This window comes from Psammomys obesus, unplaced genomic scaffold, assembly GCF_907164565.1.
Source record: "Psammomys obesus unplaced genomic scaffold, mPsaObe1.curated_primary_1811, whole genome shotgun sequence".
In the NCBI taxonomy this organism is placed as follows: domain Eukaryota; kingdom Metazoa; phylum Chordata; class Mammalia; order Rodentia; family Muridae; genus Psammomys; species Psammomys obesus.
Window position 1 is genome coordinate 2,746,553 of NW_026585698.1, and position 115,160 is coordinate 2,861,712.

General features: G+C 39.2%; 2 protein-coding genes across 7 annotated transcripts; one reads left to right on the forward strand and one right to left on the reverse strand.

The window, feature by feature from the left end:
* The first annotated feature begins 21,937 nt into the window (after positions 1-21,937).
* On the forward strand, positions 21,938-91,962 carry Herc4 (HECT and RLD domain containing E3 ubiquitin protein ligase 4). 6 transcript variants are annotated; one of them, XM_055598907.1, is made up of 26 exons: positions 21,940-22,253; positions 23,582-23,612; positions 24,026-24,329; positions 40,677-40,836; positions 43,466-43,542; positions 47,628-47,849; positions 49,240-49,331; positions 52,899-53,029; positions 60,132-60,292; positions 61,172-61,248; positions 61,535-61,659; positions 63,179-63,238; positions 63,623-63,734; positions 64,208-64,397; positions 65,744-65,916; positions 74,610-74,729; positions 77,115-77,138; positions 79,430-79,528; positions 81,182-81,349; positions 81,826-81,969; positions 84,827-84,993; positions 85,191-85,257; positions 88,537-88,619; positions 89,378-89,561; positions 90,129-90,231; positions 90,891-91,962. In XM_055598907.1, exons 3-26 carry the CDS (start codon positions 24,104-24,106, stop codon positions 91,097-91,099), a joined length of 3,174 nt encoding a protein of 1,057 aa, XP_055454882.1. In that variant the 5' UTR covers positions 21,940-22,253; positions 23,582-23,612; positions 24,026-24,103; the 3' UTR covers positions 91,100-91,962. The 6 variants fall into 6 exon arrangements, 5 of the variants coding, with proteins under 5 accessions (XP_055454886.1, XP_055454884.1, XP_055454882.1 ...); XM_055598909.1 differs by lacking the exon at positions 81,182-81,349 and having other exon boundaries at positions 21,939-22,253; XM_055598908.1 differs by lacking the exon at positions 77,115-77,138.
* Positions 91,963-92,331: 369 nt separating this feature from the next.
* On the reverse strand, positions 92,332-102,573 carry Sirt1 (sirtuin 1). Its single transcript, XM_055598912.1, has 6 exons — positions 102,471-102,573; positions 101,837-101,984; positions 101,337-101,416; positions 99,404-99,590; positions 96,496-97,050; positions 92,332-94,324 (listed from the first exon to the last, which is right to left on the reverse strand). Exons 1-6 carry the CDS (start codon positions 102,501-102,503, stop codon positions 93,996-93,998), a joined length of 1,332 nt encoding a protein of 443 aa, XP_055454887.1. The 5' UTR covers positions 102,504-102,573; the 3' UTR covers positions 92,332-93,995.
* Between the last annotated feature and the right edge of the window lie 12,587 nt (positions 102,574-115,160).

Genomic DNA, 115,160 nt, shown 5'->3' on the forward strand with positions numbered 1-115,160 from the left:
TTCTTTCTTTCTTTCTTTCTTTCTTTCTTTCTTTCTTTCTTTCTTTCCTTCCTTCCTTCCTTCTCTCTCTCTCTCTCTCTCTCTCTCTCTCTCTCTCTTTCTTTCTTGGCAGGGTTTCTCAGTGTAGTCCTGGCTGTCCTGGAACTCCCTCCTGTAGACCAGCTTTGACCTCACAGAGATGTGCCAGCCTCTGCCTCCCAAGTGCGGGAACCAAGGTTTGTAACTCTGGGAATTACTCTCCATTAATTTCCAATAATCCCATGGCCTAATGTTACCTGCATATACTGGGGCAATTAAGCTAAAGAAACATGGCTTTGCTGCAGTAACCTGATCAGTGGGATACACAGCCGGCTGCATTAGAACACTGGTCTTCTAGCTTAGAATTTTTCTCTTCTCATTGGCTCCCACTATCTTTTCACAAAGGATAATTATTCAGGGAAATAAGACAAAGGAAACTGCCCATTTTGACTTTTATGTTTTGATGGGCAAAGGAGTGAAAATTATTACTTTGCTCCTAGAGACTTGGGGTTTATTTTACAGAAATAGGAAGAAAACAGAAAAATAGTATCACACACACACACACACACACACACACACACACACACACACACACACACATAACCTCTTGATAAAATTAACTGAAGCTTGGCAGTGTGGTGGCACTCAGGAAAATCCAAGGAGGACCCTGGCTTTTGGGATAGGCTTGGTGCTGTCAGATGTCCACCTTGTTCAGGGGTCCTTTCCAAGATGCCTCCTCTGGAGTCCTTCACACCTTTGCAGTGTTCTCCACGGACTGCCGCTTTCCCTGAATGCCTTTCCACAGCCTTTGTTTTATATTTGCCCGTGATTTCGTCCCACCCCACAAAGACAAGATGGTTTCTTGTTTTTTGCTTCTCTTGGGTTTTACACTTTCTGACCCTAAGATAACAGCTCCCTCCACTCCCATGACTTGATATTGGAGAGCCCAGCTCTAGGGAAGCTAAGCTTTCTGGTTTTCCAGAAGTAAAGAATGCATTTAAAACTTACATAATATGTACTAATTTATATCAAGATTTCAGTGATTTGTTACTGACTACTGGATTTACTGTTTAAAATGCAGATGAGCAGAGTAAGTTTCTTAGCTCTATGAGTGATGCTATGACCTCAGCCCAGCTCCCAAGCTTTGATTTTGTTGCTCTAGTTAATATAATGACTTAACACGACTCAGGAAGTCTTGGTCATTATCTCTATTTTATGAGGGATGAACCTGAAAAAAAAAATTACATGCTTTAATGTTTTTTGCAGATCCAAGGGTCTGAAAAAGATGGCTTGAGATGTACTATGTCATTATCTTCTTTTTATAGAGGAGGAAACTAAAGATGCAAAGCCACTCAGGGCTGTGATTCACACCCAGGTCTGCTGGGCACAAGCCACCTTTCAGAGGCCTTCGTCTAGTGCTATACTTAGGAATCAGTTTGGGTTTGGGGGAACCTTGGCAGAGATAGAATAGCAAGGAGAGCCCCACATCTGGTAATTGTTGACCGCAGTGGCTACTAAGTTCTCCCACGTCCTTTGCATCCCAGATGCTTTTACTGTCTCTGGCCAGTCAAAGAAGCAACCTAGATGAATCTAGGTAACAATAACCAATTCTCTTTGTATATGTTTATAGACCAGGTGTAGAGTATACTCAAAACAGGTGAGGCTGTTTACCTATAATCTTTTTAGTAAACCCACCCTTAGCATTTCATCTTTTCTTGTTTGTTTTTGTTTTGGATTTGGGCTTTTTTGTTGTTATGGGGTTTTTTTTCTTTTGTTTTTTTTTTTTTTGTTTGTTTGTTTGTTTTTGTTTTGAGACAGAGTTTCTCTGTGCAGCCCTGGATGTCTTGGAACTGGCTTTTTAGAACAGACTGGGCTTGAACTCAGGGATCTGCCTGCCTCTGCCTCCTGAGTGCTCAGGTTAAAGCCATATGCTACCAACGCTGGGCTAGCATTTCATCTTTTTAAGTTAAGTTCCGATTGCATTACCAGTAAAAGCAAGTTGCTGAGTGCTGTCGGCTTGACCTTTCGTAACCCCAGCTGTCTGGGGGGCTGAGGTAGGAGGAGTGCTTGGAGCCAGGGTTGAAAAGCAGCCTGGATATTATGGTAAGGTCCATCCTATAAACAAGTAAATGAAATAAAAGGAACAGAACAATAAAATAAAAATAAAATAAAAAATAAAAATAAAAGGAACTGTCCTTGCAGTTGGTCTTTCTTGCGATTATTTTGTATGTAGGAAAGCTGTGAAGAGCAGTGTTGTGTGTGAGGACACACAAGTAATAAAACCCACATCCCCATGGCTCATGCTCATGGATCTAAGGTGAGCGTCTTTCAGGGAACTCCCTGAACTCTATCTGCAAAGCAGAGTTATAAGTGAGAGACAATAGGATCTGGAACAACACTGAGTAGAACAAACAGCTGAAAGAAACATCTAAAGCTATTTAATATCTCTAGATAGTAATTGCTATAAACATTTTACCAAGTGATAAGAACTGTGAGAATCAGACTGATTTACTCATTGAAATAAATCAAATTGCTTCACGAACTGTACTTTAAAGATCATTTATCCCATCAAAACTATATTCTCTAGCTACTATGGTTAAGTCCAAACTCATAAAATACAAAATCAGATTGATTTGTTTTGTTTTTCAAGACAGGCTTTCATTGTGTAGCCCTGGCCATCCTGGAACTCATTCTGCAGACCAGGCTGGCCTCAAATTCTCAGTGATCCACCTGCCTCTGCCTCACCTCTGTTGGGACTAAGGGTCTACGCCACCACCACCCAGCCTAGATTTTTTTTCAATGTATTTGCTTTTTTTTCCCCCACAAGGTCTTACTATGTAACCCCTGCTTGTTCGGAACTCACTGTGTAGACTAGCCATGCTCACCCAACTTGTTAATTTTGGAGGCTAGGCATGATGGCTCACATCGGTGATCCCAGCACTCAGAAGACCAAGGCAGAGAAAGTTCAAAGTTTCAGGGCCAGCCTGGGTCACATAGTGGGTTCCAGGCCAGCTTGAGTTATATTTCTATAGAACTCTATCTCAAACAATAAACTCTATCTCAAACAATAAACAATGACAACAAAGATTTAAAAGCAGACAGTAGGAGGAAAGAACTCAGTTCCTATGACAACAACAAGTGGCTGTATTTGTGCCAGAATGGAGTAGAAGAAAGAATTTTAGGTTGTTTGTTTGAGTTTTTTTGGGAAAGGGTTTCTCTGCATAGCCTTGGCCATCCTGGACTCACTCTGTAGACGAAGCTGGCCTCAAACTCACAGAGACCTGCCTGCCCCTGCCTCCCAGACAGGCATGTGCCATCTCACTCAGCTTCAGAAACCATGTTTTAAAAAGTTGAACATGATAGTGTGAGCTTGTAATCCCAGCGCTGGGAGGCAGAGACAAGCCAATGCCTGGGATTCCCTGGTCAGCATAGCCTGCTGGGCAAGTTCCAGGTCAGGGAGAGAGGACCCATCTCAAAGACAAGGCGGGCAGCGCTTGAGAGCACCAGCTGAGGCTGTCTACTGGTCTCCACGTGAACATGCACACACACACACACACGAACTCACACACAACGATATCGAGCACATAGGAAGATGTAAAAGAAGACATCAAGCAATTATTATAATTAGGCAGAATGCGGTTGAGTTTAAAATCAAATTTTAACACTACCACTCTCTATCTGAGAAACTTCTAGCAAGTTGTTGAGTCTCTTTACGCTTCCGTGTGTTCTTTTGTAGAAATGAGAAGCCAGATACATGAGTTCTGGAGGTTGAGGTGGGAAGACTATTTGAACCCAGAGTTTGAGACCAGTCTAAGCAACTCATTGAGACCCTGGGTAAACAAATTAAATAAGAAAAATAAACAAACGGGTAAATAAATAAATAAATAAATAAATAAATAAATAAATAAATAAACTTTAAAGGGGGAATCATGGGAACTAAGGCCCTAGGAATGCTGGGAAAATTGTTAATACTCTTAGATCAATGCCTGCTTCCTCGAAAGTAAGCAAACAATGTTAAGCACCACTGTTTTATAAACCAGGTGTTAGCAGTGCGTATTTGTAATTCCAGCACTCTGGAAGCAGAGGTAAGAGGATTGCCACAAGTTCTGGGGCAGTCTGGGCTGTGATTTGAGTTCTGGGCTAGCCATGACTATATATAGCAAGAGAATATCATTAAGACTGTTAAAGTAGGGGCTGGAGAGATGGCTCAGCAGTTAAGAGCGGTTAAGAGAGTCTGCTCTGCCAAAGGACCCAGGTTCAATTCCCAGCACCCACATGGCAGCTCACAACTGTCTGTAATGCCCATTTCAAGGGATCTGACACCTTCACACTAATGCACATAAAATAAATAAATAAATAAACATTTAAAAAAAAAGACTGTTAAAGTAAAAATAGAAATAAAAAGTGAGATGAACATCATCTGGCTTGCTGTGCGAAGTCCCAGATAGTGAAGTTCTTACAGTTTTGCTGAGCCATAAACTTAAAGAAAGGCCAAAGGCTGAATGGACCACCCAGACTGATGACTCAGGCCCTGCTGCAGTTCAGGTTTCTAGACTGATTCAGGCCTTGGCATCTTTCCTGAGGCTGACAACAGGAATGCCAATTAGTGCCAAGGGTGATGAGTTTCTGCAACATGGGGAGCTGCCTATGAAAGATGTGAATCAGACGACTTAAACCTTGTGCAGAATACTAATCACCATCAACCAAGCTCAGACTCATGCAGAAGATAAGCAGAAAAAATGCTACTATCTAGTTACTCTGCCCCGGAAACATCCGCCTCTGAGTTCTGGATTGTCAACTGACCCACTGCCAAGGGGCTAAACATAGCAAAAGCCTTTAAATTATAATTTGATCTGACAGGCCAGGTATCAAACAAGACCTGTGTAGCCAAATAGGGTGGTGACAAATATCAGGGCAGTATATCATTCTATGGTATGTGCTTTATGACAAGAAAATAATAATTGGCAGTACTAGTGAATATCTTTTTTCTCATTTAGTCTAAGTAAAGAATGTCTGTTTAAGTGTAGCAGCACGGGCTCACAAAACCATTCTTCAGTTTAAATGATTTATAGGGGAGAGACCTGGATAAGTGTGTGTGTGTGTGTGTGTGTGTGTGTGTGTGTGTGGCGGGGGGGGTAGCTTAATCTTTTCATGGTCCTGAATTGTCCAAAGACTAATGGTAATGCATATTAATGCCTTGTGTGGAACAAAATAAATCAGACATACATACACCAAATAAATGTCCCCAAAGACAATTGCAGTCAACTGGGACAGGTGTCAAATACAGTAGAGTTTCAATACTATTACCAGGGTGGGAGAGGGATAGGAGATGGAATAGGGGTGGGACTCAGAAGTGGGGAGGGAGAAAGCTGGGGGAGAGAACTGAAATTAGTGGGGGTGGGGGCTATCTCTGGGATAAGCACCTGGGAGTCTGTGGAGGTGACCCTAGTTGAGGATGTGGAACCTCAAGAGGCCACCTCCTGTAGCCTGGCAGGACTTCCAGTAGAGGGAAGGGGACACCAACCCACCCACAAAACCTTCGACCCCAAATCTGTCCTGCCTACAAGTAGTGCAGGGATAAAGATGGAACAGAGATTTAAGGAAAGGCCAACCAATGACTGGCCCAACCTGAGACCCACCCTGCTGTGCTTACAGACAGGAGTCTAGCACAGCTCCCTTCTGTGAAGCTTCATCCAGCAACTGATGGAAACAGATGCAGAGACCCATAGCCAAAGAACAGGTTGAGCTCGGGGAGTCTTGTGGAAGAGTGGGAAGAAGGATGGAGGGAGCCAGAGGGGTCAAGGACACCACAAAAAGACCTACAGAGTCAAGTATCCTGGGCCAATAAGGGCTCACAGAGACTGAACCATCAATCAAAGAGTATGCATGGGTTGGACCTAGGCCTCCTACCCATATGTAGCAGATGTGCCTTCATGTGGGTCCTAACAATTAGAGCTAGTGTGTGTGTGTGTCTTTTTCTGACTCTGCTGCCTGCCTGTAGATCCCTTTCTGTAGCTGGGCTGCCTTATCTGGGCCTCAGTGGGAGGCTATGCATCTAGGCCTGCTGCAACTTGAAGTACCAGGGTGGACTGGTACTCAAGGCCTCCCCTTCTCTGAGGATAAGGGGATGGGACATGGGGGAGGGGTGTGACGGTGGGCCTGAGAGGAGAGGTGGGATCGGGACTTCCATCCGGCTGTAAAGTGAATGATGATGATGATGATGATGATGATGATGATGATGATGATGATAACAATAATATTACTAGAGCTACTGGGCAGTGGTGGCACACACCTTTAAACCCAACAGAAGCAGGTGGATCTCTGAGTTCCAGGTCAGCCTGGTCTACAAAGTGAGTTCCAGAAAGCCAGGGCTACACAGAGAAACCTTGTCTCTGAAAACCAAACCAAAATTTAAAATGTTTTCTTTGAAAAAGGATTCTTTTTTCTTATCTATTTCTCATCAGAATCTTGTCAGCAGATCTGCTTTAATGCACATGTTTTACCACAGCAAATTGCCAAATAGAAAAAAGAATTAACTTGCATCTACATATAGCAACTCAATACTAGAAACCATCTGAGGATGGTTATTTTTTCCATAGGCCATTGTTTATCTTCAAGTCTCAGTGAGCTGTGTCCACGTGCATTCAGGGACCTGATTTAGGTACCACTGGGGGCATCGCGTGATCTGTGGACAGTATCATTTACCCAAATTCACGCCAAAACATTAGTGTTGTAGCCAAATGATTCCATTTCAACTCGGGGAGTAGCTGTCCTAAATCAAAGTATGCTTCAATTTTGGTTCCCTGGTCACCTATTCTTTCTCTTAAAAACTGAGACTGAGGTTATAGCTCAGTGGTCAGGCCATGCTTACTAAGCACGAACCCTAGATTTGGCCCCCAGAATAACATTCTTTTTAAATGTGGCAATATAGAAGTAAAACAGTTTTCCTGTTTAACGCATTGGGGCTTTTTTTTTCCTTTGAGGCAGAGTCTTACTATAGCACTGGCTAACCTAGAATTCATGAGTTAGACAAGGCTAGTTCTTACAGAGAGATCTGCCTTTCTCTTTCTGCCTCCATAGTACCCAGGGTTCAGTAAGCATTGGCTGTAGTCTCTCTGTCCACCCCTGACTCTTGTGTGTGTGTACATGCGTGTGTATGTGTATTAAGATGTGCATTCAGCCAGGTGCAGTGGCTCACACCTGTAATCCCAGCACTTAGAGAGGTAGAAGCAGGTGGATTTCTGTGAGTTCTAGGCCAACCTGATCTACAAAGCAAGTCCTACCCCCCCCCCCCAAAAAAAAAAAAAAAAGATGTGTACTGTGTATACAGGGCCAGGCCAGAAGCCACTGTCCACCCTATTCTTTCATCGAATCTGCAGCTCCCTGATCATTTAGACTGGTTGGCAGCATGCCCCAGCAAACCTCCTATCTGCACCCACCTGTCCCCATCCCCCATCACAGCACGTACTGGGTATCGGTAGGATGCCTTGCCTTGTATCAGAACTCGGGTCTCTGTGCTTGCTCTGCGTGCACTTTAACAAGCCATCTCATCACCTAGCTGTACATTTGTAAAGCTTCTAAAACCAAAAACGGCAGCAATTGGTTTACTTTAAAGCTTTTGTCGTCTCTTTGAAAGTTAACAGATTGGGTGGCAGGTATGGTGGCATTTGCCTTTCATTCTAGCATTCAGGAGGCAGGGACTGGAGGATCTCTGTGAATTCAAGTCTAGCCTGGTCTATACCCTGAGTTTAGGCTAGCCAGAGCTACCTAGTGAGATCCTGTCTCCAGAAAGAAGGAAGGAGAGAGAGACAGAGACAAAGTTAGAGAGACAGAGAGATAGACAGAGCCAGAGAAACAGAAAGATAGAGAGAGACAGAGACAAAGAGAGAAAGAAAGAGAGAGGAGGAGGAAGGGAGAAAGGAGTACATTAATAAATTGTAATTCTAGCTGGTTGGAGTACACAGGCATAAGGCCCCAGGTTCAATTTTCAGTAATGAAAAAAATTATTTTGACAATTTTGGGGAAAAAACAATGTTTTTTAGTCTGAGCTTGGAAAGCTGACGGCCAGACAATGGAACCTGTTAATTTCATCAAGGTAATAATAAGCTTCAAGGTCTATGGCAGCCAACAAAATGAACTTCCCTAAAATTCAACCCTGTAATCCTGGATGTCATATTTAGCATAAAAAAACACCCCCAAGGCAGGTGTGTCTAGAAGACCTTGCCATAAAATAATTCTACAGTATAAACAATGGACATGGCAGTTTATCTACAACCCTGTATTATTATTCCCTCTCTCTCTGTGTGTGTGTGTGTGTGTGTGTGTTCTCCATATGTAGCTACATATGAAGGTGTGGAGGACTGTGCCAAATGTGTGTAGAAGCTAGAGGCAGACACTGGGCATGGTGCTCTATCACTCTTTGCCTTATCCCCTTTAAACAGGGGCTCTTGCTGAACTGGGGCTGGCGAGTCGCCAGCAAGCTCAACCATCCTCCTGTCTCCATGTCCACAGTGCTAGGGTTGCAGGCACTCATATGCAGCCTTTTACATAGTGCTGGGATCTAAACTTATGGCCTCATGCTTATAACCCACAGAGCCATCTCTCCAGATCCCCACTATTAATTATTCCTAATCTAGAACTCTGGATAAATTGATGACCCAAGAAAGTAAGTCATTTAAACCAGATGGTGGTTGATGTTAGTTCAAACTTGCCTCAACAGTTGGTGGTTCCTGGTCCAGAACATGAAATTACTTCAGCTTTTCTGAAACAATGCCATTGCCGTGTTATGTGTGTATCTACAGCTGTGTCTCCCCCTCCCATTTTAAAACACTTACTGAATAGTCTGTTTAAAGTACCTGCTATGTCAAGGTTGTCTTCGAATCCATCCTGTAGATTTTATATCATCGTTAGATGTCGAATATTGGAAATAGAAGGAAAGAAGTGTTTACTAAGATGCTAATATTTACCAGACATAGTCTAGACAGCTATCCTCATCAAGGTGCACTTACATAATGCATACCTGCTCTGGCTGTGGCGATGCAAACCTGCAGAGGTAGGCAGATCTCAGGGATTAAGGTCAGTTTGATCTACAGTTCCAGGACACCAGAGCTACATAGAGAAACCCTGACTTGGAAAATAAACAGACAGAATATATAACCTTACAGTATATACCTATGTGCCCTCTAGTGATGTCCTAAACAGATATGCATCATTATATCGGGTGTTATTTGAGACTATCATTGAATACAAGTCATGGGGCTGGAAGATGGATCAGTAGTTAAGAGCACTGACTGCTCCTCCAGAGGACCTGGGTTTGATTCCTAGCACCCACATGATAACGAACAACCACTTGCAACTCCAGTTCTAAGGTATTTGATACCCTTTTCTGGTTTTTCAGGCACTGCAAAAGTGTGATGCACAGACACACATGTTGACAAAACATCCATACAAGAAATAAAAAAAATTAAAAGTCATCACGACTACACTGCATTGGTGAAAAACGTTCGACACTGGGCTGCCTTCAAAGTGGAATAACCTTAAAGGGATGGCTGTGGATGCCCATGGTGAGTGTACAGTGGAGGTGATGGTGAAGTCAACAGCCAAGATTTCAGCTGAGGAGTCTTTAATCTTGCTACACACTTAAGTATCTTAAAAAGAAGGAAAAAAATACTGCATATCAGGATTCCACTTATATGAAAAGCCCAGAATAGACAAATCTACAGAAGCAGAGGGTAAGTCGGTGGTTGCCTGGGGTTGTGGATCACAGGATGGTGAAAGAAAAGAGGGCTGGAGGGACAGGCGTGTGTGTGTGTGTGTGTGTGTGTGTGTGTGTGATGTTAAATTGTTTGACGGTGGTTGCAGTTTGCACAATCCCATAAATGTTTTCAAATCCTCTGTAATGAATACTCCAAATAGGTAATGTATTGTATATCCATTATATCCCAAAGTTACTATTTAGTTCTGGATCACTGTTATTCCTTTGTACAATCTCTTCAGATTAAGCCTGGGAAGATTCTTTTAAAAGTTTGTAACTTTTAAAAAGAAATAGAACATATGAAAATAAATTCCAAAAGGAAAGACAGATAGTTATGGCTCAATGGATGGGGCTTGGGGTCCAGCTCAGTGATGACCACCTGCTTAATGTGCCTGAGACCTGGCTCCACCGCCATCAGTAAGCTGTAATGAGAGAAAAGTGGGCACTGGGTGTGGTGGGCATAGCTATTCCCAGGGCTTGGGAGGCTAAAGCAGAAGAATCAGGAGTCTGAGGCCAACATGAGCCACACAGCAAGACACTGTATCACAACCAACCAACCAGCCAATTGAGAGTGATATGTTACTTATCCTGACTAAGAATACCTTACTAGACCTTTCTTTCTTTTTTTTTTGGACAGGGTCTCATATAGTCCAGGCTGACTTCAAACTTGCCAAAGCTGACTTGAACTCCTGTTCCTCCTATGTCCATCTTCCAAGTGCTGGAGCTATCAATTCCAGTAGCTATCAATGCCTGATTACTAATTCTTTATATAGATAACATGCTAGCTCTTTCCAGGGTCCTGTCATCTGTTCTCAATCAGCTCAATTTCTCTGTATTTCAGTCGTAGAAAAAGCCCCCTGTTGCCCCACTGGTCTTGTCTGCATCATGTTGAATCCTTCTGGCTCTGCATTGTCCCATCTCTTTCTCTAAATCATCAGTGGCACCTTCCCTAGGCCTCTTTCCACATGCTTCACAGATTTTCTAAGGAATTTTAGCACTTGAAGAAAGCACATGCTAGAGAACCCCCAGTTCAGTACTGGGTAAGGATGGATATGAGATTTCTGTTATGGATTTTTTTTTTTTTCAAGACAGGTTTCTTAGTGTAGCCTTGGCTGTCCTAGAACTCACTGTAGACCAGGCTGGCCTCAAACTCACAAAAACCTGCCTGCCTCTGCCTCCTGAGTGCTGGGATTAAAGGTGTGTATCACCACCACTCGTCCTATTACAGAGCTCTTAATAACTAGTTTATTAGAAGCATCATTCACTGGTAAGAGCAAATCTTTCAATTCTCTGGATGGCCTCCTAAGAAGTATGCCCCGATTTTCTCTCTGGGGATGCTAGCCCACACCTGTAATCCCACCACCTAGAAGGCTGAGGTCAGCCTAGGCTACATAGTGAGACCCTGTCTCAAAAACAAAATCTCTACAACAGAAAGGAAGAATTGGGGTTGGAGAGGAGGGAGGAGAAGAGGTAGGGGAAGGAAGGAAAAATAGGGAGGTTGCTTTACCCCCAGTGTATGTTGGGGTTGGCTTACCTGTCACCAGCAGAGGCTGCAGAGATTAAAGGGGGATCCTCCTGGACTCCTCACTTGTTGAGGGCAGAAAGGCTGCCTGGTTTTCCCTCCTGGGCTTGCCCATCTTGCTAATTTTAGGCTGCTTCCTCATGCGGCTGCCATGAATATCAAAGCATGTGGCTCCCCTCAGAGGAGCTATTTTCTCCTATGAGCCTCACTTGTTTGTTTCCAACTTGTTTCCCTTCTCCTCCCCCACTCCGTATCTGTGGAACTGAGCCATCTCGCTGTAATGTTCATATATAATATCCTAATATATGTCTTTCAAGAGCTTGTTAGCATATGCAAAGCCCTGGGTTCAAACACACACACACACACACACACACACACACACACACACACACAACAACAACAACAACATCCCAGAAAACCCTTTCAGAACTATGCTTACTCTGATCTGAATTCAATCCTGAATGCAAGAGACAAAAAGCAAACTTTTTCATGCTGGTTTTTAGGTATACTTGCCAGTAGCCAAGTTTCTAAGTCATGTTTGTCTAACAAATATTTACTATACTGTGCACGGTCACTGAAACATGATGAATGAAGCTAGACCTGTGCTTACTGGTGAAATCTTGGTAACAGAACATTTATCAAACTTCCACTGTGTCCGGATCAGTAAGTGAAACCTGCTCCTTAGAAGGTACATATATATATTTCAGTATATAAAGACCCAAAGGCATACGTCTAAGAAATTCTGGCTTCGACTCAGGATCTTAGATAATGAAGAGATTTGTTTATTCAGTCTGTCAGTAAAAATGGATGTGAACACAGTATTCGCTAGGCACCAGAGGTAATAAAATTGTAGCTACCACTGGTCTTTCCCTTAGAAAGGTGCAGTCTAAACAGAACTGCTTATGTGATAAACACACACAAAAAAAATACTGATTATGTTCACAGTCTTCTCTGAGGTTTTATCTTGTTCACTAGAGATATTATATCAAACCATCCTCATAGGCTTAATAAGGTTTTCTAAGTATTTCTTATTTTTTAAATGATAAGTGGTTTGGGCCATTGAGAAGGCTCAGCAGATAAAGGTGCTTGTTGCCTCCCCTAATTACCCAAGTCTGAACCTCAGAACCCACGCTGCAGAGGGAGAGAATTATTCCCAAAGTTGTCCTTAGACCTCTACATGCATGCTGTGGGCCTGTGTGCACACCCATGAAACTCCAGATACAATAAATAAACATTCTTAGGAAGATAAACGATCGTCCACGGTAACAATTTATAGTCTTCCATTCTTGAGGATACTTGGATAAAGAGATCCAAGTTCACTGGATATCGTGGGCTAGGCATATAGTCTCGATACCCGGAGACAGGAAGATTCCAAGCAGCCTAGGCTGTAGAGTGACTTCTGTGGATATAGGTCACTAGCACAGCACTTACCCTGTGTTGACTCCTTTGGATCCTCCTAACGCACAAAGTGATGAAAGCAAACAGTATTTGAACTCCAAAAAAAACCTTAAGATTTACTGTTCTACAGGGTTTTCATTTTGTTGTCAACACTGTCCGAACTTGTGAGTGGGGACAGTTTGAGACTGCTCTTTAGCCTGCTGGGTAAGGCTTCCTGCTAAGATTGAACCCATGGCTGAGCACGCCTTAAATCCCAGTACTCCAGGGCAGAAGCAGCCAGATCTCTGTGAGTTGGAAGCCAGCCTGGTCTACATAGACAGTTCCAGGCCAGACAGGGCCAGATAATGATATCCTGCTCCCTGTTGCATTCCCTAACCTCCAGCCCCAACACCTTCCCCACCCACACACCCCTTGCCAAAAAGCTTGAACAGATGAAGTTTATTCGTTGTAGGGGACACACTACATCTTGATTTGCACCATAACCCCCCATGTTTATAGAATAACTTAGTTTGATTTCTTAGTATGTGTATAGGTTTTCACAAAGCCGGGGGACCAGAGTAGCATTTTTCTTGGTGTAACATTTGTGTTATTTTAATATGGTCAAACTGGATTAGGCAAAGTGAAAGTGACAACTATAATTTATTCCCTAGAACACCCTGTCTTCCTGGCCGCTACTGCTCAGACTCTTCAGGCTCTGAGTTTTCATGTTAGGGTTATGAGTGCAGCTTTCATATTCTTATAAAGATCTGCCCATAAAAATATAAACACTCAGTGGGGGAAGACGCTGGCTGCTAAGTCTGAAGACCTGAGTTCAAGCCCAGGTCCCACACCAAAGAGAGAAGCAATTTCTGAAAGTTATCCTCTGATTTCTGCACACTACCCCATCACTAAATGAACACGTTTTTGTTGTTTTGGTTTGGTTTTTGGTTTTCCGAGACAGGGTTTCTCTGTGTATGCTTGGCTGTCCTGGACTCAGTTTGTAGACTAGCCTGGCTTTGAACTCACAGAAATCCTCTTGCACCTGCTTACCAGAGTGCTGGTGTTAGCATTTAGACAGCCTGCTTCTCGATTGCCTAGTAACCTATGATGTCATCATGTGTCACTGCCCACAGGGGCCCAGGATAAATGGACCCTTGCTTCTTTCTCTCTTTCTCTCCCCCCCTCTTACTTTTATCCGTCTCTCCTCCTCTTTCCCCTTTCTCTGTCGGGGGTGTCCCCTCCCCCAATCATGTCTCCCTTTCTCCATCCCTTTCTTTCTCCATCTCAATCCAATAAACCTCTTTCATATAACATCTGTTCTGAGCATCATTTTTACCAGCTGGGGTTAGAGGCATAGGCCACTGTGCCTAAATAAACATTTTTTAAAGCTTAAAAGAATGTCAGTGATTTATTTATTTCTAGATATTAGTCTTTCTTTTTCTTCTCTTTTTAATAAAATTTCACTATGTATCTGTGGCTGGAACTATGATGAAGCTAGCTTCAAACTTATCCTACCTCCATCTCCTGTAAATCGGGATTAAAGGCATGTGCTACCCAAGACCCACTTTTCCAAAAGAGGCTGAGCTGGGTCTGCAGGTACAAACTTGGAATCCCAGCACTCAGGACACTACAGCAGGAGGCTCAGGACCTTTCGGTACACAGCAAGTTTGAGACCAGCCTTGGCGATATAAGACCCTGTCTTAAAAAACTTGAAAGATTAAGTTAAGCAAAACAAAAACCTAGCCCGTCAATCAACCACTACCACCACTACCAATAATAACAACAAAAAAAACCCAACCAACCAAAAAAAAAAAAAACCCAAAAATCTCAGCAGACATTTTAAAAAAATTTCAGGGCCTAGCAATGGTGGCGCACACTTTAAGCCCAGTACTCAGGAGGTAGAGGTGGGCATATCTTTGAGTTCAAGGCCAGCCTGGTCTACACAGTGAGTTCCAGGACAGCCAGGGCTACACAGAGAAACCCTGTCTTAGAAAAACAAAACAAAACAAAACAAAAACACCAATCCATTATCTGTACAGTGTGTGTGTGTTTGTGTGTGGTATGTCTGTGAATACATACATGCCACAGTTATGAATATGAAAGTCAAGGGACAATTTTTTGCAGTCAGGTCTCTCTTTCTACCATGTGGGTCCCGATTATTGAGGTCTGGTCCGCAGGCTTAGCTGAAAGCACCTTTACCCACTGAACCATCACACAGCTTCTCCAGATCCCACACTTGTGCTACTTTGGTGATGTTCGTTAATAAGAACTACCAGAACTTCTATCTCATGATCGTTGTTAACTAAATGTTAAAACATAGCTAAGTCTTTGTTTCTTTTTTTTTTTTAACCGTTGTGAAAAACAAAGTGAAACACTAAACCAATTTGAGAGCATCTTCTGATAAGAAAGGATAGTAACAGCTAGAGTAATGACGAATTTCAAGCGTATGGACACATCCCCACATGCTGGTCGTGGGCCACATTACATGTAGTTCTTCAGGGTTACATTTGTTTGACTGTCAGCTGAATTTCTGCCATTAGAAAGTGGGAAACTTTCTTATAAAAAGAAAACAATTAGAAATAATTATGCCTTTCACAAGCAAGGATTACTGCTGTTTTACACAGAAACAGTGAGGAGAAAATTGAAGTCAGTAAATTTGGAGTGACATTGGAGGCTGGGATAAGTGTGATGGGGAAAGTTGAGAAGGTTCTTGCAGTACCTACTCAGAAGAATTACTTTTTTATATTGTTGACTAAGTGAAGTATTTTATAACAATATCAATAAAATTGTAGCTGGGCATGGTGGCGCACGCTTGTGATCACAGTACTCAAGAAACCTTGTCTCAAAAAACAAACAAACAAAATCAATAAATTGCTTTTAATGTATTAGGAGTTCCCCCCCCCCTTTTTTTTTTGTTTTTTGAGAGCAGGTCCATAACCCCCAGAGGCCTGCCTCTGCCTCCCCAAGTGCTGGGATTAAAGCAGAGCACCACTTGGCTTTTTATTTTTGTTTTATTTTTATTTTTGAGATGTGGTATTATGTAGCCCAGGCTAGCACTGAACTTGGCAAGTAGCCAAAAACAACCTTGGACTAATTTTCCTTCCTCCTTCCGTGTCCTAGGAATACTGGCATGTGGCACCATTCCTGGTTTATTCACTCGTAGATGCTCGGCACAGGCACTCGAACAAGTGCACCACGTCCTAAGCCCAAAGGCCTTTTTAATAATAATTCAAAAGAAAGGAATATTATTCTGGGCTAGTCGTGATTCTGAACACCTGTAAGCCCAGCACTTGCTGGCTGAGGCACTGGCCAGAAAGAAGAGGGCAACCCAGGCCTCTTAGTTTCAGGACAGCTGGGGTTAGACTATATGTGGTGGTTTGAATAAGAACGGCCCCAGAGGCTCCTATAGTTGAATGCTTGGTCATGGGGAGTGGTCAATTTGAAAAGAATTAGGAGGTGTGGCCTCGTTGGAGGAAGTGTGTCCCTGAAGGTGAGCTCCAAAAGGCCACAGCAGGCTTAGTCTCTCCCGCCTTCCTTTTTCTCTCAGCCGGTGGTATGGACGCACTCTCAGCTGCTTTTCAGCACCTGTCTGCTTGCATGCCACTGTGCTTCCTCCTTGGTGATAAGTTGTAAGCAAGCCCAGCCACTATCAAATGCTTTCTTTTATAAGAGTTGCCTTGGTCATGGTGTCTCTTCACTGAAATAGAACAATGACGAAGACACTGTCTCAGGAAAAGGAAGCAGGGGGCTAGAACCCTTGAAAGCACGGGAGGCTCTTCCAGAGGGTCTGAATTGGGCTCCCAGCACCCACATGGTGGCTCACATCCATCTGTCACTCAGTTTTAAAGGGAACAGACACCTTATCTGGCCTCTGTAGGCACCATACAATCACATGTTATGTAGAATACATGCAGGCAAAATAGCTATACACATAAAATAAAAATTAGTTTAAAAAAAAAAAAAGGAAAAACTACTGTGGCTCACATTATACTCTTCCCTGACAAATTTTTATGTTGAAGTTCTTTCATTCCTTATGCCAGTGTCTATAGGTCTATAGGAACAATGAGGTCACAGGGTAAGACCCTAATTCCTTATGATTCATGTATTTACAAGAAAAACAACAGGGACAGAATACAGAAAGCAAATAGAAGATCATGACAAAACATAGCAAGGAGGTGCCTATTTGCAAATATAGGAAAGAGTTGTTTTCTCTCTCTCTCTTTCTCTCTCTCTCTCTCTCTCTCTCTCTCTCTCGGAGGGGAACTGCTGACACCTTCATCACGAACTTCCAGCTTCCAAAGCTGTGAGAAAATAAATCATTTAGGTTATTTTTTTTTCTTTTGTGGTAATTATTGTTCATGCTAAGCAAGCACTGTACCACTGAGCAGTACCCCAACCCTATGTAACTTATTATTAATAAGTTACATAAACTATTGAATAAATTCTGTTACTTAAAAGATACCCAGTTTGTCTGGGCACCGGCGTCTTTTCTGAGACTGATCCAACCAAGGACCATTCATGGAGATAACCTAGAACCCCTGCACAGAGTTAGCCCATGGCAGCTCAGTGTCCAAGTGGATTCCATAGTAATGGGAACAGGGACTGTCTCTGACATGAACCTGCTCTGACATGGCCTACTCTTTGATCACCTCCCCCTGTCGGGGGAGCAGCCTTACCAGGCCACAGAAGACAATGCAGCCAGTCCTGATGAGACCTGATAGACTAGGATCAGAAGGAAGGAGAGGAGGACCTCCCCTATCAGTGGACTGGGGGAGGGACATGGGTGGAGAAGGGGTAGGGAGAGTGGGATTGGGAGAAGGGAGGGAGCCACAGCTGCTGGGGGATACAAAGTGAATAAATTGTAATTAATAAAAATTAAAATTAAAAAAAAAGATACCCAGTTTGGGGTCTGGAGAGATGGCTCAGTGGTTAAGAGTACTGTCTACCCTTCCAAAGGACTTGGGTTCAACTCCCAGCACCCACATTACAGCTCATAACTGTCTGTAACACAAATTCCAAGGGATCTGACAAATTCACACTAATGAACATTAAAAAAAAAAAAAAAGATACCCAGTTTGTGGTGGTATGGTAGTTTTACAAAATTAATACAAAAACATCAAGACTTTCTCTTGCCAAAACGTATCTTCCAGCTGGGCTTTGTAGTATACACCTATAATCCCAGAACTCCGGAGGCAGAAGCTGAGGCATTTCTGCACATTTGAGGCCAGGCAAGTCTACGTAGCAAGGTCCAGGCCAGCCAAGGGTACATAGTGAGATCCTGTCTCAAAACACACTAAAGCTGCCAGGTGTGGGGGCACCTGCCTTTAAGCACAGAAGTCAGCAGAGGCAGGGGGATCTCTGAGTTTGATGTCAGACATCCTGGTCTACAAAGCATGTTCCAGGACAGCCAGAACTACACACAGAGAAGCCCTGTCTTGAAAAACAAACATCCTCATCCCGCCACCATCATCATCCACAACAGCAACAACAAAAAATTGAAAACCTTACCTTCAGCTTCCTTCAATGTCTTCATTTTAGTAAATGGCTTTAATTACTCAGGCAGTTGCTGAGTGAAAAGCCTATCAGTAGCTTCAATCATTTACCACCCAGTGCAGCCCTGGTAAATCTATCCACAAAGTAAGTTTTCTAGCTTCTTTGCATTTGTTGTGTGTGTGTGTTTTTTTTAATATATCAATTTTACTTTATGAAGAAATACTTTAGAGGATTCAAAAGTAAAAAGTCAAGAGGTGAAGTATTTAAGTTGGACATCTTGACTTAGAGGCTGTCAGTCCAGCTGTTAAGTTTTATCTTTTTAAACCCATGTTATATGTGTGTCTGTGAGTGCAAGTCATGTGTGTGTGGCGCTGGCAGAGGCCAGAGGCATTGCAGCCCCTGGAGCTGGAGTTACAGGTAGTCCTGAGCCACCTAACATGGATGCCATCTCTCCAGCCAACACTCTAGAGGCATTAATGGGGTTGTATGTCTAATATATCTGAAAAACCGGTATCTTGTCCTCAGCTCCTCCCTGAGTAATAGTCCACGGGCTGGCCTGGAATCTACTTCCAAAATATTTTCTTGGTCTGAATTCTGAATCTGTGGTCTCATGGCTTCTTCAAGAAAGCTGAGGGTACCTGGTCTCATCCCTAGTCCAGGATGCAGAAGCCCGTGTGCTCTCCTAGAATGTACCTGTTGCTTCTAGGTCTAGGTCAGAGGTTGACGCTTGGTCCCTGGCTACCTGTAGACTAGTGGTTAACACCACCTTATCACAAATGCCTGGATTGATAGTCTGCTCTAGGCCACTGATTCTAGTGGGCTGCTAGTTGATTCTAATAGGTTACTGGTTGATTCTCATAGGTTTTCACAGGTTGATTATAGCAGGTCACTAGCAGATTCTAAGCAGTCACTGATTGGTATGAGGGTGGATGGAAGAAAGCCAGCACCGCATTAAACAGGTGTCAGGACCTTGCGGGGTGTGGTGCTTGGTGAGGATGGCGGCACAGGTGAGCAGGCAGAAGGCAGAAAGCAAGTTAAGTTTGACCTCTCAACCTTCTTCACATCATCTCTGTTACTGCCGTTTCAGCCCCCCCCCCCCACTGCTAACTCCCTTTGGAGAACAACCTCCCCACCTTCTCACTAATTCAGCAATCCTGCTCTGTTCCACAGCAGAAGTTACTTTTTTCCTTAGTGTATATGCTCACTACACTCCTCTCTTTCCTTGGCGTACATTTCTTGTTCGTTCCCTACTTGATTTTCTGTCTTAATTATACCCTTTAGCTATTTCCTTGAATGTTTTTCATTTCTTCCTAGGGCTTGATACCTACTACCTACCTATCTCCTGAAACCTGAGACTCATGAACATCTTCTGTGTAGCTAAGGCTGGCCATTGAACTCCTTATCTTACTGCCTCCGCCTCATAAATCTTTCCTGTTCTTTACTTTCTCTTTTTTCATGTTCATTTATGTGTGTTTGTTGCTGGCCCTTGCACGCCTCTTGCTCAAGGAAACCAAATGAAGGGATCATTTACTCTAGAACTAGAGTTATAGATGCTTGTGAGCCACCATGTGGGTGTTGGGAACTGAACCCAGGTCCTCTGCAAGCGCTGCCAGTGCTCATAACTACCGACCCACCTTTCCAGTCCCTTTAGTTTTCATTTTTAATGTCAGCTCCTCTGTGGAGACTTTCACTGCCTATCCTATTTCAAGGATTCACTCTATTATCCTCAGCTCTATGCTTTATTACAGCATAGAATGCGCTTCTGTATGATGGTTGTCCTGACAAAATAGTGACGTCTTGTTCAAAAAAAGCAAGACAAACAAACAAAAACCAAAAAACAACAACCAAAAAAAAACTATATGAACATGAAAAAGTTTGTGAGTACTTTCACATTCCAATGTTGAAATTATGCTTTTTCTTAAGTATTTTACCATTTTATACTTCTCTAACATACTGTGATATGCTGAAATTTTAGCCTCAGGTACCCTGTGTGATCTTATTGGAAAATAAAATCTTTGTAGGTACAATCAGCTTATAATGATGCGCTCATAATGGATTAACGTGGGTCTTGATCCAGTTACTGGCATCCTTGAGAGAAGGGAGACTTGAGTACAGACATCCAAAGAAACAGAAAGTAAAAGTGGAAGCATAAGTCAGCGGAGATGCTTCCCCATGGCTTGCCAGGGGCCATTGGCAACCACTAGAAACTAGAGGAGAAGCATAAAAAAATTTCTCCCCTAGAAACCAGAAGGGAACAACCTGCTGCCCCCTTTCTGACCTCTAGAATGTGATGCATCAAATTTCTACTATTTTAAGAGACTTGATCTGTGGTAATTTGTTGTAGTCCAGGAAATTAACACATATATACCAAACCGCTGACATTTTCTAACCTAAAACACTTTTCAAAACAAACAACCCAGCCAACGGTGGAATTGATCATTTTAACACTCACGCCAAAATATCAAAGTTTAATATCTTATAAGCCAGGTGCTTATGGCCTGCACCTGAAATCTCAGCCATTGAGGAGGAAGAAGCCACAAGTTTGAAGACAACCTAACTTAGCTTTGGTGCCATGCTTAGTTGGCTAAAGCACCTAGTAAAGAAATAACTAAATGCTGCGTAAAAATAAGTCCTATACAGTTTCAAAACTGCCTCATTTATTATAAATGCATTTATGATTACGAATTATGAGACTGTAATTTTGTTTACAGCTATCCTCTGCTGCGAAGGCCTTGTACCTCCTTCAGTCCGCCTTCAGTCGTGCAGCCCCCGCCTTAACACAATTGTTTTGCTTGGAACTACCAAGATTTTTTTGCTGTTGTTTTTCCCTCCCACTCTCTTCAAGCTTGACACAGCAGATTGGTAGCTACTGGGTTTCTTCAGTTGTTTCCTTCTAGGAATGAAGGGGGCAAGGAACCTGTGTTAAAAAGATTTAAATGTTAGCAAGCTACTCCACACTCTCTTGACGTCTTACCCAATAAACCTTTTCTTCTTGCCCAACAATTTGCCCTCCATTCATTCACTGGGTTCTTTTTTTTTTTTTTTTTTTTTTAACACAACAGACACATTTGGTATCAAAATGATGTTAAAAATGTCCTGTGAAATCTGGATTTCGTTTTCAGGAAGCAGGAACTATAGCCGAAACGCTCTGTTTTTCTCTGAGTCAGAGGTTGGGCAATTTAACCTTACTTCAAGGAATTGGCTGAAAATGTGAGCTAACACTGTTCCAGGAAACCTGAAGCAAAGATGCTGACATTAGATTAGGCTAAGGCCCTGTTCCATTGCTATCAATGTATCTCACGTGCTCAGATTAGGTTTAGGTGAGTTTAAGGGTGTAAACTGAGCTATCGGCTTTTCTAAACCATATTTGTGAGTTTCGTCTGCTACTTCAAGATCTCCTCAGGAGAGGTAGAATAAAATTATGAAAAGCAGAAAAGACAACCCAAGAAGAAAATGCCATTAAAAATAGCCCTTCTGAAAGCAGAAGAATTATATAAAACACACCGACAAAAACAAAACAAAACAAAAAAACAGAAAGAAACCACACTGACAGCTTCGACCCCCAACCCGCGGCATTGCGCTCTCAGAGCAGAAAAATAACAACACAACTGCGCAGCCGCCTTGATCCGCCGAACCCTGGGAGGACTCCCACGCAGGCGCGCGAATGGCGAAGTGGGCGGGGCCGCGCATGCTCCGCGGCTCACTTCCGGCCGGCCCCTCCCTTCCCCCAACCCCCGCGAAACCACCGCCCCTCTCCCTTGTCGCCAGCCTCTCCCTCGACTCTCTCCACCCCTCGTGCTCTCCGCCCTGCTCGCCAGCAGCCCTTCCCCTCCCGCGCCATCCGGGTCGCTGACGGCTGTCTCTCCGTCGGGAGGGTGCCGGCGGTAGCTCCTCTCCGAGGAACCTGAGAAAGTTTCACAGGGGACCCGGGCAGCGACGCCGGCGGAGCGGCGGCCGGGACGCCGGGGGAGCCGTGGTAGTCGCCGCGGCCGGCCGAAGGGGGAAAGTCTCGGGAGCTGGAGAGCCGCCCGGAGGTCTAGGGAGCGGCCGCCCTCCCTCGCCCAGGGCTCTCCCTGCCCGAGGGACCGGGTGAGTCGTTGCCCCGTGGGTTCGGGGTAGTGTGACGGAGATGAGCTGTTGCTGGGGCCTCGGGGAAGGGCGCCGGCGTCCCCATCGTTTGCTGGGGCCCGGACGCTGCACCCCGTCGGGGAAAGGGCCTCCCTGGGGCCGAGGCCTCGGGGCCCGAGCCCGGTGCCGAGCCCGGTGGGGCGGACTACGCGGAGCGCCCGGAGCTGCGGGAGTTTGGCTGGTGCGCCCTCGAGGCTGGGCGTGTGCAGACCATTGCTCTTCCCCGGGCCGCGAGAGCTGGTCGCGGTGCTTGGTCAGGGAAAGAGGAAACTAAGCTGCTTTCCGTTCTCCAACCTGTTGCTGGCGAGAGAACGACTTTCCAGTACCCGTTCTGACTTCTGGAGGAAAAAAAAAAAAAAGGGTGCCCAAACGAAGCGCATTGAAATGGATTTGTTCCTGTCTTCCGCTAGCCTTGAGAGATAGGGAAAGACAATGCAGAACTCTCTGGAACTTCCGAGGTTTGGCGTCCCAGAAGAATGAAATCAAACTTCTGTTGATGGGAGTGGAGTGGAGCAGCTTCAGCACTTTCAAAACAGACATACATGCAGGAAAATTATATTTTGAAACCTCAGTGTAAGGAATGTAGGTGACTTTGCACAGCTAGGATAATATTAACCTCTATTAATGCTGCTATTTAATGATGCATCATGTTTTTTGAAAAAGTGTGGAGGTTTAGAGAAGGATTCAAGGTCTTCCTTTTTTTTTTTTTTTTTTTTTTAATTTTATGGATGTTTTAGAGTTTTGTGTACCATGTGTGTGCCTGGTGCCGGTGGAGGCCAGAAGAGGGCGTAGGATTGGGACAAACAGCAGAGAGCCTCCTTGTGTGTGCTGGGAATTGATTCTGCACTCTTTAAAAGAGCAGCCAGTTCCTTTAACCTTAGACATCTACCAACCCCGTACTGTAAGTCCTTCAAGCGAGGAAGTTAGATAGATCTCCCTATCAAACTTTCAGTGTCTTAACCCCGCCCCCAACCTGCTCTTACTTTGAAAAACACCCAGCAGGCCAGATATTGGTTACAGTTTGTTTTTCATCAGTTGTCCCAGAGGTATACATAAATATAGATTATTAAAGGATTTTTTTAACTCGTAGGAACCATTCAAAATAAAAAAATTTAGTGGAGATGGTGTGGTGCTAGTATTTTGACTTGTGAAATGGAGTCGTTTTGAAATTATGACTTGATAGGTTCTAATTTTGTATATAGCCTATTAGTATAAATAATAAGAAACCTAGTTTAAATTGTGAGAAAAAAATTTTTTGAGTTACATTATTGGTTTTATTTCTGTTACAGATAAGAGCTTCAGTTCTGTGTTGATGTGGAGGTAGGTATCAGATTGTTGGGTGCTGTGCGCTGAGGCAGACTGTAAGGTTATGTTTCTGCGTTTGGCTGCATACTTGCTTGTTTGGGCATTGGACACATGCCTTATTTACTGTTCTCATTAAACTTGAAATTAATTTCATCAGAGTACTTATTTCTGAGTTATTAACAAAGTCCAAGCCACTTAACTGTTTTTAAGTTTTGGGAAGAACAATAGAAAGTGGTGTCATTTCCTAAACCTTTGCATATGAGGCTTTAAAAAAGAAAGAACCGATTGGTTCTTGGAACTGGATGATGACTCTGCATCATATTGTAATATTTGACAGTTAAAATCCTCGTAGCTTAGCACTTGATGAGAGGGCAGTTACTTACACATCACACTCTTTGACGATGTGTAACTTTGGTTTGTCTCCTCAGGCATAGGGTACCTCCAAGTTTCCAGAGTTTCAGAAGAGACTTCTGTATTGAAACTGGAAGACCAAAGTCATTACAAGCATGTTGTGCTGGGGAAATGCATCCTACGGACAGCTAGGTTTGGGTGGAATTGATGAAGAAATTGTACTAGAGCCCAGAAAAAGTGACTTTTTTGTAAATAAGAAAGTCCGAGATGTAGGATGTGGACTCAGACATACTGTATTTGTCCTGGATGATGGAACTGTATACACATGTGGATGCAATGACCTAGGACAGCTAGGCCATGAAAAGTCCAGGAAGAAACCAGGTAAGTTAAAGGTTTTCTACTTCAGTAACTGATAACAATCCTAAACTTGCAGTCTTGATCAAGCTTTAAAAGCAAAGCAGGAGTAAACTTTCTTGACTTTCAAATGCCTCTTAGTACGTTGGTTTGTGGGTTTGTTTGTTTTCTTTTTAATTATTACTACTACTAGAATGACCTAATTGTATGTGGTTGAAAACATCAACAAAACACCCTAGCCTTCAGTGTATGTTTATTTTGTATAGAATATAAAGGTATCAAAATCTTTAATAAATTCAGCCACCTTGAACAGCTTTTGAATTCCTGATTTGCTCTCTGTGATGTTTCTGTACACATGGGGGGTGGGGTATGGTAAAGCTTTTATTTTCATTTACTTGCTTAAATTATATCTTAATTCTTCCATTTTTATCCCCATTACACTTTAGATAAGTAATTTTTGTTTTGCTTAATTAGAAATACTATTTAATCCCCTAATTTCTGCTTTCATCATTATCAGTGCTAGCTTTTAAAGGGTTTATGAATATGAGATAGGTAGGCTGACGATGTAGAGGTATCTGAGTAAAATAGTTTATCAGGTACTGAGAATTGAAAACATTTGGTCAGATTTCATGGTTTGTTTTCCTGGGTGTGGTATTTAAAATTAGATACTAAAACGTTTAAGATGATATTGTTAGGTACTTTACTCTCAGATGTGATAACCAAAAGCTGCTACATTAAGGTAGTAAATTCAGGCGAGATTCCTGCAGTACCCAATTATAATAATGTTTATTTTACAGTAATGACACTTAGGTATTCCCTATGGCAATCCTTTTTCTTTATCAGCTCATTGTATCAGGTTTTTGTGGTAGTCTACTTTTGAAAGATCAATGTAGGTATAAAAACTCAGGCAGTAAATGGAAATATCTTTCATATCATCTTACCACCACTGCAAACACTTTTAATTTGCAGATACTAGAGATTTTATTCTTTGTGGGTAGGATCTTAATCTTTTTTCGCAACATGTAACATTGTCTCATGATATGTAACTTGTTTTTTTTTTTTTTTTGAATGAATGAATGAGACATTCTTAGTACAATAGGTCTAATTATTGTAGAACTCAAATGATAGTTTTATTTATTATGTTTCACAAAATGGTCTCTTAGAGAATTGTACCAGATTTTCATAATCTTGGACTTTGAGGTTATTGTGCATGGCAATTTACTATCCATTTTGCTTAGTGTGGAAATGTAGCCTCATGTTGAGAATTTCATGGTATTGGGGCCACATAGTAGGTGTAGGAGTTGCCAGTATGCTCACTGGAACTTAATGAGTTTAGAACTTTTAAATATGACTAAACACTGTTGTTCAGAAGAGGGTAGACAGGTGCACCAGTGAGTAGTAAAACTTAAACTGTAAATGAAGTTTGGGGAAAGCCAAGTGTTTTTTGGTTTTGTTGACATGGTGATGGCTGTATTGTGACATTGCTGTCTTCTGTTAATTCATCCTGGAAGCATTATTTAGTAATACAGAGTTGAGGAATGTGCTTCCATTTTCACTTTGGCTCGTCAGTGTCCAGGGCACATAAAACAGGCTCGCTAGAGCTTCGTGGTGGCATCCTTGGTATCCTTTTACTCTGGAGGTGGACGCAGGTGGATGGATCTCTTAAGTTCAGGGTCAGCCTTGTTTACATAGTAAGTTCCAGGACTGCCAGTACTACACAGAGAAAGCCTGCCTCAAAAAACAAAATAAATAAATAAAGAAATAAGTAAATAAAGAAATAAAAAAATTGAGAGCTTGAGTTGGGAGTTAAGATATATATAAATGAAATAACTAAAGGGAATTTAAATTTGCCATGATATGCAATATATTTCAAGTGTAGGGAATTTAAATGATGAGAAAGATATGTGGGATTGAACTAAAGAAATAAAGGTTTAAGTTTAATTCTGTCAGTAGTCATGTAAATAGTCAGAAAATAAGTCAAGCTAGAATTACTTTTATAAAAGGGCTGGCTAAGGGGGTCAGAACATCTGATCCTAAGCAAAAGTCCTGGTGCTCTGATAATTCTGGAGTGTAACTAGGATACAGAGATAGAAAAATAGGAACTCGAGGTGTGATTGCTATGATAGGATTCCAGCTCTCAGCCTCATCTTCTGTTTAAAGAACGTGAGTGGTAAACTTTAATAATGTTTTAACTAAAATTAATTCTCTTTGGAATGATTCTTCAATGTTTTAAGTGTGCCCTTTCCCTGCATCTTAGAAATTGTTGAATTTGAGAGCTGAATTTAAAGATATGGAATTGTTAGATCTTATTTAATTGGTCTTAAAGTTTTGATAATTGAGCAGTCTGATTATGTCTGAGTCATAGACAATTCTTTCATCAGAGCTTAAGTCACAAAGAAAGTAGGGAAAAACTTAAGAATTATTTCTTTACATAGACTGGCTTTCTAACCATAACAAATGTGTTATAATGAAGTGGAACTTAGCATCATTAAGGATAAGTTACTGAAGTCACATGGTAAAGAGTTGGCTTTACCATGTAGTAGTTTGGACCTGCGGCCTATTGGAAGAGTTTTCCATTTTGGATATTTTAGGAATCATGCAAAACACTTACTGACTAATTACACCAGTAGTAGAGTAGGTTAAGTGCTACCCGTCTGTTCTCATAGACGTACATGACCTCACTGCCAATTTCCTGAATTAGCTGGAAAAGTGAATATCTTTTACCTTCATGTATTTTTTTCTTCCATAAGAACTTCTAAATACTTTTTAAAGCTAATTTTAATTTCTCAATTTATAGCTTACAAATAAATACATTAACTCAGTGTGTTCTCTCTGTCCATTTAAATGAACTTGGTTTTATTTGTATACTTTTTAGGTTTACCTACGAAGATTTAAAAGTACTTTATTAAAAGTGTACTTTTCCTAATGAGTTTCTTTACTCATAATATATCCAGTCACAACTTGTTGGCAGTAACTTTAAGTGTATGTTTTAATACGTTCTACTTGTTTCATGTTAGAGGTAGCACCAGGCTATTTTATGATTGTAAATAGTGTTACAGGTTTGTTAAAGTGTTTCGGGAGCTTTCTGTGGTTTTCCAAGTTCTTCTGATGGGCACTATTACTTGATCTTCACGCACTGCTGTTGGTCATTCCAAAATGGAAGCATTCTGGTCACAGCGGTAGCACTTGATTGTCTTTCTTGACTTCTCACTTTCCGACTTATAAATCTATAAATGAAATGTCCTTTTAGATGCAATTGGATTTTTTAAAAATAGTATAGGAAATGTGTAAATATGGTAAATTGTTTGCAGATTAAAAATACCAAATTATCCCACATATTTCTTATTTTACCAAAACATACAAGATTGAAGCTCACTGGATTTTGTAAGTCTTAGTTTTCATAATACCTTCTAAGGAGGAGAAAGATGTAGATTATACAAAGACTTGGAAAAAAGCATTACTTAGGCCAGGATGTCAGGCTTGGCTTGAGCGCTACTTTGAGAAAGGTCAGTGCTCAAGAATACAGCTTCAAGTGTAGGGAAAGTCATAATGCAAACAGATGCTACTGTTAGAGAGATGTATAATAATACTTTACTTTGTGTAGGACCCCACATCTGAGGAATTTCAAGAGCATTACACAATAACTCATGGTTCCTTTCAAAATGCTTGTGACACAAATTGCAAGAATTATCCTCATCTTAGGGGATAAATTTTCGGAGAAATGGCAGCACAAGTTGGTAAGTAACTTGTCAAACAGCAGGTGGCTGGTGAACAGATGTAAACTGAATCTGAAAGCTTAAGCCTACCAGTCTCCTACTTTATTCACTAAATTGTGCTTGTTTAGTGTTATTATTATTTGAGGCAGATCAAATACTAATACAGATGTTTTTTTGCCATTCTGTTTGATGGCCTGTTGAAATAAATCAATATTTTACCAAGATGATTGCACTATGCCACTGTGTGGTAGAAGCAATTTTTTTTTTTTTTTTTTTTTTTTGGTGTGGTTATGCTACAGATCAAGCCTAAGGCCTCACACATGCTAAGCAAATAGTGACATTCAGCCACACCTACTTCAAAAATATTTAGAGAAACAAAGCTTACTTTTCTTATTTCTGTTTTTATTATATATTCCTTCATTGTCTGACTGCTGTGCTGGTCTATCAGAAGTCTGTAGTGATTGCCATGTAGGGTTGATTGAGTGGCTAGCATTAAAACTTAGGATTACTTAATTTATGTTGTATCAAGGCTCCCTCTGGGATGCATTGGTTTGCTTATATTTTATAAACAACTCATGCAAAAAAAAAGAAAAAAAGGTTAGCTGTAGTTGGCTTCTTTCAGGAGTTTCTTTGTGTTTGTTATATTAGTATGTTTACATGATTGGCCTGTAATACAACACTCAGAAGGTTGAGGCAAGGGGATCATTAGTTGGAGGCAAGACTTTCCCTCAAAAAAACAAAATGAAAAACGAAATGCCACTTTCATCACCAAAGAAATGGTAGAATTCAGTTTCATAGTTTGGGCAGTTACCAAGAATTAACATTGTAAGATGGCAGCCTAGGGAGTCAGTTTGTATCATCTACTTGGAGATATTTTGAGACGGGATCCCACTATGTACCTCTGGTTGGCCTGGAATTCGCTAAATAGACTAGGTTTGCCTCCAATTTTAGTAGAGATCTGCCTGTTGCTGCCTCCTGAGGGCTGTATTAAAGACTTGCACCATCACACCCATTCTTACTTAGAAACTTCTTACAGATACTAGGTTTCCATTGTTGTTAGTATGCTATATATATGTAGCATGATTCTCACAGCACACCATGTGTTTTTAAGTGACATCTATTTTTCCTGAACTATAAAGCATATTATTGAAAGTTGGGATTTTTTTAAGACTCTGATACAAGAAGGTGTACTTAAACATTGTGACAGTAAACATTATTTGGGTTAGGTCTTGTAGGAAAATGAGTAGTAAAAGGAGTCATAAAGCAATCTCTGGACTTAAACATTGTCCATAGAAAATAAGGCAGCAATACACACAAGGAAAATGGTGGTGTGTGTAATCAGTGTATAAAAAGTTTAGATGTGGTGGTGCCTACCTGTAATTTCAGTACTGGGAGGTTAGGGCAGAAGGATCAAAACTTGGAAGCCAGACTGGGTTATATAAATACTCTCACCAACAAAATCAGAACAGGTCTGTTCTAGTTACAAAAGCAAAATTTCTTGATCATTAGTGCTTCTAAAAATTTACCTGGACTTACTCTTCTGCCTTGTTTTGTAGCTTGGTATAGTTTTTTTTTTTTTTTTTTTTTTTTTTTTGCATTCTTAAGACTGGTTAGTAACCCATTTTCTACATATTATTCAAAACTAATACTTCTTTTTTCTTGTAATTTGAAAGATTAAAGAGTCCAGGCTCTTTTATATGCTAGGCCAGCACCGTACCTCTCTACTATACCCCTGCTCCTTGCTTCTTCATTAATATGTAAGTTTAGACTGATTTTTTCCCCCCTTGGTTAGTTATTATATAATTCTGAAATACAGTTTTAATTTTTTATTACAAAATTAATATACATTCTTGATAGAAAATGTGGTAACAATAAGGTAAAAAATCAAGTGTAATGGCATCTTGCAGAAATATTCTCATTTGAGTCTTTACTCATTTTTCTAATTACAAACTGGCAGTGCAATGTTTTTTGTTTTTTTTTTTTTTTGTTTTGTTTGAGACAGGGTTTCTCTGTGTAGCCCTGGCTGTCCTGGACTCGCTTTGTAGACCAGGCTAGCCTTGAACTCAACTATCCATCTGCCTCTGTCTACCTGAGTGCTGGGATTAAAGCTCTGTGCCACCATGCCTTGCTTGTGGTTTTTTTTTTTTTTTTCTCAATCTGTTTTCAATGACTGAATAATTATTTTTCACATTACAAAAATACTGAGGGGCTAGAGCGATAGTTCAGCCTTTTAAGTGCACCTGGCAGCTCTTCCAGAGGACCATGGTTTGACCATTTGTAACTCCAGTTCCCTGGGTGAATCAGACACCCTCTTTGGCCCTCCTTGGATGGTCACCTCCTGTAGCATGCATGTGGAACCCAGACATACATGTAGGCAAAACACTCATACATATAAACAAAAGACTCAATTTTTTAGATTGTTGACTGATGATACTTTAACATGCAGGATTTTTAAAAGTTTATTTCCATCTCTTCATGTCTGTATATGTGTATCTGCCATGATTGTTGTACGTATCAGTTTAGTTCTTGTTTTCATCGCATATATTTAGGGAAAAAAAAACCACTTTTAATTTTAGCATATCTACAACAAACAGCTTTTATTTTTTAAATGTTACAGTTGTAGATCATTTTACAGGTACTTATGCTCACAAGAATTGCATTTGTAAATGGAAGTTACAAAAAAACATTCATTTGACAAGCTTCTGAGTATAATGAACATTGTGTAAAAGTTTAGTAAGGAAATAAGACATAAATCATAGGAGTAGTGCACATAAATCTGCAGTAGTATTGTTTACAAATAAATGATTGTCTGGAATAGCTCACATTTGTAATCCCAGGACTCAGGAGGAGTTCTGCAAAGTTGAGTCCAGACTGATCTGTTCTGGGAGTTTTGTGCCAGTCAAGGCTTCACAGTTGTGTAGGTTTCAGAAAATCCCAAAACACAAAGATGGGTGATAGAAAATTGTAGATTATAGGTGAGTGTAGAAGAGGATAGATAGCACGTGGATAGGAATGACATTTGCTGCTCTTAAAGGAGAGAATGGAAAGTGCTGTAGAGGCAGACTAGTTCAAATGACCATAGGCATGTGTCTAAGAGTTTCTGTTGCTGTGAAGAGACATCATGACCACGCAAATCTTTTTGTTTTTTATTTATTTATTTTTCACACAACTCTTGTAAAGAAAGACGTTTGATTAGGGCTGGCTTACAGTTCAGAGTTTAGTCCATTGTCATGGTGGGAAGCATGGTGGCATGCAGGCAAATATGCTGCTGGAGGAGTAGCTGAAAGTTCATTTCAACATCTTAATCTGCAGGAAGTAGGGAAAGACTGCTTACCATATTAGGCATAGCTTTAGCATATGAGACCTCAAGGCCTGTCCACACAGCGACAAACTTCCTCTAACAGGTCCACACCTCCTAATTGTGTCATTCTCTATGGGCTTTTGGGGACCATTTTCTTTCAAACCACCAGAGCAAGTTTGATGCCCTCTAGGGAATGGCAGTCCATTTAATTGGAATGTCTGAACTATGGAACATAAAAATTCTATACAGTCATTCATCTGTTCATAAACAAGGTTTATTATATTGTACATTGAAGCTTGTCAGATAAATATATTTTAGAACTTTCATTTACAAACAATTCTCATGAACATATGTACTTTAAAAATGATTTGCAACTGTGTTTACAAACAGATTGAAGTATAAAATTATATTTAGCTGTTTTAATTTTAATTTGGCTAGTAGACACTAATAGTTTTTAATGGCAATTAACGGTTTTGTAAGGAAAGAATTGAAGAGAGGAGAATTTGGAAAGCAGTTAGTTTATCTGTGCTAATAGTTGTTTAAAACAAGGAGTAGATAGATCAGGAGAGATTGGCAGACCCAAGATAGTCAGACTTTGTTCGCTTCATGGAAGTCAATTGTGTATCAGTAAAGATAGAGCCAGCTTCAACCCCTGGTGGAATCATTGGAAACAGAGAAAGCAGCATGAAGAGAGAAGATTCTGGTGAGATAAATTTTAATGTGAATGTGATAGCAATATTCAGTGGGCAGTAAGGAATTAAAAAAATAATAAATCCTAGGAGAAAATCAGGACTATATGCATGAAGTGTTGATTTCCAGTTTTGTTTTCCCTTAGGTGTATTAGGTAGGGTGTAAACTTTTCTATCATGCCAGTGTATCAGGTAATTAATAACAAAACTATTATTTTGTGGTTGGGATTCAACCTTTTGGAACTGTTAGAAGTACTCAGTGAATTTAAAATAAATAGTAAATTTAAAGTGCCATAAATGGCTGTCTACTTTAGCTATTTTCTATTTTATTATTTTTTGTTTGTTTGTTTTGAGATGTCTGGTACTCATGGCTATTCTCTGTCTTGGTTTACCAAAATTGAAAGTACAGGTTTGAGCCACACTCCTAGTTTTATCCAAGTTGAATTTTTACAATGATTTAAAAAAAAAAAAAAAGTCTGTTTGCTTTGCAAGGTACCATCTGATAGTTTGGTCACTTCAAATTTATAATAGGCTTTTTTTGCTTATAAACAACCCTATCGGTTAATTACTGTGTTTGCCTTTTTGTTACTTGTAGGTGGAATAGTCTGTGTTACCTGTAGTTGGAATAGTCATCAGCTGTGTATTGTTGGTGTAAGCAAGAGTTCCTTTGATGTAACACTGTTTTGTGACATGAAAATAGGAAGGGGAAGAAATTAGATTGACAGAAGAGGTCCTTTTGAGCGGTAGGGACCATCTGAAAAAAGCTAGAGGAAAGTTTGGCTGCGTTGTTACTAACTAGTAGAGACGTGTGCGTGAATGTGTTTTAAATTTCCTATGCATTGGTTTTGCCGTCATGAGTGTTTTGTTTGTGTGATGGTGTTGAAGCCTCTTGAACTGGTGTTCAAGAGGTGTGAGCTTCCATTTGCGTGCTGGGAATTAAACCCAGGTCCTCTACAAGAGCAAGCAGCAAGTGCTCTTAATCGCTGAGCCATCTCTCCAGCCCGGGGATTTTATTTTCATGCAAAACAGGTGGTGGTGACACACACCTTTTCAGCACTCAGGAGGCAGAAGCAGGCAGATCTCTGAGTTCATTGCCAGCCTGGTCTACAAAATGAGTTTCAGGATAGCCAGAGCTGTACAGAGAAACCCTGTCTCAAACAAAGAGACTGCCATGTTGAGTGCACATCTCTGATTGCTGCCCAGAATCGATCACAAGTATTGCAAATTGCTACATACATACTTTCTGATCCAAATGTTTGTTCATAACCTTTCAACAGTGAACCTTGTAAAACTACAGTCACCTTTTTTAAAACATAATTTATTTTTTATGTTATGTGCATTGATGTGAGGGTTTCAAATCCCTTAGAATTGGAGTTACAAACAGTTGTGAGCTGCCATGTGGGTGCTGGGAATTGAACCTGGGTCCTTTGGAAGAGCAGACAGTGCTCTTAACCACTGAGCCATCTCTCCAGCCCCTCACCTTTTAGTAGTTATTTTATTGTTAATTATGTGTGTGTGTGTGTGTGTAGATATGTGCACACAAGTGCAGATGAGGTCAGATGTCCCTTGAGCTGGGGTTACAAGTGTCTGAGCCACCTGGAGTAGGACTCAAACTCAGGTCCTCTGGAAAAACAGTACTTGTTCTTAATGACTGAGCCACCTTACCAGCCCAACTTACACTTACCTTTTGAAGAGTGGTTATGTAAAAAGCTAATTGGTTATACCTCTGCATACACATGTTTCCGCATATACTCAGGATAGTAGTTAAGTCTGCAAGCAGAAATAGGGAGGAAAACATACATTTATTTATAAGTTGATATGGCAGAGTATAGAGGAGAGAAAAACATTATGGGAAACTTAATAAACTTATTTTAAAAATACAGTGCTGATATTCAAAACTAGTAATAGGGACCACCATTTATGTGTCAGACACTGTTGAATCCTTTCTATATTACCCCAGATCAGCTTTTGCCCCTTTTTTGTTTTGCCCAGTTGTTTGAGACTGGGGGTCTAGGCTGTCCTTGAATTAATTAGTGATGGGATTATAGGTTTTTGCCACCATGTTCAGCCTTGTATTTGTGGATAAGGAAAACAAGAAGGTGAAGTGGGACTTGAGAGATGGCTAAGGGGTTAAGAACATTTGCTGTTCTTTTAGAGGACCTGACTTTGGTTCCTGACATCCACATTTGGCCACTACCTATCCCTCCATCTCCTGAGAGTTTGAGTGCCCTCTTCCGGTCTCCAAAGCTACCTATACACATACATATTTATAGTTTCTCTCTTTCAGTCTCTCGCTTCTCTTCTCTCTCTCTGTGCACATAAGATTAATACAGTGAAAATAAGATCAATGAAATAATAGAAGACACCCTTTAAAATAACAATAAAAAGAGTAATAACTCAAGGTCATTATAAAAAAGTGCAAGACCTAGATGAGGAATTGAAAGCACTGTGTTTTTTATCTAAAAAGTCCAGTGTCTGGGCTACTACTTAATAGTATTGCAACAGAGTTTTATGGAGATTAGAAATAACTTTAATGTTCTTTTGGGAACTGGTAAAAATAATTTATCCAACCACTCTTAATATAATGCATTGCTTTGTGGTTGAGGACTGGGATGGGAAGGCATCTAATATACTAAGGAAAAATAAGATATAGAAGAACGTTAGGTAAATCAAAATAAAACACTTATATTGACTTATAGAGGTATTAAAACAGATAATAAGAGTAGTTACTGCAGGTACAGAAGTAGGAGCAGAATGAGCAGGTTGATGAAGGATACCTTATATCTTTTTCAACAGTGTAAATATACATATATACGTGTGTGTGTATATATATATATATATATATATAATTTTTTTTTTAAAGGTAGAAATTTAACCAGGTGTGGTGGCACAGGCCTTTAATCCCAGTAGTCAGGGAGGCAGAGGCCTGAGTTCAAGGCCAGCATGATCTACAAAGTGAGTCCAGGACAGCTGGGGCTACACTGTCTCAAAAAACAAAAATAAATAATAAAAGAGGTGGGATTTTAAGAACTTAGATGTAGTCCTGGCTGTTGCTTACAGGTATGTGTTAGGCATATTCGTATCCTTGGTGTATCTGAGTGTTCTGGTCTGTGAAATTAGGGTAATCAGGAGAGAACACGTGCACTGTAAAGAGCGCTTTGTAAAGCTGCCAGTGTTGGGATTGGGGAGGGTACACAAATAGGTCTGCCTAATACCAATGTGAGTATTCGCTGTTTTTGTATTTGCCGATACTATTATGTTGACTTGTTAGAAACTATGTTATTTATATGTTTGCCTCTAGATAGCAAGTGTCTGTTTCTTCATTATAGGTGAAGTTTAGTCATGCATTCAACAAACAGTTCTGCTAGTCTTGGCTAGACCAAGCACAAAAATACTTCTTTCCCTTTAGGATTTAAAGACCTTGTTGTAACTTTTATTCAAGAACTATGCTAAAATATTAAAAAACCAAAATATTGTGGAGGTTGGAGGTAATGCTATATTGGAACAAGACAAAATGGATGGGGTTCCTTCACCTTCAGATGTAAAAGATGTCATGGACAGGAAAACAATGATGTTCTCTTTTGTGGGAAGCACGGAAGTTGAAGTTGGTTATTGATTTTTTTTTGTTGTTGTTGTTGGGTTTTTGTTTGTTTGCTTTCTTTTTTATTTTTGGAGACAAAGAGTTTCTCTGTGTAGCTTTGGCTGTGCTGGAACTCAGTATATAGATCAGGTTGGCCTTGAACTCAGAGATCTGCCTGCCTCTGCCTCCCAAGTGCTGAGCTTAAAGGCACATGGCACCACTGCCTGGTCTGTCTAGGTATTTTGATTGTGGTTAGCTGATTTTTCTTTCAACTTAAAAAAAATTATTTGTTTGTTTGTTGGAGATGAGTATACACATGTGCAGGTTTCCATGGAGAGATCAGAAGACAACCTGCAGGAGTTGGCTTTCTTTCTTCTCTCATTGTGGGTTCTGTGGAGAATTCAGTCAAATTTAGTGGCCAGCCCTTTACATTGAGGCATCTTGCAGGCCCCTAGCAATTGGTTTTAGTAATGATTCAGTGGGTAATTATACAGTATAGTTGTATCCTAATATTTTGAAAAAAAAGAAAAAAAAAGATATGTCTCATGCTTCTGCATTTGCAGTTATTTCCACACCAATCTGAATATTTTTTTAACACTTATATAAGCAGTCATTATTTGGGCACTTAGAAAGAAGAGAGACATGTCAAGAAGATTAAAGCTTTTAAGTCCAGCATTTAGGGAGGCAGAAGCAGGAGTATCTCTGGGTTTGAGGCCAGCAGGGCCACAAAGAGAGACCTCGTCTCAAACAAAACAAAATGAAAAGCCAAGAAAATTCAAGGTGTATGTATGTGGGATTATAACACTTAATGATTATGAGAGGAAAGGAGTGTTAAAAGTGGAAGTGATTGTGATTTGGGTTAGTCTGTTTTATTTTCTCCAAAACAACTCCTCATCCCTCTGTTGTTATTTACCCCTTGATCTCACCTAGATTCACATCTGAGAAATTTATTTAGGCTTTGTTTCCTTGTTATAGTATCAGTATTGGCCATGTTGCCAAAAATTGATGTTTTATTCTGTAAGTTCTGTCATTTTATTTTATTTTTTGTAGATGGTTGTGTGTGATCCTGAGCTCATTACTTTTTTTTAATTTATTTTAATTTAATTTTATGTGCATTAGTGTAAAGGTGTCAGAACCCTTGGAATTGGTGTTACAGACAGTTGTGAGCTGCTATGTGGGTACTGGGAATTGAACTCTGGTCCTTTGGAAGAAGTGTTCTTAACCACTGAGCCATCTCTCCAGCCCCCTGAGCTCATTACTTTAAACCTTGTGTCAGTACCTCAAAGTCTTGGTTATTATCCTAGTAAGAACACTTCTGTTTCATGCAAGAATCATGACAATAGTTTTCTCTGATTCAGTCTGTTCTTACTAATACCTGGTTAATGTTTCCAAAGTATATTTCATTTTGTCTTTTGAAACCCCAGATAAAATGAAATTTTTATCATCACTCTTTGGTCATTCCTAGAAAAATTTAAAGAAAAAATACTGAAACCCTTAAGTATTTATAAACTGTGTTCTGAAAATAAGTTGTTAAACAATGTTGCTATATCGTGCCTATCTGTGAAGGGAGGACTTTTTACAGCTCACGTAGTAAGACTATCTGAAACAGTAACCAAAAAAAAAAAAAAAAAAAAAAAATTAGAATTATTCACTAATCTAGGTGTGACTAATGTCCTTATTTTTCAAAAGTAGGAATCATAAAATATATTTTTGTATTTTGTATATTATTTATAAAATAAAAATTAAGTGGGGAAGGAAAAATATGTGTAACTAGTGTTGACAGTTTAGTTTATTTTCCAGTTTTTCTCTGTTTGGCCCGTGTGTGATTATGTTTTTAAGTAAACATTGAATTCTACCTGAGTACGTGCACTAGACGGAGTTTCATGTAACTCAGGCTGGAGATTAGCCTTGGACCCTTAATCTTCTTACCTCTGTCTTTCAAGTTCCTGGATTCAGCACCTAAAATTAAAAATACAGGTACTTTGATCATATTCTTTCCCCTCCCCCAAATGCTCTCCACTTGTCCACCCAAGTTCATGTTAATACCCCATCTCCTGCTGCCCACCAAACAAAAAAACCCCAATAAGCCAAAAGATGACATGTGTGCAAAAAACCATTAAGTCAGTTTAGTACTGTCAAACTACTCTTGGGCATGGGGCCTACCCTGGAGTGTGGTTGATATACACAGTGACCCTCCATTGGAGAAAACGGATTTTCTTTTCCCAGCAGGTTATCAGTTGCAGGTAGCTTCCTTGTTAAGGGTGGACTTTGTATTCACTTCCTCTTTTCTGTGCTGGGATTTTGTCTGGCTTTATGTTGTGTAGTTTTTATGTGTGCTGTCACAGTATCAGTGAGTTCACCATTCCTTTTGTGTCCGGAAGACTTTTCTTGGAGTTATCTACCAACTCTGGCTCTTAAAAGTCTACCTGCCTCTTTTGCATGGATTCCTGAGCCTTGAGGGGAGGTGTTTATTAAAGACATCCCATTTAGGGCTGAGTGCTCCAAAGTCATTATGCCCATTGTCCAGTTGTGAGTCTGTGTTAATTACCTCTACTATAAAGAGAAGCTTCTCTGATGAGGGTTGAATGATGCTCTGCTCTGTGGATATAGTAATATGTTTTTGAGAGTTGTTTTATGCTATATTCCTTTAGCAGAATAATAGTAGTGGGTTTCCTTCTAAAGCCCATGGCCTGTATTCTTTGGCTGTTGGCCCCTTGTAGCAGTGTCAGGTATGAGCTCCATGTCGTGTCATGGCCCTAACCGTAACCAGAAAGTGGTGGCTTGTGCAGCTTTTGCACCAGCTCATCTTGCAGGCAGTCGCTGTTGCAGGTCATGGGTTTTGTGGCTGGGAAATACTGATTACTCGTCTCCTCCAGGAGCATGCAGAATAGACTCTCTAAATTGAAGATTCATTTGATGTAGGTAATCTGCTGGATGTCAGAGTTTAACAGCAAGTTCATTTTATTAGTTTATTGGCAGGCTCTGAAGTATAGTTTGAATTTGCCTTTTTTCTTGAAGTTGAGCATCTTTGATAAGATTAAAGGCAATTTTTCTGTGAGTGAAGTTCTCATTTTTACTCCATTTTTGATGTGAGGTACTGATCTTTTCCCTAGGAAGTCATTAAGAATTGGAATGGGCTAGGAGGTACCCACGGTACACAAGAGACTGAGGTTGGAATTGTGAGTTCAAGGTCAGCCTAAACTATATAGTGAGACTCTCCCTTAAAAATAAATAAGTAGGGGCTGGAGACATGGCTCAGAGGTTAAGAGCACTGCTTGCTCTTCCAGAGGTCCTGAGTTCAATTTCCAGCAACCAGATGGTGGCTCACAACCATCTATAATGAAATCTGGTGCCCTCTTCTGGTATTCAGGTGCACATGCAGGTAGAACATTGTGTACATAATAAAATAAATAATTTTAAAAAATAAATAAGTAAGTAAGTAAAAGAATTAGGAAGCCAGGTATGATGGCACACACCTTTAATCTCAGCACTCAGGGAAGCGGAGACAGGTGGATTGCTGTGAGTTCCAGGCCAGTCTGGTCTACAAAACGAGTCCAAGACAGCCAAGGCTACCCAAAGAAACCCTGTCTCAAAAAACAAAAAATGAGACAACAAAACAAAAACAAGAGTGAGAGATTGGTATAATAAACTTCAGTGTATAGAGCACCAGCTTGAGGCGATGTCAGCTTGGCTGGGCATGGTTGTTCACGCCTATAATCTTAGCACTTGGGAGGCAGAGGCAGGTGGATTGCTGCAGCCTTAAACTGGCTTGATGTACATAGTAAGGGCAGGTGTACATGTCTGAAAAATAAGTTACCAACTCAAGGTACCTTAAGTAAGGTAAGTATTTAATGCATTACTAGTGTTGTATAGATAGATATCCGAAAGCTATCTCTCTAGCACGGCCTCCCACTTAAAAAAAATGTAATTTGAATTGCTTTACATTCCAGGAATATCAGTTTCTTTGTTGCAGTGAGTTTCATAATTGAATAGTATGCCAAGAAACCCTGGATGATGGAGTTTTAATTGCTTTTATCATGAAGTTTCTGGTGTATAGCATTTTTATTAAGCTTATGAAGTTAATTTCAAATGGCATGTTAAAAGTTTGTGCTGTTAAAACTAATAAACAATGGCTATCTTTTTGTTTTAATGTGTATGAGTCTTTGTCCTGAGTGTTTATATGTGTACCATGTGCATTGAGGTGCCTTTGGAGGCCAGAACAGGGCATCAGATGCCCTGGAAGTCAAATTACAGAACTTTGTAAGCCACTGTGTGGATGCTGGGAACTGAGCCCCGGTCAACTGTTAAGAATAGCAAGTGATCTTAACTACCCATATCTGCAGCCCCAGTACCTGGGCATTTATAAGGAAACTTTGGTTGTCATTGGCTGGCTATATTTTCTTTGAAATGAGCATATTTTAACCACGTGGGGGGGGGGGTGTAGTTGGTGCTAAAATAGAAGTCCGTAAACTAAGAGCCACCATTTATAGTAGCCATACTACATTTTACTTCTCTATTCAACATATCCAACTGATTTTAAATGTTTAAATCTGAGCCTGCAGTAATGGTGCATGCCTACAATCTCAGAACTTGGGAGCCAAAGACAGGAGGATTCCATGTTGAGCCACCCTGGGCTGCAATAGTGAGATTCTGCCTCAAAAAACCAGTAAAGAAAAATCTGTAAATGACTGATTCAGATTATTTCATTGAGAATACTACACTGTAGTGTCTGTATGAAAAAAAAATAAGTTTGAATTATTTAATATACTGCTAAAATTCTTAAAGCCCAGGTTATTTTTAAGTGATTTGTTTTTCAGTGTTGGCTTTGAATAGAGTACTTTTTTTCTGAGAGTCATCTTGATGAGCCCTGAATTTCTCCAAGATGTTCAGGTCATTTATTAGACCTGATAGTGTTATCACAATGAGAATTGTATATGAACACTTTGTTAATTTTTTCAAAACAACTGGTTATATTTTATGTTTAAGCATTTCCTTATTTTTTGATAGAAAATGAAAATTGAATATATTTTATCCTCATTTCAAGCTTAAAACTAGAATGTAATGTTCTTCTTGACTTCTGTTCTGTAGAGCAGGTTGTTGCCCTGGATGCCCAAAACATCGTAGCTGTTTCATGTGGAGACGCCCATACATTAGCACTTAATGACAAGGGCCAGGTGTATGCTTGGGGTCTTGACTCTGATGGACAGCTTGGCCTGCTAGGATCAGAGGAATGGATCAGAGTACCCAGGTAATGGAGGTGACCACAGAGAAGGTCCTTAATCTTTTATAATAAGTTTGTTTATCTAAATCATTTTGCTTACTGTGAGCATATATTGTTGCCTAATTATTTTTTCCTTTGAATCTTTCAAGAATTTGCTAAGTTGGTTCTTGTTACTGATTTGGGTTGAGGTATTTGGTTGACTATTTATTGTATATTGACTATTTAATATATATTGATATTTTCTCCATAATGGATAGAATTTCTGTTGGTAAAGAAAAGTAGGGATTGTATTCTTCTAGAACGGGATAGGCTGATTTATACTGCTGGTTCTACTCTATCAAGTGTCCCAGCTTTTGAAATATTTATTAAATACTGATTGGTTGTTGGACATGGTACCTTTAATTCTGTCACAGGCAGGTGGATCTCAGTTCGAGGCCATTCTAGTCTACATAGCAGGCTCTACGACAGCTGGGAAAGACCCAGTTTCAAAAACAAACAAAATACTATTAGTTGCATGTTTTTCTGACTTTTTAAAAAAGACTTTGTTTGTTTAATTAAATCTAGAAATGGAAGCTCCCCAGTAGTGGGGCTTCAGGTATACACCCACCATTCTTTTCAAATCTGAGAGGGAAAGCAGTTAGCTTTTATTCACTATAATGTTAACGTCTTGCTTTTTTTGTTGTTGTTTAAGATTTTATTTCTTTTTTATGTGTATGAGTGTTTTGCCTGCCTGTATATATATGTGTGTACCATGTGAATGCCTGGAGCCCAGAAAGGCAGAAGAGGGCATCAGATCCCATGGAACTAAAGCAGTGAGTGTTTCTCAGCTTTCCTAGTGCTGCGACCCTTTAATACATTTCCCCATATGTGGTGACCCACAACTGTAAAACATTTTTTCATTGCTACCTCATAACTATAATTTTGATGTTTGGAATTGTAATATAAATATCCGATACATGACCCCCTGTAAAAAGATCATTTAATAACCCCTGAGGGGTCATGACCCACAGGTTGAGAAACACTGAACTAGCGCAATGACCTAGATGGTTGTGAGCTAACATGTAGGCGCTGGGAATCAAATATCGGTCCTTCTGCACGAGCAGCAAGTACTCCTTACCCTTGTTTTATATAAGATCATAATACGTTGAGTTTTTTGTTGTTTGTTTTTCAACAGGGTTTCTTTGTGTAACCCTGGCTGTCCTGGAACTCAGAGATCTGCCTGCCTCTGCTAGAATCACTACCCCAGTGAGATATACTCCGTATATACTCATTTGTTCAACCTCTAGGACTTTTTATTGTTGTTGTTCTTATTTATTTATTATTAGTTTCAGAGTAAATTTATTTCTCTTGAGTTTTTTGAAACAATGTAAGAATCAGTATCAGTTCTATAAATGTTTGTTAGAATTTGGCAGAGAAGCCGTTAGGTACTGGTTCTGTCTTGCTTTTTGTCACAGGTCTGTATGGTTTTCTGTTTCTTCAAGATTCAGTTTTGGTAAAGTGTTTATGTTCAGATATTGGTCTGTTTCTTCTAGGTTATGAAGTTTGTTGTTATAGAGTTTGTGATAATATGTAATGATTTTTGTATTTCTGTATTAATTGTAATGTCTCCCTTTTCATTTCTGATTTTCTTTAAAGGGACTTTAGCATCTATTTGTTTTGCATGCATGTGTGTTTGTGGGTGTGCTTGTGCAGCAGTGTGCATATATGGAAATCAAAAAACAACTTGCAGAAAGTAGTTGGTTCTCTCTCTATCATGTGGGTTCCAGGGATCCAGGTCATCAGACACGGCAGCAAGTAGTCTAGTACTGAACCATGTAGTTGGCCGTGACTACCTTCTTAGTCTGGCCAGGGTGTGCCAGTTTTCACCTGTTGAAGAACTTTTTGCACATTTAAAAAATCTATTTATTTATGCTGTGGTCTTTATTTTTCTTTCCATTTATTAAATTTGGGTGCCTTTTGTTTTTGCGTTTCTTGATCGTTGAGATTGATGATGTGAAGGGGAAGTATGTAAGATACTTGGATGTGCATCCATCCTCCCTCAACCCTCAGTAATGAATGCAGATTTAGGAGTGTGAAGATGGAGTATGAGATAGCAAAAAATAAGACACGTTGTTATCATAAATATGAATGGCCTGAATTTTCCTAGTTGAAACAGAAATGCCACTGCTGTGGGTGTATAGGCTAGGGGAATAGTTCTGAGGTAGGCGAGCGCCAGTTTTAGAATAGTGCCAAGTTTTTGTTTTGTTTTATATTCATTTTACATCCTGGTTGTAGCCTCATCCCTCTTCGGCCCTCCCTGTCCTGCCCCCAACTGTCAAATTTTATGCTATAAAAATTAAGAAAAATATTGGATAATGGAAAAAATGTTTGAAAGATAAGAGCATCCTGAAGGATATTTGTCTGTGAACTTGGTATAGACATGGTGTACTTGTTCTTCTATCTTTTACAGTGTTTTCTCATCTTTTATTTTTATACTTATATTCTGATTACTTGTTTTAATGTGAAGTCTTGATAGTTAGCCTTGACTGAAAAAGATACCACACCCTGAAAAGTCAGTAGACAACTTCGCACATAGTAAGTGGCCAGTGAATAGCACAGAAGTACAAGACCCACCTGTTAGAGGGAATTGATTCTGCTCTTTTTTCTTCTTTTCTAGAAACATTAAAAGTCTGTCGGATATCCAGATAGTACAGGTCTCATGTGGTTACTATCATTCACTTGCACTTTCTAAAGGTAAGCATTTGGCCTTTTTGCTGTAAAGATCAAAAAGGCCTCTATTTTTTCCAAGATTTGTCCTGATTCTGGATTCTTTTTGTTGCCATTTGTATTTTAAATCAGCTGTTAGTTTCCACACATACAGATCTGCTGAAGTATTTTAGAGTTTATGTTGTTTATAAATCAGTTTCAGGATTATCTTTATAGGGTTAAGTCTCTTCGGTTCATGAATGTGATACTTCTCCGTGTAATTCCCTAAGTTTCTCCTCCTCCTCTGTATTCTTTTTGATTTATTCAAGACAAGATTTTACTGTGTAGCTCTGGCTATCTTTGAATCTACCATGTAGACAAGCTGGCCTTGAACGCGCAGTGATTTGCTGGTCTCTGCCTTCCAAGTGCTAGGACTAACAGTGCCACTACACCCTGTACTAGTGTTTTCTTTAGTCTGCAAATACCTTATACATCTTTATTATATATTTCACTAGGTATTTGCTTTTTTTTGTGCGTGTATTATGTAATTTTTGTTTAGTATATAGGCCTGAGATTGGGTTATGTCTTAATTACTAAATAAAAGTCATTGCTTCATAACAGAGGAAGCTTGGCCTCCATCTAGCTCATTAATTTTTTTTTAATGATTAATCCTTTTTAAAAATGATTTACTTATTTTTCTGTTCATTGATATTATGCTTGCTTCTCTGTGTGTGTATGTGATGTGCTGGAAGTTACAGTGATGAGATGCCATGTGGGTGTAGAGAATTGAACCCATGTCCTTTGGAAGAGCAGCCAGTGCTCTTAACTGCTGAGCAATCCCTCCAGCGCTATTAAGTTTTATATCTAAGCTTTTTAGGATAAATATCCTCTTCCTTCCTTTCTTTCTTTCTCTCTCTCTCTCTTTCTTTCTCTCTCTTTCCCTCCCTCCCTCCCTCCCTCCCTCCCTTCCTTCTTCCTTTTTAGTTTAACTTATTCATATGCCAGCTGAGGATTAAAAAACAAATTAGATACTCTCTCATCGTTTTTGTGTTACTGTTTTTAAAAAGGTAAACTTTAAGAGAACATGAAGAATGCCTCAGTGGTTTTAAGAACACTCCCTACTCTTCCAAAGGATCTAAGCTCAGTTCCCAGCACTCATGAGGCAGCTCACAATTCCAGAAGATCTAACACCTTTTGCATATGCAGAGGAACACATACACATGAATAAAAAATACATAATTAAAAGTAAAAAGATAAATTCAGCCTGTCAGTGGTAGTACATTCCTAGAATCCCAGCACTTGGGAAGCTGAAACAGGAAGATTTCTACAAGTTCCAGGTCAGCCTAGGCTATCTCAAAAAGTATGTTCTTTTGTCTCTGTCACTGTATTAGTAGATACCTGGAGGGGTCTACTTAATATGAACAAAACGTTTAGTTTTAGCTCCGTAAAAACTGATTAAGTAGGGGCTGGAGAGATGGCTCAGAGGTTGAGAGCTCTGGCTGCTCTTCCAGAGGTCCTGACTTCAATTCCCAGCGACCATGTGGTGGCTCACAAACTTGGTGCCCCTTCTGTCATGCAGGTGTACATGCCGACAGAACATTGTGTACATAATACGTCTTTTTAAGAAAATATGATAAATTGAGAGTTTTCCATCTGTTTCTGATTTTTCTTGTGTCCGGTGGCTTTAGGTAGTATGATAATCTCCTAACAAGCTTTGTGAGCATTTGGTCTGCTCTGCGCACACCAGAGTGTATAGTGCACAGTGACAAGCTGTGAGCACTGGTCCTCAGAGGGTCATACACAGATAGTGTGTGCTTCTGTGCTGTGAGCACTGGTCCTCAGAGGGTCATACACAGATGGCGTGTGCTTCTGTGCTGTGAAAGGGCTGTGGAGAAAAGTTTGCGGTTATACACAGATAGCGTGTGCTTCTGTGCTATGAAAGGGCTTGTGGAGAAAAGTTTGCAGTTTATAGAGCTTAATGGGAATGAGATTTAATCTAGGATATCCAATAAAGAAAACTAGATAGGAAGTGAACAGAAAGTTAGTAGGTGGTTAGGGCAGTGTGAAAACATAACACGTGAGTGCAAAAAAAAGGTAAGTGTCGCTGGAGTATAGTGAGTAAGGAAAGTTTAAACACACACATACAAACCAACAGGCCTTCTTAAAGAGAGGTGAGAAAGCACTCGACTTTTCCCCCTCAAATCTTCCCTTTTTGGTTTTGTTTATTTTTTTGGTGTTTTGAGAATGCACAGAGATCTACCTGCCTCTGACTCCTGAGTGCTTGGATCAAAGCCGTGTGCCACTACTGCCTGGCTGTTTGTTTTTGAGCACAGTTATACTCTGTAGCCCAGGCTATTTTTGAACTAGGAGCAAGTTTTTCTTTTTTGTTTTTTAGTTTCTTGTTTTTTCAGAAAAGATTTCTCTGTGTAGCCCTGGTTGTCCTGGAACTCATTTTGTAGATCAGTTGGCTTTGAGCTCAGACATCTACCTACTTCTGCCTCCCAAACACTGGGATTAAAGGTGTGCACTGCCTGGGTAGAAGCAGTTTTTCTGCTTCAGCCTCTCAAGACTGGGATTATAGGTATTAGCCACCACATGTACCTGCCATTGTCTCATTATGCAAATATCTAAATGTTTGAAGAAGAGTCAAGGACCTAATATTTCATAGGTTATAGAGAAATTTACTTGAACTGTATTCATTTAGTTAGTTGTTTATGCATAGGTTTGGATCCAAAGGACAGTCTTGGGTGTCGTATAGCCTCTGGTGCCATATAGGGCTCCCCACCTTTTTTTTTTTTTTTTTTTTTTTTTTTTTTTTTTTTTTTTTTTTTTTTGAGACAGGGTTTCACTGGCCTGGAGCTCAGCAAATGAGTTAGGATAAGCAGACTACCCAGTGAGCCTGAGAGATGCTACTGGCTTTTCTTCCCCAATGCTGGAGATTGCAAGAGCATGTCCCTATTCCTGCTCCCACGGCCCCCTCAGCCCAATCTGAGACCTGTGGAGCTTGTTTCTACATATCAGCTGGACCATTTTTCCAGCCTGGATGTTTGCTTTTAAATGTGTACTATTTGATTGTATGAACTTTTAAATTTATCAGAGCTTATTAGATTATTGCTAGTTACTTTAATAAAAAGATAACTGAGCCAGGCATTGTGGCTCACGCTTGTAATCCTAGTACTCAGGGAGGCAGAGAAGGCAGATCTCTGTGAGTTTGAGGCCAGCCTGGTCTATAAAGCGAGTCCAAGACAGCCAAGGCTACACAGAGAGACACTGTCTTGAAAAACCAAAAAAGAAAAGAAAAGAAAATACCTCAAGTTGCTAGCAGATGAATCAAAACAAAAAGTAGAGATAATGATTAAAGGAACCAGGAAGGGCTAAAAACATCTATTTCCTGGGGGATGCTGTATGTAACTTGGTGATACTGATAGATTCAGATTTGATGGTGCCCGAGAAAGGGACGTGACACCCTGGGATATGACTTCTGGTGAAGAGTCAGACTGGAATGAGAAAAGTGCAGAGATTGGAAATATGGTAGAAACCATATGAAGTGATTTTGACCCATCCATGTGTAGGTGTCAGATAAGTAGTAGGTTACATGGTGTTTCTTAGTGCTTAAATTTGGGTATGGTAGTTGATAACTGAAGCCTTGAGAGCAGAAGAGTACTTCTTGGGGAGAGGCTAGAGTAAAAGATAAATGTTAAAAAGAGGTGGTAAGGGGCTGGAGAGACGGCGCAGCAGTTAAGAGCATCCTGAGGACCTGGGTTGGAGTCCCGGCACCTGCATGGCGGCTCACAACTGTCTGTGACTCCCAAGATCTGACACCCTCGCAGGCAATACACCCCATGCACATAAAAATGCAAATAAATAAATTACTAAAAAAGAGAGAGACATAGTCTGTTGTAGAGCTTAAGGAAATCCCTAGTTTATATCACTCTTTACTACTGTATTGAAGATACATAAAAGTGTGCTAATAAAGAATGTTCTTTTATGTAGTGCTATGTTTTCATATAAAGAAACAATCTTCATTGTTAAGTAAATGTATATTTTCATCTAATGAGAAAATGTCCTCAGAGAGTAGTTCATCTTCAAATAATATTGTGTGTGTAAAGTAATTTTAGATTTTTATCTTGCAGCAAGTGAAGTTTTCTGCTGGGGACAAAATAAATATGGCCAACTAGGTCTAGGCATTGACTGTAAAAAGCAGACTTCACCACAGCTGATTAAGTCTTTGCTTGGAATTCCATTCATGCAAGTTGCAGCAGGAGGAGCCCATAGTTTTGTACTCACCCTTTCTGGAGCTATCTTTGGATGGGGCCGTAACAAATTTGGTCAGCTAGGTCTTAATGATGAAAATGGTAAGTTCTCATTATAATTAAGTATATTTTTTAAAAGATTGTTTTCCGAGGTGAATGAGTGATTCTTAAAGCATTGGACAAATGTATATCTTCTCAGGACTAATAGAAGTGGAGCTGAAAATGTTAATTCAAAATGTTAATGTGGTAATATTTTGGGAGGATCATGTGGAAGGCTAAAAATTAGCATATAATAAATTGGAAAGTTTATTGAGGCCTGGAGATATGGCTTGGTGGAAAAGCTCTCGCCTAGTGTGCACAAGGCCCTGGGTTCAATCCTCAGCACCTCTTCCCCACAAAAAAGAAAAATGTTCTTTAGATCACTTGGACTAAAGTTATGGATAGCCGAGGAGGAGTGCTTGACTGCCACACAGAGGCGGTGGCCTTAAGCCCAGAACTGAAGGAAAAGAATGGGATGCTGTCCAAGTCTTGAGTATTTTCATGAGAGACAGTTTACTAATAAGTTGGTAATCGTTGCTTCAGTATTGGCCACCATTAACGGAAAGAAGCTGCCTAGGTAGCTTCCTGGTAGAACATATGTGCAATGGGTTAGCCTGGTAGTGAAAAAAATTTTACTCTTGGAAGCTAACATGATTTATTCAATTAATGTGTTTCAAGTTGGATATATGATTTGCATTGTTAATTTGTGATTGAACATCTTTTTACTCTGTTGATAGTCTTGAAAATAAACATTCTGAATTTTAAAAAATTACTTTGAAACAAGTTAGAATCTTTTATCTGACATTTTATGCCTGTCACATATATATCATATATACCTGTCATATATATCATAGTTTGTAAAGTTCTAATATTTCTAATGCCTGAGAGTTTCTAACCTAATAATAACTGGTGATGATAAGTAAATAACTCACTCATAGAGTTAGAGAAAAGGGTTTTTTTTTTCATTTTTTTTATTAGTTACAGTTTGTTCACTTTGTATTCCAGCTGTAGCCCCCTCCCCATCTCCTCCCAATCCCACCCTCCCTCCCCCTTCTCCTATGCCCCTCAAGATAAAAGTTTTTATTTGCATTAAAAATACTCATATGTTCTGCCACCAAAAAAAAAAAAAAAAACAAAAACCAGAAAATAAAAGAGGCTATTGAGTAGGATCTCTGACAGAATAAATAATGATGCACATGTAGAAAATCTGAAAACACTGAAGTCCCAGATTGCTGAGCCCTGTGCACACTGACATAAGGGTAGTTGAATGCTCATCTTTGAATCCTTACTTTATCCTAGGGCCTGGAAACCCAATTTTATAGGCCTTTTTTTGTACAAATCTTTGGTAGTAAAAATTAGTCTGTATGCTGAATTTGGAAATCTATAAAGGAAGCACATTTTAGAGGAACTTTTGTTTTAAGATATCATTAACGTCTTTTATTGGAATTTTCAGATCGGTATGTTCCTAATTTATTAAAATCACTAAGGTCTCAGAAAGTAGTTTATATTTGTTGCGGAGAAGACCACACTGCTGCACTAACCAAGGTATGTATGCGTAAAACTTCTTATTCGCAGTAGTGAGTGCTTCTGTGGTATTTTCATTATACTTGAACAGTGTTTGTGTCAGAAATAGTTGATCTGGAAAAGACCTGAATTATTCTTGAAAACAACTTGCCGTAATTAATGTTTAGTTTTGCTTAGCTATGAACTGTGTGCTTTGATGCAGCCACATTTGATTGCGGCAGTGCTTGAATGATCATGTTCTCCAGACTCACCTTAAAACTATGGGCACTCCTCTCTCTGAGCTTCGGGAATGCTGGGCTTGCAGTCATTTCATACTGTGCTCAGCACTTTTTGGAGGTCTGTTTGTCTGTGGTATACATAATAGAAATTAAAACCCAGTATCTTGTGTGGACTAGGACACCTCTCTACCACTGAGCCTCATCTCCAGCCCCTCCTGAGATAGGAGCTTGCTAAATTATCCAGGCTGACCTCAGGTTTTTAATCCTGTTAGCCTCCTGAGTAGCTGGGATTATTACATACTTTTAATGAAATTACTTCATTTTGGTTCGTCAGGCTTGCAATGCTGTGTATCAGTCCCATTTGTATTTTATCATTTTACCTGATTTGCATTAAACTTCCATTTGGTTTATAAATATTTTATAAAAAGAAGCAGCTGAATTTCTGTTTTCTGTATGCTGAATATTATGCTAGTTAATTACATTGTGTTTTCGGTACAGTCTTGTCAGTCACTTTAACATTTATTTTCATTTTCTGGAGTATTTCTGTGGTGACTAGATGGCAAGTGAAAATGAAAATATTCAGACAATGGGTGTAGTTCAGTAAGAAGTTATGTGATGACCAAATTTGATCTTCTACAATATAAAAACAAAATACAGCTAAGCTTTACTGGAAAAACACTGTATTTGTCATCCTAACATCTAGGAAATTGTTCTTTGGCCAAAGTAGACATTGATGTTTGAGAAGGGCTAGGGATTTAGTAGTTGGTAGAGTGCTTGCGCAACATACAGGGTCTTCCGGGTTCTATCCCAAGCGCCACAGAACTGAGTTCAGAAATTGAAAGCCGTATTTGGTGGCATAGGCCATGCCCCCTCCCCATTATTGTCATTATTTTGTCTTATATAATCAATTAACAAAAAAGAAACAGGCTTATTTTGTGTGTGTGTGTGTGTGTGACACAGAGAGGGAGAACCCTCACTGTAGCCCTGGCTGGCTGGGCTTAGAACCCTCTGAGTGTTGCAGTTAAAGACATACACCACTGTATCTGGCAGAAATTAATTTTTAGTCATAAAAATTTTGGGAACTGCAGAGATGGTTTATCAGTTAAAAGCGTTTCACTTCTTTTCCAGAGTGCCAAGATTTGGTTCTTGGCACCCACCTGGCAGCCCAAACCATCTGTAATTTCATTTTCAGGGGATCACATGACTCCATCTGGCGTCTGCATTCACAGGTGAACTTACATATATGCAGGCAAAACATACAACATAAAGTTGTTTTGGGTTGGGAAATAGAGCTCAGATGAAGCATATGTACTAATTTGCACAAGACCACAAAAGGAAGAAAAAAAAATTATGCACCGGTTTTTTTCCTTCACTCAAAATTATTATTATTATTTTAAACACTGTCTTCAAATTTATAATCAGTCTCAGTCTCCCTGGTCCTGGAATTACAGATTCCCTTTGAATTCCAAATGTAGTTGAAGATGACCTTGAACTTGTGATCCTTCTCCTCCTACCTTCTGCGTGCTAGAATCACAGGTGTGCACCATCCTTCCCACATCATACAGTGTTAGAGATGCCAACTAGGCTATATCTCCAGTCCCCTGCACTTAATAGACAAAGTTTTTAAAGTGTGTCCTTATACTATAATATATAAAAATTATGTTGTCAGGCATTGAAAGCAGGATGTAAAATTGCACACACATAACTAAAGTTAAATGTCAAATTGAAAAATACATGGTTGTGCCAGGTTGTTAAGTATCATATCTTTTTAAAAATGGCCTCATCTGGGCGGTGATGGCTCATGTCTTTAATCTCAGCATTTGTGGGGGGCAGAAGCAGGTGAATCTCTGTGAGTCTGGTCTGCAGGGTGAATTCCAGGATAGCCAGGACCACACAGAGAAACTGTGTCTTAAATGGCCTCTAATTGACTTATGAGTTTTAACAATAAAAATTGAGATTATCTCTTTTTAATTATTTATTTTTATTTCATGTACATTTGTGTTTTGTCTGCATGTCTTTGTGAAAGTGTTGGATCCCCTGGAACTGGAGTTTCAGACAATTGACATGTGCATTGTGGGTGCTGGGAATGAAACCTGGGTCCTTTGAAAGAGCAGCTAACCACTGAGCCATCTCTCCAACCCTTAAAGATTATCTCTTGTAGAAACTGTATATGTTTACAATCATATCTATGTGCTCTGCTTACATATCTACTCTTTATGTAGAACTCTTTAATCTTTGTATTTTTTGACACTATCTCCGTGAAAAGCTTGTATTATCTTCCTGCTGGGAAGACATTGCACTCAAATTTAGGCAGAGCATTTATCTATCTTCAAGTCATAGCTAGCTTGCTAACTAAAGATAGCATTTGTAAGTTTTTGTAAAGGGTTAGAAATGTGTCCTTTGAATTAAAAAAATATAATGATATTCTGAAGCAATGCAATTAAGTATTTCCTGGCTCTTTGGTTGGTTGTTTTAATGGAGGTTATTGTTTGGTAGGTGAGGTGTCTCATGTAGTCTCGGCTCTTTGGACTATTAGGCAGTTTTTCAGTCTCTTCTCAAGTGCTGAGATTTCAGGTGTGCACCGCCATCTCAGCAATAATTACTTCTTTGATGAACATTTAAATGTTTTAACACCTTACTAAGTACCTAAAGAATCTGTGAAAGCCTGCCTGGTGGTTAGAGCCTATAGTCACAACTGCTTGAAATGCTGAAGCAGGAGAACCATAAATTCAAGGCCTTCCTGAACTAAAAACAAGTTCAGGGCCAACCTTAACATCTCATTGAGTTTCTACTTTAAAGTAAAAAAGGTAAAAACTGGTGAGATGGCCCAGCAGCTAAAGTGCTTTCCAAGAATTCATGGCAATTTGAGTTTATTCACCAGCACCAGTAAAGGTGAAAGGAGAGAACCAACTCTATAGAGTTATCCTCTAAGGACAGTGAACATGTACACCCACACAATTAATAGTACATTTAAAAAATACCTCGCCAGTAGGTGTTGGCACATACCTTTAGTCACAGTGCTTGGGAGGCAGAGGCAGGTGGATCTCTGTGAGTTCTAGGACAGCCAGGGCTACACAGAGAAACCCTGTCTCGGAAAACAAAAAGGTTTTAGTAAAAGAAGGTATGAAGATATAGCCTGAATGATAGAGTGCTTTCCTAACATGCACTAAGCTGTGGGTTTGTTCCCTACTACCGCACACTGAATTATCTCAGTCTTAAGACATTTTTACCTTCTTTAGTCAGCCATCATCTCATTTCTAAGACAGTTAGGAAAGAAAGCATCGGGTCTGTGTTAACAGTCAGCTGATATTTTGAACGTTAGTTTTTTGTTGAGCTTCTCATAAGTTAGTTGTTTTGTTTGTTGTTGCAGGAAGGTGGAGTGTTCACCTTTGGAGCTGGAGGCTATGGCCAGTTGGGTCATAATTCTACCAGTCATGAAATAAACCCCAGGAAAGTTTTTGAACTTATGGGAAGCATTGTTACTCAGATTGCTTGTGGAAGGTAAGCTGTGGTAAAGAAGAGGATTTTGGTCTCTAGTCTACTTATTGAGCTGGTGAGCGTGATGACACACTTGTAATTGTAGCACTTGGGAGGCTCCATAGGGATCCCTGTTTCAAACCAACCACCTACCTCCCCAGCCTAAGGAAAAAAAAAAAATCCGTGTTTTTTTTTAAAGGATTTTGTAATAAACTGTCTTCGGGTTCTAATACTTTGAGGTAAAATATTTCTTCTGAATGTCTGATTAGCTACTGAGGAGTTGTATTAACAGAGCTATGTTATGGTGATTCTGCTTCAGTTTCTTAGAAACTGCATCATTTTCCATTGTAATGGCATCATTTTATGCTTCTACAAAGTGTTCTTATTTGCCAACACTGCTTTCTATGAGGTAGCCTTCCTGCTGATAGGTGTATGTTGTTGCTTAGAATTGTTTATCTCCACTACTTAGTGATGTTAGTCTCTATCTATAGTCTACAGATATTTTCTTATATCTTTAAAATTTTTTTCCTCTTATTATTATATTTACATTGGTGTTCTGCCTCCATGTATATTTGTGTGAGGGAGTCAGATCCCCTAGAAATGGAATTACAGAAAGTTGTGGAAAGTGCTGAACTAAATCTCTAGTCCCTAGCATCTCATTTGTTTAAAGTAAATGTGCTTCATCTGCATGTATATCTGGTACATTTGTGCAGTGATCAAGGAAGCCAGAAAAGTACAACAGACTCCTGTAATTGGAGTTAGAGTTATGAACTGCCATATAGGTGCTCATTCTAGATAGGGCATAAAAAAACAGTTTTGCCATCTAAGTCTTGAGTGGTGAACCAATGAGTTTAATTTTGGTTTCTTAAAGGAACATGGACAAACCGTGGGTGGCTGAAGAAAATTCTTTCCCCTTGCAAGTATTAACCATTTATATATGCTCATGTCGGGTGGGCCTTTATGCTGCGTCATTACTTACCTCTGAGCCCTTCATGTGCTGCCTCATGATCTTTGCTACACAAAATAATGTTTCCTTGCCAACATTCAGGAGTGCTATCTTTAAATGCTGAGCTATTCTTCTAAAACCAAAATATGGATGAAAATAATCTCCGGGAAGACTGTGAGACAACGCATGGCAGACATTTGGGGGCAGTTTTGGATTTTGGCTTTTGATCATGTAGTTGGTTTCAGAAGACTTTTAAATGCAGTGTTTTTTCCAAAGCAATTTTGTTATCAAATAAGTAGCTAGCTTTATTTCACCATGTAATATAATTGTAAGGGCAGAATAGGGTTCTGCATATGGATGAAAAAAATTACTCATAACATTTGATTGGGAAGGCTGGAGATACGGCTCGGTGGTTAAAGAACACTGACAACCCTTCTAGAGGTCCTGGATTTGAATCCCAGCACCACCCACACAGCAGCTTACAACTGTCTGTTACTCCGGTTTCAGGGAGTCTGTTGCACTTTTCTGGCTTCCTTGATCACTGCACACATGTACCAGGTATGCATGCAGATGAACACATTTTTTTTAACAAATGGGACCTGGGAACTGGAGCGATGGCTCAGCACTTAAGAATGCTGGTGCTTTTCTAGAGAACCCAAGTTCAATTACTAGCGCATATGGTATCTCCAACCATTTCTAACTTCAGTTCCAAGGGGATCCAACACCCTTTTCTGCCTCTGTGGACACCAGGCATTCATGTGATGCGTAGACATAGCTACAAGCAAAAACACCCTTATACATAAAATAAAAACATAAAAATTTGTTTAAAGATAAAAAAGAAAGGAAGAGAGAAATAAATGGGATTCCGGACTTTGTGGGGTGGGGTTATCTGTAGTAAAGTGCTTGCCTTGCTAGCACAAGGATAAGGACCTGAATTCAGTCCCCACAACCCCTATAAAATGTTGGGCATGGTGACATGTACTTGATATGACGAGAGAGAGACAGTAGAATTCCTGGGGCTTGCTGACCAGGGTCTAGCCTAATTGGTGAGTCTAGGCTAGTGAGAGACCCTGTGTCAAAAGATACAGATAGTACCTGAGATTCAAAGAGAGAGAAGCTTGCTGTGCTGCCAAGGTTGGACTCAAAGCCCTGGATGTAAATGATTCTTAGTTCTCTCAAACTTCCTTAATAGCTGGGTGTGATTAATGGCACAAACCATTGTATCTGGTTAATAGTGTGTTTAGGTACACATACAATTGAAATGTCATCAAGTCTAGTTTGTCTTTCTGTTGCCTGTGACTATGGTGTACTTGAGAAGATATTGTGCAATCCAGTGTGTTTATTTTTTGTCTGTTTTCTTCCAAGAATTTTAAAGTTCTAGCTTTTAGATCTTTAAGATGTTTGGATCTTAAGATATTTGGATATTATTTTGTTTTGAAGGATTGAACCAGGACATTGTGCATAGTAGACAGTGTTTTGCCACTGAACTACATCTGTAGCCTTTGTTTTTAAGACATCTTGTTTGTAGCTCAGGCTGCCTTAGCACTCACCATGTAGCCAACTTACCTTGAACTTGGAGCAGTCTTCTTCAGTCTCCCAAATACTAGAGTTACTTGTGTGCATCATTACACCCAGCCTATTGTTAATTCTTGTATTCAATAAATATGTCAATAAATGTGCAAGTTTATTCTACATCTAGCCTACCAGTTTTCCCAGTATTACTTGTGTAAAAGACTTTTCTTTCTATATTTAATCATTTTTGACATGTTTGCCGAGAAGTATTTGGTCTTACACTTTAGGACTTAATTTGGGCTGTCTGTCCCATTGATTTGTGTACTGATACTACAGTTTTAGCTACTGTAACTTTGTATTGTGTATTGTAAACATTAAAAAGTGTTGGGCTATATAATGTTTATTGTCAGCCGTAAGATTATCATGGCAGTATTATTTAACCCGCTATCACAGATAATGAGACACAGACACCTGTTAGATTTTATAATTGTCTTATTTACGTTGGGCCAGGCAAATATTTCACCTAAGCTGCTTCAGTAACCTCACCATTCATCTCCCAGCCCACATCCAAATCCATCCTTCTTAATCCTCCTCATCTGGTCTACTTTCCACCCATAATCCCATGTTTCTTGCTTATATTCTTTGTCTGGGCCTTTTCACACCATTATTGGAGTCCTTCCTCTCAGCCCACGTGTTGTGTTGTGTTGTGTTGTGTTTTGTTTTGTTTTCCCCTCTGCTAACCTATCTTGGTACCCTCCTTCCTCCTTTCTTCCTATCCTTTCTGTCTCCCGTGATTCTCCAGAAGCCTGACAACCTAGCCATGCCTACCCCATTCTGCCCTGCCCAGATACAGGCTGTTTAATCAGTCAGTCAGTATGTGTCTTAGGCAGGTTTACACAACAGGGATAGGTTTATACGGCAAGGATAGGTTTAATCAGATCTTGAGGACCAGCATCAGACCAACCTTCAACAATTGTTTCAAAGTCCTGAGGTATGAGCCCACCAGTCTTGTTTTTCTGTTCTTAAGACAGTCTTGCTGTGCACTTTTGGCTGGCCTCAAGCAGAAGTCAGCAGCACCAGTTCAGCAGCTCCAGTTGCAGGGGATCAGATTCCCCCTTCTGCCCTTTCTGGGTACAGCATGCACTTGGCACTTGTATATACATGCAAGCAAAACTATCATATGCATAAAATAAAGTATTTTTTGAAAAATTGTATTAAGTGTTTCACATCCCTTGAGATTCGGTAGGAGTTCCTAATGAGTTTTAGAATGATTGTGTCTGTTTCTGAAAAATGCATTGCTTGGATTGTTATAGAGATTACATAGAATATGTGTATAATTTTACTTTAATTCGGTTAAGATTGATATTCTAATTGATAATCTTTTGAGCCAGTCCTTGAGCATAGATTAGCTTTTCATTTATGTATTAGTTTGTTTTGTTTTTGTTTTTTATGTGTTTGTGTGGGTGTCTAACTTGCATGGAGGCCGGAGACGTTTTCCTTAGTCTCCTTCACCTTATTTTTTGAGACAGTCTTCCTCTCTGAACCTGGAATTTCCTAGTTGGCTTGACTGGCTTGCTAGCAAGGCCCTTGTGGTTTTCCTGCCTGTGTACCCTAGTTCTGAGTTTATAGGCATCCAGGCACACATTGCTGTACTTGGCTTCTTTATATGAGTTCTGGGGATCTGAACTGAAGTTCTCATGCTTGCATAGTCTTCTTCCATTTAAGCTCTTACTCTGTTGCTTTCAATACTTTTTATTGTTACTTTTTGTTTGCTTTATGTTTCGTTTGTTTGGTTTTTTTTTTTGTTTGTTTTGTTTTGTTTTCTTTTTTTATTATTTTTTTATTTTTCTTGAGATAGAGTTTTTCTGATTAGCCTTGGCTGTTCCAGAACTTATTTTGTAGACGGCGGAGCCCACTGGCAGAGTTGAAGAGTACCTGAGTGAGGAGTGAGGATTAAAATAACTAAAACAAATCACACTACACACAGGATCAGCTTGAGAGGGCTGTCAGTTAGACTGCAGCATGGGTTTATTCCATGATTCATTTTTTTATAGGCAAAACAAAAACAAATCACATCAATACCAAAAGAAAAGTTCGGGGAACTGCCAGACTTCTTTCCTAAAATACTTTCCTATAGTAGATATGGTCCAAGGTCACACAAACAAGCTTTGAGGAACTTGGAACAAGTTTTAAGGAACTTGACGAAAATTCCTCTTTTCTCTGTCTCAAAGTGAAGGCCAGGGTGAGAACTTGTTTTTTGAATAACAAAGCAGTTCTCCACTGTATACCAGGCTGGCCTGGAACTCAGAAATCCTCCTGCCTCTGCCTCCCAAGTGCTAGGATCAAAGGTGTGTGTCACCCTCGACTGTCCCAATAATTTTTCTAGCAGGGTTTTGCTGGGTACTTTAGGATGCTGTACGTATACAATAATGCTGTGTGCTTATAGATATGACTTCCTCTATTTTCAATGTGAATACATTTTATTTTTTATTCTTGCCAAACTGTCATGGCTAGGAGGTACAGGACTGTGTTGAATAAAAGTGGTAGAAAGAAGACATTTTACTTTGTAATTTTTTTACCATTGAATATGTCATTCAATGTTGGTTTTTCCTTTTTGGCTTTCCTTACGCTATTTTGTCTTTTCATATTGTCAAGTCTTTTTTTAAGTTCATCAGATCTTTTTTTTTCTCCCTGTGTCAAATTGGATGATCATGTCTTTAGGGGGTTGTTTTTCTCTCATTTTATTAAGTAGTTATGTGCATTGATCACTTTCTATATTCTGGGCCACAGGAAAAAAAATCATACTTGTTCATAGTACATTTTATTTTAGTACAATGTTGAATTCAGTTTACTTGGGACTTTGTTTTGATAAGGTCTCACTATGTAGCTCTGACTGGCCTAAAACTTAAAATCCTGTTTTCTGTCTCCTAAGTGCTGGCATTGTAAAAGTGCCACCACACCTAGCCTTCTACTTTCATTTCTGGGTTTTAGTAGTTTGAATTGTCTTTCTCAGTCAACCTAGCTCATACTTGATTCTTTTTAAATTTCTTTTAAGATTCTTTTAAAAGTTGTTTTGTTTTAAGGCAGGGTCTCACTCTGTTGCTCTGGCTGTCCTGTAACTCTTGTGTGTAGTGTTAAACAGGGCTCTAACGGGAGGGGGCTACAGGTGGGATACAAAGTGAATAATTAATAAAAATAATTTTTAATTTAAAAAAATGGTAAAAATTAGTTTTAAAAAGCCAAAAAAAAAAAAAAAAACCAAAAATCAGGGTTCTGATTCCCAAGTGCCAAAACTAAAGATGTGCACCATCACACTTGGCAATTTGATTATTTAAGGCAAACAGTAGTTGTATTACATTCTGCCAGTGCAATCTTTTAGTTCCATGTTTGAAAATTTCACTTTCTTGCTTTGTCTTGACACTGTTGTCATAAATGACATACTTACATTGCTACTTTACATATGTATGTGTATAAATATTTAATGAGTGCTCTGTCTTCACACATACCAGAAGAGAAAATCAGATCCCATTACAGATAGCTGTGAGCCACCATGTAGTTGCTGGGAATTGAAGTCAGGACCTCTGGAAGAGCAGTCAGTGCTCTTGACCACTGAGCCATCTCTCCAGCCCATACATTGCTACTTTAAAATGCTGCCTCGTTAAACTTTTATGTGCATAGTTGTATTTATGTACGTTGATTTATGTATGGAGTTGTATCTGCAGCTTTGTTATTTCTGTTTGTTATGCGTGTTATTTCTATAGTTGTCTTAATGTATTAGCTAATATTGGAGCATGATGTTCATTAAAGTACTGATGATCAGGACATTTCCCATTTCTTTGTGGGGAAACTCAGTATTTCACAACTAAGTATTTTATCTGCCATAGATTTTTTTTTTTTTTTTTTTTTTTTAGGTTTTTAGGTTTTTGTTTTTGTTTGGTCTTGTTTTTTTGAGACAGGTTTTCTCCTTGTAGCTTTGGCTACAAGAAAACTCTGTGTAGACCAGGCTGTCCTTAAATTCACAAAGATCTACCTGCCTTTGCCTCCCACTTGCTGCCATCAAAAGCATGCACCGAAGTGCCCAGCTATTTTTGTAAGTAATCTTTATCCAATTAAACAAATTCTCTTATTCCTAGTTTTATTTTTTGTATGTTTGTTTCCAGTGCTAGTGATTGATTCCAAGCTCTTACCTGTGCTAGGCAAGCCCTCTGTCATTGAGTCATATCCAAGCCCCATTCCTAGGTGTTAATGTTGCTCTTGGTGTATTTTTTAAGATGATTTGAGTTTTATTGCTTGTATATGTGGGCACAAATTCAGAGGCTAGAACAGACCTTTGGGTGTCCTTGTCTGACACTGTACGTTATTGCCCTTAGGTGTAGGGACTCTCACTGAGCTGGAAGTTCACTATTTCAGCAATACTGGATGTTCTGTAAAAGCATAGGATCAACCTGTATGTCCCTACTCCTCATGCTCAGTTTGCAAGCACCCACAGCCATGTAAACACCTGGGCATTCTGATCATATCCCCATGCTTAAAGAGCAAGTGCTGAGCCTTCTTCCAGCTCCAGTTTAGTTTTTAAGAGAAGGATTATGTTAAGTAAATTTTTAGTTTTCTAAGTGTGTCCTTTGGAATTTAACCTTAAGTCAGAAGTTTTCTATCATTTTATTTTAGGCAGCATACCTCTGCATTTGTTCCTTCTTCAGGACGAATTTACTCCTTTGGTCTTGGTGGTAATGGGCAGTTAGGAACTGGTTCAACAAGCAACAGAAAAAGCCCCTTCACTGTAAAAGGAAATTGGTTTTCCTATAGTGGACAATGTCTACAAGATACTGGTAAGTGCCAGTGTGGTTAACCTGTGCTACATATATTAAAGCTCTTACCAAAATGTTGGTCTTATGTTATGAAGGCTTCTGTGTTTACAGGAACTCTTAAGATGCATTGTTAAGATAAAATACTGAATTACCAGGATGGTGTTAATAAGAGGAACATTGAGTTTGTGTGGCCTGGGCTCGTGGCAGGACCCAAAAATGCATGTGTTTATGTTGCATATATCTACATCCATATGCATCTGGATAAAATAATAAAAATGTTTTTGTTGGGTCGGTAATACGGAAACTTGGATGCCAGTAAAAGGGGTGGTTTGAATTGAGGAATGTATGTGATACAAAATTTGCGAATTAAATTGTTTCCAAATTAAGCAGTTGTGTAATTACATTGTTTGTAGCCACTCTCTAGACATCTTTTCATTTTGCAAAACTAAAACTGTATAGCCATTTAAACAGGTGTACTGGCTCGTTTTGTGTCAACTTGGCACAGGCAAGAGTCATCAGAGAGGAAGGATACTCAGTTGAAGAAATGCATGCTCCATGAGATCCAGCTGTAAGGCAAGCCTTGTAAAGGGCATTTTCTTAATTAAACCCAGCCCACTGTGGTTGGTGCCATCCCAGGGCTGATGGTTCTGGGTTCTGTAAGAAAGCAGGCTGAGTAAAGTAAGAAAGGGTCTACTACTGAGTTACATCTTGTGACTTTTGAAAGAAAATCTTTTTTGAACTGGTACAATCATTGTGGTCTAGGGCAAATGAAACCTACTTTCCTATGGAATGAATGGGAGGGAAGCCTAGTTAGATGATTGACAATCCCTATGGAAAAATTTGATGTTCTGGAAAATTTAAATCGTGGAATCTAATGTTTTACATTTTGTTTCATTGTAGATTCTGAAGAATGTTTCTGTATCAAAAGAATTTTCTCAGGTGGAGATCAAAGCTTTTCACATTACTCTAGTCCTCAGGTACTAATATAATCATACAAATAATTAGTTAGCTAAGATAAGTTGGCATAATTTTAGAAACCTACCTCCCTCTTCTGTATGTTGCAAGTTGTCTTTGTTAATTTTTTCTATCCTCAAGTCTACAAAACAATTTATTTCTCAAAGCTGTTTCTCAAAGTTTTTGTTTCTGTTATTTAGGAGAAACTGACTTCTATCTTTAACAAAAAACAAACAAATAGATAAAACAATACAGGTTATTGATTTTGTATTGTAAGTAGCATTTCTTCCTCTTTAATTTAACATGTAGAGCTGTGGACCACCAGATGACTTTAGATGCCCTGACCCTTCAAAGCAGATCTGGACGGTGAATGAAGCTCTGATTCAGAAGTGGCTCAGCTACCCCTCTGGAAGGTTTCCTGTGGAGATAGCCAAGTATGGAAACAATCTACTCGTACATACACAACTTCAAACCTATGGAATAGAGCAGCCTTTGTTGAGAATTTTCATTTCAATATTATTGACTGTCATTCTCTTCATGATTTATATATATAAAAAATTAAGTACTTAGAGTTTCCATAGTGAGTGTTTTTAAGATCTCACTTAAAAGCATTAGTTCTTTCATACATGTAAAATTGGCTGATGGTACAGTGTGGAACAGAGGCATTTTCAGACTCTGTTTAACTGTGTTTTTCTGTTGCCTTAGTGCTCCTTTTTTAAAGAGATGATTTATTTTGCATGTATGTATGTAAGTGCACACATGCTGCTGTATTCATGTGGTGGCCAGAGGACAGTTGGCAAAAGTGAGTTCTTTTCCGTTCATGTAAAGATTATTTGAAGATGGTGCCTGGTTTGTTGGTTCATGCCTTTATTCCCAGCCCTTTGTAGTCGGAGCCAGATGGTTCTCTGTGAGGTCAGGGACAGCCTGGTTTGCATAGCAAATTCTAGGCCAGTCAAAGCTACATAGTGAAACCTTGTCTGATGGATGGATGTTTTTAAAATCTTCTTAAAGTTTTCTTTTGTAGTGGAGAGGCTTGTGTGTGTGTTTTGTGGGTGTGTGCACAGATGTCTGCAGATGTGCATTCCCTTGTTCAAGTGGAAGCGGTGGGTCTATGTTGGGTGTTCCCCCACCACTCACCACTTTTTTTGAGTGAGACGTGGCCTTGGGCTCATAGTCGTGGGATACCCTTGTACTAATTTTTCCGCCACTGAACTTAACAGGCACATACCACACCCAGCCTTTTTATGTGAGTACTGGGGAATCCAAGGTCACTTCACACTCCTGCTGCAGACACTACCAACCAAGCTGACATAGTGGCTGCTGAAGATGAATGCATTTAAGCTTAAGTCGAACAATTAATGGCATTGTCTAGTGTTGTGTAATCAGTCTTGAGTAATTTACATAATTCTGATTACTTTAGCTTGGAAGTACTCTGTAGCATTAAGTGTGTGTGCGCGCATACACATGCATGCATGTTCATGTGTATGTGTACAGATACATGTTTGGGAGAATGTATAAAGGCCATTGCTTAACACTGAAAGTCTTCCTCAGCCTTTTGTTTTGTTTGTTTGAGACCAAGACCTTTAGTAAACCTAGACATTGCTGTGATTAGGCTAGACTAGATGGCTCTTGGGCCTTGGGGATCTTCTTGTCTCTACCTCCCCAGCTCTAGTATTAAAGCACACATTGCCACACATAGATCCTGGGGCTCGAACCTGAGTCTTCCTGCTTGCATAGCAAACAGTTACTAACTCATCTCAGGCCCCATCTTCTTTTTAAAATGGAGGACAGTCTTAACTGTATAAGCCTAGGTTGCCCTCAGGCTGTAGCTTCTCCTGCCTCAAATGATCAGATTCTACTCATGAGCCACCATACCTAGGTCTAAATTGTCATTTACATTTTTATTAAAAACAAAAGGCAAATAGTTATTTGTCTCATTTATTTTATTTCTAGTGAGATAGATGGAACATTTTCTTCATCTGGTTGCCTGAATGGAAGTTTTTTAGCTGTTAGGTAAGTGGCAATTCCTTGAGTGACTGAACCTTTCAAATGTATTGTTGTAAAACTCTATATATTTAAGAAATGAAAATACTATTTTAATTGTTTTTTTTCTATTTTAAAAAACTTCAGCACACACCCACGTACACATAATGTGTTTTGATGATATAACCCCTCATTTTCCTTCCCGCTCACACTGAACCCCTTTTTCCCAATAAGTCCCTGTACGTCCCTGTCCTCCTTTGTGTGTTTGTGTGCTGCCCGTTGCGTTTATTAGTGGTTAGTTGTATGAGCATAGGTGGGGGATTATTTACTAGAGCCTGGGCAGTAGAATGGCTACAACACTGAAGAAAATAACTTTTCCCTCTCTAACTTTTCCCTCTCTTTTCTTTTTTTTAGCAATGATGATCACTATAGAACAGGTACCAAATTTTCAGGGGTTGATATGAATGCTGCTAGACTCTTATTCCACAAACTTATACAACCTGATCATCCTCAAATATCTCAGCAGGTTTGTTTTTACGTGATTGTATATTTACTATGTAGCTGCTGGATTTTTACAAGCTATTTTATGTTTGCAACCTAATTGACCTCATATTTCATAGATTTATGCTATATGATAAAAAAGTTAAAAGTTTTTATTTTAAAGCAGTTACAGTTTAGATGTTAACGATACATAAATCTTTTCAGATGTTTGTAGTAGGCTCTAAATACTTAAGAGTTTTGGTTAATTCTGTTAATAGCTGTATTAGCCACTGTGGTGGAGAGCTTAAATTGCTGTTGCAATAAGGTGTTTTGAAAATTTTTAACAATGCGTAGACAGTAGTTTCACTGTGCTCCAACACACATCATTTAAAAATGTCTTCTTTTTTGTTTGTTGTACTTAATTTTTTTTCTTGTTATGTGTGCATGTGTGTGTATATGCATCTGTGTGAAGTACGTTCATTTTAAATGAAGTAGGTTTTGCTTTTTATCAAAATATAGGTGGCAGCTAGTTTGGAAAAGAATCTTATCCCTAAACTGACTAGCTCCTTACCTGATGTTGAAGCTTTGAGGTTTTATCTTACTCTGCCAGAATGTCCCCTGATGAGTGACTGCAACAATTTCACAACAATAGCAATTCCCTTTGGCACAGCTCTTGTGAATCTAGAAAAGGCACCATTGAAAGTACTCGGTAAGAATTTTAGTATTTCTCTTCTGAAATGTTTTCTTTTTAAGTGAAAGTGCTAATGAGTTCTTTAGTTTGCAGTTTGAAATTTTACTGTCTTGCTTATTTGACATTTTTCTAGATGGAAAATATTTTTCTATTTTATTGGCTTTTCCCCCACTGGGTGTTTGATTCTAATTGTTGAAGTTACTGAAGGAAAATTATGTTAAATATAGAATTTTAATCCAGTATAACACAGAGATAGTATCAAGAAAAATTAAAAACTTACCCATATTTTTTCCCTCATTGCCTTGAGTGACTTTGCTGTTAAAGAACTAAGAAGAACCATTGAAACTGAATAACATTGGTTTTAAATCATGTTTGAGCCCCAATATCAACCTTTTTTTCTCTTAGTTCCTTCCCTTGCTAATTTCCTTTTGTTTAATTTTGTTTCTCTGCTTATGCACAAGAATCCTGAGTTCACAGTTCGGTTTCTGTTTTGCTCTGTATTTTAGTCTAAACTTTGCTCACCTTTATCCTTCTAATGGTGTGGATCCATCTCTAACTCCTGGCCTTTATACTTGGCTTGCTATGGTTGATCCAGTGTTTTGCTTTCTAAGTTTGCTAGGTATGTGGAACTGAAATATATTGAAGTAATAAAATCACTACAAGAACTTTAAGGCTGAGGGTGAGTGGAAAAAGCAATGAATGGGATCTGAAAGAGTGAGCCAGTTTAGAAAAAGCCAGGTGCTGCTTCCGCACTTTACAATGTTTCACATTCTTCCTGCCTCATTACATATGATTGCGGTGTTTTTAGTTAGAAACTGTGTAAATAATAAACGTGAATAAGGCAGTACGGGTTACAGCTTCACGTTAAGTTCCTGTTTTTGAGTTCCCAGTTTCTTAGGTTTGTAAAGATGTTACTTCACAATATTCCAGTCTTAATATATTAGGTTGGAAAATAAAACCTGGATTTTTAAATACTTGAACAATATAATTTTAAGGTGTATTTTATTGAAAAAATAATTCTGATACTAAAACATCTTAATAACTGATTTTAATATTAGGTGTTTCGATGAATTTTAATTATAATTTATGAATTTAAATATAATTTAAGATACCAAGAATGTGAATTCAGTAGGCTTTCATACTTTATTTTTACTTTTGAGAGATTTTTAAGAACAGTATCTTTTATCTTGTGAGGAAAGTTATTTGTAAGCCCTAGAGATGTTATATAAATTATTGCTATATTCATCTTCCTGAAATGTTCAAAGGGGTAAGAACCACTGCTCTAGAAGATAAGTTAGTATGTTTTTTTTAATTCTGATTTTTTTTTTATTCATTTTATTTGCATGTTCACCCTTTAATAACAGAAAACTGGTGGTCAGTACTTGAACCTCCACTATTCCTCAAGATAGTAGAACTTTTTAAGGAAGTTGTGGTACATCTTTTGAAACTCTACAAGATCGGCATTCCCCCTTCTGAAAGAAGAATTTTCAACAGTTTTCTTCATACTGCATTAAAGGTTTTAGAAATATTACATAGGGTATGTCCATTAGTCCTTTATTTTTCTCTTTCCCCATTCCTACTAACAGATTGATAATGTTCATTTTAACATTAATAATAGAATGGCATAAAAGTATATATTAAATTTGGAAGTTATTTGTAGTTTCTCATAATTTCCTTTACAAGAAGTAATAACCTATACTTTTGTAGTTTTGGATTTACTTGACTTTGTTAGGCATCTATAGCCTACAGTTGGGCAGAACAATAGCACATTAATGAATTAGAATTCTTATGTTTTCTTGTAAAGAACCTAATGTGTTAATTTAATGATACATTATTTTTAGTTATAAGTGGTTATCATATGAAAGTGACTGGGCCCTTGTAATAATGAACATTTAAACTTAATCTTTTGGTATCAGGTACTAATGGCCTCAATCAAAGTAGAATGTTTCATTTGAAACAAATGACTAATTTGAAAATGAAACTATATATAATTCATTAATTTGCCTATTGTTCTTTCCTGCCCTTTTTCCCAGTGTAAGAAATAGTACACTTTACACTGTAGAAGAAATAGAGTCTCAGCTGTCTCATTAAAGATGGATTGAGTCATCCCTGACAGTTGGTAGGTATATCTCTGTTATGCCATTTGGTATTCTTGAGTTGCTACTTAGATGAGACATGACCTAAGGGAGAAGCATGTGTTCATAGTCCATATGAGTATAGTATCTTTTCCATACAGCTTCTTTATGCTTTCAGCCTCTTCTTGCTCAGTACTAAAGTAAACAGTAAAGGGAACACAGGAGATAGATATTCTCTGTATCAAAGAGTCCCTGTGGATCATTTATTTTGCTTTTTTTATTTTTAGTGAAGCTCCTGGGTGTTTTTCTCCACTACTTAACTTCCTGAATTCTTTTTCCTTTTGTATTTAGTATGTCCAAGTTTCTTAGGCAGTTAATCCCTCTTCTTGTTGCTACAATTAAAGAGATGATAGCAATTTCTTTCCAAGAAAACAGGTCATTCCCCAGAACAAGACTTTCTTGCAGCATATCAGGGCCTGATTGTGCACCATACTGAAGTTGTGAAGATCTTCTAACGTCATAGCCAAGGATTCAAGTGATTAATCAATTTTGTTTTTCTTTTCTCTGATGAACTTTTTCCCTACTATTGTATGAACCATCCTTCTTCAGCTGGACCTTATTTCTACATAATTATCTTTTTTTCACTCCTTGTCTGCTTATCTTTATTCCTCTTAAAGAATACTGGTTTTCCTTAGCCTGGTCTTTTATCTCAAGAGAAAGGGATGCCTGTAATTCCAGCAATCTGGAAAGCTGAAGCAGGAGGATCACCAAAATGCAGGCCATTGTGAACTACAGAGAATAACCTTATCTCAAAGAAAAGGGTGGGAAGAGGGACTTTGATAGTCCTAACTAGGACTTGAGTAACTGACTTACCAGCCCAGAAACCTCAGTTTCTATCGAGAGCCCTATTGAGATTCCATCTTCAGTTTTTTAAGGTAAAAGTTTTAGAATTAGGTAATACTTAAGTCTATAAAACAGAGTATGTGTTCCTCAAATATTTTGGGGGCTTTTGTGTGTTTTTTCTCCCTTTCTCTCCAGGTCTGTTACTTGAACTACACATGCTAGGCAAATGCTTGACCTGAGGTACGTCTAACCCTTTGGTTTTGGGGTTAGGATTTCATGGTATATACATCCCCAGCAGGCCTTAAACTAGATCCTCCTGCCTTAGCCTCCTGGATGCTGGGATTGATGAAGCCATGCCTGAAGGATCCACCTTCTTGTTATTTGAAGGGGGGAATGGAGGTGGAGTCTTAATATTTATGCCAACAGTATCCAGCATTAGAAGCTTCTGTATATAATCATGTGTACACCGTGTATATATTATTATTTTTAAAGGGATTTAAAAAAAACTTACTTGTGTAGTTGGTTTTTTTTTATAAATTAAGAAAATCCCCCCCTCCAACAAACAAACAAAACTTAAGCTAGCCATGCAGTGGTAGCCTGTGCCTTTAATCTCAGCACTTGGGAGGTATAACAGGTAAATCTGAGTTCAAGCCAGACTGGTCTACATATTGAGTTTCAGGACAACCAGGGTACACAGAGAAACTGTCTTGAAAAAAACAAAAAGGTTCGGGGAGAAAAGTAATAGTGAAGTTCAGATCTGCTTCTCAGACCCCTGCTGTTAGTAAGCATGCCAACATGTACTTGGGGGGCCCAAGAGATGGCTTAATGGTTAAGGTGGTTAAGTACATACTGTACATACTGCGCTTCCACAGAACCCATACATCAGGTAGCTTGAGCAACTCCACATCCAAGGGGTTCTAACACCCAAGCTTCTGCAAGCACCTAAACTGTGCACACACATAGTTAATATAACGTTAAAGCACACACATAGGCTTAGAGTCGGCTTTACTTTTCTTACGTCTTTAGATGGGCTGTTTTGTATGCTATTTATATGTGTGTGCGTGTGTGCGTGCGCGCGCGCGCGCAGTACTAAGAATGAGCTCAGGGCTTCTTTACTCAAGTCGGGCAGGCACGCTTTATCACTGAACTATATGTCTAGTACGCATCAGTACAAGCTTGGGCTAGAAATTGAAAGAATACGTTTTAATCTCTCATGCTGTTTATCGGTGTGATTTTTAGTGCATGCAAGTGAACAGTTACCAATAAAATATCCTGATGGTTTCTCAAGATTACTATTTTATTTAAATTATAGAGCTTATATTATTTTTATATTTTTATTTTTCAAGAGAGGGTTTCTTTGTGTAACCCTGGCTGTCCTAGAACTCACTCTGTAAACCAGGCTGTCCTGGAAACTCACAGAGATACAACTGCTTCTGCCTCCCAAGTGCTGGGATTAAACACGAGCGAGTACTACCACCAACTGGCTGAATTATCTAACTTCTAAATACTGTTTTTGTCTTCATGTGTTGAGTGTGTGCCAGTGAGCATGTACCACGGTGCACATGAAGAAATCGGAAACCTGTAGGAGTCCTCTCCACCAGGTGTTTGACAGTGCTTGTCAAACTTGTGGCGAGTGCCTTTACCTGCTAAGCTGTCTTGCTGGTCCGAAGTTACATAATTTTTAAGTTGTTACACATCTTGAAGTCATTGATTTCATTATGCTATTTGGATGGGGAAGAAAACACTACTTTGATTTTTTGGGATAGATAGACATTAGGTTCTCATTTAAAGTTGTTATATATTTGAAATTAGAATGTTAGTGGAAATTATTTCTTCTGCCCTTTTCTTTTTCTCTATGCAGGGGGGATCAATCCAAGGCCTCTCACATGGTAGGCAAGTGCTCTACACTGAGTTACATTCCCAGCCTTGGAATGATGCTTGTTTGTCCAGACATCTCCTTCAGGATGTGCTTGGAGCTGTCATCTTTCCTATACTTCTACTTTGAAGAAAGCTTTGCTTCATTCTACTCTACTGTAAATAAATAAATGTGGGGGCTGGAGAGAAGGCTCTCCAGAAGGCTGGAGAGTGCTGTCTGCTCTCCCAAAGGTCCTGAGTTCAATTTCCCACAACCACTATGGGATCTGATGCCCTCTTCTGGCATGCAGCTGTACATACAGATAGAGCAGTCACATACCAAAAAAAAAATTTTTTTTTTTTTTAATCTTCCAACAAACCCACCCAGTAGTTGATTGCTTTGTTTTGTTTGTATTTCAAGACAGGGTTTCTCTGTTTAGCCTTGGCTGTCCTAGACTTACTTTGTAGACCAGGCTGGCTTTGAATTCACAGAGATCCTCCCACCTCTTCCTCCCTGAGTGCTGGGACCACAGGCCACTGCACCTGGCTTAGACGTTGCTTTTCAAGGACGTTTATATCTGAGGGTGAGATGCTTCTGTGGGGAACCTGTCACTAAGTGTGAGTTTAATTCCTGGGACTGACATAGTGAAGAAAGAGAACCATTCCTCCAGGTTGTCCTCTGACTTGCAGATGTGCTGTGGCAGGCATGCGCACTCCTGTGTGTGTGTGGATGTGTGTGTCTCAAGACACTGTGTGACAGCTGTTACATATTCCTTCTCTCTTCTCAGTGATTAAGAGTTAGTGGAAGCTTCCTCAGTTTTTTCCCTGACCCAACCTAGGAGCAAGAGTATGAACAAGAAAACTGTTTTGTGTTCATTCTTTTGAGGATGTGCTTGTTCCTCCCATATGTCATGTCCTTTGGAAAAACTTTGTAAATGGAAAACATTTCAAATGCTCTAAATGGCATCATGAGGAAAATACCTTTGGTACCTACTGTCAGGAATGGATCTATAATCAAATAAATTTCCTGGATAGTGATTCAATTATTTTTGAGTTCTTAGACAGTACATGGTAACAGTATAAGTGTGCCAAAAGAATGGGGCTTACTTGGTATGTTTAGCGTAGTAGCTATGTATTTTACTAGTTATCAAACATTTGAGCTTGTGGCAAGGAACGGTCAAACCGAATGGGTAGAACATACATCTATTCATCATACTCACCCCTTACTCAAAACCCTAAATTATAACGTGAAATAAAAGCATTATGATCAGAACTTATGCATTTTATTCTGAACATTTTTAGTAAACATTATTTGCAGATTTTTTGAACTTGAGTCATGTGATTTCTGCTTTTCCTTTGAAATATTTATTGAGTGCCTACTGTATACTTGTCAATTATATTAGGTACCAGAGATTAGTGATAAAGTTATATGATTTCTACCCTTCTTGAGCTGATAATCTAGAAAGATTATATATGTACAAATAATGAACATTTTGAGCTGGGTGGTGGTGGCACATGCCTTTAATCCAAGTACTTGGAGGCAGAAGCAGGTAGATCTCTGTAAATTCAAGGCTACCCTAGTCTATATAGCCGGAGACCCTGTCGAGAGAGAGAGAGAGAGAGAGAGAGAGAGAGAGGGAGGGAGGGAGAGGAGAACATTGTGTGCACCTGGCCTAGTGACAGCTGCTTTGGTAGCTGGTAGATTATGAGTTTAAGGCCATCCTGGGTTACACAGACCTTACTATTTTTTTTTGAGTTTGTGTTTATACTTAAAAAATCTGAGTATCTGTGAAAATGCCATTGTGGGTGTGTGCATGTTTGATAATTGCATGTGTTTTCATTTTTAGTAAAGCTTACAAGGACACATCCATAAATGGATGGCTAGGTAGTATTTCACACTTCATATCTCTGTTTATTAAGTAGGACTTGGGTTCTATAACAGCTTCCCTCTGGTTTATTCCAAATGAGAATATTGGAAAAAATGGTCTGGCATGGTGGCACACAACTTAAATCCTAGCATTCTAGAAGCAAACACAGGCAGATCTGTAACTTTGAGGTCTACATAGCTAGTTTTAAGGCATCCAGGGCTATGTAGTTAGTTTTTTCTCTCCCCACACCTACCCCCATAAAATCAGGAAATAAAACTCAAATGTTTTTACTTAGAACAAGAAAGGGGTTAAAAATATAACTTTGACAATAAAAGCAGTTTTGTAAGAATATTGAAATACAATATGCACAAGTAGTACAAGATTTAATGATAGCTATTATTGGAATTTAGAGTTTGAGTTGGTTTAAAAGTAAAAGTCAACAATTTTAAGTTAAAATTTCAGCTTACCTTTTAGATCAGCATGGTACTGATCTTGTTCTTTGGGGAAGAGGTGTGCACTGTTTTTTGTTTTTGTTTTTTTTTATTTTCTTTTTGAAGCAGTTAGCATTTATTGCTCTTACAAACTTTTACAATTTTAAGAGTTTATATTTTCATAGATTTCAAACTCTTTAAAATTAATAATAGCTGTTTATTACAGTGTATCCCTCTAAAGGTGCAACAGATAGAGCTGGTTCTAATTAAAGAATTGTTTTATTGATAGATATTTTCTGTTTTTCATTTGAGACATGATCTCACCCTGTAGCCTTGGCTAACAAAGAACTTAATATTTTTAGAAGAGGCTTACCTTGAAGTCAGTCATTCTTGTTGGGGTTACCAGGCGTAGGCCACCATGGCCTACTATTTAAGTTATGTGTTCGTTCGTTCGTTCATTCATTCATTTTGCATACATGAGCCACAGCACACATGTGAAGGCCGGAGGACAATTGTCTTTCCTTTCACTTTGTAGATCCCAAGGATCAAACTCCTGTGACCAGTCAGGCTTGAAAGCAAGTGCCCTTACCAGTTGAGCCATCTGGTCTCCCCAAGAAAAGGGTTATTTGTTTACTGAGTTGGCTTGTTTTGAGTCTCACTATGTAACCCTGGTTGATTTGGAACTCCCAAAGATCTGCCTGTCTGACTGAATGTTAGGATTAAAGGCACCATCATACCCAGCTCAAAAAAAAGGTTTTAATGGAGATTTACTCACTTATCTTGAAAGAGGGAGCCATGGTTAGTAAAGTTACTTTTGTTGCTTTCCTTTTGAAGTTAGGCTTAATATTTATGTTGAATTAAACTTATTACCACTGCTTTAGTATCTTTAAAGTAATTTTTTTTTTTTTAGAATTCTTAAACATATTAGTCTTTCCATTGCTTTAACTTCTTTGTTGAATTTTTTTTTTTTTTTTTTTTTTTTTTTGCACATAGCCCATATTGTCCTCCACTCAGTAGGTGTTGAAGACACTAGGATGGTCTTCAACAGGCATCTTCCTGCCTCTACCTCCTGGCTGCCATAACCACACAGTACCTTCTCCAGACTTCATCCTCCCCAACCCCATTTCCTGTCAAGTCTTATTTTCTTTTGTAGTTTACGATCATAGTCGTACTGTTTTTAAATCTTGGGTTTCTTTATTGTGTTTATAATGTTTTATAGTTTTCATGGGTCCAAATGTACTGTGGTATATCTTTTGAAAAATATTCCCAGGCAGCTAGAGAGGTGGCTTAGTGGTTAAAAGCACTTGTTGCTCTTAAAGAGAACTGGGTTCGATTTTCAGCACCGGTATCACATGGTGGTTCACAATCATTTAAAGCTACAGTTCCAGGGGATCCAGCGCCCTCTTCTGGCCCTCCATGAGCACCAGGAATGCCCATGGTCCAGACATACACATAAAGTAATAAACATTTAAAATATTCAATGTCATGTCTTCAGTTGTATATAGTTTAAGTGTTTTATTTTCAATGCTTTCTTCATAGAGACTTGAGTTGAAAAATTGAAGTATGGAACTTTTACTCCATGACTTTGGTAAATTATTAGTTCTGATAATTCTCTTTTCTGTTTTTAAGACAGGGTTTCTCTCTGTATTGCTAGCTGTCCTAGAACTTGCTCTGTAAAGTTGGCCTTGAATTCAGAGATTTCTGCCTCCCAAGAGCTGGGACTAAAGGTGTGTGCCACCACCGCCTGGCCAGCTGCAGTGGTTTTTTGTTTGTTTGTTTTGCTTTGCTTTCTCTGTGTAGCCCTGGCTGTCCTGGACTCACTTTGTAGACCAGGCTGGCCTTAAACTTACAGCAATCTGCTTGCCTCTGCTTCCCAGAGTGCTAGGATTATAGGCATGTACCATCGCACTAGCTTGATCTACAGGGTTCTTAATAAGGTAGTTGTTTTATTTTCTGTGGGCAAGAATTTGTTGTTGTTACAGTCAGGAAGATGACTTTCATGAGCAGCTTCTTTACCTATCATTAGAATTTCTCTGGTCTCTTAAAAAATTAAAAAAAAAAAAAAATCCATTTTGTGTGGGGTTGGTGCCTTGGCTATCATGGAATGGTCCAAAGACAACATGAAAGAATTGTGTTACTGCTTCAACCTCATGGGTTTAGAAATCCAAGTCAGATTGTCTGGCATGGTAGCAGACCCCCCCCCCCCCCCCTCCCCCCCTACCCATCTTATAGGCCCTAGTCCCCCCCCCCCCTTCAATTTAGAAAACCCCTACCCTCTTTTACCCCTTAATCTCCATTTCCTTGGGTTTTTTTTGTTTGTTTGTTTGTTTGTTTGTTTTTGTTTGTTTGGTTTTTTTGGTTTTTTTTTTTTTTTTTTTTTTTTTTTGATGAATTGTGAGTGTTGTGAAAGCTCCACAATGAGGACTTTTGTGGTTGTGTCCTTAATATGGTTCTGGTCTATCCTTTCTATTTTCTGCAAAGTAGGATGTAGATCATTAGACTTTCTTAGATTCGGGTTGGTTTGCTTGATAAAAAGGTATGTACTTGTTACTCTACATGGGCAGAAGACTTCTCGCTGTACGAGTGTTGATGAGGGAGCCAGGTCACTGGTTACAGTGGTACTCATAACTAGGGACTGCCTTTCCATATGTACATACTTCTCTCTCCAGGGAGTCTGCAGCTTTGCTTGGCTTTGTCTTTACACCCCCTCCAGACACCACCCTACAGATTCAGGGTCTGGAGAGATGGTTCTGTTAAAGGACCTGAGTTCAGGTCTTAGCGCCCACTGTCAGGTTGCTCTGGATGGCCTGTTACTCCAGCTCCAGGGGACCTGCACCACCTTCTGGCCTCCAAAGGCACCTACACGTGTGGTGTCCCGTCTGTCTGCCAACTTGAAGTCCATGAATTTTCTGGTTTAAACATTTTATAGTGTGCTGTGTTATAAAGATATTTATTTCTAGACTTGGAGGTACTGAATACAGATAGATATCCATAGTACTTGATAAGGATTTTGCATGTATAGTAGGCACTCAATAATTGTTTTGTTTTGTTTTTTTCCATAGAAAACTAGCTAAAGAACTCTCCAAAGCCTTTCTTTTCTGCTTAAGAACTGAAAGTACTGGCTAAATTTAATGTTAATCACACTTTTTTTTTTTTAAGGTAAATGAGAAAACAGGACAACTTATACAGTATGATAAATTTTACATACATGAAGTACAAGAATTGATAGATATAAGGAATGACTATATCAACTGGGTCCAACAGCAAGCCTATGGCGTGGTATGTCTTCTCTGCATTTTGAGATTGAATTTATGTGCCAATTGTTATGATACAAAAGAAACATTTTGGAAACAGGCATTTTCATAGCTTTTTTTTTCAGGTGTATGCATATATAGCTCTATATGCAGATACTCTCCCAGCACCAGATAGTACTTCCTAGAGAAAATGCAGGTGTGGCTTAAACTTTCAACTCTTACTTCCTTTGAGGTTTCCTCTTCTTTAATTTTCAGAGTAGTACATATTGGATCCCTTAGAAATGTTATGAGATGTTTCCTTCAGAACCAGGACAGAGCCCTGGGACCATTGATTCTTTGCATGTGACTCAAGGTCTTTAGTAAGCAGATACTTAATATCCCATGAGAACCAAACAGGGTGGCACACACCTGTAGTTTCAGTCCTTCAAGGAGGCAGTGAGTTCTGGGCCAGCCTGATGGAAAAAGTAAAACCCATCTGTATACAACCTTTGTTGTAACTGAGATGAATCCTATCTTTTTTTGTTTGTTTGTTTAGTTACATTTTATTAACTTTGTATCCCGGCTGTATCCGGCTCCCTCATTACCTCCCAATCCCATCCTCCCTCCCTCATCTCCTCCCTGCCCCTTTCCAAGTCCACTGATAGGGGAGGACCTCCTCCCCTTTCATCTGACCCTGTTTTATCAGGTATCTTCAGGACTGGCTGCAAAGTCCTTCTCTGTGGCCTAGCAAGGCTGCTCCTCCCTTAGGGGGTGGGGAGGTCAAAGAGGAATCCTATCTTAATAAGACTTCTTTTTAGCTAGCGACCATTGTCCTGTGTTTGCATATCTTACTTATCCTTCTACAAAGTTACAGTGTTATCCAGCTCTGTGTCTCATTAAGAAGAAGGTAATAGAGGACTATGAGTTTTTTCCTCATTCTCTCTAATCTATAATATAATTCCTAGCTCTATTTATAAATGAACATATTTGCTGAGTAAATATTATTTCAGGAAGCTTGCTTTTCCTTTTCTTTCTCTTTTAAGACATCCATGAAGAACCTACCATGTAGACCAGGCTATTCTTGAACTCACAGACATCTCCTTCCCATAATAGCACAGGGCAAATGTTGTGTATTTGGAAAAAGTTGAAAAAGTTAATTCTTCACCACAAGAGCCATCAAGTGTAAATTTAGTAGCGTGTTTCAGAGTGTAAGCCCTGAGCATATGTGGAAATTGTAAGAAAGAATGTAGCTCGATTGGTAGAGCACTTGTCTTACAGGTGATGTGCTAGGTTTGATACTCAACAATACATAAAAGTAGGCGTGGTAACACATGTCTACATCTCAGGAAGGAGGGAAGGTGAGAATTAAAGTTCAAGGTCAGCCTGAGATACGTGAGACCCTGCCTAAAAAAGTTTTTTTACATGTGTGGGCTGGGGTTGTAAGTCATTCACTGTTTATTCACTTGCTTACTGCATGCAAGGCCCTGGGTTTAATCCCCATAGTTGGGACGGGGGGGAAGGGATTTTTAAGAATATCCTCTTAAATATACTTTCATATTATTCCATTCATAAATCTGTTCTTGCAACTTAGCAACCTCTATGTTCTGTCTTGTACTTTTTATTAAGTTAATGTTGTTTGCTAGGCTTACTGTTTTTGGCTCAGGATTAGGAAAAATCACTTGCTATGCAAACAGGAAGAGAACCAACATGTACGTGCTGTCTCCTGACTGCCATAGACACATTAGTGTTGTCGCTCATAAACCATACTAATAACCAAAAATGTAAGGAAACATACTGAGCATTGTGGTACATGGTACTTTAATACAGCTCTCAGGAGATAGATAGAGGCAAGCCAGTCTCTAAGTCTGAGGCTATCCTAGCTATTATAGTAATTTTTCAGGCCACATAGAGTTATACAGTGAGACTCTGTTTCCAGAATAAAGAAAAAGTTTAAGGGAGGGAACAACACAACCACTATACGATATCTTCCTGGTTGTCTGTCACATAATTTATGGCAGCTTTTCTCTCATTTCTTTTCTCTAATAGCTTAATATACTAAACATGTCTTACTTCATTGAGGGCAAGTCTGAGAAGTAATTTCTTTCATTTTTCAGGTAAAGAAACACCCATAACGATATCTTAAGCTAAGAATTCGTTTGCTAGTCTGTATAAATTCTGCAAGTGGAGAAATGTAGTTGCTGAAACCAGATCTCATTATGTTCAAGCCTGAGAGTACACACCCCAAAATCTTAAATTTATAGATACAGATGTGAAGTTCTTGTGAGACAGTGAACTTTTTTGTTAATTTATTTTCTACCTCACTAAGTCAATATTCAGCTATAGCAAAATATATGAACTACTTCTTGACTAGAAATAGAACACTAACACTGCTCTTTCCTCATTATTGTTGCATTCTGCATTGCTCTCTTAGGATGTCAGCCTTGGATTAACTGAGGTAAGTTTGGTACAATAAAGCCTCATATTTATGAAGTATGTTCTGTTTTTTTCCTGTGTGTAGAGTCAATTTTGTCTTTAGTGTGATTTTGTTTTTGTTTTTAATGTGCATGTATATATATTTGGTTTTAAATGTATATGTTATGCTGGTTTTAAAACTTGACTATAGAAATTATCCTGTATAATATCAGAATGTCTGTATAATTAAGAAAAGTTTTCTGAATTAAAAGCTCTTGCCAGGTATGATGGCATGCCTCCTTAATCCCAGCACTTGAGATGCAGAGGTGAGCAGATAATCTGAGTTTGAGGCCAAGCCTGGTCTATGTAGTGAGACTAGCCAGGGCTGCACAGTGAGATTACTCTGTCTTAGGAATAAACAATGGCAGCAACAAAAAAATATTGTTTAACATTACACCTATATGAATCCTTCCAACAAGATTTACTTTTAAGATATTTCCTGTTCTTTGTCTCCCAATATAAAATATACTATATTCTCAGAATTAAGTACATTTTATTTTACAATTTTATAAATACTTACCTAATATAGCAAAATATTAGAGAAGTAAAATGATCTATTTTTTAAACTAATAATTGATGCTTATTCTTTTTGTTCCATGTGTTACTAATATATAAAGTTGTAGTACTTTGACCTGAATAATAAGCAGCCCTAAGCTTCCCTTTTCAGAACTGGGGATATTATGTTACTACTTTTGTGTTTTAGTGTTAGGTGTTGTTTTGCTTTGCTTAGCTTTGCCTTATTTAGTACTGGTTTTCCCAGTACTTAAATTATGGAATATTAGTTAGCTTACATTATAAAATATTATTTGTTTGCTTCCTCAGATAAGTATCGCATTAAATTGTAAAAAGAAAGCACTGGTATCAGACACAACTCAGTGCTAGAGATTTTGCTGTCATGAATAAGGCTCCATGCACAATCCCCACCAGCATGAGAGTTTGTGTTGGGGAAACCGGAGATGAAAACATGATCAGGCCGGGCGTGGTGGCGCTCGCCTGTGATCCCAGAACTCAGGAAGGCAAGGGCAGGCAGATGTCTGTGAGTTCGAGGACAGCCTGGTCTGCAAAGTGAGTCCAGGATAGCCAGGGCTACACAGAGAAACCGAATGAATGAATGAGAGAGAGAGAAAGAAGAAAGGGAAGGAAGGAAGGAGAGAGAAAGAAAGAAAAACATGGTCAGGACTTGAAATGTTGCATGACCGTATACTTTCCTGTAGGAGTTAAATAGCATTTCTCAACCCGTGAGTCACTATCCCTTTGGGAGTTGAAGGATGCTCTCACAGGGTTTGCCTAAAACCATTGAAGATATCAGGTATTTACATTAGAGTTCCTAACAGTAGCAAAATTACAGTTAGGAAGTAGCAACAAAAATAATTTTATGGTTGAAGGTCACCCCAAGATGAGGAAAGCATGAGGATCACAGCATTAAGAAGATTGAGAAGCACTGACCTAAACAAATCCTTAGTGTTATATAAAAGTGAAGATTCAGGAACATGGAGATGGGTCAGTAAGTGAAGGTACCTGCCATTGCATCCGCATGGTGGAAGGAGGAAATTAACTACTGCAGGTTGTCTTCTGACCTCCATACACTTGATGGCATATATGCATGCACAGACAGACAAAACAAAGAATTTTACATGTGATTTCTGTAAGAGTTGCCTCAGTGTAGCTGAGCAGATAAAGATATCTGCTACCTAGGTTCAGTCCCTTGGACCCTCCTGAGAGAAGGAAAGCACTCATTTCTGACCTGCACACACAGGCCATGTATGATGCTAGAATGCCTGCACATGTACTCACACAAAATACATTTTTTTAGCACTCAGAAGGCAGAAGCAGGTGGATCTCTCTGAGTTCTGGGCCAGCCTGATCTACATAGTTCCAAAACAACCAGAGCCATGTACAGAAAAACTGTCTCAAAAATCCAAAACAAAGAGAAGTTTTATCTGGGGATTAATATTTCAGTACTGCCTTTATGTTAAATTCAGTTGTGGTACATGTTACTCCATGGAAGGTAGGAAGTTGAAGAGTTTAAAGCCAGCCTGGACTCAAAAAACAAAGGGCTGAGAATGTAGTTCAGTGGTTGAGCACTTAACTGACATTCACAAAACCTTGAATTCACTTTTAAAATCCTATAGTAAAAAATGAGTGACATTTTTTTATAATTTTTAACACTACCAATAAATGAACCAAGAATGTGATGATCATCTTTACTAAAAATGACAGCACCACATACCACAACCAGCTTCAGCTATAATAAGTTTTTTTTTTTATTTCCAGTTGGCAGATATCCCTGTGACAATTTGTACATATCCATTTGTATTTGATGCCCAGGCAAAAACTACTCTGCTCCAGACAGATGCAGTCTTACAGATGCAGGTAAATGCTGTGCAGTTGGTAATTTGATTTAGAGATGTTCTTAAAAATTGTCTCCGGGTTTGTTTGTTTGTTTGTTTGTTTGTTTGTTTGTTTGTTTGAAACACTAATGTCTGGGTACACCGTTGTTGACATGTTGTGAAGTCATGCAGACCGCTACATGAGACACAAATGTGAAAGCCACTTATTTTAAAAAGGAGTGATTTAAAAAGCATAATTTAGCTTTCGTCTCACGTTAAGGTTTATCTTCAAAAATGATAAACCTCCTTTGTTATATAAGTACATCTTTACAAACAATTTTATTAGCTTCCCTATAAAACAGTAGATTGTTTCAGACGCCTGGCTTCATTCTGTCCTTTAATTGTGTACTTGAGAAAAGATGGAAGGAGTGAGAGGTGAAATAAAATTAAACTTGGAAGCACTTCATCACTTAAATGGGAAGAGTTTGAAATTGCCTTGAGCCTGTTGTGGTAACACATATTTAAATCCCAGCTCTGTGAGTTCAAAGGCCAGCCTGGTCTGTATAGTGAAGTCTGCAACAGCTTAGAACTGCAGAGGCCTGTCTCAAAATGGAAAGGAAGGGGGAAATTACCTTGAAGTTAGGCATAGGTGTTTCTTTTCCCTTTTTTTGCTGTGGTTGGGTGGCTTTTGTGGGAAGGACAGGACAGGGTCCCACAGTGTAACCCTGGCTGGCTAGCCAAGTATAGCATCAACATCTGAGCTCTGCCTCCAGAGTACCTCCCTTCCTTTCTCTTGCCCTTTTTCAGTGAGCTTTTTCATCATAATGAATTTTTTGTTTGTTTTTGTTTCTTGAGAACAGGGTTTTTCTGTGTAGCTAAGGCTATCCTGAACTCCCTTTGGCTGGCCTTAAGCTCATAAAGATCTTTCTTCCTCTGCCTCCCTGAATGCTGGGATTACAGGCATGCACTACTGCACACAGATCATAATGAAAAATTTAAAAACTAGTTCATAGAAAATACTAGGCAAGGTGGCACACACCCTTAATATAGCACTTGGAAGGCAGGTCAATATGAGTTCCAGGCCAGCCAAAACAAAACAGTGAGACCATGTCTTTAAAGGATAAGAAAAGTTTGTGTGTGTGTGCCGTGCATACTCACATATACACATACATGATATTACGATGAAATTTTGTGCTAACTAGAATAAGTAAAATATTTGGGCTTGGTGATGCTTGCATGTGATCCCAGCCCTGATTCAGCTTTTGGAAAGTAGGGGTAGGCAATGCAGGAGTTCAAGGTCATCCCACCTTGTTGTTGTAAAGAAACCATGAGTGGGGCAACTTACAAGGGAAAGCATTTAATTGGGGGCTCACTTACAGGAAGCAGGTAGGCATGGCCCTGGAGCAGTAGCTGAGTTTTATATCTTAATCTTCAGGCAGGAAGCAGAGAAGAGAGTGGCTGGGCCTGATGCTCAGAGCCCATCCCTAGTGACACACCTCCAACAAGGCCATACCTAATCCTTCCTAAATAGGCCACACTGGGAACTAAATAGTCAAATACATGAGCCTTTGGGGCCGTTCACATTCAAACCTCCACACTGAACTTCATAGGAAGATTAGGGTAAATGAGATTATATGAAAGTAAAATAAAAACATGAAAGTAAAATAAAATTCTGATTGATTTGTTTGTTTTCTAGATGGCTATTGACCAGGCCCACAGGCAGAATGTCTCCTCTCTTTTTCTCCCAGTGATTGAGTCTGTGAATCCTTGCTTAATTCTAGTGGTTCGCAGAGAGAATATTGTAGGAGATGCAATGGAAGTCCTTAGGAAAACCAAGAATATAGATTATAAAAAGCCTCTAAAGGTAAATGATAACTTCTTTGCATGAATTGGGACTTCTGTTTAGAAGCTATTCTGGGTATTTGTGTGTGTGTGTGTGTGTGTGTGTGTGTGTGTGTGTGTGTGTGTGTATTTTAAACATTTTGTGGGATTTTTTGTTTCTATTAATTACAGGCTTATTTTTATTCTGTATGCATATTTTGCTTACATGTGTATATGCTGTGTGTGTGGCCTGATGCCTCTAGAGGTCAGAAGAGAGGTTAGGTCCTGTGGAACTATAGTTAGCACATGGTTGTGAACCACCAATTGGGTGCTGGGAACCAAACCTGGGTCTTCTGCAGGAGTAACCCTGCTTCTAACTTTGAGCCAGCTGGATTATCTGTTTAACTTTTGAAACTGTAGACTGCTGAGATTCATTAGCAACGAATAGCATGTTACAGGATCTGAGATGCATTTTCAGCTTTTTACTGTCTATTCAGTGTTCACATTACCCTGTTTTAGGTTATATTTGTTGGCGAAGATGCTGTTGATGCAGGAGGTGTACGCAAAGAATTTTTCTTACTCATCATGAGGGAATTGCTGGATCCTAAATATGGCATGTTTCAATATTATGAAGATTCCAGGCTCATTTGGTTTTCAGATAAGGTAAAATGCCCATCTACCACAGTTATTTCTTCATATCTTGTTTCTGTTTCCGTATATATCAGGTTCACTCAGGAGGACTAGATTGCTAACATTTTGGTAAAAAGTTTGCTTTACTACAACTTGATGTTAGGAAGTTTTAGAGTTATTGTCAGTATACAACTTTTTTTTTTTTTTTTAGTACATTTCAAGTTAAAATAAATTGGGGAACAATCAGCTTTAAAACAGTGAATTTTCCTTCTGAGTATTTCAGTTTGAAAAATTGAATAGATACTACTATGCCAGCTTCTCTTCTGGGGTAATTTCATTTAATATTAGAGATCACCGGTGTCTTATAATTTAGATTAAGCGCCAGCAAACTGTAGTGTGTGAGCCATATTTTCTCACCATACATTTTCATAGGGGAAGTCATACCTGTTGGCTATGACTGCTTTGACAGCGTGCACATCAAACACAGAGTTCATTAGTCACAAGGACCCAGTGTTGAACTAAGATTAAGATGTTTACCAGCTGGTCCTTTATAGGAAATGTTTGTTGAACTCTGGTTGTAAGAATTTTCTATCATCTATGTTATTGATAAGATTTCTTTTCATGTATTTTAGTCTTTGTTGCAGGAGGCTGGCTCTCTTGTGTGAGGATAGCAGTTATTAATGTCAGTGCCCAGAGCAATTCCTAAGGGGTAACAAAATAGTGCCACTATAATTATGCTAGCTTGAATGCTCTTATAGAGAGAGAATACCTCTGCATTGTTTAGTCAGTATCTGGTTCATGGGCAAAGGGTCTTGTCCAAGTTACCTGTTGAAGAGGCCAAATGTTTGCTAGTGCCCACCAGTGGTCACAGTATAGATTGGGTCTTGGGTCTCTCAGTTTGTGTTGCAGTTATTGTTACTGATGCCCACCTACGTTGTCTATCTTTTGGGGGCATCATGGTGTTGCCTGGGACCTGATCAAACATCCTCAGCACACTGGTAGTTCCACCAAATACAGCCAGACAATAGCACCAGTATTATGATGTAAATGAAAATACATTTTAAGTTGCTGTCATTTATTTCATCTTTAGGATATAGCTGAGTAGAGATAAACACCTAATGTTGTTTGCTATCATTTGAAATAGTTAAACTCTAGTTTTGAGATTATTATGGTTACTCTGTCAGTGTGTTTATTTTTAAGTTAAGGGTTTTTTTTTTTTTTTGGAATTGGTTATTTTAGTATAATTTAGTTTTATAAGTATATGAAATGTTTGCATACTTCTACAGTAAGATTTATAGAATAGATACATTGGAAGAAGCAAGCTTTATGTCATTTTCCTCTTTTCTCCTGTAAAGAACTCCTTTTGGGTTTTCTTTTTGCTTTGTTTTTGAAATGAGGCCTTTATGTAGCCATAGCTGTCCTGGAACTCTATGTAGATCAGGCCAGCCTCAAACTCACAAAGATCCTCATGCTACTGCCAGTGTATGCCACCACCCCTGGCCCAGTTCCTGATACTCTTAGCCTCCATAGTTGCCAGGATCACAAGAGTGTGCCACCATAACTAATTTGAATGTATGTTGTATGTTTTTATTTCGTTTTCTTTTGTTTGAGACAGGGTCTCACTGTGTAGTCGTGACTGGCCTGGAGCTCCGTATGTAGACAAACTGGACTTCAACTCACAGATCCACCTGCTTCTCCTTCCTTAGCACTGGAATTTATATTCCAGTTATATTCCGCCACTCTTGGCCTTGAATTTTATTTTATTTTTTTATTATTGTTTTAGAGGTAGTGTTAGCTCAATTGGAAATAAAGCATGTGTCTTAGAAACATAAGGACCTGGGTTTGATCCTCAACATCCACCCACTTAAAAAGCTTGACATAAGGGCTAGGGAGAGATGGCCCAATGGCTAAGTAATACTGGCTGCTCTTCCAGAGTTCCTGAGTTCAGTTCCCACATGGTAACTTACAACTAGGATCCTGGGATCCGATGCCCTCCTCGGGTTTGCAGATGCACACACAGACTACCCATATACCTAAAGTAAATAAATCTTTACCTAAAATAAAATAAAACTTGGTATAAGCAGGATATAGTGACTCACACCTGAAACCCCAGTGCTTACGAACTGAGTTTGAGTAAATCTTAGGCTGCATCTAAAGTTACAGTTACGGGCCAGACCTTGTCTCAAAAAAAAAAAAAAAAAAACAAAAAAAAAAACAAACAAAAAAAAAAAAAACAAAAAACCAGGCCTGGTGGTGTGTGTGTAACCCCAGTGCTAGGAAGGCAGAGCCAGGAGGATCTTGGGGGCTCCCAGACAGTCTAGACTTACTGGTGAGCTCCAGGACAAAGGAAGTGGCTAGCCGCCTTAATGACACCCAAGGTTGCCATCCAGCCACCACACATGTGCATGTGTGCAGATACACGTACCATGAACAACTGTTCAAGAAAAGCAAATGCTTTTGCTTTTATTGTCTTGTCAACCACCCTCTTATTCCTGCCTATCCTTGTTATCACACTCAGGGATGTGCCCATAGAAATGAAGTCTAACAGCCCACATTCACTGTTTAGTAACAGGAAAATGCTTTTGTTTCCGGAAAGAAGTCAGTTGTGAGGCCACATGTATGTCTGTAATCCTGACTTGTCCTGGAACTGGCAATGTAGATTGTGCTGGCCTCGAACTTAGGAAGGTGCTCCTACCTCTTCATTCAATCCTTTGAATGGAAATGTACCCAGTGATGTTCATGCCAGGGAGACAGGAATGAGCTTCTTTCTTACTTGTTACTTTTCTGTGTCTTTGAATTTTTCCCACTATGTAGAATATGTTTTTGTATTAAAAATTAAGTTTTAACTTAGAAAACAAGTACAACTTTTTTTCTTCTTTGTATTTTTTAGACATTTGAAGACAGTGACTTGTTCCACTTAATTGGTGTTATCTGTGGATTAGCAATTTATAATTTTACTATTGTGGACCTCCATTTTCCTTTGGCTTTATATAAGAAACTACTGAAAAGGAAGCCATCCCTGGATGATCTGAAAGAGCTGATGCCGGATGTCGGGAGGTTAGTGATTAGAAAGTGCTGAGGGTAGGTTTGGGACAAAGAGGAGAGGAGTGTACAGAAATAACCATGTTTTGTGAGTTTTGTTTACATTTTAAGTAAACCAGAGTTTCAATAAAGGAAAGTCCAGTATATACTTACTCATAAGCAGAATTGTCAAGATAATGTATGTTTTACTTTTTTACTTTTTTTTTAAACAGAAGCATGCAGCAATTGCTGGACTATCCAGAAGATGATATAGAGGAAACATTTTGTCTAAATTTTACGGTAAGATCAACAGAAATAGGTTGGCCTTACTGTCTTTTTTTAAGTGTGCTTATGTGCATGTTTATTCTGCATGATTATATGTGCACAGCATTTCCTGGAACTATAGTTACAGATGGTTGTTAGCTGTTAAGTGGGTGCTGAGAATTGAATCCACATCCTCTGGAGGAGCAGCTAGTGCTTTTAACCACTGAACCACCTCTCCAGTCCCATAGGTGGAATTCCTAAGCCTGAAACTAACATTTACTGTATGCCAGCCACAGCACACACATTCTTTAACTTTATCCTCACCAATCTATGAAGTTGTTTTTATCCTTAATTTACAGATAAAGAAAACTAAAATAATTGCGTGGCAATCATTCATCTCTGTGCTTTCAGGAGACTTAACTTAGGGATTCATTTCTGAGGCTGTAACTGTAGGAGTGATTAGAGAAGGGAAGATTATTGAAAAACAGGATTTCTGATGAATTTAGGCTACTTTATAGATGAATTCCTTTAGTTTGTCTCTCTGCTTCTCACTGCCATCCATCCTTGTCTAACTCATCAGTTCTGTCCTTCCACCATGAATCCAGGAACTGAAATCATGTTGTCATGCTTGCACAGAGAACATCTTTACCCACTGAACCATCTTGCCAGACCTCGTAAATTGTTATAAGATTGAAGTGTATGTGGCATATTTGTAAGGAAATGTGGTGTTTAAGATGAAGTAGAACTGTATTTTCTTTCTGTCACAGGAAAAATCTTCTGCTGGCTTAAATACTTAGATGCTCTTGCAGAGGACCCAAATTCAGTTCCTAGCACTGCATTTGGGAAGCTTACAATTGGCGTTGCATGAGTCTGTGCCTTGGGCCTCCACTTCGGTGCACATACCCACACACAGAACCTACATATATAAATTGATGGCTTCTAGTTGAAGGGAGAGCCTATTTTCTTTATAGGTATAGCTCCTGCTAAGTTCACCATACCCAGGAGCCAAACTCCAGAGTAAATGTCCCATGCACGAGAGTACTTGTTCTTTGGGTACCATGTGACAAAAATTTTCTAGGAAAAGTTCCCCAACTTGGTGAACCAGTGAGTTTTACTGGTATTACTTACAAGAGAATGGATGGGGAATTACTTACAGGGAACAAAAATGACCACTGCATCACCAGCACCTACCGCAACATGGGTGACAGGTTACAAAAGCTGGGAAACTGGGAACACATGAATAGCCTGTAGGCAACTCAACAAGTTGAAGAATGTCCTTTTCAAGTGACTGGTGTAAATGTCATCCAGGCACCTGTTGTTAGTCTTTTTTGCATTGTAGCTTCCTTCTGTCAGAGAGGGACTCTCTACTTTTATTGCTTACCCTGGCAGGGAGGGTCCTGTCCTGGTGAACCTGATCAGTTTCGGGGACTTCCTGAAGCTATTTAGAATTGTTGGCCTTCTTGCCCAAGTCACTTCTCTGGGGGTTTCAGTCTCAGAGGAAATAGTTACACAACAGTGTGCAGAACAGATTAAAATTGATGGGTTCTTTTTAAAAGACCCAAAATGGGGGAAGGACAGTGTGAGAGGTAGGAATGAATCTGGGAGGAAGTTAATTTAATAGGTAGGTAGGTAGGTAGGTAGGTAGGTAGGTAGGTAGGTAGATAGATAGATAGATAGATAGATAGATAGATAGATAGATAGATAGATAGATAGATAGAAAGAAAGAATGAATGAATGAATGAATCTGGGAGGAAGTTAATTTAATAGGTAGGTAGGTAGGTAGGTAGTAGCTAGGCCTAGTGGTGTGTACTTTTAACCCCAGCACTACCAAGACAGAGGTAAATGAATCTCGGAGTTCAAGGCCATTTTGGTCTAAACAGCAATTTCCAGGATAGCTGGAACTTCACATTGAGACTCTGTTTTGAAAAAGGTGGAGTGGGGAGAGAGGGAGGAAGGACTGTCTTAGAGAAAAAAGAAGTGGGAGGAAATCTTACTTAAAATGCTTTTCTTTTTCTGTAAAATTTTGGTTCCCATTTTCAGTAGATTTACTCATATCAGTTTAAGATTCCTTGTCTCTAACTATAGTTGATTACAATACTAAGTTCTGTGACATTCAAGTTCCAAAAGTATATAAATATGTTTTCGTAAGTATTCAGGAACAGTGGTAAGTCAAGCATTTCTTCCTGCTGCCCAGTTGTAGAGATTCTCTGTGCCCCTTTTATTGCTTTTACATTAAAAGCTCTATGGGAACATAAAACACATCATTTCTCCTTTTACAACAAGATTGTATTTGTGTCTTTATATTTGTGTGTGAGTGCATCTGCATGCATAGGCACTGACTTGCTTGCCTATGTGGCTATATGGAGGCTGAATTTTTGAGGAGCTCACTGCATTTGCTGGGCCAGAGCACCCAAACATCTGCTTTCTCCTAGCCTTGGTTTTAGAGCTCCAGCTCAGTCCCTCGTGATTGGAAAGCAAGCAGTTTACCCACTGAGTCATTTCTCCAACTTCTGTAATTTGACTTTCTTTCCAGCTTATTCCTCTTATTTATATCATTCATCGTACAATATTCTTTCATGTAATCTGCCTTTTTTAAAAGAACCACGTGCCATTTGAACGTTGAGAACTTGGTTATTTTATTTACTGCTCTATTGTTGAGTTGGTGTATGAGGATATTGTGTGGCAGTTTTGTAGAGATGATTCCTGTGTGGTAAAATTCGGTTCTTACCCTTTTTTTAAAGGCTTTCTCCTGCACAGATGTATTCCCACTCCTCATCTTACTCCCACCATGGTGTTTTGTAGATACAAAAAAATAGCAGACTAGTAGAAGAAATAGTTTTAAAATAATGTTTACTACCTTATAAACCAAATTAGTGTGTAACTAAAAACTATCTGGAATGAAATTTCACAATAGAAGAATACAGGAAAGTACTGTCATAAGGGAAGTGCTGTGCTGGCACCTGTGGAAGATCTGGCCAGTTTGCCTGCTCTCCTAAGGAAAACATCTTTTCTACTATCTTGTTTATGAGAAGTGCTGAGGTTTCCCGTATTTAGCTAACTGTGTATGTGGATAGTGTGTCCCTGGCCGCTGTAGGATTTCAGACTACTAGAAGTGGGGTCCTAGTTGGGGTTCTAAGCATAATTTGTAAGTAGGCCCTGAGCAGCATGGTTTAACGCCTATGTTTTTTTACATTTTTGTTTGTATATTTAATGAGAGAAATCATGTTACAGGTTGAGTGATGAATATGAGTCTGAAAATATGTTACATTTAAAATAGGACAGGTTTTGAGTTTAATTTTATTTTTTAATTTCTAGATTACAGTTGAAAACTTTGGTGCAACAGAGGTGAAAGAGCTGGTTCTTAATGGTGCAGACACTGCCGTTAACAAACAGAATCGGTAGGTGGATTGCATTAATCTCCGTGGAATGACAAGGGTTACTACATGTTTTTAAAACATGTCACATGTCACGACTATAAAGGAAGCAATAGTTTAGGTTGTGCAGTGTACCACATGCCTTTATTCCCAGCACTTCAGGAGGCAGAGGCAGAGGCAGATAATCTCTTTCATCCAGCTTCGACTACATAATGAGACCCTGTCTCAAAATAGTTCAGACACAAACAAAAAATAATATTTGAATGTTTAATGGGAAAGTAATACGCCTTTGCTTCTAAAATCCTCTGAGCAGGAGGAGGAGAGAGAGAAAGAGCCTGCTGTCAGGCTCTGTCTTACAGAGAGACTTTCAATCCTTTTCAGTTCCTTTGGTTTCAAGGAATCTAACAATATTTATATCCAAGAAATAGATATTAAGCATTCAAGATCATCTTTAAAAGGTTTTGTTTTTTGAGACAGGGTCTCTTCACATAGCCCTGGCTGTCCTGCCTCACTGTGTAGACCAGGATGGCCTGGAATTCTAAGCTCCATCTGTCTCTCCCTCCAGAGTGCTAGGGATAAAAGTACGTGCTACCACACCTGGTGGCTTGTTTGTTTTGTTTTTTATTTTTAATGGAAGAATAATTGGGTTTGGTTTAGTTTTCCCCATAATGACAATGTCCCTTTGAAGTCTACTCATTTTTCCAAGTTTAATTGAAAAGTAGCAAGAAGGAGCAAAATTTGTGCATGTGACCTGAACATCCGTGCCTTGCTTTTATTTCTAGGCAAGAGTTTGTTGATGCTTATGTGGACTACATATTCAATAAGTCAGTAGCATCTTTATTTGATGCTTTCCATGCTGGCTTTCATAAAGTGTGTGGGGGAAAAGTTCTTCTGCTTTTCCAGCCTAATGAATTACAAGCTATGGTCATTGGAAATACAAATTATGACTGGAAAGAACTGGAGAAGGTAAGGAAAAAAGTCTTGTCGGAATGGAAAGGCAAGACATGCCTTATTGGAAATGTAGCCCTTCTGCGTGTTGTTGCTCCTTGCTGTGCTTATGATAGACACTCCACTGCCCCTCATACCTGCAGTGCTCACTCTGGTGGTGATGATCAGGTGACTGGGAAAGTGCTATAGGCCCCTACCCAGATTGAACGGCTTTCCACCCAGTGCTTAATAAAGACTTGCGTTTCCCTGTTTTTCTAGCAAATCCAGTGTTAAGTTGGTCCCTAATATGGCTGGCCATGAGGGGATCACAAAAAGATTTCTAGGCCATCCCAGAAACAGACTACCACAGAACACTGTCAGTGTTGCCCCTAGCATTTTTGTTTAGTAAAATAAACTGTGATACAGTTCCATGTTGTTATTTTAATAAACCTTACACGTCTACTTACAAAGATGATAGGTCTATATTCCCTTTTCCTGGGAATCAGCTTTACATTGTAAAGTACCAGGATTGCAGTAGTTCCTGCTCTAAAACCATGATAGGTTTACGAAATCTTTAATGCTGATAAAAAGTTTTATTATTTTTAGAATACAGAATACAAAGGAGAGTATTGGGCAGAACATCCCACGATAAAAATTTTTTGGGAAGTGTTTCATGAATTGCCACTAGAAAAGAAGAAACAATTTCTGTGTAAGTATTTCTAACCAGCTCTATATTCTGTGAGAATCTAATTGTTAAAACTGAAATTTTAGCTCACTTTTTAGTTAAGACTTTTATTTACATGTATGTTGTTTCTATGCGAGTATAATGTATACAGGTGTCCTCAGAGGCCAGAAGAGGGTTTCAGATCCCCTGGAGGTGGTTGTGAGCAGTCACCATATGGATGTTGGGGACCTAACTAGGATCCTATATGCTACAGAACATGGCTTGATTTCTTTTCCTATTGTTTTTTATTTAAAAAAATCTTTGTAGGGTATTTTTCTTGAAGCTCTTCCCAGTCTTGGTAGTTCTAAGCCAGGATCTCAAGTTCAAGGTCTGCTTTTAACTACAGAGCTCAAGTGGACTAGAGAGTGTGCTAGAAACAGTTTAGCAGTGAAGCTCAACTCCCCAAGTTCAATATGGTAGGAGAGAACTTCAGAAACTTAACTGAGTTAACACACACACACACACACACAAAATTTAAGGCTAGCTTAACCAGTTCTCTAAACAATTCTTCCAAAAGGGACTTCAAAATGCTTTTTCAATACCATTGTTCATCAAGAATTTATTGAGCACTTCCTGTAAAAATAATTAATGCAAAGCTAGACTGTGGTCATAGACTGCATTGCCTAAATCATTTTTCTTGGCAGTATTTTTGACAGGTAGTGATCGCATCCCCATTCTTGGTATGAAGAGTCTGAAACTAGTCATCCAGTCGACAGGAGGCGGTGAGAACTATCTCCCGGTTTCCCATACCTGTTTTAACCTTCTAGATCTTCCAAAATATACAGAAAAAGAAACTCTACGATGTAAACTGATCCAAGCTATTGATCACAATGAAGGCTTCAGTTTAATATAACCTTGGAGTTCTGACTTTACTGTTTAGTGCAAGGCATCAAACCACTTTTTTCTTGTGGATTCAGCACAGTGAGAGTTATTTCTGTAATTCTTACTTGCAAATTGTTCACTACTGTATTAATGAAAGCCAAAAAATTAAAGAAAAATTGAGCAACTGTTAATGCTAAACTTACTGTACAGAACCATGGATTGTCCCCATCCTCATAAACATACAAGTATTGTGAATACATTAAAGTTTTACTAACAGGAATTTTAAGAGTTTGCATATTTCAGAAATTACCTGATATGTGGGTGCATGGAAATGTTGCTTAATATTTCTTCAATCACTGGGTAAAAAAAAAAATCTTTTAACTTTTGCCTGCCGATAGTCATTTGATTATTTTTCCATTTTGTAAATAAAAGTTTTGTAATAAAATAGTGACATTCAGATACCAGTATTTTCTGTTGTAATTAAACTGAGCTGAAATTTAAAAATTATGATTCATTCTGACTTGGAGATTTTAGAAGAGCATGGTGGAAACAATCTTTTTGCAACCAATGTCCATGCAGACCTAAATTACAAATACTTATTTAGCCTGCAGCTCTTCCTTTTTTGCTGAGATATGTTGGCCAGAAACAGAACTAGTGGCCAGTGTGAGAACTAATCACAAGTTAGAGCTTCAAAACTACTGACTAAAGTATTACATTTTCAGTGCTTTAGAAAAATCTTAAGTGGTTTTATGGTGCTGTCATCTTATGTTAATAAATTGTGAAACTGAGTTGATGTGGTACATGTGACTCTGCTAACTACAATGCAAATATTTATTTTTAAATTAAAAATGCCATGAAAAGCTTAAATAAAGACTTAATAGCTTAATATTTCAACTTCCATTGGTTCACTCTCGCATTCAAACTTAGGGAGTTGGTGTGTCTGTGTTTCATGGATGCAGGAGCCCTTGGAGGCGAGAAGCAGGTGTCAGAGTCACAGGCTGCCTAATGTGAGAACTAATCACTAAAACGGGGATCCCATCTAAATAGTTTAGCTTTGTCCATTTAGTACACACACACACTCTAGTGCTGTCATCCCACACTTGAGGTAGGCACAGGGTTACCGTCAGTTACTTTTTTTTTTCCTCTTAAAAAGTTGGTAAGAGGCATGCTGGTACCAGGTAACAAGTGTGATGAGATAATCAGGGTTAGAAGAACAAGCCTTATTGGGCTGGTACACTTTTAAACAATGGAAGTTAAGGGGGGGGGGGAGTCAAACGACAATTTTAATATAAGACTTTAAAACAAGATACAAGTATAAAACACTGCTTTTGTATTTCAAAAGTTGGAGGAAGATAATCCAGTCATTAAACAGTCTACAAAACATATGCCAGATTACATAAAAGTCTATGTACAATATAAAAAGAGCTGGAAACAGTCTTCACTGTAAAAATAATTTAAAACAAATTTTTCAATTTAAAATATTGTCTATAGCACAAACACATCATGCAAATGAAAAACTAAATATACTGCATTCTTTAGCCAAATAAATCCAGATTGAGAGATCTTTAGGTAGGGAAATGAGCCACTTAATTGTTTTCTCCTCTGGCAGTAACAGTCCTAACTGGGTATTTTCTGCATAAAGAACAGCTATATTTCAAACCCTTTTTTTAAAAATACTAAACCAACCAGCACATGAATAAATTTGGGGGTAATGGTCCAAAGAAACCTGTAAAATAAATACTTTTTTTTTTTTTTTTTTTTTTTTTGAGGTGTGAACTGTTTGAAAGGCTAAAAGCTTCTGCAGTTCAGAAAAAATGGATCTCTAGTTTTAAGGCAAGCTAAGCTTTTAAATAAATAAGGACTAGTTTCATTAACTATTGGATTTGTATTCATCTCCATAATACAGGCTAACACTTTGGGATACATTACACCAAATCCTCTCAACAGGAAACAATGTACTTTCTGGTTGAGTTACAGTTTATCTTATGACTTTGGAACTTTTAATTAAGAGGCATATTGCTTTCTTCATCAATGGAAAAACAGCAGTCCAAAATATTACACTCTCCCCAGTACCATTATTAGATTCAGAAAGAAAGGCTTTGCATATTCACATCTTGGCAGTTTAATACTTGTGGTGAAGATCTATGCAAGCTCTACCACAGTGATAGGTATTTAATTAAACAATGGCAAATATTCAAACTAAGGGGACCTATAGACAGGCACTATTGTTTCTAGAGCAACTGAAACATTTCCAAATCATTTATAAGGTTAATCTTAGGGGCCTGTTTGGACATTACCACATGTCTGCAGCAAGTACAAAAACCATCTTAAATAATAAATACACTTCAAATTCTGCACCAAATTGTGAGTGCCCCCCACATGCTGACTTCTTTCTCACAAGTCATCTGATTTTACAAAGTTAGCTGCCACAAGTTTTGGAAAATGCCAGTGTTTAAAAAGGTAACTGCTAAAAGTAAAAGTTCAGCAGAACAGAAATTCAGGATTTCAAAGTATTCACTGTTACAAACAAAAGTGTGAAATACCATTCTTTGGTCTAGATAAGCTGTTCCCTTTACATTAACATTCCAATGGCTTTTTGAAAACTTTAAAATGTTGACACTCAACTAGGCAAAAACAAAATTATATATACATATGGTTATATCATACAAATGAACCTTTAAAGGAAAACAAATTCAACTAACAGCTGATTAAAGATACCTAGTACCTTTAAAAATGTTAGTGTTGGATGTACAAGTACAGAAATGATGGAACTTTAAAAATCACCCAAGAGAAGACAACCTATTTTCCAGTCTATAAATATTACATCTGATTTCCTTGTTCAAGTTCACAAGTAAACATTCATTTTTGACATGCGAAGTTCCCAATGCTGGTGGAGCAATTCCTGTACCTGGACAACTGCAAAAGCGTTATGATTTATCTGATGGGTAGTTTACATCTGTTACTTCCTGCCTCGTGGCTATAGTTTCATTAACTACTACTTCAGCCCCTCCATCCGCTCCAAATCCTGATACTCCAGCACCTTCAGGTCTATCCGTATCATCTTCCAAGCCATTGTAGAACTCTTCAATTTCACTTTCATCTTCCATGGGTTCTTCTAAACTTGGACTCTGGCATGTGCCACTGTCACTGTTACTGCCACAGGAACTAGAGGACAAGACATCGTCTTCAGAGTCTGAGTATACCTCAGCGCCATGGAATATGTAACGATTTGGTGGTACAAACAGGTACTGGTTACCTGAAATACAGCAGTAAGAAGTAAACATCACTTGATTGTCTTGAGACCAGACTAAGACTCCCTGGAATCCTTAAGTACAGCTAACCTGAAAGGCTCACAAACTTTCTATTCTGTGGTTTTGTTGGCTTGTTACTGTTTGAGACAAATCTGCCTTGAACTCACCTGCTTAATTCTACCTCCTGAATGAAATTTATAGATACTGTAGATATATATTATAGGTAACCATGTCTTGCTTTACATGTTATCTTTCCAAATCTGACACTTCTATTGCTTGCACTTTTTTCAGAAAGAACAGACTATATACTTTTACCTAAAAGACTAAAACAGTGTATTAAGACTTCCAGGTCTGGTTTCCAGGGGCAAATGTAGCTATAAAGTCTCTTCCACTGTGTATGTTGAACAGAGTGTGAGTGTTGGGTGGATGGGAGGTTATGTTAATCAAATCACTTCTCTGCCATTTCCAAACATAAATGTTCCAATGTTTACCCGAAAAGAGGATAAAACTATTGCTTAACACGTTGGACTCTAGCTAGTCATGGTGACGCACACCTCTAATCCCAATACTTGGTAGACAGAGGTAGGTGAATCTCGAGTTCAGGGCCAGCCTGGTCTACAAATCCAGTTTCAGGACTGCTAGGCTACACACAGAAAATTCTCAAATTTGGTTCTGGGCTGGAGAGATGATTCAGTGGTTAAGAGCACAGGCTGTTCTTTCACAGGTTATAAGTTTAACTCCCAACACAAACAATGGAATGTGCTATCTGTCCTCTTCTGTACAGGCACACATGTAAATAGAGCACTCCATCACTTGGGGAGGCAGTGGATCTCTGAGTCTGAAGGGGGGCCAGAATTAATTAGGTTCTATTATCAACTTATTTTGTGTGGGGAGGGTTGTTTATTTTAAATGAAGTACTCTGCTTCAGCAATACTAAAACAATTTGTCACCTGTTTTTAAAATCACACAAACAAAAGTAAGTATGGATTTCTATCTCCAGAATTTACTATACTACCTTATAGGGAAAAAGGTCAAATTCTACTCAACTAAGATTTGTTTACTGGCAGATTGCTTGCCCATTATCCAAAGCCTTGAGTTTATACTCAGCATTACATAAACTAGGTATGGTGGCACATACTTGTAATCCTAGCACCGGGGAGATGGATGCAGGAAGTTTATCTTTGATTATCTAAAATATTCTTCACTGGTCTGTGATGGCTCATGGCTTCTTATCTAAAATATTCTTCACTGGTCTGTGACGGTTCATGACACAATCCTAGCACTCAAGAGGGAGGGACCAACGCCAGGTAACTGTTAAGAGAAACTGCAAATTTTATAATTTCAAACTGGGCATCTTTAATCCCAGCACTTAAGAGGCAGAGGCAGGCCAATTTCTATCAGTTCCAGGCTAGTTTGGTCTACAAAGCAAGTTCAGAACAGTTACACAGAGAAACCCTGTCTCGAAAAAACAAAACAAAAATTATGTAAGTCTGCTGGGAGTTTTATTTATATAGGGGATAGAAATAGATTGTTATATTACAGTGCACTGCTGTTGTCTAGATTGCTATGGTTTGGATTCTTACCAAGGATCAAAGCTACACACATTTCAAGGCCAGCTTACTCTCCAAATGTGAGGCTCTATATAAACCCCAAAGTCGGTTCCTACAAAGTATGGTAGCGGTTGTACCATAGAATTTAAGCAGACTATAACACCTACATTAACAGTTGATAGCACAAAATAAAATAAGATAGACATCTAGTAGAAAAGAACCCTGTTTTCCAGACCTTAAAGCCAGCCTAGAATTTTACCTGGCAAACCTTCTAAGCCATCATACATGAGTTTTCCCACCCTGCCAGAACAGTGTCAGCTGTGTATGTAAACTGACCCAGTAAACATTCTTCTCAGTCATTTGCTGGGGAGGTAGGCAAACAGTTTACCTTGTTAAATCATTCCTGCTACTTTAAACAGCACTAGCTACTTGAAGCCCTGGGTTTAATCAATACATAGTACTTCCTGCAAAAAAAAAAAAAACCACATCACCCAGACTTTCTCTACCTTCTTACACACAAACACACAGCACTGTCTTGACAACTAATGTCAAAAGTTACTGACAATGGGAGTCATCGTTCTTCCACAATACTCTGAAACTGGTTTTCAACAAAAAGCATTCCTTACCATCAAGCCGCTTACTAATCTGCTCCTTTGCAAGTCTGTTGGGCCAGCATTTTCTTACTGTTTCTGCAACTGAAGTTCTTTCATTTTTGTCTCCTGTACTAGAACCAACAGCCTTGAAATCTGGATTTTCCACATTAATGCTCTCAACATTCTTACAAGTCTGTACTTCTTGTGATTTTTCTCCCATGCAACCTTTTGCTTCAGATACTTCTAAATCATCAGCTTTGTTCTTTGTTGCTTTGTCTACAAGTGTAGCAGTCACAGAAGAATCTTGTGGTACAGTTCTTCCAGGTGAACTTGAGTCTTCCGAAATATGAAGAGGTGTTGGTGGCAATTCTGATAAATGAACCAATTCCTTTTGTGTTCGTGGAGGTTTTTCGGTAATTTCTAAAAGCTTTACAGGGTTACAACAAAGTTTGGCATATTCGCCACCTAACCTATGACACAACTCATTTATTATAACATCGCAGTCTCCAAGAAGCTCTACATCAAAATGCAGATGAGGCAAAGGTTCCCTATTTATTAATATTTGAGGCACTTCATGGGGTATGGAACCTAAAACAGTGAAAAAGGAAGAGAAAGCATGAAAACAGATGTATAGGGTGGGACTGGTGTCATACCACTTTAATTCCAGCACCAGGATCTCTGGGAGTTCAAGGGAAGCAGCCAGAACATAACAGCAACAAAGGTAGGGGAGGCATACAAATCTATTTTGTACTCATTTACAATTTCCAAAACCAATTTCCTCTAAATAACAAGCAATACATGTTTCTCCCACCGAGGTTGTCCCTTATTCTGTGGCCCTAAACTCATGACAATCCTGTCCGGCCTCAGAAGAGCTGAGATCCCAGGTGTTGCAGTTCAGAAAGCATACTTTAAAACCCCAAACATCCTTTGAATTAGCTTTAAAAAATAAAAATCTAGCTGATGTTGGAGGCTCATGCCTTTAATCCCAGCACTTGTTAAGCAGAGGCAGGCAGATGCTTGTGAATCTGAGGACATCCTAGTCTACAGAGTTCCAAGACAGCCAGTATTTACAAGGCTAAGTCTCTTGTCCTCTTGATCACACGTATCTGAAATGTCTCAGTTCTCCTTAGCTGCTTCACACAGTGGAGGTGTCAATAGAAACATGAAAAAAGAAATTCAGGGGGTAGAGAGAAGGCTCAGCCATAAGAGTAATTACTGTCTGCTCTTCCAGAGGTCCTGAGTTCAATCTCCAGCAACCACATGGTGGCTCACAACCATCTATATACTGGGACCTGTTGCCCTCTTCTGGTGTGCAAGCATACATGCAGACAGAACACTCATATATAAAAATAAATCTTTAAGAAAAAAAAAATGTAGCCAGGTTAACCAAAACCAAACTTTTGTTTTAAGGGGTGAGGCCATAACGGCACACGCCTTTTGTCCCATTACTCAGAAAACAGGGCCAAAGAGTTACACTGTAAGTATAAGACCCTATCTCAAACAGACCTTGGACATTGGTTGGTTTGGGAGGGAAAGGGTGTTGTAGATAAGGTCTCACTACCTTGGCTGTCCTGGAACTCAGTATGTAGGCCAGGCTGCCCTCGAAATGAGAGCCACCTGCTGGAATTATGTTGGCTGCTATATCAAACTTCTGGACATAAGCAAATGTCCTCTCGAAACTACAACCATTATGGAAAAGATTCATCTGTCCCGGGGTGGCCTCAAATTTTGCTTATGTAGCAGAAGCATTGTTGAAACTCCTGAGCCTCCTGCCTTCACCCCACCACCACATGGCTTACTACAAACAGGTGTATGTCACCATTCCTGGCTACCAAAGATTAGCTGCGAGTAGCATATGCCTTTTATCCCAGCACCGAGGAGACCAGAACAGGCAACACTCTCTCTCTCTCTCTCTCTCTCTCTCTCCCTCTCTCTGTGGGGCCAGCCTAGTCTGCAGAGAAGTCCCAGACCCAAACTACACTGAGATCTTGTTCTCAAGTGGAGTGTGGCCTGGCAGTGGTGGCATACACCTTTGATCGCAGCATGAAGCAGAGGCAGTCAGATCTTAGGAGTTCTGTAGTTCCTCCAGGACAGCTAGGGCTACGCAGGGAAAACTTGTCTCAAAAAACATATTTGAGGTTAGGTGTTCTATGCCTACAATATAAGTACTTGGTGATCCCTTGGCCAAACAGTGTGCTATAACCCTATAAACTGGAGATAAACTTAGGCGCTGACATGTGGGTGCTGGGGAACTCATCCTGGGTCTCCAAGAACAGTGCTCTTCACTGCTGATTGATCCATCTCTCTAGCACATACCCCTACACACACATACTTCCATCACATATGAGCACATAAAACCGCTAACAAGCTTTCTGATCACACGAAAGCTACTATACATTGAACTCCATAGTCTAGTGGTTCTCAACCTGTGGGTCATGATCTCTTTGAATGATCCTCACAGAGGTCACCTAAAGCCATCAGAAAATACAGATATTTACAATTCATAACTAGCAAAATCACAGTTATGAAGTAGCAACAAAAAATATGTTATGGTTGGAAGGTCATAACATGAATTGTATTAAAGGGTTTCAGCATTAGAAGGTTGAAAACCACTGTTCTAGGGGGTCTAACATTCTTGTCTGGTAAAGTGGGCACACAGACATACATGCAAGCAAAACACCCTCACACATTAGAGACTATACAGGGAATTAATTGAAAGTAACCTCTGCAACTTTAAATACACACCACTAAAAAGTATGAGTCAAACAGTTTTGCTTTGATTTTATATAAACTACAACTAAAATTTGATATTGCGTCTATCTTCACAGCCCTATTCCCATAAAGTGACATAAAATGTAACTTTAAGACCTTAGAGCTTAGGCCTTCAACTAAATAAAAACGAAATAAAAATTGCCTCTGTCCTGCTAAACCATCAACTTACTTGGAATCAGTGCTACTGGTCTTACTTTCAGAGAAGACCCAATAACAATGAGGAGGTCAACTTCATCTTTGTCATACTTCATGGCTCTATGAAACTGTTCTGGTAAATTTTCACCAAAGAAAACAATCTCTGGCTTCATGATAGCAAGTGGCTCATCAGCTGGGCACCTTGGACACCGAGGAACTACCTACAGAAAATGTGAAAGTGAAGAGAGCCCAAGTTAGAAGTCAACATTCCCAGAAAAAGCTGTATAGAAGTATATTTGATAGTGTCTACTGTGGAGCCAGGGTGATGGCTCAGCAGGTGAAGGAAATTTTCACCAAGCCTGACAACCAAATTCAACTCCCAGAACCCACATAGTAGAAGCAGAGAACTCACTCCCAACATTGATGTTCTGACCTCCACACCCTGATCTTTTAGGCTCTGCCTTCTCACATAGATCATATCATATACCTACCTGGGCATACACAAAATACTAAATATGCAAAAGAGCATCAGGGAAAAAAAAAGCAAACAAACCAAAAAAAAAAAAAAAAAAAAAACTTGGGCTTTTAAAAATGTTTGTGAAAATGACTCCATTTTGTAGAGGGAATCCAGAACATGGCTACTCTGGCTGGAATACAGACACGCCCTTAGTACACACCTCTAATCCCAAACAACAAGGAAGTTTGCAGAAGAAGCACCAGTTTGAAAGAGATGTCTAACTGAAAGGCAGACAACATGACTTCGACAAAATAGGACATGACCAACTCTTACAAGAAAGAGAGAAGGCTTAAGAAGAGTCGGGGGAGAGGGTAGGCAGAGGAAGCAGTTTTACCAGGACAGTTTAACAGAGATGAGATGTAGAGAGAATAAGCTAAACATAGGTGAAGACAGATGAGCCAGAGAAAAAGGAGCCAGAGTATTAGAATAGATTGCTATACTGAGGCCAAGAGAGCAAAAAGTCAGCTGAGAGAAACCAAATTGAATTTGTCAGCCATGAGAGGAGTTTGAGCCAGAACAACTGAGTTGAACCTGCTAGAGTTCAGAAAGACTTAGAAAAGGTGAGGTTATTAAGTAATAAGTCTCAAAGGCTGAAAATATTCTAGGCCTAGGTTAGACTGTACAAAGGCTAGAAACTTCCAGAACTAGACCTAGGTTAGGAGGAGGCAATAAGCCTCCAAGACAAAAAATCAGGCAAAAGTCGCTTCAACACCATTTTCCTGGTTATACATGATAATGCAGCTAAACATACAGGACATTTTTCTGGATGTGTGTTACTATATTTTCCTTTAGTAAATACTTCACTGTCATTTTGGAAATGTTTAAATCTTTCAACTGATGTAAGAAATTCTGACTCCAGATCTAACCAAAACTGAAAAAGCATGGAAGCAGAGGTATTTCCCTGCAACTTGTGCCCTGGCCTCCTGTTTAGACTTAGTCAGAAGGTACTTAGGAGGTATCAAGGAGGACTTTTAAGTTTGAGAAAGGGTCTCATGTAATGAGAGCTGGCCTCAAACTTGTTTGTAGGTGAGCATGACCTTCAGCTTCTTCTCCATCATCCCAAATGCTGGGATTACAAGCATGTGCAACACACACCAGATTTATTGGTGCTGGAGCGCAAACCTGAGACTCTGAATGCTAAGCAGCCATTCAACCAACTGTGCAACATTCCAACTTTTTTTTTTTTTTTTAATGAGACTTCCTATCCAACTCAGGTTAGCCTGCCTTCACAATCCCCCTGCCTCAGCCAATTTAGTGTGCTCTAACATCAGCCTGCAGGGATTTCCTACTTAAAGTAGAAAGAAAAAAAAAAAAAAAACTTATTCACACTAGAATTTCCAGCACTCTAAACACATACAGCTCAGAAAGGGGAAAAAAAATACGAACATAATGAACATAGAAGCAACAAAAAGCAAACTTACACAACTTCTGAAACGAGAAAAGGAATTACCTGATTAAAAATATCTCCGCGAACAGCTTCACAATCAACTTTGTATTTACAAATCAAGCATGATGCTGTTGCAAATGAACCTAAAACAACCAAAATGTAAGTGCTTAATTGAAGGGATATTTGTGGCTTTAACCTGAGTTCTCATGAAGTCTTGTAAAGAATGTAATACGTGATATAGTTTATATATGTATTCTTATCATTTAAAGCTACTATTTGCAATAAAATAACTCTGCAAGTGCTAAAACTCTGCAAATGGAAATTTCCAATTGAGTTACCTTAGCACAGGTGTGTCCTATGTAATCAAGGCAGACCATGAACTTACTATCAAAGTATACACACCAACACAGCTAAGGCCTTCTTTATTTTCCTGTACTTCTCAGTTTTGTACACTCTATTATCAAACTACTGCTTAATCTAGTTACGAGATAGCAGCTTCTTCCCAAGCCTGATGTTCATATTAAACTAAGCACCTCCAGAAAGCCATCGTGACATTTACTAACCATGACACTGAATGATCCTTTGGATTCCTGCAACCTGCTCCAAGGTATCTATATTTTGAGTATAGTTTCGAAGTAGTTTTCCTTCCTTATCTGACAAAGCTATGAATCTGTGACACAGAGATGGCTGGAACTGTCCGGGATATATTTCCTACATAATGTAAAAGGCAGAAAAGTTTACATTAATGAAATAAGCATAACAGATACCATGCTTACATTTACTCAAAAAGGTACAAATGATAACCCCCATAATATGTACTTTAACAAGCAAAATATATAAGCATTTTAAAGCATCTAGACGGATGGCACAGCTAGAAAGACTTGTTACTGTATGAAAACTCAGCATTAGTGAACTTGCCCCTTGAAGAACAAGATCAGGTGATACATAAACACATCTTAATGAACACTTATGTAAGTCAGAACAAACACATACCTTAGGTACATCTACATTATGTTGGCTGTAAATTCAGGTTTTTCTTTAAGGAAAAGGGGGAAACTTAACATTGAAGTTACAGGTATCAAAGGGAGGGGGCTCCACAACTGAAAAGCATTGTCATGTAGCATTTAAAACTGTCTGTGTTCACCGTTCATAACCATCAACCTGCCGGGAGTTAAAGCTGAAGTTTTAATTCCTTACCAAAATTGCTTTCCTTCCACTGCACAGGCACATACTGGTATAGAACAGAGTTGCTCATGAATGCTGAGTTGCTGGATTTTGTGTGTGTGTTTTTTCCCCCCAAATAATGCTTCAATGCTGTTTCTTCTTTAAAAACAAAGAATTCAGATATACACATGGCAAAAAGATCAGAAAAAAATTATCAATTTTGGTCCTCCCAACTTTTTAAATATATACATTTATTTTTATGTGCATTGATATTTTGCCTGCATGTATGTCTGTGTGAGGTTGTCAGATCCCTCTGGAACTAGAGTTACAGATAGTTGCGAGCTGCCATGTGGGTGCTGGGAATTGAAACTGGGTCCTCTGGAAGAGCCAGTGTTCCTGACTGCTATCTCCAGCTCCTGGGTCCTCCCAACTTTTGACAGTGTTTTTATTCACTTTCATTTAGCAAGTGACTATGGCAAAAGGAAGTTTCTTCTTTTTTTTCTTTAAAGTAGCTTATACACTCTACTTCCTTATAGTCTCTATCTAACCCATCATATTGCTAGAAAAAAACTAAATATAACCATATATCCATCAATATGGAAACTGGTTATATAGTAAGGTACATCCATACAGGGGAATATTCAGCCATTGAGAGAATGGGCTTTCATTGAAGCACTGACCTGAAAAGTAGTCCATGACAACAAGAAAAAAGCAAGTTAGTCACCAGGGTGTAATTTCTTTGGTTTTATTGAGCAAAACAACAAATTATGTGCACATATGGATGTTCTGTCTGCATAAACATATGGGGAAAACTGTATAAACAGGGCTGCAAAACTTAACTCTGTAAGATTAAAGAACTTTACTTTTATTTAGTAACTCCCAAGTTTTTCCACTCAGTAACTGCTTTAATTTAATCCTTTTTTGTTTATTTTGTTGCTGTTTGTTTTGAGACAAGGTCTGTCTCTACCTAGGACTGGCTGTCATGCAACTTACTATGTAGACCAGATTGAGATCCACTTGCCTCTGCCTCCTGAGTGCACCACTATGCCCAGAAATAAACTACTTCTATGAAAAATTGTGTGGTGGGCCATTATTTAAAGAATTCAAGATTTTTTGGTTTTCATTCCAATGTACACAGAAAACACTCATGAGGCTGAGTGGCGGCACATACATGTAATCCCATCACACAACATCAAACTAAGGAATAGCTAGAAATACAAAATTCTAAAAACTTTTAACAAAAACCTTTTCTTATACAGACTGAATCTAAAAATTCTGCTGCAAATCAAATAGATTTGGGGTTTAAAGATACAGGTTAATTCCTCCGAATCAAAATTCTCAAATCTTAAAAAGACATATCTTTTATCTCAGATCTGAATACCCTGAAGCCTTTTAAGAAACCAACCATGAGTGTTGGGCAAGTCTACTGAGATCAAAAGTTTAGAATATATTTTTTTGAAACTAATACTCTGCTGGGTGTTGGTGGTTGACACCTTTAATCCCAGCACTAGGAGGTAGAGGCAGGCAGATCTCAGAGTTTAAAGCTAACCTTGTCTACAAATTGTGTTCCTGGACAGCCAAGGTATAGAAAGACACCTGTCTTGACAAAACAAAACAAAACAAAAACCAAACAAACCAGAAAAAAAAAAAAAAAAAAAAAACAACAACCAAAGACAAAAGCTTCCACAGAAATAGGCTTCTCCTCCAGCGATGCTTTTGAAATTCCTCTAAGTCTCACTCTAGCAGAATAAAACAAAGACTCTAAAAGGCAGCCCCTAAAAACTAAAAAGATTTGCCCAATTTTCGAGTTGTAGAACAGAGGAAGACAGCTGAGTTTGGTAGAAACAACCATTTCTATGAAGAAACGGCTGGTGCCAGCTGCAGTGATACAGCTCTTGCCCAGCATGTGGGTTGGGAGGCACAAGAGCTCAATTCCTAGCAGCACACAAAAAAGTGAAAGACTGGAGAAATGGGTCAGTGGGTAAGCATTTGGACTACAAGCCTGAGGACTAGCCCTGTAATTCCTATATGCAGGAGGCAGAAACGAGACTCCAGCTGAATGGTCCAGCAGGAAAAGCCTGCCTCCACACATAAGGTGGAGAGAGCAATGGATAGAATAACCAAAGTCAACTTCTAACCACCATTTGTGACACACGCACATGTACCTGCTAACTGCATACACATCACACATATATGCCTATAAAGGGGAAAATGTGAAACAAAAATTCCAGTAAGAACCCTTCTCATTTTATTCATTAAACTCATTTTGCCAGCTACCTCATGGAGGATCTTTAACAAAACACATTTTCTACATAGGGTTACAACAGTGAATGTCTTAGGATTTATGTATAGGCTATACACTTTGTCATATGGTCTCATTTAGCAAAAGCAGTCAAAGGGACACAGCTGTCACTGAAATGACTTAAGAACAGTACAGTAGAATTTAATAATGTTCATGTGGGCTAGAGAGATGGCTCAGAAGTTAAGAGCACTAGCTGCTCTTCCAGAGGTCCTAAGTTCCCCAATTCCCAGCATCCACATGATGGCTCACAAAATAAAAAAATAAATTACATACACACATAGTGTTCATGTGACAGTTCCCAGTCATTAATTCTCAGCTAATGGGGTGGGGCACAACTGGGAAGAAGCTGATGAGCAGACATATCTGAGAAAGGATGATGTTTAGATGATCTACTCTACAGCAGACCCTACAGGGTCTGAATGTAAGAGTAGAAATAATATGTCAAGTAATGGATGTTAGTAACAATATTGCCATCCTATAACGTATATACAGCAACATAATGTATACCATAAACATACACACATGTCCACTTAAATAACTTCATAGTTCAGTCACCCATATGTGGAATTATACATTGTGGATTATACATATGTGGATTTCATCACATCAGAAAAGGAGCAAGCTTTTTTTCATAGTACGCCAATACAGAATTTTAATTGGTGAAGCTATAAACTAATCCCTACTGAACTTTGAATGCAAAACCCACACACTTATTACACATTATATAATGCTGTAGCACATATTATACATACTTGCTATGTTATACATGTTTTAGATGGGTAAGAATGAATTAAAAACAGGGTCTCCAGGGACTGTCTCTGACATGAACTCAATGGCTGGCTCTTTGACTTCCCCCTTCCCCCTGTGGGAGGAGCAGCCTTGCTAGGCCACAGAGGACATTGCAGCCAGTCCTGATGAGACCTGATAAGCTAGGGTCAGATGGAAGGGGAGGAGGACCTCCCCTATCAGTGGACTTAGGGGCAAGGAGGAGATGAGGGAGGGTGGGACTCGGAGGGAATGAAGGAGGGGGCTACAGTTGGGATACAAAGTAAATAAACTGTAATTAGTATAAAAAATAAAAGCCTAATTTTAAAAAAGTCCCGAGAAAAAAAAGCAGCGTCTCATTATGTAGCCCTAGTTGGTCTGGAACCCAAAGATCCACTTGCCTCTCTACCAGGGTACTAAGATTAAAGACCTGCACTACTATACCTAGTCCTTGGATTTTTTTAATATTAAAAAATTATATATGAATGTTTTGCCTAAAGGTAATATGTATATGTACCACATGCTTGCCTTGGTGCCCAAAGATGTCAGAAAGGGGTATTATTCCCCCTACAGAACTGGAGTCATAGATGGTAGTACGCCACCATTTGTGGCAGGAACTGAAACCAGATCCTCTGTGCAAGAACAACTACTGAACCACCTCTCCAGGTCCCACTTTAAAGCTTTTAATTATATGTATGTCTGATGTCTGCGGTTGGGGGTATGAGTGAGTGCAGGTGCAATGGAGGTGGAGGCCTGAGGGCCAGCAGCATGGGCTTGTACTAGGACTGGTGATTAACAGTCAGTTATAGGGTCTGGGACATAGATGCTAGAAACTGACCTCTGAAATCTACAAGAAGCAGTATACACTCATAAGCACCAGTTCCTCTCTCTAGCCTTTGTTGTCTGAGCTGACTACGAAGGCTTTTTCCAGATTTCCTTCCCATCCATGCTTGTTATGTGATACAGAGAAAAGAGGAGTTTTCCGATGGAGCTTTTAGAATCTATGTATAGATTATCTTCCATAAACTAAGGGCACTTTAATTCCCCCATTTATATCTTTTTATTTATTGAAGGCTAAGTTTTATGCCTCCAGCCTGTACCATAAGCAAAATTAAAACTTAAAAACAGAAACACACATTAGCATGTGTCCATTGCTGGGGGCATAACCCAGGGCCTTTGCTAAATAAATAAATAAATAAATAAATAAATAAATGAAATAAATGAAATAAAATAAAATAAAAAAGGGCAGCTCTACCACTGTGTACTATCTCAACTCATGAGATCCTTCCTTCTGTCTCCACCTCCTGAACCCTGATTTAGGCATGCACCACCATTAGGCTTGTTACACATTATTGGAGAGCATCTTCATGCTGGGCTTACTGGAATTCCAGACTATAATCCTTGGAAGAGGAACAAAATGCTTGTCTATACACATATAAGTAAATGTAATTTCAAAAATTTATGGATACCTTAATTTTAAGTATGTATCTGCAGTTGACAATCCTGGTAAGAGGATTGCCAGAACTAGTCATGTACTTTTCTAACTCACAATATAAATTTACAAGAAGTCTTGGGGACGCTAACAGAGACTCACTAAGCAGCTCTGCTGTGTAAGCTAGGAAAGTAACTTAGTTACCTGCTGCCTGTCTAAATCTGTGTCTACTAACCAACCCAAACATTAGTGTCCTGCACCCATCAAGAAATCTTAGCCAGAAGCAGTGGCACATGCCTCCAGCACTGGGAGAGGCAGAGGCAGACGGATCTTTGTGAGTTTAAGGTAGTCAGGGCTACACTAGAGAAACTGTCTCAAAAAACAAGAACAACTTTGGCTACTATCTCACTGTTCTTTCAAACAGTGTAACAGTGCTGCGCCACTAGTTCAATAGTACATTGTAGCTGCAATGTGTGATCATTCCTCTAATCCCAGTACTGAGGATGGGGAGGCAAGAATTAGAGCATTCCCTTACAATTCTGTAAATATACCATTTGCAGATAACCTTCACAATCCATCTTGGGGCTTACAAGATGCGAGGTAATCAGCCAGTAAAAGTCTGCTGCCAAACCTGCTGACCTGAGGTCAATCCCAGGAACTCATATGTGTAATGTGGGAGCCCAACTCCCTAAAGTTGTCCTGTCACATCCACAGGTGCATATGCACCGTTCACTACCCCACCCCTCCAGAGATGAAACTTTTTAAGACCCTATTTACTTTCTGGATTCTGTAAGACATCTAATACAGAAGAGCCTTTCAAATGTATTTCCATGTTCCATTAATAATGCACTACCACCAGATATGGTGCCTCTTGCCAATAATCCTAGCAGATGGAGTTCAAGGCTGGAGGATCACCAGGCTCAAAAGCTATCCACAGCTAAGCAAAACTCAAAACCAGCCTGGCGTACATCAGACTGCCTCAAAAACAAAAACAAAACAAACAAAAAGCCTTTTAAGATTAAACTGCAGAAAAATCCTAATGACCAAAATCTTGTGATAGTAACAGATGCACAAGAAATCCGTGGAGCCAAGTGTTCAATTTTCTAGTTCGTATTAGAGTGAAAATTTAAAATAACTAATAAAAAAGTTAGTTACTGTTTAGTTTCTGAAGCTGAGCTCATGAGAGAGCCATGGCTGATCATGGAGTTTCCTGTCTACTTCTTAAATTCAGGGATTGCAGGAATGCACCACTATGCCTGGCTCCTGAACATATTCCCCAAAATAATTAGTATTTGTTTGCTTGTTAGTATTTAATATATCCATTTAATAGAATATTCACTTTTCTTTAAAATCCAGTAAGTATGCCCTCCACTTATGTCAACACACTTCCAGTAGTCAATGGCCACATGCAGCTGTGGTGACTGACTTATAAACTAGAAAGACTAGTAGGGTCCTTTGTAATCTAATTTATCAAAAGAATGTAATCTCAATCTTCTGTAATTAAAAATCATTCTTCAGACAGATGCATACATTAAAACTTGTCTATTACAAAACAAAGCAGAGTAGGTCCTATATAACCTCTATGACTCAGAAAAAAAGTCAAAACAGGTCATTTTTATATGATCTGCAAACCTCCAAAGGAGAGCATAAGACACACAGGCAAAAGACCAAAACTCCATTATTTAAATCAGAATCAGAAGTTGTGGCTTCCACACTGTGCATCAAATTCACTGGGCAATGTCTGTAAACCTGAAACCATATATTAGAACACTTTTCCCTGAAAGACAAAACCATGTAATACCTTTGCAAACTTGAAGAATGGTCTTGGGTCTTTTCTAAAATACTCAATATCAAACATGGCTTGAGGGTCTGGGAGATCTGGGAAGTCCACTGCAAGACGAGCATAAATACCATCTCTTGATCTGAAATCAGGTATCCCACAGGAGACAGAAACCTGAAATATACAAGACATAATTCACCCCATTAAATCGTCCACCTTCATAATTAGTATTTCTAGTACATACAATTCAGTGGTAAGGGATGAAAAGATAGTTTAGAGTTTGGGGAACAGAAATACTATAATCCTAATTTAAATACAGATACAATATGCAAATTAATGAGAATAGTTAAATCTTCCACACGTATTTAATGGTAGTAAGTTGTGCTAACTAACCTTTAAGCATTTAAACAGTATGGTTGATGTAAATCAATTCCATTTTTAAACCAGAAGTAGGTAAGACTTCCTACTGGATAATCATTACACACTGTTCTCACATGGCCTGCTTTTACTACCTTAAAAACACTCAAGTTCTGAAACTTGTTTCAACACTGTACTGAAAAATGGGGACACTGGTTCAGGCCTAAAGTCTTAGATACTCAGGAAGACTGAAGGGCTGCTTAGGCTCTAATCTCCAAGACTAACTAGAAGAAATCACAGCAGCAAAACCATTTACAAAAAAGGGGGTGGGATCCTTGGTATGTTGTTCAGTAGTTACAAATCCCTAAAACATAGCACAGGAAAGTATTTTTTGAAGCCATTAGACTTTATTGCTTTTATTTTATGTGTACAGATGGAAGCCTGCATGTGCATATATGCGTGTATGTGTGTATGTGTGTGTGTGTGTGTGTTCTACAGGGATGCCTGGTGTCCACAGAGGACAGAAGGGCATCAGGACCATGCAGCTGTGAATTGCCATTAGTGCTGGGAAATGTACCCAAGTCCCCTGCCTACCAGTATTAGCTCTTAGATTGTAAGCCATCTCTCCAGCCTAAGAACATGTGATTACTTATTTATGGGTTCTTTTTGGTTTTTGTCCTTTGACAGGATCTCACTATAGACCCCTGGCTGGCCTGGAAATCAGATACACACCTGCCTCTGCCTCCCCAGTGCTAGTATGGGTCACCTAGCTTCTCATTTTTTGAGATAGTGTCTTGCTAACCTGGTGCTTACCACTTTGGTTAGGCTGGCCAACCACTGAACTCTAGGGATCTGCCTGTCTCTATACTCTTAACACCTAAAGCTGAGGTTACAGTCAGGTGAGGTCACATCACCACACCCAGCTAACGATGTAATTTTTAACATAAAACAAAAACAAAAACAAAAACAAGGGTGGCTCAAGTCTATAGTCAGTGCTAAGACAGCTGGGGCAGGATCACTTGAGCTCAAGTAGCCACCCTGAGCAACATAATGATACCACATCTCAAAGGAAATAAAGGCTAAGGATAGGTCAGTTTAGACTGTGTTGTACCTAACATGTGGTAAAAGCCCCAGGTTCAAATCTCCAGCAGCGAAAATAATAAATTACAACATAGTGAGATGGCTCTGCAACCTAACAGCTGAATGACTTGTTTGATACCCAGAACCAAAGGGAAGGAAAGAATGCTTCCAAGCTGTCCTCTGATACCCTCGTGTGTACACATGTGTGCGTGCACATACACAGAAACACACACTCAAAATGGGGGGAGGGATTTTTGAGACAAGGTTTCTCTGTGTAGTCCTGGCTGTCCAGGAACTCGATCTATCAACCTGGCTGGCCTCAAACTTAGAGAGTCACTCTGCCTCCTGAGTGCTGGAATTCAAGGCATCAAAAAAAGTTATTTTAATGTTAATCCAGAGGAGATGGCACCAGCCTTTAATCTCAACATTTGGGAGGCAGAGTAGTATGGCCTCCACAAGTCTGCGGCCAGCCTGGTCTACAGAAAAAGTTCTAGGCCAGCCAGAGAGACTGTCTCTAAATAAATAAAATTACAAAACTTTTAGACACAATCCTTTCTCTTCAGATAAACCCTGACACTTTAAATAGGGAAATCAACAATCCTATAAAACTGGAAATCCGGAGTTAGGGATTCAGCTCAGTGGTAGAGTGCTTGCCTAGCAAGCACAAGGCCCTGGGTTCAATCCTCAGCGGGGGTGGGAGAGGCAAAATGACCAAAACAAAGAAACCCCCCCCCCAAAAAAAAAAACCTGGAAATCACAGTTTTATAGGATTTCATTCACTTTGGAGTAAAGGAAAAAACAGAAAACTGTCTCTGGAACACACTTCTAATTGCAACACTCACAGAAGGATGCTTTAAGTTTGAGACCATCTTAGGCTACAGAGACAGTCTTTAAAAAAAAAAGAAAAAAAATCAGCCAGGCATGGCAGTGCATACCTTAAATAAATGCCAATACCTGGAGGATTTCTGCCAAGTTCCAGACTAGCCAGGGCTACAAGAAGTAAGCCCTTGTCTCAAGAACAACTAAAACTGGGAGCCTGGAGAATGGCTTTGCCAGTTAAGGTGCTTCTGATCAAGCCTCAAGCCAAGACTCACAAAGGAAGGAGACAATCAAGCAGATAGTGCACACTGACACGCTTTGGCATGCTCAACTGCCTCTGCTTCCCACAACAGGGATTCTTAATGATCATTTAGTTCCTTTTCACTTTGCTCAAACTGCTCTGGCTGCAAACATAATATCCAACATACCACACATCACAGAATTGGTCTTAGACCAAGTCAAATGAAAAGGCCAAGTCTCTACAATCTTACCAAGTTAAAATGAAGAAAAGGGAAAAACGTTGCCTTCCCAATGTTGCTGTTATTTTAACCATGAATTAATTTTTACTCTCTCCATTAAAACCGTCTCTACTAGAGCCTTGCTACCGTAAAAGGATCCCATTTCTCTAATCTCCTTTAGGGACCAGGGTACAGTATATTAAAGCTCCAAAGGCTGAAAGATGGCTTGATGCTCTTGCAGAAGACCTTGAGGCTCACAAACATGTCACTACGGTTTCTGGGGATGTCATGTCTTCTGGACTCCCTGGTCACTTCATACATGATACAAAAACATACACGAAGGTAAAACACTCATACACATAAAATTAAAACCAAAACTCCAGGAACTGGAGAGCTAGCCTAGCCATTAAAGAGAACTCCCTGCTCCTTTTAGAGAATCCCGGTGGCCTACAGCTGACTGTAACGCCAATTCCTGAGAACCCAACGTCCACTTCTGGCTGCGCATACATGCATGCAAAACCACACACACACAATCCTAAAAAAATCATTTCACTTACCAATTGCACTACACATAGACCAAGATTTCAAGTTGTCAGACTTTTCAAAACACCGAACTAAGCAACTGTTGCTGCCCTCAAGTTTTTGGCAATTTCTAGACTCTTATATTATGAACACAGGCTACATCTAGAGCAGAAAAAAAAAACTGGAAAATAAAATACATACTAGCTTTCTCTACTGTTTTTACATACCCCAGCTCCAGTTAGAACTATTATCTTTTTGCATTCTTGTAGAAGCTTCACAGCATCTTCAATTGTATTAATATCTTTTCTCTTTTTCCGTTTTGGTGGTTCTGAAAGTATATTAACAACAATCTGCCACAGTGTCATATCATCCAACTCAGGTGGAGGAATTGTTTCTGGTAATAAATCTTTAAGAATTGTTCGAGGATCAGTGCCAATCATGAGATGTTGCTGAACAAAAGTATATGGACCTGTATTAAAGGGAAAAAAGACTTGGGTCAATTCCATCCCTTTTTTTTTTTTTTTTTTTTAATGTACATTGGTGTTTTGACTGCACATGTCTGTATGAGGGTAACATATCCCCTAGAACAGAAGTTATAGACAGTTGTGAGCTGTCATGTGGGTGCTGGGAATTGAACCTGGGTCCTCTGGAAGAGCAGCCACTGCTCTTAACTGCTGAGCCATCTCTCCAGCCCTAGTCAATTCCACTTCTAATGAAAACCTCATTTATTTTGTCAGATAATGAGTTAGCAATATATAAATTTTCTGTGCAGCCAGGTATAGTGGCACACACCTTTAATCTCAGCAAAACAAAATGATAAAATGCATTTTCTATGCAAAGAAAATACAATTTTATGGTATTTCATGTTATAACTCAAACAAGATCTGACTGATCAAGCGCTTGGGAGGGGGTACTTAGGTCTAAGGATTTTTTTTTGTTTGGTTGGTTGGTTTGGTTTGAAACAGGGTTTCTCTGTGTAGCCTTGGCTGTCCTGGAATTTGTTTTGTAGATCAAGATGTCCTAAAACTTAGAGATTCTCCTGCCTCTGCCTCCCAAGTGCTGGGATTAAAGGCACCTGCCATCACTGCCTGTCCTGTCTAGGTATTCTGATTTTGCTTAGCTGTTTAAGTATTTTAAGATTTTAAGGGTTAGGTGGGCTTGGCAAACGACTTGATAATTAGCATGCAGGAGGCCAAAAAATAAAAATAAAAAATTTTACCATACCTGAGCAACTCATCTAAATGGTAAAGGTGACAGAGACTTTAAAGTTGGTACAAATCAGCTGTGGGTGGTGGTAGCAAGTATCAAATAACTATAATCCCCAGGATTTAGACACAAGATCAGAAACTCCAACAGGGGCTACACAGTGAGTTCAAGCCAGTCTAGACTATAAGTGATCCTGTCTCAAGAAGCAAGCAGACAAAAAACAAAACACTAAAAAAGCAAAACAAAACCAGAAACATGCAAAAGAGAAAAAAAAAAAATGGTATAAAAACAGACAAAGCTAAGAAACTATCCGCAGCCCCAGACAAATGGACATGGGTAGCACGCCTATAATCCCAGCACTAAGTTCAATACCATCCTTACATCCTAGACTATAGAGTAGGACAAATGCAATTGTCCAAGAGGAGAAGAAAGGAGGGGGAAGACCGAAGAAAAAGTGTAAGGAAAAGAGATAGCCTTGGTTGTAGTATAGTCCCAGAGTCTGGTGCAAAAGACTGCAGAGCAGCTGAATTAGCCTGGGCTACAGAAAGACAGAAAGAAAGAAAGAGAAAAAGAGTGGAAGGAGGAAGGAAGGAGGGAGGGAGGGACGGAGGAAGGAAGACAGGCATCTCTTTCTGAGATGCACAGTCTGAAGCATACCTATCCGCGGCCGTGGCGTCCAGTCACTAGAGCTCGCATGTGATGTTCTATCATCTTCATCACTCTCACAGGAATGAAAGCCATTAGTGATGATTTCATCTGCAAACAGGAGGCTGTCTGTGAAAGAAATCAAAAGGGCTGCTGAAACAATCTCCAGCTGGGCCCAGGGCTACACACCTGCAATTCCAGGTACTTTGGGGACAATTTGGCCTATATAGTGAAATGCAGCTTGAGACAGAAACGAAAACTCAGAAATGCTTAGAAGGGGCACATCTGTGGTTCTGGCATCTGGAAGGCACAGAACTTAGAGACCAGCCTGACCTATATATCATAGTGAGTTCAGGACCAGCCTATGCTACACGAAGACCCTACCTCAAAAATCCAAAAGAAAAACAAAAGCAAAAAAATATTTGTGTATTTGTGTACCCCAGCAGAAGCATGCTTTCAAAAAACGGCTCTGGGCTCCATGCCCAGGACCAAAAAAAAAAAAAAAAAAAAAAAAAGACAAACTTCATGAAATGATGCAGCAAACAGATATTACATCTAAATGTCACTAAAATAAAATCCCTAGCCTTGTCCTCTCTGGCCCAGACAGAAAACAAAGTCTCTTTCTGTAGCTCTTCAAGTATCAATCCTCCTGCCTCAGCCTCCAGGGTGTTGGTAAATTTATGCTTTAAGGAAAATGAAACATACTTTACACTACTTGTTTTCCCTTTAACAGCTGACATCAAGGGCTATTTAACTATTCCAAGTGTTTAACACGCTTAAAAAATAAAAAATAAAAAAGTTGGCCAATACCCCATTACATGGTCCAGCAATACTTGCAGATTGATAAAATTCTGGACAAAAGTTTATCAGAAAAACAGCAAGATGACATTAGTATACATACAACACTCTTAGTGTCATTATGGTAAAAAGCAAGCAGGTTCTAAAAAATTACAGTATTTAAGAAATACTTAACCCAAAAATGTTGTGAACATACGATTAAAAAAAAAAAAAACAAGCTCATTGAAGTACTGTAAAATTGTCACTCTCCTGTACCGAGGTGCTAAATGTAATCGCAGAAAAGTAATGTTTCCAGAAAGAGCCATTTCATTTTTTTTTTAAGACTATGCCTCACGAAACAGCTTTGGCCTATTAAAATTTCTAACTTCAGAAAAAGACACAGGTCCATCCAAAAAAAAAAATAAAAAAAATTCAAAGGTAACACAGGTGTCAAGTTTGCAAGCGCCATCGCGGCAGGTCGACCAACGGGACAGCGCGAAGTTGCGAATCAGAGGGTGCAGCGAGCGACTCGGACGACGGCGCTCCGGGTGAGGGACTACGAGCGAGGGAAAACTTAGCG

Excerpts from the sequence above, each read along its gene's own strand:
- Sirt1 (XM_055598912.1), bottom strand. The coding sequence starts at position 102,503 with ATGTGCCTGTGCAGTGGAAGGAAAGCAATTTTG. Across the intron at positions 97,051-99,403 it reads ACCAGTAGCACTGATTCCAA|GTTCCATACCCCATGAAGTG; the intron begins GTAAGTTGATGG and ends TCACTGTTTTAG. Across the intron at positions 94,325-96,495 it reads GATTAGTAAGCGGCTTGATG|GTAACCAGTACCTGTTTGTA; the intron begins GTAAGGAATGCT and ends GCTGTATTTCAG.
- Herc4 (XM_055598907.1), top strand. The coding sequence starts at position 24,104 with ATGTTGTGCTGGGGAAATGCATCCTACGGACAGCTAGGTTTGGGTGGA. Across the intron at positions 63,735-64,207 it reads ATCCTCAAATATCTCAGCAG|GTGGCAGCTAGTTTGGAAAA; the intron begins GTTTGTTTTTAC and ends ATCAAAATATAG. Across the intron at positions 85,258-88,536 it reads CATTTTGTCTAAATTTTACG|ATTACAGTTGAAAACTTTGG; the intron begins GTAAGATCAACA and ends TTTAATTTCTAG.